At 40.2% G+C, this 114,272-nt stretch overlaps 8 protein-coding genes across 12 annotated transcripts; 4 read left to right on the top strand and 4 right to left on the bottom strand.

The window, feature by feature from the left end:
• The first annotated feature begins 1,273 nt into the window (after window positions 1–1,273).
• Window positions 1,274–11,375, top strand: LOC307250285 (nucleobindin-2-like). The gene is made up of 13 exons (XM_080027319.1): window positions 1,274–1,385; window positions 1,952–2,089; window positions 2,757–2,864; window positions 2,990–3,122; window positions 3,884–3,987; window positions 5,585–5,770; window positions 6,263–6,353; window positions 6,534–6,592; window positions 6,709–6,801; window positions 7,338–7,427; window positions 7,732–7,902; window positions 8,624–8,672; window positions 9,464–11,375. The coding sequence occupies exons 2-13, from the start codon at window positions 1,952–1,954 to the stop codon at window positions 9,574–9,576; spliced, it is 1,335 nt and encodes a 444-aa protein (XP_079883445.1). The 5' UTR covers window positions 1,274–1,385; the 3' UTR covers window positions 9,577–11,375.
• Window positions 11,376–11,691: 316 nt separating this feature from the next.
• On the bottom strand, window positions 11,692–13,917 carry LOC307251191 (uncharacterized protein; the record flags this gene model as incomplete). Its single annotated transcript, XM_080028512.1, has 7 exons — window positions 11,692–11,865; window positions 12,430–12,540; window positions 12,663–12,805; window positions 13,102–13,255; window positions 13,399–13,465; window positions 13,544–13,668; window positions 13,765–13,917. The coding sequence occupies 7 exons, from the start codon at window positions 13,915–13,917 to the stop codon at window positions 11,692–11,694; spliced, it is 927 nt and encodes a 308-aa protein (XP_079884638.1).
• Window positions 13,918–14,937: 1,020 nt separating this feature from the next.
• Window positions 14,938–25,032, top strand: skic8 (SKI8 subunit of superkiller complex). Its single transcript, XM_080027892.1, has 11 exons — window positions 14,938–15,024; window positions 15,364–15,401; window positions 15,495–15,522; window positions 16,421–16,526; window positions 18,711–18,883; window positions 20,924–21,072; window positions 21,540–21,633; window positions 22,160–22,253; window positions 22,374–22,466; window positions 22,920–22,998; window positions 24,813–25,032. The coding sequence occupies exons 2-11, from the start codon at window positions 15,390–15,392 to the stop codon at window positions 24,900–24,902; spliced, it is 918 nt and encodes a 305-aa protein (XP_079884018.1). The 5' UTR covers window positions 14,938–15,024; window positions 15,364–15,389; the 3' UTR covers window positions 24,903–25,032.
• A 138-nt stretch (window positions 25,033–25,170) lies between these two features.
• slc25a44a (solute carrier family 25 member 44a) lies at window positions 25,171–32,615 on the bottom strand. The gene is made up of 4 exons (XM_080027891.1): window positions 32,493–32,615; window positions 29,457–30,180; window positions 28,735–28,862; window positions 25,171–27,424 (listed from the first exon to the last, which is right to left on the bottom strand). The coding sequence occupies exons 2-4, from the start codon at window positions 30,091–30,093 to the stop codon at window positions 27,233–27,235; spliced, it is 957 nt and encodes a 318-aa protein (XP_079884017.1). The 5' UTR covers window positions 30,094–30,180; window positions 32,493–32,615; the 3' UTR covers window positions 25,171–27,232.
• On the top strand, window positions 32,444–47,349 carry ireb2 (iron-responsive element binding protein 2). The gene is made up of 23 exons (XM_080027889.1): window positions 32,444–32,573; window positions 34,150–34,252; window positions 36,450–36,533; window positions 37,508–37,673; window positions 38,019–38,156; window positions 38,411–38,644; window positions 38,934–39,003; window positions 39,607–39,790; window positions 40,037–40,176; window positions 40,383–40,554; window positions 41,069–41,169; window positions 41,299–41,415; window positions 41,503–41,662; window positions 42,440–42,575; window positions 42,850–42,934; window positions 43,026–43,182; window positions 43,672–43,796; window positions 44,216–44,320; window positions 44,421–44,563; window positions 45,319–45,466; window positions 45,766–45,888; window positions 46,003–46,188; window positions 46,436–47,349. Exons 2-23 carry the CDS (start codon window positions 34,228–34,230, stop codon window positions 46,544–46,546), a joined length of 2,910 nt encoding a protein of 969 aa, XP_079884015.1. The 5' UTR covers window positions 32,444–32,573; window positions 34,150–34,227; the 3' UTR covers window positions 46,547–47,349.
• Window positions 47,350–48,618: 1,269 nt separating this feature from the next.
• Window positions 48,619–64,822, bottom strand: snx1a (sorting nexin 1a). The gene is made up of 15 exons (XM_080028217.1): window positions 64,271–64,822; window positions 60,739–61,870; window positions 59,109–59,251; window positions 58,832–58,907; window positions 58,514–58,557; window positions 58,111–58,252; window positions 57,666–57,744; window positions 57,492–57,567; window positions 56,532–56,645; window positions 55,453–55,546; window positions 53,526–53,731; window positions 52,975–53,118; window positions 52,161–52,241; window positions 51,987–52,058; window positions 48,619–50,978 (listed from the first exon to the last, which is right to left on the bottom strand). Exons 1-15 carry the CDS (start codon window positions 64,412–64,414, stop codon window positions 50,928–50,930), a joined length of 2,598 nt encoding a protein of 865 aa, XP_079884343.1. The 5' UTR covers window positions 64,415–64,822; the 3' UTR covers window positions 48,619–50,927.
• An 18-nt stretch (window positions 64,823–64,840) lies between these two features.
• On the top strand, window positions 64,841–73,356 carry sv2 (synaptic vesicle glycoprotein 2). The gene is made up of 13 exons (XM_080028218.1): window positions 64,841–64,968; window positions 65,946–66,044; window positions 66,805–66,966; window positions 67,426–67,588; window positions 67,915–68,036; window positions 68,432–68,595; window positions 68,733–68,813; window positions 69,222–69,326; window positions 69,893–69,981; window positions 70,352–70,479; window positions 70,607–70,702; window positions 71,335–71,494; window positions 72,293–73,356. The coding sequence occupies exons 1-13, from the start codon at window positions 64,887–64,889 to the stop codon at window positions 72,474–72,476; spliced, it is 1,635 nt and encodes a 544-aa protein (XP_079884344.1). The 5' UTR covers window positions 64,841–64,886; the 3' UTR covers window positions 72,477–73,356.
• A 2,210-nt stretch (window positions 73,357–75,566) lies between these two features.
• On the bottom strand, window positions 75,567–107,114 carry ap3b2 (adaptor related protein complex 3 subunit beta 2; the record flags this gene model as incomplete). Of its 5 annotated transcripts, none has more annotated exons than XM_080027564.1 (28): window positions 75,567–75,753; window positions 76,911–77,049; window positions 79,256–79,353; window positions 80,012–80,096; window positions 80,751–80,979; window positions 81,407–81,516; window positions 81,958–82,045; window positions 82,216–82,387; window positions 82,541–82,715; window positions 83,112–83,226; window positions 86,283–86,345; window positions 88,340–88,470; window positions 89,130–89,316; window positions 89,641–89,817; window positions 89,966–90,075; window positions 90,491–90,623; window positions 90,761–90,823; window positions 91,365–91,436; window positions 91,542–91,596; window positions 93,207–93,304; window positions 93,984–94,175; window positions 95,527–95,709; window positions 96,272–96,338; window positions 97,038–97,198; window positions 98,004–98,099; window positions 98,451–98,525; window positions 99,582–99,657; window positions 106,822–107,114. In XM_080027564.1, 28 exons carry the CDS (start codon window positions 107,112–107,114, stop codon window positions 75,567–75,569), a joined length of 3,630 nt encoding a protein of 1,209 aa, XP_079883690.1. The 5 variants fall into 5 exon arrangements, with proteins under 5 accessions (XP_079883690.1, XP_079883692.1, XP_079883694.1 ...); XM_080027566.1 differs by lacking the exon at window positions 86,283–86,345 and adding an exon at window positions 84,345–84,383; XM_080027568.1 differs by lacking the exon at window positions 86,283–86,345 and adding an exon at window positions 84,345–84,383 and having other exon boundaries at window positions 75,567–75,717; window positions 82,216–82,375.
• Window positions 107,115–114,272: the final 7,158 nt, after the last annotated feature.

The following is a 114,272-nucleotide window of genomic DNA, read 5'->3' as shown; positions in this document are numbered from 1 at the left end:
AGATAGATAGATAGATAGATAGATAGATAGATAGATGGATGGATGGATGGATGGATGGATGGATGGATGGATGGATGGATGGATGGATGGATGGATGGATGGATGGATGGATGGATGGATGGATGGATGGATGGATGGATGGATGGATGGATGGATGGATGGATGGATGGATGGATGGATGGATGGATGGATGGATGGATGGATGGATGGATGGATGGATGGATGGATGGATGGATGGATGGATGGATGGATGGATAGATAGATAGATAGATAGATAGATAGATAGATAGATAGATAGATAGATAGATAGATAGATAGATAGATAGATAGATAGATAGATAGATAGATAGATAGATAGATAGATAGATAGATAGATAGATAGATAGATAGATAGATAGATAGATAGATAGATAGATAGATGGATAGATAGTCTCATTTTGAGATGTATAATGATGTGTGATTAAAATAATGCATGGTGGAGTCAATGTGAAAAAGTAGGTGTCACTAGCAAACGTCTTCTTGTTTGGTTTGTTCTGCTTCATAGCCAGATGGTTTGGGTTGTATTTATAGATAGACAGACTCTGCTGCCTATATTTAATACTTCTACTTTTTTTCTAATTTGAAGATGCTTTAACTCAACTTTAAGATTGCCTCATACTCTGGTATTTTTGCTTGGGTAACATTTTTAACCCTTTAATGGAAAGTGGTCTCCATTGTAAACAGCTGTTTAAAGGCAGTTTTCGTGTAGCCCATATGCATGATACCAGAATGATGCAATAACCAAGACTGAATACATAGGCGTACACAACTCGTAGAGTGTTTGCCTACATTTGAAAAAATATATAGTATTTAATTTTATATAGGCACCAAGGCAGTTTTTTCTCTATTTTTTTTGCAGCATTAGTAGCCTAAATTCTTTGCATGGACCAATATTCACAAATAAACCCGATACATTTCCATGACATGACTAATGTTTTGAATCACAGTCTGCTGATGTGTACAAATACATAATCAAGCACTTGCAATGCAGTCTGAAGCTGTGAAATAAAGGTTGGCCCTTTCTTACACCAGAAACTAAACTCCGCCCACGTGAGGTGGACTGAACGCCACGTACAGTTTGTCTCACACCAAGGGGCAGACAGGTTGATAAAATGTGATTGACAGGTCAATCGTCCAATCAGCTCTCAACGCGACTGTTTTACAAAGAAGGGCTGGCCAATCGGGGCGGTCCGGAGGCGGAGCGTTGCCATGGTGAACACAGCCTTATTTTCTAGTGTAGGTTGTGTGTCATTAGGTTGTGTATTATTGGTGGATGACAGCTGTAAACAAGCAGCACTGAAGCTCTGGCACTTTGAGGCGAAAACTAAACGAGAAAGAGCGGCGAAGTAAGTGTCAGGTTGCTCGTGTGCGAGTGTTGTTGTGTATGAATTGTAATGTAGTATTGTTGTTTACCATATATGGGCTACTAAGGCTATGAGCTAAGAGTTGGTTTCTACATCCATGGGAAATTAATTCGCCTGTTACCACCATGTGTGTGTCTGTGTGTGTGTAAGTGTTTGTGTAGCCTATGTGAATGCCATCTTTCTTGTTATAATGCTGTTGTGGAGAAATTGTCTTAAAGTTAGCTAGCTGTTTGTTTTATCCACCAAACACGTGTGTTGCATAGTCTTGCTTTTGAGATTAACTTTCATAATCTCATCCCACATTGTTTCCACGTGAAGCTGTGGCTTTTGCAGTGTTTGAGAAATGAAGGGTGTTGCCTTTTTTAAAACAATATAAAAGATAAAGCTCTTACTATCCATGCTGCACTTGTTAGACTGTTTGACTTAAGAACATTTCAGAGAACAATTTAAAAGTGAGAGAATACTATTATTAATATGACATCACACCATTAAAATTTACCCTATTCATCCTATTTATTTCTCTTTTTTATTATCTCCCTTTCCCTTAGATGGTGAGGGGTAAATCCTTGGTCCATTGTGGGCTGGTCCTGCTGAGTTTGTGGCTGTGTATCCAGTCTGTGCCTATCAAAGTGGACACGACCAAAGAAAAGCCCCCAGTGGAGGAACTGGAGCCCCCAAAGAGCACTGTGAGTTAAACAGGGTGTGTCAAAATACAGGGGATATCACATTTAAATCTGGGTTTTATAGCTAATTCCACAAAAATACATGTCAGTTATCCAAAGGTGGGAACCTTTTTGGGCTTATTGTATCTCAGACAGGGCTGTTCCCATGGAAAAGGTACACTTGCTTTTGGGTCAAATTACATTGCGGGTACTTTAGAGTATTTGCTCAAAACAAACAAGAGCAATACCAGGTAGAATCAGCTGCCACCGTTCATTCATGTTATTGACACATACGTTTTCCAAGTCAAAAGAGATACTAAGAAATAAATCAACAAGTTGGGAGAATATTTAGCACTTCTGTTTCTTGTGAACGTAGGAGATGGAAGAGCAAATCCAAAAAGAAAGTGGACTCACACACACACACACACACACACACACACACACACACACACACACACACACACACACACACACACACACACACACACACACACACACACACACACACACACGCACACACTGTCTAACTTGCAAAAAAAAAAAACGGTTTATTAAGTGAAACGTTTTGATCTGTTAAAAACCGAAATGTTGCAAGTTATACCTTGAGTGTGTGGGCGGGAGTCTCCGTTCTATTTGAAGTTCTCCTCTAACAACAAACATCTATGTGTGCTGTGTGTGGTCCCTGCTACAGGACACTGGGCTGCACTACGACCGCTACCTCAGAGAAGTCATTGAATACCTGGAGAAAGACCCCCACTTCAAAGAGAAGCTCAGAAATGCCAACATGGATGACATCAAGGTACGTCTGCTGCATGCTGACTAAACTTTCTCACTAAACTTTCCACTATTTTGTAACCCTCTTTGTTGACACGGACATGTTGTATTGAACAGTGGCGTGCTGATTTTTTATTTTTCTGCCTTCAGCTCGGCAAACTGTCCAAAGAGCTGGACTTTGTTCACCACAATTTTCGGACTAAACTGGACGAGTTGAAGCGGGAGGAGATGAACCGGCTACGGATGCTCATCAAGGCCAAACATGACATCCAGGGAGGGAATGGTAAAGTGTCTTGCGTACTTTTTTTAAAAAAATGACAAATTCAAATGCTTTTTGAAGTTGCACAATAGGTTTTGTAATACTCAGCAGCGGCCGTTTTGGTCAAATATAGAATGTGGATCTTAGACACAGGAACATGATGTAATACAGCGCCTACTTCCGCATACAGTATTACCCTGGACAGTGTGAGCAACTGAATGAAAAGTTCAATGATACAAGATTTAAAAGTGTATGAATATTAAAGGTGCTACGAGGAACTTTTAAATATTTCTGAAACGGTCTCATTTTTCCCTCTGATGATCATAAATGACATGTAACAGCAAACAAGACTATCCATGCAAAGAAGGCTATTTTTATATAGTTTTTCTTTATGCGTTTGTCATGGGTACGCTCACCCAGGAACTACAGCTGGCGTAGTAAAAACACTACAGCTTTTGTCCAAAGCGGTCGCAAGTATTAACACAAACTGAAAGTTCCTTAGAGCACCTTTTTAATGTAAATGCAGTAAAAGAACAGCGGATTAGCTAGCTATGTGACCTGTAACCGGTATTTCTGGCACTACAAACCAGTATTTTTATGCAGAAATACGGGTTACAGGTCACATAGCCAGCTAATCCGCTTTTTAAAAACACAACGGTCAGAGACATAGTTTGCTAATCGGTCAGAGAGGCATTATGCAAGATGGTGTAATCGAACAGGGTGTGTAGAGAGTAGAGACATTTTAGAAGTTCAAACCAAACTTTTTTGAATGTATTTACTTTCAGCCCGTGGAGTGGAACACCAGGCTCTACTGAAACAGTTTGAGCACCTCAACCACATGAACCCAGAAACCTTCGAGGTGGAGGATCTGGACCGCCTCATCAAATCGGTAAAACAAGTGATAAATAAAAACACTCTTAACTATATAGACATTTCCTTTATGAAACATGTTTACTCAGTAGCTGTGGTTACGGCTCCTCACTCACATACAAGTTGACTGTGAACGGTTGTAGATTCAGTGCATTGTAATGTAAATGTAATGTAACTTTATTGAAACAGGGACAATGTACAAAATAAACATTAACCTTGTTTAGAGCAAGAAGAGATGCATTGTACCAGGTTTTAGCAAACTGATTTTTTCCACCTTTGGTCCCTGGGCAGGTAAGGCATGTTAACTCTTCAATTAGCACAACAAGACAACCTTCCACACGTACACATGGCAGCCACATACACTCAGTAGTCTATGTATTATTACTATATTTCTACATTTTGTTGGAGTTGGCGATCCCCCCCCCCCCCCCAACATTTTTAAATCTTGACCATTGACCGTTGATTGAATAAGACTTTATGGGGGCGCCCTTAGCTCAGTTGGTAGGGTGTCCCCCCCATGGGCCTCGGCCAGCAGCGGACCTGGGTTCGATTCCAGCCCGCGGTCGTTCTCTGCATGTCACTCCCCTCTCTGCCCCATTTCAACTCTGTCTCTACACTATCAATAAAAGCATAGAAAAAAAAATGACAAAAAAAAACAAGACTTTATATCAGACACTCACCATGTTCCTCAACACTGTTATTGTGTTCTGCAGTGCTGCTGTGTACATGTAACTTCATCCAGTTCCCCCTGTAATCAAAATAAAGACGCCTTTGCCTCATATTATTGTTATGGTTCAGAGCGATGAGCCTATAGAGAAAAAACAGGTTTGAAACAGTGAGCTGTGTTTCTCAGGATCGCTTATATACAGTATTGTATTACCTGTTGGATCACATGTGTAGGCTTTATTAACCAGCTCCAGCTCTTCTTAAACTGAACGCTAAATAACTTGGAGGCATTCACAGCTTTTCGTCCTCTGTAGGAGAGTTCTGGTGTGTCAAAAAGGCAATGGGTTTAAAAAAGGCATTAATGGGTTATGAGAGAGCAACATGTTTGAATGAAATTAGTTAATTAGTCACTGGGTTTGCATGTCTGTTACGGTGACATGCATATTAATCCCTGACATTTAGTAGCCAGGGATTTTTTTTATACATATACTTTACACAAGGCAATTACCTACAAGGCTGTAGAATAAAGACTTGCCCGTAAGTTAACACTTTAAAGTGTCGACTGAACTTTTTATAATTCATGACATTCAGACATTTTAGGACAATCAAATGTATACTGTCTAAAAGACATAACTGCACCGATCTAACACAGATTGCAGATTGCACTGCATGAATAAATTGTGATTCAACAAAAGAAAACGGCAACTTATACATCTATGTATTCACTTGATATCAGTAAACCAATCCACCATTGTATGTTGAGACGAATATGAAACACCCTTTGTCATCTTTACTCTCAGTTTTACTAGTCTAGAAAAACTAGGCTAATACTGCTGCTTAGTGACTTTGAATTCTTGTAAAGCGCTATTATATTATAAGGGGCTACTAATGAAAGTGGCTTTGTGGGGCAGAGCAGAGGTGTAATTGTCACACTCTCATTTCATTTGTAGGCAACCACTGACCTGGAGGACTTCGACAAGGGCCGCCATGATGAGTTCAAGAGGTACGAGATGATCAAGGAGCACGAGAGGAGGGAGAGAATGAAAGCCATGACAGAGGAGGAGCGTCAGAGGGAGGAGCAGCACTACCAGGAGCTACAGAAGAAACACAACACCCATCCCAAAGTCAACCACCCTGTAAGACCACTGCAGGAACACACTTTATTTGATATATTTTGATGTAAATTTTTTCGGCATATTCAAGATTCAAGAAGTGTATTTGTCGTATGCAAAACAATTAGAGCAGAAGTCATTGGCAGTGGAATTCTTAGGCCTCAGGCTTCTCTCAATGCAATATGGAGTCTATCATGTTTCGTTTAAAAAAGCCATTGCTCGGGCGCTCTGGTGGCGTAGTGGATAGAGCGTGTACCATATTGGCTCCGGCCTTCGTTCGTTACAGTGGCCGTGGGTTCAAATCCGACCCGTGGACCTTTACCGCATGTTATATCCCCTCTCGCTCTGTCTCCCCATTTCAACTCTGTACTGTCTAATAAAACTACAAAAAAAAAATCTTAAAAAAAGCCATTCCAACTGCTACCCCAGTTTGTTCAAAACAACAGCTGAGGAAACAAATGTTTGTGTTCGTGTGTGTGTGTGTGTGTGTGTGTGTGTGTGTGTGTGTGTGTGTAGGGCAGTGAGGACCAGTTAAAGGAAGTGTGGAAAGAGTCCGATGGTATGGACCCAGAAGACTTTGATCCCAAGACCTTCTTCAACATGCACGGTAACTAGTGTGACCTCATATGTGTCTAAAGAGACAAAAAACTACTAGCAGACTATCATTAATCTAGTAGCCCAGGCCTTCAAAAGGCATTGTTGACATCATTAAAAATTCACCTCAAGACCACTCCATATATAGATGAACTGATGTGTTGACTTTGGGGCATTTTGCTTTGTGTTACAGACTACAACGGAGACGGCTACATCGACGAGAACGAACTTGAAGCGCTTTTCACTAAAGAGGTATTTTATGTCTGCGTATTCTGCGTCTAGCTGCCCTGCACGTTTTTTTGGATGACGTAATATGCAAATGAAGAAGCCTTTGAGGTAAAAACTTGTATCCGTTTTCTGTACTTTAGTTGGAGAAGGTTTACGACCCGGAGAATGAAGAGGACGACATGGTGGAGATGGAGGAAGAGCGACTGCGCATGAGAGAGCATGTCATGAGCGAGGTGAGACAGCACAGCAACTTTTATGACCTAGTGATTTTAAGATATTATTCATGTATTAGGATGCTGCTGCTACATGGAATATAAACTGAACTAAGTTTGGTTGTATCGTTTTATCAGTGCAATGACAAAAAAAAAATCTATTTTATTCTATCTAGAGCAGATATGGAGGCTTTCACATGTGTACTATTAAAACAGTAATTGGTCCTGATTCAAGCCCCATAGTCAATTCAGGCATCTTTGAATGCTGTCAGTAAAAAGACATTCAACTATCAACCACCAACACATTGTTTCAAATACATCCACTCCTCTTCAACACTGGATTAAAGAGCAAAAATACATTGGTACGTACCTTTTAGGGTGTCAGATATTCACAGACAAAGGGACCTTGTGCAGACATTATCACTAGTACAAGATGTGAAACAACAGCTGCAGAGGCAGTGCTTAACCAGGGAGTTGACTGGTCAGACGTAATGAATCTGGCTGACCGTTTATCGACCCTGACGTTGATTAAACCCTCTTCCTCTGCTGATGTTCAGGTGGACAAGGATAAAGACAGGCTGGTGTCACTGAGCGAGTTCATGACCGCCACCAAGAAGGAGGAGTTCTTGGAGAAAGACGAGTGGGAGGTAAGAGCTCTAGTGATAGAAAAGTCTAATGGTGAATGAATGCAGTCAGAAATGTGACGTTCCACTTGAGAAGATGATGTGATTATTATTTACCAAGTTGAATCAAGATTTGGTTGACCTCGCTGTCACGTTAGTTTAGTTTTGTTCAATATTCTATTCAATTCATTGGGATGCTCTAACCACTACATCACGAGCACCCTAGTTTTGCAGATAGTTTTCCACCCTGTGATGAATGTTGGTGTTGACAATTTATCCTGTTATTTCTTAAAATACATTATATCCTATGATCGCCTGCCCTCCACAGACCTTAGATCAGACCCGGCCTTACACTGACGAGGAGCTGAGAGAATACGAACAGCAACTGGCCAACGAGGAGAGCGACATCAACCGTAAGGCTGTGGAGCTTCAGATGCAGACGGCGGAGCTCCAGAGAAAGCAGGAGGAACTTAACGCCCAACGGTCCGGGCTACAGCAGGTGAATACTTTAAAATGAGTCCTCTCTCATCAATCCGCAGTCACATAAAAAGGTGGATCCAGCGATTCTGGAGAACGCTTATTGTCAAAATCGTTGAATATCTCTTCTGGATCTGCCACTTCTCTGTACTGTGTGTGTTGAAAATATATCTGGTGTTAGTACACAGCCTAAGCTCTGTAAACTGGTATGTAAACAAAGGGCCCACCACAGCTAGCAACAAGCCCATTTATATAACCTAGGCTGTGTATTGACATTGGATTGTTATTTTTTAAAGCACTGACATACAGGTAGCGAATCCTGAGATATTCCCTGATTTTGACATAAAGTAATTTTTTTCCACAAGCATTCTCCAGAATCACTGACTCCACCGTTTAATGGGTCCAATATATGGAGTAATGTCCACACAGTAGGCTATAGTTCAAATGGTTTTGAATCATATCTGACTGATGGTTTGTGGGCATGAGCAAAATTGACTTCCTTGTAACAGCAATGTTGAGCTGCACCCAACGTTATTGTTTTCAGTAACCTCTGTACACAGTAGGGCAAACATGACCAAGAGGCAGCTACTTCCATCATGGCTCAGATTATATAAAGGAATGTCAAACTGTACTGTAACATATTGTATTGGTATTGTTATGGTTGTACAAAATGATTGCAGGCAGAGGTTGCCATTTAGTTTGTGATGTTCTAATGTTTTCCATCTTGTTTTTTCCCCGCTCAGGCAGTAGAAGACATGGAAAGGATAAAAGCCTCTAACCCTGAGGTCAAACGTAAGTGTTGCAGTGATTGTTGTTTCAACTTAATTTAACCGAGGAGAGATGACACAGAACACAGACTTTAACAGTGGCACAGCTACAGCAGTGAAAGAGGCACTTTGATCAAGTTGGGTGACTCACAAGAGACATTAGTTTAAGTATTTTATTTTATCATGAGAAAAAAAAACTAAAATAAATACTTGAAAGATTTAAATTTTTTAAGGACATTTATTTTGTGTGTATATATATAATAAATAAATAACTATATGAACCATCAAAATTGATTGAACTGATATAAACTATTGTAACCCAATTGAACATGCCCGAATAGGATAAGTAAGAAGTAAATACGAATTTAACAATACTTTATGAAAAAAGATTTAAAAAAGCCTGGCCAAGCTGTCCGACATTTTAGTCCCTTGGAGTTTATGCTCCAAAGATGCTTGAAACTGCATTTCCCATAATGCAACTCAAACCTCTTTCATTAAATCTTCAGGGTTTAAACCTTCCCCGCCAGAGCGACAGAAGATATATACCAACTTTTGTAACTGGCTGTATGGAAGTAAACTGAATTTGATTTGTGAAATCAGGAAAGTGCCTCCTTTTTAAAAATGTGCAGATAAGATTTATATATTTTTTTTATCGCACAAAGCAGTAGCATCCAGAAGAATAATTAAAAATCTAAATTTGACCAATCCATTTGGAATTTTAACCACACAAAAAACACTATAAACTAAAGGTTCACATTCAGCAAGATCTTGTTAATTCAACTCATGAACTTGTGCCGATATAACTCTCTGTTGCAGAGATGGAAGCTCCTGTACCTGAGGGTCATCCTGCACCAATTGTCCCAGGAAACATCCAGTCACTGCCCCCCGTTCACCAGCAGCAAGACGTTCCAGTGCCAGGACACTCCTAGCAGGCCGCATGACTACTCTGTGTGCTGTATGAATGCTAGTGAGTGTACGTACGTGTTTGTGTGTTTGCCTTGTCATGATTCCAATTTCCAATTTTTTTTTTTTTTTTTTTACAATTTTCAAAACACCACTTGACAAAAATATTCCTCAATATTAAGGGCACATAAGAAATCTGATTCCAAGCTTCAGATTCAGAGCCAGTGCCCAGTCTGCCTGATCTGGCTGCATAAATCCTACTTGAAATGTGGAGCTGCTCCAGTTTTCTTTGTGGACAATAGGCCCTTTTTAGTTTTTGTCATTTTGATCTTTTAGCCCAACAAAGACTGTGTTCTCCATGGGAAGTGCTTTGCGGTGAAATGGGGACGGCCTTTGACCTGATAATTGATTGTTTTGTCTAGTGTACACTGTATCTCATTGTCATTGGTAGTGTCTCTTAGAGAAAATACCTTGAAATGTATTTATTTATTCCATTAAAAAGAGCCGAAAAAAATGAATGTAAGAAACTAAACCTTAGTTCACTGTAGCGCTACTGCCATTATGAAGGAAATGATCATATTTGCTTTAAAAGTAATTTTAGTTTTATATGAATGATATATTCAGCACAGCCCTGCTGCTCTTTCTTCAATAACCTTTTGTATTTCATCATGTTCATTTTCACATTTGTTTAATGGTTTAATTTAATAATGTGTAAAATCTATGTTGGTGTGAAGAGTATGCTAATCAATCTCTTATACCTGTCAACTGTTTTGTAGACTCCAGACTGCACCAGTCAGCAACATTACTCTTCAGCCATCATTTTTTATTATTATTTTTTAGATCTTTTGCAATGAAACTTAGTTTTGTTTTTTACAAGGTTAATACCTTCATATTAATGCATATTCTGTCACTTCTGTTTTCTAGCTGCTTTCTCCTTTGGACCTGATAATTGAAGAACATAATTAACATAAAATGAAATATATCATATATTTAAATAGTTTAATTTAATATAATGGTAGCGGTGTTGAGGTGAGGATGGCGTGGAGTCAAAAGTGTCTGTATGTGTATAGTGTGTTTGTGTGTCAGTGCTGTAATTTAAACTATTATGATAGAATACTTTATTTTTTCAATCTTTTCTCTACACCACTAGATAAAACTGCAGCAGGTGGACATTGTAATGGAAGACCTTAATTAAACTCCAAAGGGTCAAAACTACGTTAAATAACACAGATACAAGCAAGAATTATGGCACAAACGTAGTTAAACTTTTGAGGAATTTAGTTAAAATGCACTGTACTTTTTATGTCCCTTTTTTAAAAAACAGTCAAATCAGTAAACCTCACTATTACTGGTGACTTACAGTTGAACCTGCTTACAGGTCTTGTTTAACTTTTATTTTATATAACTTTCAAAAGCAGTTAAAGGGGCACTGTGTAATATGACATCATCAAGAAAGTTCTACAAAGTTCTAGAATGCAACACTCCCTGGGTAACCCCACCCCCTTTGAATAATAACAGAAGCTACAGTGGCCTTCAAGGACAAGAACAATTCTAAATTCTAAACAATGCACCTGATGACATTCCAAAAACATGGATGCCTCCATAAGACTTACCCTCTCAATGTACAAAATGTAAAATTAATATTTGTAATTCTCCGCTCAGGAGGATAATTCAGATGTTTGGCAGAGGTGATTTTACACCAATGAGGACATATTTATGAATGAGGATATTGATTTTAGCTAATAAATTACTTAAAATGTTATACAGTGCCCCTATAAATCTGTCCAAAACCAACTTCCTGAATTCATGAAACTGTTGTACAAGGTTTGAATGTGAACAATAAAGTGAATGAGCTTGCAGATTTGAAGTTTGTGTCACTTGATTATATCATATACATTGGTTTAGTGGTTATCGGAAAAAACAATTGTAATAAAATTACATTATGGAATCTGAAGTGACATATTCATCATTTTGACAATAAGTAACCGTGATTTCACATGATAAAAGACTTCCCTGGCACAACTTTAAAGCACAGCAGATGACCTCGAGACCTTTCTTGACAAAATGACAACACATTTATAATCAACAGGTGGGTATGAATAAACTGATGGGTATCATATATCAAATATGTAGGTTCAGTTTTAATCATACAGAGTGGCATAGATCTGGTTGAGGTAGGTGCATGTTTTAACCGAAGGGTATTTGCTGGAGCCGTCGATGCAGGTGATCAGAGCCTCAAGATCGGGTTGGACAAAGAAAGCCAGAGACTGACGTGTGCTGGAGTCTCCAGCAGGGGGCAGCAGAACTCTGTGGCGCTGAGGGACAACACAACCACAAGAAATGATATAGATCCTTATTTGGTGTCACTTTAATGAATGGTCCATATATGGTCATTATACTTTGATATGGCCTACTGATTCTAATGATACAGGCATTTATTTAGTTATAAAGACATATATCATCTAATTGTCAACCGCTTATCAGGTCACAGGGGCAGCAGCTCCAGTAGGTGACCCAAAACTTCCCTTTCCCGGGCCACATTAACCAGCTCTGACTGGGTGACCCTGACATGTTCCCAGGCCAGTGTGGAGATATAATCTCTACACTTAGTACTGGGCCTACCCAGAGGCCTCTTCCGAGCTGGACGTGCCTGAAACAGCTCAGGGGGCATCCTTACCAGATGCCCAAACCACCTAAACTGGCTCCTTTCTACACACAGGATATATTCATCCGTTATTTAATTATTATTAACACCTTGTCCCATATGCAAACTTGTGTCACTTTATAATTTAAATCATTATAAACAAACAGTTGAAATAATTTAGATGTGCAAGACAGCTGCGAAATATGCTCTTAACCCATTCAATGGGTTAACTGACCACAGAGACAAAGTGATCACTGGTCCAGCGCTGCATCAGGTTAGCGATGTTGATGAGGACCGCTTCAGGTATGACAGGAGCAGAGATGAATTCACCTGAACGGTTACGCACCTGAGGGTTAACAAGAGTCAAGAGCATTACAAGTACTGAAACAAATCTAAATGTTTGGTATACCTTGACTTTGGAGACAAAGGATATTTCATTCAGAGAAGTGGAGAAGTCAGTGGTGTTACCTGCAGACCTTCAGAGCCCTGAAACAACAGGGTGATGCTGCCGTAGTCTGAATGCTCTCCACAGCGAAGCTGACCCTCCTTCGCTTTCTCACAGTTTATTGGTGGGTAGTACAGAGACCGCAGTGTTGTGCCATTCTCTTCAGCTAGAATAGAAACACACCAGGAACAGACACAATAGGTTTGAGTTAATGATTAAGCTCAGGTCACTCAATGTGTGCTAGAAGATATTATATATATTCTTAAAGTATATTGTGGAAAGTGTAATTCTGTCATCTGTTCTGCCAGCAGCATCAGATGATGCATTTTCCAGAAATAAACTATTTATATTCATGTCAAACAACGTTACATACTAAGCTCAGAGAAACAGCCCTGTTTTCAGCTTTGTGCATCACTCACCATAGTGAGAGCAGCGAGATAGTGTGGTGCTTTGTCTACATACTTCCTATAAAACGGTGTGCACTCAGGAACAGCTCAGGGTCCAGACCCAGGCTGTGGGCCATCACCCTCAGCACCCTCAGACTCAGCTCTTTACAGCGCTGGAAGAAAGACGTCTGGATCTCCTGGAAACCTTTTGCATCACCAGAGGGCCATGGCTGCATCACAAGAGAAAAGAACCAGCGCATGACGGGTGACAATACCAATATCTATATTTCAAATAAATGAGTGTGGTCACTCTGGCCTTTCTAAATTGCTCCTGAAATAATGAAAAAGTTCAAATGTGAAAGTAAATCCTTACTATATCAGGGTGAAGAGAAACAAGGTCAAATGACTCCTTTAGGTCTCCAGGTTGAAGTGGATCCACTCTGAAAAGAAATAATTTTAATGTTAAACATGTAACATTTTGTGGAAGGAGTGTGTTTGGTTCGCTTTCTGATTTCTACCTCTCAGTTTCAATAGCCAACCATCCGTGTTTAGGACTGTTGACAAAGTTTTTCCTGCTGAAAGGACGCTTCAGTTCATCAGGTTGCAGGAAGAACTTCTTGGAGATGTCCATAACACGGTCCACCTATCCAAACCAACCAGGAAATAAAATAAAATAAAATAAAAAGACTCATTCCACTTTAAGCACCTTCAACAAACTACAGTACATGCTACTTCTCACCTCCTCCTGAGTGATCCCAGTGTTCTTCAGAAAAACAAAACCAACTTCCAAAAAAGCTGCTTTAAGCTCTTTGGCCAAACTGAGTATCTGCTCCTCAGTGACGTATTTCCCAGTCAGGCTGCACACGCCAAAGTCCACCACTGGGATGCTCATTTTTAAAATCAAAATGTTTCAGAAATGATCTGAATGCACTGTTGCAGAATATTAAACACAAGGCCCTCTTATATTGTTGGTGCGACATCATTCTGCTGCCATGTGACTTTTCCAGCCAATAGGCAAAGAGCTAAAAATGATGCAGATTAGAGTTAACCCAGGTGAGCTTCCAACACAACATGTTAAGGAACACAGATTTCAATAGAGAGTTAGTTTTTAAACTTTGTTTTCTAATATTTGGTCACGAACAATTAACTTTGTCAAATATTTAATAGCACGGAGCTGTCGACTAAACCTGAAAAAAAGAGCACGGACATCAGTAGAAATAGGTCATTTTTAAACTTGTTCTGCAATATTTTGTCACAGTTTATTTAACAGTTAATAATTAATAGAACTTCAAATCAGAGTCACAGTCAGGCCCCCACGTAAAAAAGTAAGCTACCCTGAAAGCAATGGTATAGTTCGCATATTGACAACAACCCATCATGGCATCTTTTAAAATACTACAAAACCAATCCAAATTAGAATAAGTACACAGACATTTGCTCAGTGGTTATCTAGTAAAAACATAATCACTTTCAAAAAATACAATTTAACACGTGAAAATATATTTGGATCTGAAATAACATATTCATCAATTTGACAAAAAGACTTGTAATAAAACATTATAAAATACTTCCTAGGTACAACTTTAAAGCACAGCATATCACCCAGAGACCTTTGTTGTCAACATTACAACACATTTATAATCAACAGGTGTTTATGAATCTACTGAGTCTGACTGGTATTGGTTTCATGTTGTTCATATGAAGCATTTAGGCGCTTCAGGAGGTAGGCGCCTGATTTGACCGGAGGGTATTTGTTGGAGCCGTCGATGCAGGTGATCAGAGCCTCGTCATCCGGTCCCTCAATCCATCTACATGCCTTTCCTCGTTGGTCCTGCTGGTGGGAATAGTGCGCTTCAGTCGTTCTTCGTCGATCGCAATATAAAAAACGAAGAAGAAAAAGGAGGAAAGCGGAAGTTACGCCAAATGTTGTCATGGCGTCTCGCATGTAAATCAACGAGCTGCTGAATTTAATAAACGATCTTTATTGGGATATTTCAAGGTACGTGGGTGGATATTTTGTTAAAGTTGAATTGTAACTGTATATTGTGTATGCAGTTAGTATGATAAACTGGGTGATAATCTTGTAAACCAGTTTAACTGATATAATAGTCGCTGCTAAGTCAGAGCTAGCTCACATTAGCCGCGGTGTTTTAGAAGCTTTTTTATTTTTTAAACTGCACAAATGTGGTGTTTTTACCCTTTTAGTTGTATATGTTTGATGTCACTTTTAATCCGACATGTCTATAGGTCTAACTGTGTTATAGGTGTGTTTGTTTGCAGTCAAACCAGCCCTGCTTTATGAAAACTAACACACTTGAATATTGTTTCATTTATGTAGAAGTTCGTTGAAGGACCAAAAGAAAAATGAGCACACAAGTAAGAAACTATTTCAAACAGCCTTATAGTTGAACATAACACTTTGTTTTTGTGCTAAAAAAATTAATTGTGAACTTGCTTTTTTCTTTTCAGTACAGCATCCTTTTCAAGCAGGAGCACGGTGAGTGACATCGAGAAAGATGTCTCATTGTATAACTATAAAGTCATTTTTCTTGAGTTAAATTGAGTGACCGTGGTTAACTGTTATTCACAGTTAACCACAACCTCTCCTTCCACTTCTTAAACCTGCCTCGTTTTTGTTTTCACTCTCACCAAAAAATAACTGACACACAATTGCAAGATAATCAATATAATGCCATGAAATTTTTATTTATTTTTTCTACATTTATTATCTGTGAAGCCAAAGCCTGTAGGAAGCTATAAGAACCCTGTGTGAGGTTTTCCAAAACTTACTGAAACGATATAAATAAATAACATACGAAGATTAGGCAAAACGTGTTCTGATAAATGACTTGCTAGGTGTTTTCATTGGGATTTGTTGACAGTAACAACACATAGAATAATGCCAGACAGACTTATCCTTTAAAATGCATTTTATTGTTGTTTTTATTCACACTATAATGAGAGTTTTACCTGTGGTTGCGTTCCGAATCGCATACTTTCTACTATATAGTATGTAGAAAAAAGATTTAGGATGTCCCGATTCTGGTGGCCAGATTTAGGATGGTTAGAACTACCCGGATGTCCTACTTCATGCGGCCAAGATTGTTAGTGTTGAAAACTGCATCCTATTTGGGCGATTCTGACCCACAATCCAGTGCGCACGTGAAGTGACGTCAGCCTCCATGTGAAAACAAACGGGGATGCGACGGATATAAAAGCAAGAGGCAAGATCAAGGCGCAATGTTATGATGAAATAAGAGAGTAAAAGTATGTCCCAATAGTATGCCTACTGCATCCTAACTAGATTATTTTTATCGTCGGATGTAGTATGTAGAATAGAAAAAAGAAACAGTATGCGATTCGGAACGCAACCCTTGTGTATGTTTCCTCTACAGCCCATGACGATGCGATCTGGACGGCAGCGTGGGGTAAGAGTGAGGCGGATGGGACGGAAACCATTGTCACCGGCTCGTTAGATGATATGGTGAAAGTCTGGAAATGGTGAGTGTCTCTTCATGACAATAGCAATTAATACATTATTCTCAAAGCCAGTTGTGCAGTTGATTTAGTTCTCTCTTGCCGAACATTGGATACAATTTACATCTAGCTTTTCTTCCTCTGTTTTCACCGTATTTTTTGTTGTTGTGTCTCCCCATTTCAACTCTGTACTGTCTAATAAAGCTTGAAAATGCCAAAAAATATAAAATAAATAAATAATAATGTATACGAAAGATATCTGTCTGACAAAGCAAAACACAGACCAAACTGGTAACAATGGAGTCTAGCGCTGTTAGCCCATTGTCTCTATCTGCCCTCTTAAGTGCCGCACTTCCACTCTCTTCGGCTATCCCCAACAGTAGTCCCGTGATTAAGCACTCCCTTCGAATCTGGACCCAATTTAGGAAGAATTTTGGAATGCAGAATTTTTCACTTCTCAGCCCAATTGCAGCTAATCACTTGTTTACCCCCTCGACGGTGGATGGTGCATTCAAGATCTGGCATAAAAAAGGCTTAAAATGCATCGGTGATTTATTTATTAATGATCTATTTGCTAGTTTTTCTCAATTGACAAAACACTTTGGTATCGAAAAGACACATTTTTTCCGATTTCTGCAAATCAGGCATTTTACGCAGAAGTTAATTCCCCAATTCCCTTATAAACCGCCAGCCAATCATGTCGATTTGTTTCTTTCTGTAAACCCCACATTAAAAGGCTCAATTTCTGTGTTTTTCAACCTTATTTCGAAGTTGCATAGCCCCTCATTAGCAGCTATAAGAACCCTGTGGGAGCAAGACCTAGGTTCTGCCTTCACAGATCACATGTGGGATTCAGTCCTGGATCGGATACACTCTACCTCCATGTGCGCCCGACATGCTCTTGTGCAATTTAAAGTAGTACATCGTATCCACATATCTAAAACTAAATTAGCCCGTATGTTCCCCGATGTAGACCCGACCTGTGATAGCTGTAAGAGCGCACCGGCATCACTCTTTCACATGTACTGGTTGTGTCCCACCTTGACTGAGTTCTGGACATCAGTTTTTCAAACAATTTCTGAAGTACTTCAGCATCAAATTAAGCCGAACCCTTTCACTGCAATTTTTGGCATTGCACCAAATTCGGGCTTACCTAAAGTGAAGCTGAGAATACTGGCCTTCACCTCACTACTTGCTCGCAGGGCTATCCTACTCAAGTGGAAAGATCCTGCTCCTCCTTCCCACTCACATTGGATTCGAGACATTATGGCATGTATGAATTTAGAGAAAATACGTTACACCACTCAGGGATCCGAGAATAAATTTGACCGAATTTGGCGCCCCTTCCTAAATTATTTTAAAAAAACAATAACTATAGAAGAGTAGCTCCCCCCCCTTTTTATTTGATTTAATTTGATTTCTTTATGCGTGTTTTTTTTTTTTTTTTTTTTTTTTTTTTTTTTTCATATTGATTGTTTATTTCTGTTTCTTGTAGTGTATATTTCGTGTTGTTGGGTGTGAGGGTGGGATGTGGGTGGGGTATGTTGGGGGGAAAAAAGGGGGAAAAATTTGTACTAATTGTGCTACAATTTCTGTGTTACGAACATTTAATAAAAAAACCTTTGAAAGAAAAAAAAAAAAAGAAAACACAGACCAAACAACAATATATGAGTCTTTGTTGAAAGTGCTTAAAAAAATCAAATAAACATGCTTCCTTCCGATAATGTTATTCATCAGCGGACAGAGTTGCTGTATTTGTGGGCTAGCAGCTTTGTTAAGTTTCAGTTGTATTCCAAGGAGCTTATACAGGAGCTGGTTTAAAACCTGAGTTGAGTTTATTAGCCTTGACAGACTAATCCCCTTTCCCCTCTCTTCCCTTTGGGGCGACCGTGGCTCAGTTGGTAGAGCGGGTTCCGGGTTTGCCAATGATCGAAGGGTTGGCGGTTCGATTCCCACCCTGCCACCTGTGTCATGGTTGTTGTGTCCTTGGGCAAGACCCACCTTGCCTTGTGTGAATGTGTATGACTGCTGCATGTTTTGAGGTGGTGGTCGTAGGCGCTGAATGGCAGCCACGCTTCCGTCAGCTATCGTAGCTTACCACCACCGGTATGACTGTGTGTGTGAATGAATGGAACCTGGAACCCTGTAAAGTGCCTAGGCAATAAAGCGCTATATAAATCCTATCCATTATTATTATCATTCCCTCAGGTCAGACGAGAAGCTGGAGCTGCAGTGGACTCTGGAGGGCCACCAGCTGGGCGTGGTCTCCGTGGACATCAGTCCCAACGGAGCCATCGCCGCCTCCAGCTCCCTGGACGCTCACATCCGCCTCTGGGACCTGGAGTCTGGCAAACAGATCAGGTCTATGGACGCGGGGCCAGGTAAGAGACTGGCTGGCTGTTGGGTTGCTCCGGTGGCGTAGTGGATAGAGCGTGTACCATATTGGCTCCGGCCTTTCGTTGCAGTGGTTGCGGGTTCAAATCCGACCCGTGGACCTTTACAGCAGGTCATCCCCCCTCTCTCTCTCTCTCTGTCTCCCCATTTCAACTCTGTACCATCAATTAAAGCTTGAAAATGCCAAAAAAGAATCTTAAAAATAAAAGAGAGATTGGGTGGTTCATATGAAGCAAAAAAAAAAAACTGCGTGGTAGAATAGTATTGTTAGAACTAGTAGATTAAATTAGGCTTCATCTGCTCTATATCTGAGTCTGACCCAAGAGAACAAAAATCACTTAATTTTTTCTGTGATTCAACGCAAAGGAAAGAAGTTGAATCAAACTTTTTTTTTTAGTATTATCCAATAATCTGCTCCATTATTATTTTTATTTTTTGGCATTTTTATGCTTTATTGATAGTGTAGAGACATAGTTGAAATGGGGCAGAGAGGGGAGTGACATGCAGAGAACGACCGCGGGCTGGAATCGAACCCGGGTCCGCTGCTGGCCGAGGCCCATGGGGGGGACGCCCTACCAACTGAGCTAAGGGCGCCCTTGCTCCATTATTCTTGAACAAGATCTGGACTAAGACAGCTTCTGTGTACCGTAATTAATTTCATTGACGTTTTTTTTTCAAAATGAACAATTAGTTGATTAATTGATAAGTTGATCATTTGAAACATGATCAGCAACTATTGTGATTAAAGATTCCTTGTTTATGTCAGCTGTTTCTCTAATGTCGTAGGAAATTGATTATTTTTATGTTGTGGACATGACAGAAAAAAAACTTCTTAGGAATTAGAACTGTCATTTATTTTAAATCTTTTTCTAGCATTTTAAGGAATCCATTTTTTTTGATGGAAAATTCAGGTCAAATTTAGGAAATAATCGTCGGTTGTTACAGATTTTTATTATTTTTCAAACTTTCCAGGAATTGCCTTGGTATAGAGAGATCCTGATACCTGTGAGCAAACCTCATCAACACTTCTGGTTGAAAGATGGCTATTTTGTTCTTGTTCTTGTTAATGTGCACTGTTTTTCGTATTGAGAGTTCATTCGCTGTTTCTGTTGTGTCTAGCGCTTACAGTAGCACTGGAAAAAGGTCACCATTTATAGGCACTACAGAGGAAATTGTCGCTTCGTTTTTGTATTGAAACAAACGTGCGGGAGTTGACAGCTCATCCGTTGTAATGTGTACTGCAGCACAGCAAGCTGGTTTTATTTATTTTTAACTCTAACCTCTCAGAAACCTCACACCCAAACAATCTCAGTGTTGTTGTGTATCTTTGACCGAGCTGTACTTGGTCTAAATGCCATGTCACCTTCTATTAGTGACACTTCATTGCACTCAGTGGTTGGCCTGATTTTTCTTCTCCCTCTTAGGACTATACTGTATTTTACAGAAGGAGTCAAATGGGTCACATGACTTGAGAGAACAAAAAATGAGCAGAGGAACTTTTTTTTCCATTATTTTTCATTTTCAAGAAGCCGAAAATACAATGTCGAGAATAAACTTGACAGATGAAGACTGTGATAAAGTTGGGAAGATGGGCTGACAACACTGCATTTTTAGACGCCCTCAAAGGTTTGAACTGTCGGGTTTATTATCAACATTGGATTTCATCTTTATTCTCAACATGATGAAAAAGAAAACACATATTTATTAAACCTTTTTTTTTTTCTTTTTTGTGGATTTATATTAGGATATTTAGCTTATAACATACAGGCTTGTAAAGAATGACTTAACAGAGCAGTAAGTAGGTCTGGCGTCTTGGTCAGGGGCAGTTGGACAAGACACATTGGTTGACCATAAAAAAAATACACTAGGTATACACATTAAAAAGAAACATTTTACCTGGCGACCCATTGCATTTAATAGGTTATATTTAGCCTACTGTAGACAGAATTGTTAAAACAAACATTTTCTGTAAGGGAATCAGTTTTAAAGTGTTCAATCTTCCCTCTGTCTCTTGCTCTCCTCTCTAGTTGACGCCTGGTCGGTGGCCTTCTCCCCAGACTCCAAACACATCGCCACAGGAAGCCATCACGGCAAGGTCAACATCTTCGGCGTGGAAAGCGGCAAGAAGGAATATTCTCTGGACACTCGAGGAAAATTCATTCTGAGTATAGCTTACGTAAGCAACTATAAATTCTTTAAAGATATTTTTTTGGCATTTTTATGCTTTATTGACAGTGTAGAGACAGAGTTGAAATGGGGCAGAGAGGGGAGTGACATGCAGAGAACGACCGCGGGCTGGAATCGAACCCGGGTCCGCTGCTGGCCGAGGCCCATGGGGGGGACGCCCTACCAACTGAGCTAAGGGAGGAACCATAAATTCTCTTAAAAGTCGTCTGGGCGGTGGCTTCTCCTGCTCAGAGGCAGATAACTCATTTTGATTTGTGTTTAATTCTAAGTCACACCGAGGTTTCTCCTGTATTTTAACCCTCTGTTCAGGTCCAGAGGTTATTTTTTAAAAGGCTTTTAGAAGCTGCTATAACTCATCATCATATTGCACTGTCTCCACATTTGCAAATTGCCCTTTAACTTCAATAACTTTTCATCTTTTTTTTTTTTTCCATTTCATTCTGTTTGGCCCCTCAGAGCCCTGATGGAAAATATTTGGCCAGCGGAGCCATCGATGGAATCATCAACATCTTTGACATCGCCACGGGGAAGCTCCTCCACACACTGGAAGGTTGGTTCAAATATTCAATAGTCGTTATTGATCTACTGCCGCAACAAGTGATCGTTTTCTTTACCAATTATATTTAGATCCTTTATTTGATTTAAGGGATTAACTGTTTTGTCAATGAAGTGTCAGCCAGGTATTGTTAAAAAGCAGTCAAGTGGATGTCTTGTTGTCAAACCATTTGTAAATGTTTTGTTGTTTTAATGGATGAAAGGCACTCGGGTTATTCGATTGGGAAAGCTTATTTAAAAAACATAAAGGATATAGATAGTCAGATAGGTAGAGATCAGCCACACTGAATCTTACCAATCGACTGTTAAGCAATATATTCATTTTGATCCTATTTTATTTCTGTTTTCTCTGTTGGTTATACATTATCCTTGTGATTGTCTTTATTGTGTATGCTCTCATCACTGTAAATGAGGGAAAGCTCAGTGTCTTTCCAGTTAAAATGAAGGTTATTGACTGACTGACTGACTGACTGACTGACTGACTGACTGACTGACTGACTGACTGTCTGCGCTCCCCTCAGGTCACGCCATGCCCATCAGATCCCTCACCTTCTCCCCCGACTCCCAGCTGCTGGCCACCGCCTCAGACGACGGATACATCAAAATATACGACGTGTGAGTTTTACATTGTGTCAGCCAGTCGGACACTCCCGCGTTGGTTTATTTTGATGTAAAAAAAAAACCTAACTTTTTTGAAGCATTTATTATTGGCTCTAATGAACTTTTGTCTCTCAGGCAACATGCCAACCTGGCCGCCACTCTGAGCGGGCACGGATCCTGGGTCCTTAATGTCGCCTTCTCCCCAGATAACTCCCACTTTGTCTCAAGGTAAAATGAAAAAAATAAATCAGATACTCCTCATATCAATATATATTTAAATTTTTAATTGTATTTTAATGTTTCATGCAGCCAATGTGTTTTCTGTGCATTTGCTTAACAGCTGAATCTCAGTTTTTATTAACACTCAAACAAATGTAATGGACCTGAAACAGAAAGTGAGTAAATATATTAGAAAAATGATAGACAATAATTTGTGAGGAGCAAATCTGCCCTTGACAGTACAGTAATCATCTAGCTAGCAGATGTGTTTCCCCTGCCTACTTTCTCACGCTCTCACTCCTGTTGTGATAAACCGCTTGTCAGATGAAGCCTTTCTCCAGACTTAAGTTTCCAGCTCTCAATGCCTAGATAAACAGAGCAGCTCAGCCAGACAACACACACACTTTGATTCTTAGTAAAATACTTTAAAAATGTCCTCCCCTCTCCTCTGCCGCTTCTTAGCTCGTCCGACAAGAGTGTGAAGGTGTGGGACGCCAGCACCAGAGCCTGTATCAACACTTTCTTCGACCATCAGGACCAGGTGACAGAGATATGACCCTGTATATCCACTCTTGAGTGTGTCATAATCAGATTTAAAGTGATAAAATGCGTCCGCAGTGGGTGCTGATGTGTTGGGGAAATCAATACGGCCCAATGTCACGGAGCGGCCGCTCTCGCATAACCCGACTATGACGTTTGATATCAGGCAAAAAGCAATAATCCAGCTGGCATATGATCTATGGTGTCAGGCGCCTGTGGGGAGGTTCCTCCATTCTCTAAGAAAGACTCCCCCTGCGTTCCGAATCGCATACTCTTTCTTTTTTCTATTCTACATACTACATCCGACGATAAAAATAATCTAGTTAGAATGCAGTAGGCATACTATTGGGACATACTTTTACTCTTTTATTTCATCATAACATTGCGCCTTGATCTTGCCTCTTGCTTTTATAACCGTCGCATCCCCGTTTGTTTTCATATGGAGGCTTCGTAGATGTGACGTCACTTCACATGCACACCGGATTGTGGGTCAGAATCGCCCAAATAGGATGCCGTTTTCAACACTAACAATCTTGGCCGGATGAAGTAGGACATCCGGGTACTTCTAACCATCCTAAAACTGGCCACAATAATCGGGACATCCTAAATCTTTTTTCTACATACTATATAGTAGAAAGTATGCGATTCGGAACGCAGGGTCCATTTGTAATAGCAAGGCTTCTCAGACAAGGCTGTTGTGTGTGTGTGTGTTTTTTTTTAATATATCTATCACATGAAATGACAAATGCAAAACCATAACAATCTATTGGAACAATTCGCAGCCGATGAAGATTTCAGATTTGGTTAGATTTTCTGTTTGGAGCTTTTTTTAGTCCTTGTCTGCTTAGTTTCCGTTCAACTTAAATGCGTTGTTTTTATATTTGCAAAAGGGTCAAAGAGTAGCATCTGGGACGTCTCCATTTTGAACTTGTTTTTCTTGTTCGGTCTGTTAAGGCGCGGTAAGGTTTTAACTGCCTAATACTTAAAGGCCTACTTCACCGGTGGGAATATGAAGGTGTATTGAATTCTGAGATCCTATGTAGTATAAATGTGCAAAAAAAAATTTAATTGGTTCATTCTAGCCTGAGAAAAGGCAGAAAGAACCAGGCTAGGATGAACCAATTTTATTTTATTTTTGCACATTTATACTACATAGGATCTCAGAATGCAATACACCTTCATATTCCCACCGGTGAAGTAGGCCTTTAAATGTTTGATGTCCCAGGATAGTAACAGAATGAAATTGTTCAAAGCTATAAATCCATCCATATAAAGACTAATCATTTTCTTACATTCTAAAGTTTCAGGATGAAGGGTTATTTTTCCAAACAAGGGATTTGTTACTCCATAGTTTTTATTTTGTAATTTCCCACCATCATCATTATTGATATTTAAGATATTCCCTGCGTTCCGAATCACATACTCTTTACTACACTACATACTAAAGTACAGAAGAGTTTTAGGGCCACAAGAGAGAGAAAAGAAAAACAGATAAGGAAGATTTGTTTTTCATTATGTCGAGAAATGCCAAGAATAAAGACAAATACTCCAAAATGCTATTGGAGTTAGTGGGGCAACTTTGATTTTTCAGCATACTACAATTGACATGCATGTATTGGGACATCCTAAATATTTTTCTGGCATACTAAATAGTAGAGAAGTATGGGGATTGGAACGCAGGGATTGTGTTGTAGTTTCAACCTTTTTAAATTTTTGAACAGTTCTTGATTAAAAAAAAGTAGGGCGTCAGGCACTGATTTATGAACGTGGAATTACACATTTCATATGGAACTCAAATCCCATTGTTGTCTTCAGGTTTGGAGTGTGAAGTACAACAGCAGCGGCTCAAAGATCATTTCGGCCGGAGACGACCGAGCTATCCACATCTATGACTGTCCCATGTGAAGCTTTTCAGGCCAGAGGAGTTGATCTTTTGAGGGACGGACGGACGGACGGACGGACAAGCAAGCTGTACATCTGATGGACTTTTTTTTGCACTGGCCTGATCCGGTCAAATAAAAGGGTTGTTTTTGTATTTCTGTTTCTGTTGTATTTTGTGAGTGTGCTTGTGTGAATGAATGTCTTCAATTTAACATTGGATGGAAGTACATGGCTATTTGAAACTGTTCACCTCATGGAAGTATTTATTCACCCGTGTGCTCCTACGATGAAATGCAATTTAGAAGGCGTGTCTTCTAGCAGTAGTTTGAAGATGAAACATGATCCATTGCTCCCTCCAGTGGCTCAACATGTGTACTGCAGCCTCATAATAAACTGATGTCACTGTAACACTATCCATTTGGAGATCAAAAACACAAGTAAATAACCACAGCAGTGATTCAGATTGTTTTTAATTACTTTTCATCATGTGTCCATAAGTTCTGCATGTTTTTAAAGACATCAAACTGCACTTGGAACGATTCTTTGATAATATACACACACACACATAGCAGGTAGTTGGTAAATCAAAGGTGTAGCACGTTCTCCGTTTAGGCCAAAGTCCATTAAAATGGCTTTCGGGATAGTCCACCAGTCTTATTCATTGGAACATTTTTATTTATTTATTTTTTGGTACAAACTGAAAGGTGCTGCTTTCAAAACACTTAAAACATTTAACAGTTTATAGAACAAGGAAGAGTCACTGAGATGTGTTCTCGGGCAGTAATTAGTAGTACACTCTAAACATGGCTGCATTCCATTTCTAACATTGCATTAGCCTTGTTGATGTCCCTCCTCATTCTTACTGAGTGAAATCTGAAGGCAACTTTGGAGTTCTGTTTATGTCGGCTAGTTTCTTCTGCTTTCTGCCCTGTAGCCAAATGGTTGCCAATGTGCCTTTTCCCAGTCACCCAACAGCAAAAAATAATCTGAATCCAACAACAGATTCAACGGTGGCCCAAAAGGAAAATACAACCAACCTCTATGAAGTGGTGTAAGGCCTGGAACATTCAGTTTACAGCTGTTACTCTTATATCTATCGAACTCTTGGTTTACTATCGGTCCATTTATACACAGACAAGAACAATAAGAAGCAGAAGAAGCACCTGCTGATTGGCCCTAACAACTTATCTACACATAGAATTCATTGTTACACCTCCATCATGGACTTCACAGACTCAGCTACTTGTGTTTTTTACAGAAGGGGCTTCAGTTGTGAACGACACAAACTCAGGCCAAGTATTTGCAAAGACCTTTTAGTGATGAATTTAATATTTGTTGTCCTGCAGATGATCAGGGAATCTATTTATATTTGAAATATACTTTTAGAAGTCTAGTCTCACTTTGAAGATACTTATTTTTCTGTACAATTTACATATTTTTTTTTTTTTAAGATTTTTTTTGTGGCATTTTTCAAGCTTTATTGGATAGTACATAGTTGAAATGGGGAGACAGAGAGAGAGAGAGGGGGGATGACCTGCAGTAAAGGTCCACGGGTCGGATTCGAACCCGCAACCACTGCAACGAAGGCTGGAGCCAATATGGTGCGTGCTCTATCCACTACACCACCGGAGCGCCCCACAATTTACATTATTGCTATTGTTAAATACATCATAGTCTCTTCATTTAGACCTAAACAAAGGTGGGCTTATTAACAGATGTTTTAAACAATTTATCATCTCACTGGAATTCAGAGTGCGCTTGATTTGATAAATCCTTAGACTGGCCTCATCGCAAATTCTCTTAAAATAATGTAATTAATTCAGCTGTTAAAATTATTGAAATTCAAAAGGTGCATCTATTGTGCTCAAGTTTAGGCTGCCATATCCAGGTATTAAATAATACACTGGTACAGTCATTCCATGTTGTTCAAATATACAGTACAAGAAGCTCTAATCAAAAATGAGCTTAAGGGGTCTTCCATTTATTTATGATGACATTTTTTTCAGTCATCTATCAAATAGGGAAATTTAGTTTTGACAAATCATAGGAATTTTCACTTATATTTTCAGATTCCAGAAGAAAAAGCTAATAGTGATGTGGAATAAAAGGTAGGCCGATCAATAGAAATGGGTCTGAAACACAGAAAAAGGTAATACAAATAAACACCCGTAAGTGCGCCTGAAGACAAACATCACCAGTTACACTTTGCTGCGTCACACCTGCTTTTAAAACAACACCAAAGTAAAAAGGTCCGTAGCAGAAGCAGCTGAGCAGTTTGCCCACTAGACGGGACACACATCTCCTGTGTGAATAGTTCCTGCTTGTCTGTGAGGTTTAGGTGAAGCGTGGTACGTTCACCAGTGTCTGTTCTCAACCAGGTCCGCCCTGAGGCTCAGTCTCTTCAGAGTCTCGTATCCCACCACGATGAGCAGAGACGTGGGCGTGGAGTAGATGATTCGGGCCGACAGACCCTTGGTCAGACCGCGCGCGCCCTCCTCTGCCATCAGCTGCTTGAAGGTCTCGATCACGGACGTTCGGCCCTCCACCTTTCAACAGACAGGAGAGGGTTGAATCATCTTTGTTGCTTGCAAATACATTTTTATGTCAAGATTGAAGGTAAAATTCCACCAGTGTTGTAACGTTAGCTAGTTAGCAAAGTTAAACGTTATCAATGGTGGTATAATAGTCTGGCAGGCTTTTAAGTTCATAATGGATGCATATATTTGTATATATAAAATGTGCAATTGCTCAAAATAAATTATAGCTTCTGTGAAAAATTCAAGAAATACTGTAAATTGTTGACCGTGCTGCGTGCATGCTTTCAGCCAACTCGTAAAATATAGTAAATACCATATTTCCAAAGAGCACGCAAAGACAGCCTCTAACATCTTTTTTAACAACAGCCTGTTGTTGCAGTGCAAACAACAAGTTGAGAAACTATTGAGTAATGCTAGCAACAAGAGGAAGTGTAACTACAGAGAAAAGGAGCCGATGCCAGCAGTATTTGGTGTTGAAAGATGGCTGCATTCAGCGCCTTGGAAATCTGCCAGCTGGTGCCAATTCAATAATCAAACTGTAGAGAGAGGTAATATTTATTAAACTGTTCTCTTCACAAAACAATGGTTTGCTTGTAAATCATTTTAGGAGACGTGAAGCAGCCTGGTTTACAGGGACTACTCCTTCAACCCACAGATGCTATACACACACTGTTGCAGTATTTTATCTATTAACAACCATGTTCAATAATAATGTGCCCTTGGGCAATGTAAAAAACTGCCACGTGCTCTCATCACTCTAAATGTGGATTAGGCCAATAAAGTGAGTCAATAGTTCCCTTGTTATCACATGAGGTCAAGTCATGTTGTCCAGTGCAGACCAGAGCACAGCAAAAATAATCACTCCTGCAATTAAAGCTGTGCATATCTTTTGAGCAGTTAAACTATAGTGCATAAATTCTGAGAAATAAGAACACTGTCGGCCAATCTACATGATCTAAGCCTTTAATGATGAAATATATATTTTTTTTTTCAAAGATATGTTTTTGGCATTTTCATGCTTTATTGATAGTGTAGAGACAGAGTTGAAATGGGGCAGAGAGGGGAGTGACATGCAGAGAACGACCGCGGGCTGGAATCGAGGCCCATGGGGGGGGACGCCTTACCAATGAAATATTGTTTTCACACATAATTGGTTCGATTGTTCAAGATGGGAATAAATAATAAAAGGATTATAAAATCTTAGAAATTGCTCCTGGTAAAGTTACTGTTGGACATTTACTGGCTACTTTTTAAATAATTGACGTTTGACCCATAAACACAAAGTTAAATTTCAGCTTTTACGATAGGTGTTTGTTTACCTGTACTCTTGCTCTCACCACATCCATGGGGTTGGTGATGGTGGAGGCGGTTGCTGCTGCCATTGGTCCAGCCACAGCCTGCAGAAGCAGATGGGGGCACCCACTAGGTGCCAACAGAGACAGCTGCTCTGGGAACGCAAAGCATTTCAAACACTGTCACGTATGCATTGGATTTAACGGCAGTACAAATTTAGCTGACGAAGTTGTCATTACTCCAAAAACCTATGACATGACTGGACCGTAACATTATCAGATCGACTGCCCTTTCCACTGACCTATTTAATTTGTGTTGTACAGTTTTGTATTTGTATACAAGGTGCATGTGGTGCTGTTTTCTTTCAAAGTAAAAGTGCTCTAGCATACTTTGAATTACAACCTGCCAATCCACCTCTTACCACACACGCCACTGCATGCACATGTTCCATTGTTTGTCCCAGTTTTTTTTTTTTTTTTTTTCACTTTTTGATTTGTTTCCTTTTATCATTTTCCTAAAAACTAATATTTCGAGGTGGGTTTAAGTTTTTTTCAAGTGTTATTTTAATTTATTTCAATCTCTATTTGTTAAATTATCTATAAATTATGAACACAGCTGTACAAATAGACAGCATCAGGAAAAACTGTAAATATGAGTTTGCAAACATTGCTAAAACAGACGTAGAAATTATATTAAAAGAATGTAAGTACTGAATAAGTTTTCCGTCACATGACATGTTAAGACTTACCTGCATAACAATGATAAAAAGGCCACCAGAGTGCACTGTTTGGGATGTACGTGAGTAGCGATGCCACGTAGCCTCTGTAAAATCCCCTGAAGCCGTCGGCTGCGAATATCTGCACCGTGATGTCGCGGCTTTGTCCGAAAGTTATTCTGCGTTTGCTCCCGTTGAGCATGGGTCTGGGTCTGGCTTTGAAGCGGGCCATGTGCTCCCCATGTGGTCCTTGCATCATCATGTGCTGGGACACCACGTCTATGGGCACGGTTATAGTCTGGGCCACTAGGGACGCCGAACCTCCAGCCACCACCGACTTCACCGTGTTGCTCTGCGAGTAGCGAGACACGTAGTTACGCACCAGCTCGTAGGTGGTGATGTAAGCCTGACCTGAGATCAGTGTTAAGGTGTTGACCATGAAGCCGCGGTACAGGCCACTCACGCCCTCCGCTCGCATGATCTTGAAGAAAGCATCGAAGGTCCCGGAGTAGAGGGCCTTCCCCTTCTGGACCTGCAGCCGGGTGCGGATGACGCTGGCCGGGTAGACGGTGACCCGCGTGGTCAGGGTCATGAACACACCCAGGGAGTAGAACTTCTTCAAGTCCAGGTCCTGCCATTCAATAATCTGGATGGCTCCTTTCATCTGCATGGTGCCGGCTGGTTAGGGCAGGGCTGCTGCTGCTTCTCCACTAAAGCCGAGTGTCTTCGGTCATCAGCCCTCCGACTGACATCACAACTGTAAACAAGAAAAGTTGCTATTAGTAAAGGTCTGGGGACAGATTTAAGAACCTTCAGGCTCCAACCAATTACTGTTGATCTGTGGATGATGGCAAACGGGCATTAAAATAACAGCTAACCAACTAAATAACAACAACAAAGGTATTCAACATGGTTTACAATTACAAGGCTCTCGCATCAAAAACCTCTGACTAACGTTGCAGCTCATTTTAATTCCATTATTATTAATTAATCTGACAAATAATTTCTGTCTTTTATTGATTGATACTTTTGGAATATGCTGAAAATATGGTGAAAGTTACGGTGGCGCTGAGCATTCACCAAATAAAAAAAAGTTTCACTGCAGGATCTCGTAATTACGAGATAATATCTCGTAATTACGAGATAAGTATCTCGTAATTACGAGATAATATCTCGTAATTACGAGATAAAGATCTCGTAATTACGAGATAAGGATCTCGTAATTACGAGATAAGGATCGCCCTCTCATTCATCAATAACGATGTCTGTGTGTGTGTGTGTATTTGTGTGCAGACGAGGTGAACCTAGCCATAGGAAAACGTAGGCAATAGCCTTGGTTTCCGGACTACAATGGGCCCCATAATCAATAAACTTATTTTAAATATTTGTTTAGGCTACTGTTCATTCATTAATCAGCGATCGCATCGGGTAGGCTACTGAGGGACACACTTTCGGCTTTACGCCCGTGATCAGCTGCTGAGGTCCGACTGGGCTTTTCTCCTGAATAGTCCCAGTGACTGCATATCTGCACAAAGTTGACATGGCTATCATTGTCATGCCCTCCTTGTAGAAAGTTCTTATGTGTTTGTATGAGTCATGGATTACACCGAGTTTAACGACTGCATTTAATCAAAGCATTCAATAAAACTGCGTTCCGATACAGTAACAAACAGGAGGTAAAAGTGAACTAGCCCACCGGGCATTCTGATTGGATGAGGCAACACAGTACGGTGGCTTCGGTGGCTCATAATGAACAAACTGCATATACAAAGTGAAAGTGTGTCCCTCATTTCCCGATGCGATCGCTGATTAATGAATGAACAGTAAACAGATATTTAAAATAATTGTATTGATTATGGGGCCCATTGTATCTAGTCCGGAAACCAAGGCTATTGCCTACGTTTTCCTATGGCTAGGTTCACCTCGTCTGCACACAAACACACACACACACACACACACACACACACACAGACATCGTTATCGATTAATGAGAGGGTGATCCTTATCTCGTAATTACGAGATCCTTATCTCGTAATTACGAGATCTTTATCTCGTAATTACGAGATACTTATCTCGTAATTACGAGATACTTATCTCGTAATTACGAGATCTTTATCTCGTAATTACGAGATATTATCTCGTAATTACGAGATCCTGCTCTGAAACTTTTTTTTATTTGGTGAATGCTCAGCGCCACCGTAAAAGTTGACCCCAAGAACTGCTTTTTTTCGGTGAGTACCAGCACAAAACCGAAAGCTATTGAGTTACCAATGATATGAAACCTCACATTTCAATGAATTTTGGGCATATTTCCTTTAAAAAAAAGAAAAATCAATAGTAAATACTGCTGGAACAATTGTTGCAACAACATTTAAAGATACAAGTCACAACTAGATGGACCTGATGGACCTGTCGCTACTCGCTGTCCCTGTGTTATCATCAAAACACACCAAACACCCACAGACAACTAACTTTAACTCGACACCATTGAAAATGAGGGTCACCCCTCAATTGGTCTCTCGAGGATAAATAAAAGTTAAATGAAATGAAAAATGAGACAAGAATGCAAAGGTCTGAGCCAGTGGCTGCATCAGCCATCAACACGGAAATAACATACTGGCATGCTATGCTACAGTATCGACTAATGTACCGTACGCCCATGAAAAATAAAAGGACGAAATAAAGTTATAACATCTGGCTTGCAGTTGGTAACCTATTAAGAGCAGTGGAGGACAGTGTGTTCGATAACCAGACACATATCGATGTTTTCTTATATAAACGTTGTAAGTAAACATCCGCACGCATTCATAACACGGCCGATGAATAGCTTATCAAAAAATCTCACATTTTGCATTGTTGTCTTGCAGCAAGGAGGGAAGCACGTGCAATGTCACATTATGTTCTCTTCTCGCGCTGTGTGTGTGTGTGTGTGTATGTAGCATTTTATGTGTGTGTATGGGAGTGTGTTAGCGAGCTAACTCGGCTAACAATAGTTTAACAGTGACACATTAGCCGTGTATGCAAACAGCACCAGATATTTAAACGTGAATACGCAGATTAAATGTTTACCTGTTAGGAGGTCATGTAGCTCGTGCTTAACGTCCGCCTCGTGCTCGGTAAAACTGTTCACACGGCCTGCTCTGCTACAAGGTGGGTCATGCCTTCCGTCCATTACTGCTTGGAACAAACATAGTCGAAAGGTGAAAGGTCAAGAGCTGTTTTTTCCACTGCAGTGTGTTGTTTTGGCCACTAGATACTTTCACTAGTTACGATTTAAACAAAAACAATGTGGTCTAAGACACTTTTATCATGCAGGTGACCGCTATAACGGGTTTGTTTGTTTTGCAAAGGTTTATTTAGTTAGTCGGACACGGTCGGACATTGAGGATGACGATGCTTTCAGGGACCCGATGAAAACGTAGGGTTTGCAAATTAATCAGTAACAACTAATGAGCAAAGAATACGGTTTGTTAGATGTTGCAGTGGCGTTAGAAGGGCTCTTACCTCAAAATAGCAGCATCAAAATAATCTAAATGGTTGAATACTGAACAATAAAGAAATTAATATTTCACTTGATACCCACAGTCTATACTTGATTCATACATTATGTTGAAGATCGTCCTCTAAACTTCAAGAAATACATCTAAAGGCACTTGGATGCTGCACAGTGTTGGACGGGATTCGAAGTCGCAGTGTCCCTGAAGGCAGCGCGAGCGTCACATCTGTACTGTCACGTGGTGCCTTTACGACAGCACTAGCCTCGTTTGGAGATATCGCCGTCTTGCTAAAACCTGCGCAATTATGATGCTCGGCTTGCTGAGCGCAAAGCATTTTTGCAGCATTTTTGTTGTGCGCTCAGCAAGACGCGCGTCATAGTTGCGCAGGTCTGAGCAAGACGGCTCTTTGTCGAACGAGGCTAATGTTAAAGTCCCAGTCAGTCATGACCATAAGAAGACATGTTATGTACTGTCATATTCACAAAGTCATTAACAAACTATGGTAGAGGTTTTGAATAAAAACTATGCAAAATAATCCCAATGGACCATTTAGTTTTGATTTATTTTACTGACAATTTTATTTTATTTTTTACAATAAATCCATGTTTAATTTTTAATCTCTTTTGTCGAACACAAGGTAAAAGTGTGAACTAATGTGAGGAATGCTTTGAATTACACATCTTACAAATGAACTTAGATTGATGATGTGTTGTATTTCACTATTGTCTGGATTTTGCTTATTCCTTTTTTAGTATGTATATATTTTAGTAGGTTACTCTCTGCTTTTATAAGTAGGCAGGCTACATTATATGCTGTATATGTCGTATTTGTTGTAGTTTTGGCCATGATTAATTTTCGTTTATTTACTTTATGTTTAGACTTTTAGTTATTTTAGTGTAATTGTTCAATAAGAAATGAATGCACTTTTGATAATTTAAATATAATATAATAAAGATTTTGCTTTGGGGGTGGATACAAATATAGTATATAAAATATGGGTTTCGGTAAAATGGGTAAATACGAAACTTCAATTTCGTATCAATGAACCGTCATTTATTTTCTATTCATAATTTATAATATATTATTTATTTATTCAACCATTCATATAAATTTATGGTATTTAATTTCTATTGTATAATTTCTACGTGTATTTAATATGTTTGTTATTTATTTGTATCATCTTATATTATTTATTCTATGTTATTTTATGTGAGTGGGCGTGTCTTTAGATATCTGTTCTCTGATTGGTCGGCCCGATGTAGGCTGCGCTGTGGTGAGGACGGGTCGTGTTGATTCCAGAAGTCATCATGGCGCTCACTTCCCCAGTCAAAGGTAAAGAGCTGTCTTTTGATAAAACCTTACTAACAAGCCGCCACATGACCAGAATGTTACACTTGAAGACGGGAATAGATTAGAAAAGACATCCGGTCCCCTGAAAATGGCTGTCGATTGCTTGTAGTTAATATTATATAGACTGTAACGGCGGAGACATAGAAGCTAACAGTAGCTAGCTCGGTAATGTTTGCTTACAATAACTAAACAAGAGCTGTTTAATTAGCTAATGCCGCAAGCCAGAGACGCCTTTAGGTGTGTGCCAATTACCTTGTATTTTCTTATCTCCCCAAGACATGCAGCTAATAGCAAGATAAAGTAGTTAGTTAGAGTGTGTGTGCTTCACGATAAGGACCAGTGTTAGCCTCTTGAACATTAGCTAGTCTTCCGTTTCCTTCCACTGTCAAAGGGACACATGCGGATATGATATAATGTATTGGCATGTTCGCATTGACATCACCAGCTTGTCATTAATATGTGTGATGTTAGTGTTATAATACATCCTAGGCAACAGTGTATGCAACAAGACAAGGATGGCTTCGTTATTTCCAACACGTAACGGACATTGAAGTGGCATTATATAGGCCAGTAGCAATGACAATGTCTATTACAGGGTTTCTGTATATATTAAAACAGGTCTTTAAAAGCATGTAATACATTTATGTAAAAAGAAGGCATACGTTGGTATTAAAATGCCTTACATATATATTTAAAAAGTCTTAAGCCATGGGGAGTTGGATTTTATCAACCGTTTCTAATTGTTGTTCTTAGAAAGCTGGCATTGTCAGTGAAAACAGGTTCCCATAAGGATGTATTTCCGTAGTATCTCGCTAGTAGTGAATAGTGTTGTTGTTGTGTTTCAAGAAGTGAACAAAGTTACTGTATGCGTTCTATTCTGACAGCTTTGCATGAGGTTGTGGCTTTTAGTTTTTGCATATGGCTGACAAAAGCATCTCAGTGAGACAGGGACATTTCATATTTGGTTGTTAAAACGTGGGTTGAGTCTGGAAGCTGCGTGTGAATTATCTGACCAAAATAAGTTGCATAACACTTAAAAACGCAAAATGTGTAATAATGACATGAGTGAATGTTTCAATAATTCTGCCATATATCTATTGTAGAATGTTATCCAATTCCTTACACTCATTTGGCTTCTACCTAAATATGTTTGTAGTGGAGTCCAAAGCACACACCTTGTTCCAATATCAGTATTGTTTTAAAAGTGGTTTATGTCTGCTTAGGATAATTTAGCAACATTACATTACTTTTGCTTATCTGCCTTTTTCTTAAGCAACGGTGTTAACGTTTTTGCTGCAGTGCCCCATCATCGCTAGTGAAAATATAGGAAATAATTCTGATGAAGTCATGTTTATGACATGTAATGCCAAAAGTGCTTTTTAGACAATGTATAACAACTTTAAAGACAATAATTTAATCCATATTGTGTGGGAGTGTGTTTAGTGCAAGTCTAGTTAAATAATGATCACGAGTGTTGCTTTCTAAGCTGGTAACCAGAGAGCTGAAGTTACAGCATGAGCATGAAGTCCTGTTGTGAGTAGCGCTGCGCTAAGACTGAGATGATTCTGTCCATATGGGCTCTATACTTTCCTACCTTAGTTTTTACACCAAGTCTCTCACAGCTACAAGGTACATTTAAGAGTATTCATCTTAAACCTGCTTAAAACCTACTATCTTTTTAATATGCACTGTCGTAAAAAAACACCCATTTGACACTATTGTTTTAGTCCCATTTCCACAATTGGGACAGTTTAGAGTTTCATACAAAATACAGTTAATGCAACATCAATTATGTTTCATCATATCATAAACCAATACTCTTTATTTGCAGAACTACAGAGTCAAACTTAATGTCTTGCTTTAACCACTCATACACCATGGTATACAGATGATAAAATATGTTCACAAACTGCACAGACAAATGGAGGCCTCCCACCAGTTTCTTAGAGATGTCTTAAGCCTCGTCCTTGTCTGAACTTTCTTGTTTTGAGGAGATCCCCACTGAGTAAATATTGGTAGGGTCAGCCTGGCATAGTACAGTAAACCCTTTGTTTAATACCGCTGAGCTACCTGCAAGCAAACATGCTGGAACAAAGATGTGAGGTAATGACATCTGGAAAGGTCCTGGCTGGAGTTCTAGTTTGTATTGATAAATGTTTTGTTTTTTTCCCCTCTGCAGAGCACCCGTACAGCCATCTAATCGACACACTGAAAGATGGCCATAAGTTCTTCAACCCACAGAAATTAAATGATCCGAGATATGGTGAGTTCAGGGCCCTCAGGACGTAAAGAAGGCTCACTGACTTTTTAATCACCGATATGTTATGTCACTCTTTCGAGACCTTTTTGCTGGTAGCATTTATTTTTCACAGATCTTCTGCACAATGTAGAAGTAGTAGGACATTCAGTAAATATTGTGCTATTACTAGGCTGCATACTTACTGTTTACCAGTGGTGTTTCCCAGTGCATGTGAAAGGTGTTAAGGAACATTTGTAACCTGTACATCAAGTAGCTGTTAGGGGTGTGCACGGTTACACGTGTACACGTTTGTAAATCATAACCGTTTAGGAAAAATCAATAAACGAAAACCGTTCTTTTTTTTTTTTTTCAAATTTTCTTTTTTTCAAAGTTTTTAATTATGTTCTGGAGACACGCATTTATTGATTTTACCTCACTAATAAAGTCATTGTGTGTGCCATGGACCTATTATAAGAGGTTTGTAAACCATAGAAAGTATATAAAAACGAGCGTGGTTCATGTCAACTGTGTGTTTACAGGCGAACGAACGCGGATGTGTGTGTGTGCACGCGCGCCTACAAGACGGCGGGCGCACGAGGACAATGACGTCACGGTTAACCGTGTACACGAAAAAAAATCCGTCGTGTACACGGTTAGACATTTTTGTAAACGTTCACACCCCTAGTAGCTGTAGCTCAAGAATCTGAATCCTTTGATTTTCATTGCATGCACAGTGTACATAAAATACAAACAGCGTTAACATAAATATTATAACTCGTGAAATATTTTAGCAGCATAGTAAATGACATGTAGTGCTATTGCAAATTAATATATGTACAGAAGTTCCATGTTTGTCACTTCATAGTCTTAACAAGTGCACATACAGTTAGTAAACATTGTTTGATGTAGGAAAATTAACTGCAACCACCTGTGTGTGTGTGTGTGTGTGTGTGTGTGTGTGTGTGTGTGTGTGTGTGTTTTTCTTCCCCCCTGTGTAGACAAGCTGCCTCTGTCCATCCGTGTCTTACTGGAGGCGGCCATTCGTCAGTGTGATGGCTTTCACACTACAGAGGCCGACGTCCAGAACCTGCTGGACTGGCAGCAGCAGCAGGACAAAGCAGAGGTGCCCTTCTCCCCAGCAAGAGTCCTTCTACAGGACTTCACGTGAGTTTTTTATTTTTTTTAAACTTTTATTTGAATGGTTTTATGGTTTTATACATATGGACAAAAAAAAAACAGAATAAGTAAACACATACAATAAATACACAACACCAAAACCTCTCCTCCCCCCTCCCCCCTCCCCCCTCCCCCCCTCCCCCCTCCTCCCTCCCCCCACGTGAGTTTCACAGGGATTCGATAAACAGCCGATCCACCTGTTGTTAGCTCAATAGATCTATTTGGCGTAAATAAGTTATTCACATAATAAGTTAGACTATTAGAATATTTATGTTATTGACTGAAGGAAGGACAGTTTTTCTCACTCTTCTTCTCTGGCGTTCCGTTCCACAGTGGTATTCCTGCCATGGTGGACCTGGCAGCCATGCGGGACGCTGTGGCCAAACATGGCGGCGACCCCAGCCTGGTCAACCCTAAATGCCCCACAGACCTCATCGTAGATCACTCACTACAGATTGATTATAGCAAATGGTGGGTTTATGTATTGACAATCAGATACATTTACAGATTTACACAAACTGGACTTTTTTTTAAAATTTCACAAGGTAAAAAAAGTGACTGACTGTCTATTTATTTAAACAACATAATGTCAATATTTAGTCACTTAACATTCCTTTAATTTTTTTTATGAACAATTGTTTTTTGTATTCCAAATTGACAGAAGAAAGCAAAACACTGCATCCACCACATTCCTATACTTATTTTTTTCCCCCCTCATTCCACAGTGCCACACAGAATGCGCCAAACCCCGGTGGAGGGGACGGCCCAAACCACAGCCAGGCTCCGTCCCGCTCCACTCCCTCCAGGCCTCCGTCCAGAGGTTCACAGTGTGGGGGCCAGAGAGGCTCCTGCAGCAAAGCCTCCTGCAGTGACCCTCCAGCCTCCACGGGGCCACGCTCTGTCCAGCAGATTGAGAACACACCTCTCCTCTGCCCCTTCCACCTCAAGCCTGTGTCTGAGTGAGTCGCTAATATGATTTTGCATAAAGGGAAACATTAGTTCGTAACGTACAATATCACTATCACTAGATCACACTTTTGTTTAGCCAAGTGTTACGCCTTATGTCTTTAATCTCTCTTTACAAGTTGATGAGTCATGTTAAAGTCCTTGACACATGACACTGCGTAGTTTCAGCTCTTATAAAATAGGTCACGTTGGGGCCAAGTGAGTTGGCATATTGTTACTGATTGACACAGAGAGTTCCCCTTTAGCATGTTCACTGTTGTTTGTCCCTTTTTTGTTTTGCAGACATGAAACGACTCTGAAGAATCAAGAAATAGAACTGGGCAGAAACAAAGAAAGACTGCAATTCTTTAAGGTAGAACAAAGAGCAAATTCTTCTTTTTTTATTAAATGACATCAGGAAACAAGAGTGAGAGGAATGTACAGTATATAAGGAGAAGTCTGGAGTTTTGACCTGGAGAAGTTTGACATTTTGGGAAAAAATCGAAACAAATCAGCTTTCTTCACGGTTTTCACTGAAAGCCTAAAAGGATTGTGAATCTGAGGAAAAACAAACCAAGACTGTGAGAGCTTTTGAAAATGAACATTAATAGATAGTGCTCGGATTTATACATTTTGTGCAAGAATATGAATTGAAGAGGGGCGCCCTTAGCTCAGTTGGTAGGGCGTCCCCCCCCCATGGGCCTCGGCCAGCAGCGGACTCGAGTTCGATTCCAGCCCGCGGTCGTTCTCTGCATGTCACTCCCCTCTCTGCCCCATTTCACCTCTGTCTCTACACTATCAATAAAGCATATAAAAAAAATGCCAAAAAAAAAAAAATAATATGAATTGAAGTTAACGTTATCAGTCCTCTTTAGTGAACAGAACAAAACAGTATTCTTCCCACCTGGAGTCAGACACAAAGTTAAATGTTGACCTAACTGTAGCTCTTCTTTCTATATCTGTCTTTACCAAACAGTGGTGCTCCAAAGCGTTTAAGAATGTGAACGTGGTTCCCCCGGACGTAGGCGCGGTGCACCAGGTCAATCTGGAGTATCTGTCCAGAGTCATCCAGGTCAGCCAAGGCTTCATCTACCCCGACAGCGTGGTGGGGACAGACTCACACACCACCATGATCAACGGCCTGGGCATCTTGGGCTGGGGTAAAGCATTTAAAAAACATTCAAGTTCCCACCAGTTGTTGACGTATTTATTGTTACCGGCTAGGCTCAATAGATTTAATATACAACCATGTTTGATTGTTACTACCCTTCTGAAGGCTAGGAAAAAGACATATGATAGTTGATTTGCAAGTTTTCTGTCGATTTCGCTCTCTTTGTTCTTTAAATATGTCTTCTAATATTTTCTATGTTATTTTGTGTTTTGTCCATGGCTATTTCCTGGGCCAGGTGTCGGTGGAATTGAGTCTGAAGCGGTGATGCTGGGCCAGCCAGTGTCTCTGACCCTCCCTCAGGTGGTGGGCTGTAAACTGGTCGGCTCCATCAACCCAATGACCACCTCCATAGACATTGTCCTGGGCATCACGAAGGTAACGCTAAAAAGTGCACCACAGTGATGCATTTAATTTAATATACATCATTTTATTGTGTGTGTGTCTGAGCGAATGTCCAGCCACCAGTCTCCATAAAAATCTTCTGACTATATTCACTGCACTATTACAGGAAACACATGCACTCTTGCCTTTCATTGTGTACTAAAGGCACCATATTCATTGATTTTTTTTTCTTTCTCCAGCACTTAAGGCAAGCTGGGATCGCTGGGAAGTTTGTAGAGTTTTTCGGCCCGGGTGTCTCCCAGCTCTCGGCTCCTGACCGAACCACCATCGCTAACATGTGTCCGGAGTACCAAGCTACCGTTAGCTTCTTCCCCGTCGACCGCGTCACACTCCAGCACTTTAGAAAGACAAGTGAGTCAGCCAAAGTCATGGTGCAGCGCTTTATCCACTGTGATATTTACTCTCTTTATGCACACTATGTTTATTGTTTTCTTTCTATTTTTACAAACCACACAAACAAAACATTTGCACCATCACAACAAGGACACAAACCAAGATATACAACAAAAAAAAGTAATAATAAAATAAAAAGTAATAATAAAATAATAATAATTTATCCCATGTTCTCAGTCATGATCGCCATGTATGGTATGGCTCCCAGAGCTCACCAAAGTCCCGCCGCTTTCCCTTGGCAATATAGGTCAATCTTTCCAGTCCAATACAGCTTGACAGCGCTTTAATCCACATTGCGAGTGTTGGGGCATCTACATTTTTCTAGGAAAGTGCAATCGCTCTCCTTGCTTGGATATTTACTAATTTATTCATTCTTACATTACCAGGTAGACAGTAGACAACACAATTGCCAGAATTTGTGATAGCATTTTAGGGGGGTTTGGTAACTAAGGTGTCATCATTTTCCTTCCAGATTTTACCCAGGAAAAACTTGAATTGTTGGAGGCTTACATGAAGGCTGTAAAACTTTTCCGGAGCTATGAAGACCCTTCAGAAGACCCCCAGTATTCTGAGGTAACGTGTCCAATGTTTACTGGGAATTATCAAAAGGACTAAAGTGAAGTTTATTTCTTCAAGTTTTGATTTTTTTTCCCATTTATTTTTCATACTAATTTAAAGTTAAATTGATTGATGTTTGTGCAGGTGATTGAGATCAACCTGAGTTCCATGGTGCCCTATGTCAGCGGACCAAAGAGGCCTCAGGACAGAGTGGCCGTCAGCAGCATGAAAGAAGACTTCCAGAGTTGTCTAGATGAGAAGGTAACCTAGGGAGGAAAATAAAATCCCATATGAATGTCTTTGCCTTCTCTTCCTCATACTAATAGGTGTGACTTGGTCCGTCTCTAGGTTGGCTTCAAAGGCTTCCACATCTCCAAGGAGAAGCAGGACGTCCTGGTTCCCTTCCTTCACTGTGGTCAGGAGTATCATCTGGCCCACGGCTCACTGGTCATCGCCGCTGTCATCAGCTGCACCAACAACTGCAACCCGTCTGTCATGCTCACTGCAGGTACCGGAGCCGCTCTAGGGATCAAACTATGGTCGCTTTTTTTTTTTTTTTAAGATATATTCTTTTGGCATTTTTATGCTTTATTGACAGTGTAGAGACAGAGTTGAAATGGGGCAGAGAGGGGAGTGACATGCAGAGAACGACCGCAGGCTGGAATCGAACCCGGGTCCGCTGCTGGCCGAGGCCCATGGGGGGGACGCCCTACCAACTGAGCTAAGGGCGCCCCCTATGATCGCATTTTATAGGTTTTTCTTATGTTGTTTGTTTCAGTGAGTCAGTTAACCCATTCTGGTTCCTACCGAATGTGAAAGATTAACTAGCTTGAAACTCGATCAGACAAGGCGCATTAGTAGCAATATGAATAATGTATTTTTGTTTATTGAGCAAACTTTTTGTAGTGGCCCGTTATTCTCTTACATTTTAAACTGCTTTAAAATTCTGCTGTAAATATAGCTGCAGCTTCATGTCCCATATCTTCTCTTTTCTGTAACTTACAAAAATTAATATTCTGCTTTGAGTTACTTCACTTGTACTCACTACATGTATATATATATATATTTTTTTTTTTGGCATTTTTATGCTTTATTGATAGTGTAGAGACAGAGTTGAAATGGGGCAGAGAGGGGAGTGACATGCAGAGAACGACCGCAGGCTGGAATCGAACCCGGGTCCGCTGCTGGCCGAGGCCCATGGGGGGGACGCCCTACCAACTGAGCTAAGGGCGCCCCTCTCACTACATGCAATTTATTAATTTTTTGTTGTTGTTGTGATTGACAGGTCTGCTGGCCAAGAAGGCGGTGGAGGCGGGGCTGGTTGTCAAGCCTTACATGCGGACCAGCCTGGCTCCTGGGAGTGGCATGGTCACTCACTACCTCAGCACCAGTGGAGTCCTGCCTTACTTTAGCCAGCTTGGGTAAACATGTGCACACAGTGACGACACACACAAACACTAGCGTACGTAAGCGCTTAACCCCAAGGTATTAACCCCGGTTAACCCTTTAAATGGAGCTAAAGTGCAACCTGAGCTCGACTAATGTAATGTTGTTTGAGGTGCTGCAGTATTGTTTCATTGTACTGACAGTGAAACAATAAAAACATACTTTACCATGTGTTAATCATCATAAGAACAATCATTCTGAATGACCTAGTTCCTTCCCACTAACATAGTATTTTCCTTCACACCACAGCTTTGAGGTGATTGGCTACGGCTGTGACACCTGTGTGGGGAACACGGCTCCGCTACCAGAAGCTGTCGTGGATGCAATCAAACAGGTTAGACCTCCGTGATGCTTTATTTATCGGTCTCTGTAGATAAAACAAAAAAAAAGCATGCGTCTAATCTTTATGATTTACTTTGTTTTAGGGAAACCTGGTGGCCTGTGGTGTGCTATCCGGCAACAGGCACTTTGAAGGGCGCATGTGTGACTGTGTGCGTGCCAACTACCTGGCCTCCCCTCCCCTGGTAGTGGCCTACGCCCTCGCCGGCACGGTGGGAATCGACTTTGAGAAAGAGCCTCTGGGTGAGGAAGGAGCTCTGTAAAGCTGCTACTGTGAAAGCTGAAGGATTTAAGGAATTTGGCTGATTTACAGCGAGTGAACATTAAGTGATTGGGTCTAGTTCAGACATGCATCAGGTGATACAGGGGCGGTGTGGGCGGTTTGCACTGAAAGGACCTGAAAGTAAAAGAAGTTCTGAATATATTAAGCACTCCCACTTAAACTGCCACATTTCAAAGTTAATGAAATATTCTCATTTGCCTCTGATGATCGTAAATGACCTGTAACATCACACAAGACCATCAGCAAAAATTAAAATATTTTTATATATTCATTATTATTGCCTAGTGTTGCATCATGCCGTTCCAAAACAAATGCAGGCGCTGCCGGCACACGCTAACACAGATCTTTATGACAGCAGGCGCTAGTTTCTTGTCTAAATAGGCAGCTAGAATCAACAAAAAGCTGTTGTTGTTATGGTGCTAACTCTGACCCTGTTGTTGTCTGTGCAGGTGTGACATCGGAGGGGAAGGAGGTTTACCTGGCTGACATCTGGCCGTCGAGGGAGGAGGTCCAACAGACTGAAGAGGACACAGTCATCTCCTCCATCTTTAAAGATCTCCGGGGAAGAATGGAGGTCAGGACACAGTCTCTCTCTGTCCTTCATGTTTGTCTAATGTCTGTTTCAGGATAAAGGTGATAATAAAATAATAATAATGGATTGGATTTATATAGCGCTTTTCTAGGCACTCAGGCACTGCTTTACAGGGTTCCAGGTTCCATTCATTCACACACAGTCATACCGGTTGTGGAAGCGTGGCTGACATTTTGCGCCTATGGGCCCCCCGACCACCACAAACATACAGCAGTCATACACATTCACACAAGGCAAGGTGGGTGAAGTGTCTTGCCCAAGGACACAACAACCATGACACAAGCGGCAGGGTGGGAATCGAACCTCCAACCCTCTGATCATTGGCCGACCCGCTCTACCACCTGAGCCACAGTCGCCCCGTGATATAAATTTAAATGTTGTTTTTTTTCCTCTCTCTCCAGCAAGGGAACTCATTTTGGAACAACATTGAGAGTCCAGATTCTGTGGTTTTCCCCTGGGATCACAAGTCCACATATATCCGTTCACCGTCCTTCTTCAGCAAGTTGGTGAGTCCTCTGAACTTTGTGGTAATTATTATACTGCCGTTTCACACATTGAAGTTAAATACAAGTTTTTAATGGGTGTTTGTGTGTGTGTTATCTCTAGAGTAAAGAAGTGCCCCCTCCTCAGTCGATAGAGAGCGCTCATGTCTTACTGTTCCTCGGACACAAAGTGACCACGGACCACATCTCACCGGCCGGCAGCATCGCCAGGGTCAGCGCCGCAGCCAAGTACCTGCTCAGCAAACGGTAGGGTTAACACAGCAGATTTACTGACTATACTTTGATTGACAAATATCACCACAAGGTCCTTTGGTTGGTTTATTCATAATATGGTGGTTAGTCATGATGAAATATGAGTAGGGCTGGCCCGAATGCCATATTTCAGGCTTCGAATATTCGTTGGTTTTTCCGAGCGAATATTCGAATATTCGTTCCAGAAAAACACACCATCAAAAACAACATTAAAAAAAAATAAAAAAAAATTTAATAATCCCTATATACTCCCTGGAACCGATTTTGACAGTATCTGCATATTTTGTTGAAGATTTACGCGCTTGTAGGTGAAGTAATGGATGCGCTATGACACTTAGTGATGTAATATCCTCCTAAATGAGCAATACTACTACTACAATATTACTAACTTTTATATCCAAATATAAAATTATTTGATGATATTATATTGTAGTACTAGCTTCTTGCAAAAAAAATTTTTTTTTTTAAATAAATTAAAAAAAATATATAAAAAATAAAATAAAAAAACGAAGCTCCGAATACTAATTTAAGCTCCGAATACTAATTTTCCGAACGAGTATTCGAATAATTCGGGCCAGCCCTAAATATGAGAAGTCGTGACTGGAGAATACGAGACTCTGATTGACCCGAGGATGCACATTATTTTCATGTGTCGACATTTCGTCTATTCAGACTACAAAAGTACTTGTGGTGAGCTCAGTGAAATGAAACTAAATTTTACTCTGAATTTTACGTTGAATTTCCCTCAGCCTGACTCCGCGGGAGTTCAACTCGTACGGCGCTCGAAGAGGGAACGACTCGGTGATGACCAGAGGAACCTTCGCCAGCATCAAGCTCCAGAACAGATTCATCGGCAAAGCGGGCCCTAAGACTCTGCACATTCCTTCAGGGCAGACGGTGAGTGGGGACTTAGTAAGGCCAGTAACCCAGAGGGGGAAATTTTATATGTCTAGTTCTTCCGATTCGGCTAATACATCATCCAATCCTGGTCGTGAGCTTTGAGCTATAGCCTGCTACTAATAACACATCCTAACGTGTGTGTGTGTGTGTGTGTGTGTGTGTGTGTGTGTGTGTGTGTGTGTGTGTGTGTGTGTGTGTGTGTGTGTGTGTGTGTGTGTGTGTGTGTGTGTGTGTGTGTGTGTGTGTGTGTGTGTGTGTGTGTGTGTGTGTGTGTGTGTGTGTGTGTGTGTGATCAGCTGGATGTCTACGAGGCGGCCGAACGCTATCAGAGAGACGGCGTTCCCCTCATCATCCTGGCAGGCAAAGACTACGGCTCTGGAAACTCCAGAGACTGGGTCGCCAAAGGACCATATCTACTGGTAAACTGCTGCACACACACTGACTAGACTGTATTTCCATCCATACAGCAATTATTAACACAATAACATATTATGCGAGTTCTCAATAAGTGATTGGCCTGCTTGTTTTTGTAGGGCGTGCGTGCGGTCATCGCTGAGAGCTTTGAGAAGCTTCATAAGAGCCAGCTGGTGGGGATGGGCATCATGCCGCTGCAGTTCCTGCCCGGCGACAGCGCAGACTCTCTGGAGCTGAGCGGGAAGGAGAGGTTCAACATCACCATGCCAGAGAGCCTCAGTCCCAGGCAGCAGATCACTGTCAAGGTAGGAGACACGCAGCTAGTCCTAAAAGAATGTATGGAAACTTAAAATGTTTGAAATCAATCGATATACCAATTCACAAAACAGCATGCAACGTCATTACGCACAGGTTTTTATTTGCTTTTAAGCTTTGTAGGCATTTATTGGGCAGAGTGATACCTTCAATATCTGTAAAATATCCTGAATCCACTGCTGTTGCATGTCAATAAAAGCACTGTATTGAAGTATATTTTTCGGTGTTCTCTTGCAGACCAGCCAAGGAAAGTCGTTCCTCGTCACGGCTCTGTTTGACACAGAGATGGACGTTATCTTCTTCCAACACGGAGGACACCTTCGATACGTAGCTCGGACTTTCCTCTGAAAACCTCTCACCGAGCGTGTGGGTTAGGTTCATGAACAGCAGCCATTTTTGTTTTGGGCATGGATGAAATACAACTACTGGTTGGGCCGATGGATTTGTCTGTTATAGCTGATTGAAAGTCTCCAGACTTTGGAAGTCACAAAATGCCAGTTTTTCAGACCTGAACTGCTTCTCCATCACTAGACATTGGCTGTTTCTGCATAAGCTTTCAGCAGTGTTTCTCCTCAGCAAGACAGTGAGTTCAAACAAGTGCAAGAAGAAGAAGAAGAAGAAGAAGTGGCAACACTCACCCAATAAGACAAACCTTTGGACATTGTTTATTGTGTTTTATTGTTTGAGACAGAATTTGCTGAGCACTGACGGGACATTTCTTTCAACAAGGAGATCAGCCAAGAAGAAATGAAACCGGTCTGCTTCTGGTGTCATTTAACTAAACAAAACCAATATCCTGCCTAGAGAGGCTAACATGGTGCTAGGTACTACAGCACGAGTACATTGTTTGTTTAGGGTGCAGTTAGCAGTGTAGCCTGTTTTTTTTCTCACATACCTAAGTCATGTCAAATTTTGTGAATCTCAAACATTTGCTAAATGTATGTCAACCGCCTGCATTTGATGTAAATTAAAGTTCTGTTATTTCTTTTATCGAATTGCCTTTTTGCAAAAAAGTACGAATGCATCCTCATACACTCAATTTGTATTATGTGGGAAATGTTTTTGCTGTTGTATCACTAAGCTCCAAACATAACGATGTCTCTTACAACTGACAGCCCTCTGCATCACATTAAAGGTAAATTATTAAAGTGTTCCAGTCTAAAGAATCAGTTCATATCAAGTTTTAACAGTGAAATATCAGAAATGTATAACTTTAGTTAGCCAACATTGTGCTGAGGTGAAAATTTGGTGTCCTGTTTAGTTGGTGTTCAAAAGATGGAGTGTAGGGAGGGTCCAACAAAATATTATATTGGGCTGCAAAATGTAGGAATATATATTCATGTTTGAGATAAAATTAGACTTTTGTCCTATTTGTAATTACTCAAAAAAAAAACATCAAGCTAATCAAAAAGTTTGAAGAAGATTAATGAGTTTTGGGGGCTTATTTTAGCAAACAGAAGCAAAAATGTATCTTATTCATCTAAGACTTAAACCAAGTTACTGTAGTAGGTACTGAGCAGAACTTCATAGTTAAAACATAAAACTTGTCAGTGCTCTCTGGTGGACAATCTATGTAATGAAGACACTGTTGATAAATGACCTTGAAAACATCTTTATATATTCACTTCATATTAACCCAGAGAACTTGAGATTTAATTTGGTCTTCATGGGGTATATCTAGAACCTTAAAGATTTCTCAGTGATCAGATGGAGGAGTTAAAGTAGAACAGATGGTGCATTTTACTCTCAAATCTATTTGTCTAAATGTTTGCTTCCCCCATGAGAGCCTTGTTTTTCAGTTTTAGCCCTAAACAAACTCTAGCTGTAGAAGGCCTTAGAACAAGAAAAAAACTGAGTTAGCACAAGAGAAACAGGAGGGGAGAAATAAAAGACACTGGAGTCAGAAGTTCTTAATGAAATTTCCAAGTGTAAACAGTGCAACTTTTATTGATTTGTTTTTTTAAAATACATTTCTATGACACGGTGCACGTTGCGGACATTGCTCTGCACATTGACAAGCGATGGCATTCAGTATGAGACAGCGCTCAAATCAAACCGGTTGTTAGTGCGGCCCTAACAGCTGAAAACATTACAGCGTGCAACTGTCAAAAAAAAAGGTAACAAAACAAATAAAAACGGTGCAAAGAAATGTCTGCAAGTTATGTGATGAAAACACATGATACGGTGTAGCTCGTCGCTACACGGCTTCAATTTAAAGTGTGTGCAAAATGTGAAATTAAAGCTGTAATCAAAAGACGACCGGCCCTGCCACGTAAAGCCGCGACACAAGGCTCGTTACTGTTTGAAGGTCAAACTGCCGACCCAGGCTTCACACTATGACATCAGCACATTTAGTATTCGACATTAATCTCATGTCTATAAGTCCTGGTGCTTTCAGACTGGCTTTTTTAAAAAAAAAATTTAAAGGACAATTCCAGTGTTTTTTTTTTTCTTATTCCTTTTGTTGCCCATTTACTAGAAATTCATACACAACATTATTTAGTGCTGCAACGATTAGCTGATCAACAGAAATAATCGCCAACAATTTCGATATTTAGTCAAAAAGTTTGCTCTCAAATGTGAGGATTTGCTTCTTTTCTGTTCCATCACTGTGAAGTGGAAACGTGTGGATTTATCATGTAAACAAACATTGTTTACATTCACTGTTTCTCACCAAAGTGCGTAACTTGTGTATCTTTAAACATTTGCGGAGCTTTTTTTTGTAGGAATTTCAAATCCACATTATTCACTAGCTAACAATCGTCTTCTTCTTTGCCTTTGTTGGCACATTGCTGCGTCTCTTGGCCTGTCACTGCCACCAGCTGTGGATCAGTAAAATAAATGATTGCCAGATGAACAGATAATGAATATGTTGACTGATTTTACTGTCAACCGCCACCAGTCAGCATTTTTTGCTTACTGGTTTTTCATTCACAACAACAGCGTGAAAATCTACTTGCAGAGACTTGAAACTTGCTCGAGAAGACAGTTTCACACACAGTGGACATGTCAGCATTAACTGTATTTGTTTAAAGTTAGTCACTGTTGCTTGGTAACGCCTTAATAAAAGTGTCACCAGACGCTAACCATACTGCATTATTACCACACGCTGTAAGCATATACCTGTTTCAAGTCTCTGCAGGTTGATTTTCCTACAACCGTGAATCCAAAGACCGTATGGAAAGTTTAAAAGCAAAAGTTTTAAGCAAGGATATAGAGAGGAACAAAAACAGTTCATTTGTAGTGAATGGGCTTTAACGTGAAAGCACCAGTACTGTTCTTTAACCTCGACATTGACACTCAAATCCTTATGGCCATAGAGGGAGTAACTGTTACAGAGCTTCTGCACCACTGTATAGCCTATACGACTTCCTCCCAAAATGGATTATACCAACAAAAAAAAAAAAATCACCGTTCTGACGTAAAAAGGCACAGACATGTGTAGTTACATACAGAGTAAAGTTTGCACAATGATTGAAAAATCATAATCTAAAACATGAAACTCACAAAGCTTTTGACCTACGACGCAGAACCCCTTGACCGCAGCTTGCAGACCGTGCTAAATCTAATGCCTCTCAATGCCCCGCAATCCCATCAGCATCAATAGTTTTTTGTCTATTTTTGAAAGAAGAAAAAAAAAGGAAAAGAAAAAAAATTGGCTGGTACTGAAGTACTTTATCCACCTGGTGGAAGTGCTCATAATTCGTATCTACAGGTGCACCTCAAAACATTTCAATATCAATGAAAAGTTCATTTTTTCTCTGCTGTTTAATTCAAAATGTGAAACTTTCATATATTCTATATTCATTACACACAGTGAAGTGAATCTAGGATAAAACATACTTTTCAGAAGGTTGACATTTCTACATTATAAATCATTATCAATTTTTTTAGATTGGTTTTATGTAATATTTTAATATACTTGATTGTTTATTCCATGAGCTGCATGCCGTAATCATCAAAATCTAAAACAAAAGAAAGGCCTGACATATTTCCCTGTTTACAGAGCCTGGGCTGTGTATTAACCCTGTTTACTGACATATTTCACTGTTTACAGAGCCTGGGCTGTGTATTAACCCTGTTTACTGACATATTTCACTTAATGAACCTAGAATATATGAAAGTTGTCACTTTTTGAATGGACTTTTCGATTATATTAAAAAAAATAATAATTAGATGCACCTGTATTTTAATCCCTTTGAAATCGTTTTTAAAAAAAAAAGGAGAAAGAGAGTGAGACTCTTGGCCACTTTCTTCATCTGGGTCCCCAGAAACATCTGATGAGAGAGAGAAGGCGGCGCGCTGTAAACAATGACCCACTGCTGATGTGAGGGAGAAACTCCTGAGAACAAACGCACTCGCTTCATTTCCCTTCTCACGTCAAATCAACGGAATCGTTCGTCTACACTTTTTTCCTCTTTTTTTTGTGTTTTTTTTTTTGTTTTTTGTTTTTTTAATTATTTTCTTTCGTGTGTTCATATCTTTGTATATGCAAACTCTTTTTCATCTAATAAGAAAATATTTGTGGAAGGTTAAATGAAAATATACAAGTATTAATACAATAGAATACAGAGCTATATGTTAAAGGTGATTAAAAAAACGGGTTGATTGTATCTCCCTTTACAACGCACACATTTTTTTTTTCCTTGGTTTAAAGGCAAGAGGTAAAGTGTATAAGAAAAAGGCAGCCTGTTTTTTTCTGTCGTCCCAAAAGGCTGGTGCTCGTGGATTAGGCGATTGCTTTTGCTTCCGGTAAGAAAGCCTCCCAGTATTTTATCAGCTGGAGAGAAAAGAGAGGAGACAACAGTGTCAGGATCAATCTAGTATCTACCGTAATTTTCGGACTATAAGCCGCGCCTTTTTCCACATTTTTCGACACTGCGGCTTATATAACGGTGCGGCTAATAATATAATAATCACACAGCACAGTATATGTTCTGTAGCTACTATTGCACTAAATGGTAACACTTGAATAAGTTATGCAAATATGCAACTTGTTTGTTGAAATGCTAATAAATGGGAGCTTCCTCAAGCAGCCATCTCTTTCCCGACAATCCCCTCTGTGCACAAACTCTTACATATAGTAATTAAACATTAAAACACCTGCGGCTTATAGTCCGGTGCGGCTTATAGTGCGGAAAATACGGTAGGCATCTTTCCTTGATAGCAATCACTTTTTCAATAGACAGACAATGTTTTGATAGAAATAGATTGCATTAAGAATGACAAGTTATTATAAAAGATAGAGATACATATAAATATGAGCAGAATTATTTAACCTTAAGGCAAGATATTACTAATGTGAGAGTTAAAAGTGTGCATTCATTATTAACAACTTTGTCTGACATCAAGCAAAAATGTCAAAGATCTATTTAATCTCAAAGGTAAGATTTGCTTTTCTGTTTTATATCATTTAAAATTAATATTTTGGGATTTTAGACTGTTTAATGGACAGGGCAAGAAATCAAATTAGGAATTTGATTATTTAGTAATGAAATGAATGTTTACTTGTGGCCCTAATATATATTTTTTCATTTATACATCGCTCTTCAGCTCATGTGTTTCTTTTTGTTGCTTTTCCTAAAATATCCTCCTTAAAGATCCAGGAACATTTTACAACACACCACCTCCGCACTTCTCCAACTCTTTTCCCAATTGTCACTTTTCATTTTGATAGTTTATAACAAACTCATTGCACTGCTTTCACCAGCTAAATGCCTGAATGTTTACCGACTGGTTTGACTGGAAAGATATTTGATTGTGGAGATAGTGAACGAGAGACACTCACCTGATGCTGGGACTGAAGAAGACCCTCCAGGTACTTAACTATCTGTCTTTTGAAATTCTTCGTCTTTTCTTTCTGTGGGATTAAAATCAAAAGAATATACAACAATCAGTAACAACAAACACAATCAACCGTCCACTAAACTGATGTGAATGCATCATGGATAAACATCCGTACCTCGAAGCGGACCACTTCCTTGCGCACAGTTGCAGAAACTCTTTCAAACTCTCTCTCGTACTGCGTCACCTTTGCCTCCCACTGTGATCAAGGAGAGAGGAAACGTTGATGTCACTTAATACAGAAGCCCATTCAGAAAAACAATAGTCATGTTGAGTTTCTACGTCGGTTAAAGTTGTGTCTCTTTGAATAATAAGTAAAAAATGTATTTGAAAATATATAATAATATGAAAATTTAAAATTATGATATTATTTTATTATTTTCACTATTCACTTTCTCAAACCTTTGACCAAATGTCTTGTGGTCTTTACTTTAGGAGACAAAATTTTGAAAAAAACCTTAAAACCTTTTTTTTTTTTTTGCTGCAATTGAGCCTAAATATGATCAATAAAATAGAAAGGGATACACAATTATAATTTTTCTTGCAAGTAAAAAAAAAAACATGTTTGCTTAATGCGATGCACGCCTTAAATCTGTCTGACAAGGCTGCTTTAATCACCAATATTTAATAAACATCCAATATTTAAATACGTTCTTGCCAGGGACAAAGTAAGAGAGCGTATTTTGCATGAGTTTGTCGTGATGGGTCGTCATTAAACAGACAATGGCTAATATCTAATACATTTGCTTCACTGTGTTCTGAAGGAAATCAGGCTGGTGAAATTAGTTTCCTTTTGCTTCCTGTTTTCTAATTAAAATAACAAAAAAATCAAGACTTTTAAAGTGGCTCATCATAACTCAAACATTGTATATTTCCACTGTGATATCCATACTATCTATGGTTATATCCTTATACACAGTCAGTGGTTGTACCTCAGCGATCTCCTCTTTGGCCAGCTGCAGTTTGTCAGGCTTGTTGGCCCAGAGCAGTTTGGCCTCGGTCTCTCTCTTCTTCTGCAGCGCGGCCTGAGCGTCTTGCCAACGCTGCCACGACTTCATCCGGTGGTCAAACGACCCCTACAGGTCACAGACGCACACAGAGAGGGGCATTTCAGGTTTAGGTTTGGATATTTACTTCAGTCATGTAGCCGAGGCTTCGATTCTGAACAACTGTCCTTCTCTTCCTTAAACTTCAAATTATACTTTTACTTTTCCTTACAAGTTTTCACCACAACTTACCTAGACTTCAAATCAAAATGGCTGACTACAATTCACTGCTTAAGAGCTACTCCAAAACTCTACAGACAGTATCTACTTTAAATTCATATTAGGCCTCAAGTTTCCACCTAACCTTGAAAGAAAAAAAGGATTTGTGTTACTTTAACACTGTGGGTGTTTTTTGTTTTATTAAACTATCTTATGAATGTATACTTGACTACACAGTATAAACGTTGACATCCTAAGAATATAGATTGTCCACGTACCCTGACGGCTCCCAGCAGACGGATGTAATCTGCGATGACTTCTGCAAAGCTGAAAGTGTCGTTAGCGGCCTGGTCCTGGTGGAGCTGCTCCATCTTGTCCTCCACCTCTGCCAGCTGAGAGAGAGCTCGGGACAGAGCTGTGTTGTCCTCCGCGCTGCCCAGCATTGCCGTGCTTTTGGCAAAACTGGCCGTGTTTAACGACAACTCTGAATTGGGTAAAAGCAGGTCAAATGTTAACGTTTTGAAAACACCAAAAAAACATGACAAACTAAATATAATATCATCTGTTATTTTCACCATGGTTTGGTTTTGTGTAAAAAATAATAATTAGGATGGAGCATGCTGATAAGACTTAGTTAGCTTAAAGCCACTACGAGTAAGATGGCACGTTGGCGTCCCCTTTGGACAAAAGCGGTAGTATTTTTACGACGCCCGCTGTCGCAAAGCTGTTTTCTAGCGCGTGCCAGGCGCGCGAGTGTGAACTGAGAAGGGCGCAATATAGTGCATGTCCGTGTGTTGAAAGTGTGAGGACTCTTTTCGGCTCCGTGAGAGTGGTTTTGACACTGCATCAACTAATGCCAGTCACTGCCACACACACCTGATTGCAATTTGATGCAGCAGTGTCACCTAACTACTCTCTCTCACGGAGCTGAAAGACGTGTCCTCACCATAGATAGTAAGGTCCTCACAGAAAGCGAATGAACGAGAGACGGCAGTTAGTATGGATCACGATGAGGTAATGTGTTTGTGTTGTTGATGTAAATAATGACTATTTCAGATAATGGTTATCTGATGATGGTGAAGCAAAGCAAACTTTGTGTTAGTACCAACCGCTCATTCATTTAGGAGTAAACACTGCAGTCTAGTTTCACTCTCGTGAAATTGTATACACGTTGCTTGGCAACGCCCTCGTCCCGCCCGTAGCCTATATCACTCTCCCTTTTAGCTTTTCTTAATTTTTTCTTTTTTTCTTTGATGGTTCAGCCCCTTTATCAGTCATTATGACGACAAATAACTGTCTCAAACAAGGCTCCCGCTCCCCTTCCCTCACCTGGAGGGATAGGCTTCTCAAATCACGTTGCTGCGCCACACTGAAATCTGCGACCAATATGGATATGTGACCATAGGGCCTGCACGAGCGAACCGAAAATCGGACTGGGTGTGCGACCAGACCAAAAGCAGTAATAAAAACTATTTAAAAACGTCTTTCTTTGCACTGATGGCCTCGTTTGCTGTTAAAGGTAATTTATGATTATCAGAGGAAACATGAGGCTGTTTAAAAGATATTTAAATGTTACTCGTAGCCGCTTTAAACATATTGTCAATATATAAAAGTAAAAGATTGATTGTATTAGAGCTGCAACGATTAATCGACGAATCGATTATTAAAATAATCGCCAACTATTTTGATAATCGATTAATCGTTTAGAGTAATTTTTATTATAAGAAATGTCCAAATACGCTGATTTCAGCTTCTCAAATGTGAATATTTTCTGGTTTCTTTAATCCTATTATGACAGTCAAGTGAAATATCTGTGTGTTACGGACATAACAATACATTTGAGGACGTCAACATGGGCTTTGGAAAATGTATCAACATTTTTCACCATTTTCTGACATTTTACGGACCAAACCACCAATCGATTAATCGAGAAAATAATCGAAAGATTAATCGATTATCAAAATAATCGTTAGTTGCAGCCCTAGATTGTGTCATCGATCAAAAAGTGTTTATTGGATCCTTCAAGATATTTCGATGCTGGTCAAGTTTCTGCTCATGTCATGGGGAAAGAAGTGATGGAGACGCCTGACCTCTTGAGATCGAATATGTTAAAATCCTACTCATCCTTTGCCTGAATCTGAAATGATCAGCCCGGGACCCTAATTGAAGACATGTTTTTTAGTAGTAGGAAGAGCGGCGACTAACCTTTCCTGTGGATGACCAGAGATTCCACCAGCGCGTGGAGCTTTCTGAACTGCTGGTCTGCAGACTCCACCTCCTGTAGCTTCTCCTCAAACCACTGCAGAAAGGCAGACACACACACACGCACACACACACACACACACACACACACACACACACACACACACACACACACACTTATTACTACTCCAATATAGAGGTCCAATGTGTTCTAAATGTTTCAATCCCAATGTAAAAACATTGTTAAGTTAACATTACATTTGAATTACACCAAGTCAACTACAGTTACATAAAATATCATAAATGATATTTGTGTACATACAAGTCATACAAATCAAATTAAATTTAAATACACATTCAGCCCTTCTACATTTAGAAGAATCCAACATGTATGCAATTAAGTTAAGTTCAAAAACATCCTGGACATTCAGAGCAGTGTATTGCACCTTTTTTCCTTCATTTACTCAGCTGCAGCAAACATTGACTTGCACATTGGAATGACCTCAGTGGAAGCATGGACAGTATGTGTGTTACTTTGAGCTCAGGTCAAGAAGAACTCAATGTCACAGCTCAAGTTTCTTCATACAAGAGACTTTTGACAAACAGAGTCTTAGATCAGCGTGTGCAGCGGTTACCTCACCCTCAGTATTTAGAGAGCTGTGTGTAGCTATCTACAGTGTTTTGTGCTATCTATAGTTGTTAGCTTGCACTATTAGCAACAGGAAATAATCTGGCCACAAAATGTTTAAATTAAAAGCCACCAGATCCATTTACAAAAGAAAGTTACTGTCGCTTTATCATCGTAAAAACAGGCTCATGACAAAGGAACAAATTAAAATGCTGTTGTTTTTTTCTTTGCAGATTTCTTCAGAACAAATTATGATTCATTATAGATAAGCAAACCATCTAACAGACTTATCCACTCTGCAAAAAAAAAGAGAAGCTTTTACTGTGAGTATGAATTGTTCTGCTTTTTCCAGGGAAACAAAGATTTCCTCATAAGAGAGATGATCTGCTTGGTCAGAGCTTTTCAGGATTACAAACCGGGTTGAGAGGAGAAGCAGCAGTTGCAGTGAACTCACCACGTCTGACTCATTCATCTTGATGGTCATTTTACTGATGGAGTCTGTCGCTTTGTTGAGCATTTTCAGGAAGCCGGCGCCGCTCAGAGCCTGGGTGCTCGTCGCTCTGGGCAACTGAAGAACAAAAAAAACACACATATGTTACAATAGAGCTACCACCAGACTGCAGCAAAAATCAATATAATAAAAACTACAGATTAAAGGTGAAAGCGGTTTATTTATGTTAATATAAGTGTAAAATCGCTCTTTATTCATACAGTGATCACTTACATAATGTGCGCATTTCATAAAGCCGATCTCTCAGTCAGCTGCTTTGCATGTAATCGGCAAATAAACTTATTGTAGTATTCCGAAATTTTTATCCAATCAGAAGAGAGAACGCTACAAACCGACACTCGTTTCACTCATATATAGTATATACACTCCATGGTCTCACTGCCGGCGCACGCCAGAGCAACAGATGGGTGAATGTGTATGCGCCTACAATAGCGGAGCAGGTAAAAATCCTTACCCATGTCTGTTTTGATGGTTTTTATCATGTTTTATCACACTTATGGATCTGAGATGATGCTAGATAACTTGCTGCTTGAAGACCGCAGTGCATTAATGTGGTGACGTAGGGACGAGCGAGGGGACTGCTAACTGCAGTAACTGACAGGAAGTTAGCTAAAAGAACCATTCCGCTTACAGCTCCTTTAACAAAAGCAGGTAGACATAAAGGGCGGAGATACAAAACATCCCACTGACAGTGTTCCCTTATTTGAATGCAAGACAATTTAATAAAAAAATGATATGCCAAGGTTGTGTGTTAGACGGTTTTATAGATTAAAAAAGTATAGTATTAAGCCCAGTTCAGACCAAAGATTGGCCTCTATACACAGCGGCTCAGGCTAAACACAAAATAAAATGTTTGTTCTATAAAATGGCACCAAGTCTCTCCAAACTCAAATAAAGACTTACTTCTTCTCTCTCCAGAAATTCTCTGACGTCGGGGTCTTGGAGAAGTGATGGGTGATCGACCACCCTCTGTAGATACCTGTAGAATGGTACAAACATAACATAACAGAACATGAGTTTCCTCTTAACACTTACGCCTTTTTGAGTCTAAATTGTCATAATACAGCTGTTATTTACCTCTCCAAAGCGCCTCGTCTTCTCTCAACAAAGTCATTAGATGAGGAATCTTCCTTTCCCACCTTCACCTTTGTCATACCTGTGCAAAAAAGTTAGTATTTTTAAGATATTTTTTTTGGCATTTTTATGCTTTTATTGATAGTGTAGAGACAGAGTTGAAATGGGGCAGAGAGGGGAGTGACATGCAGAGAACGACCGCGGGCTGGAATCGAACCCGGGTCTGCTGCTGGCCGAGGCCCATGGGGGGGACGCCCTACCAACTATAGCACATTTAAAAAAAACATCAGTTGACCAAAGTGCTGTACAAGATAAAGATACATTACGAAACAACATATAAGATACATGAGGAAAAAAGAAAAAAAAAATCGCAAGTGTCACAAAAAAGCTGATGGAGATTAGTTTAAAGTGGCAGTATGAGAGAAGCCCTTGAAGCCAGTCAGCCTACCCAGAATGCTCTTCTCTGGCGGTGGAGGCACGATGTAGCCGTTTGGTCCATGTTTTTCAGAGAGCTTCTCGTAGAGTCCGAGGAAGTCGCTGAAGCGTCGCCTCACTGTGAACTTCTGGTTGCGGAACATGAGCAGTGACGTCTGAAACACAGGTCACAGGGTTTCAATGTCACTTTCTTATTTTTTATTGGAACTTGATTTGATGTACCTAGCAGGCCTACATAGTTTTTTTTTTATTACTACTATGCATTCCTTATGTAACCGATGCTTGCATGACCAGTGCATGGGTGTTTTCCTACACTGAGCAGTATTTCCTGTCTTAGCACATATCTGATGAGTAACTGGACTAACTTCCTCTGGATTCAAGATGCTGAGCTTCAAGATTGGAGATCAAGTTTTTACCTGTGTGGACACTTTGTAGGCCATGTAGGCGTTCATCCCGTCCCCTGAAGAAAATAAAAAGACATCTAATGAGTAAAAAATTATAAATTGATATTTATTCTTACATAATATTACTCGAGGCAAACGGCATGTGGCTTTCCATTAGGTTTCAGTTCCTTTGTCTTTTTTTTTATTTTTTTAAATTTCAATTGATTAAATTCAGAACTTCTCAGATTAAACTTTGCTCGCATAATGTTCACAGTTGCACAAAGCAATCTAAAGGCTCATCGCAATCAACCCATGATAACTGCAAAAAGTTAAAAATAAAATCAGCCTCACCTATTTTTTCAGGGTCTTTCACAGAGACAACAATGTCAAACTTGTCTTGCTGCTCTTCTTCCTCCTCTTCATCCAACTGAAACAAACATTGAACAGAAAAATGACAAGTCACAATGATCTCCTTTCTCTAGGCACCTTGAACATTTTTTACAGCAGGATTAGGAAAAACAACCTTTTTCGTTTCAGTTTTTGGTAAGAAGAAACTAATGACAGTGTTCACTCATTATTTGTTGTAGTCACACAAGGATTTACACTGTGGGATTACATTAGTGTTTACCTCCTCCAGGGCAGCAGACTGAGGCATGGACAGGCTAGCAGCTGCTGACAGGGCAGAGGGGGTGGACACAGACGGTTTGGCCGTCACATCCTTCTTCCTCTCGTCCTGCTGCGGACTGTCCAGGGAAAGCTCCACTGTGGCTTCTGATGCAGAGGAAAAGACACAAAGAAAAGACAATAGACAAGAGGTCGTTAGATGTGGATAGAAATGTGTAGAGGGGCATCCATTATGTAACTTTAAATCCTTATTATGAGTCTACTTTCTTTGCAATTTTTGGGGGAATGTTCATGTTTTTTGGATAGTTTGACAGCTAAGAGGATGACAGGAAGCCTGGGGTGGGGAGAGACAGTGTGACATGCAACAAAGGTCACCAGCTGGAATCAAAGTGGCGACGTTGCATTAATGTGGCAGGAGCAGTTAAGCGCACCAAAGCGAAGCGCTCCATGAGCCTGCTTCAACTCCTTACATTACCTGTAGCAGAATATGTCTCTTAGTTAAAGCTGGGGTGGAGGATTTGGGGAGAAAATGGCAGTTGGGATAGAGATTCGAATCCAAATAACTCAACCGCTCCACTTGTTCTCTTTGGTCCCTCCCCTATGGTCCCTCCCTGACATGCTCTACTACACCAACAAAGTCGTGCCAAAGTGAATGGACAGTCCCAACAGCCAGTAAGAACAGAGAATCGGAGCCTCGCTCTGATTGGTCAAAGTGTACAGCTCATGTTAACTTTGACCAATCAGAAATCACATACCCCAGCTTTAAATATACAGATAGGTGTTCTAGTAGTGTGCTATTTAGTTTTTTACTTTTTTAAATTGAATGACAAAGGGCAACTGGTTTCTATATGGGTGTGATAATAAAGCTTTTGACCTCGACATGATTCTACACGTTGTATTTTCTGCTTTCAGATTAATACAGCTCAATTACATGTAGACCAGTGCTCATAAACTCAGAACAATAGCAGGTTAAGTGCCTCCTTTATTGGACCTGTCAGCCAGAAAATATTACACATTTTAACTAAATAAATACACTTTCAGTCCAGCATCAATACTGCGGCTGTGTTTTTGTGGTTAATGATCTCCTCGCTGTTTTACATCAGTTAAACATCCACGGTTGTCACATTAAAGTCTGTTTACTGGGCTTGAAGGGAGTTTTACTGCTTAGTGCATTATGTATAAAAAGAAAAGAAGAAGAAAAAAAGAACAGAAAAAACACTGACAGTGAAATGAATCCCTGGTTACGTGTGTTCGAGATTCATCCACCATCTGTCTCGCTTCATTTCCTGCAAATTTCTAATATCCTCCATCTCCATCTAATAAAGGCAAATTTAACTCGATAAAATAAACACTGGGGAAAAAACTAAATCACATCTATGTCTCCTAATATGACCATATGGTGTTTCCAAATATTTTACAATAAAAATGCTAACTTTGAAAATATTTGTCTCACACATGAGTTTAAATGAAACTGTTCTCAAGTGTCAAAATGAACTATAAATAGAGAATCAACACTCGAGAGGGCTTTATGTGGACACTCCCTTTGTCACGAAGGCTCCGCTTAGACTAGAGCATGAAATCCTATAACCCTGACAATGTTGCATAATGAGAAAAAAAAAAAACAGTGCACCTACCAGCAAACAAATCGTTCTCCTCTTCCGAGTGGACTCCATTGGTCTTGGAGTTGACTGTGCTGGTGTTTGTGAGGCTGGGCGCTGCTGTGGTGAGGGCCTCCTCTGTGAAGATGTCAGCAGCAGGGGGTGCTGCCTGGTAACTGTCCTGCAGGGGCCCCACTATATCAATCCCATCCCCGGGGGCTCGGATGGTGACGTGTTTCTCCTTGTGCTCTTTGACCACGCTTTTCTTTGCGGTGGCGCCCAGCGGCTCACCGAACAGATCCTCGTCCGCTTCGCCAAAGAGGTTTTTCTGCGGCTGTTTGGCAGATTTAGCCTTTAGCGGTTCTGTGAACAAATCGTTTCCGTCGTCTTCGAACAAATCGATGCTTGCCCGGCTGGGTTTTCTAGGGGCAGGAGCAGGTGCAGCAGCAGGAGTAGGAGCAGCAATAATGGCTGGAGCTTCGTCACTGAGGAAGTCAACCAAAGGGTCAACAATTGTGTCAGTGACAGCTGGCGGTTGTTCGTCACTGGCTGTTTTGTCAGCTACAGGTGGCTCTTGTGTGTTACTGGTTGATTTATCATCTACAAGTGGCTCTTGTGTGTTACTGGCTGGCAAATCCTCAATGAGGTCGATGACTGGAGCTGCAGTGGAAGTTTCTCCTGCTGCTGCTTCCTCTTCTGCATCACTTCCCCTTCCCTCCTGTTCCCCAGGTGGATCTGTTACATCATCACTGGTCACTTCACTTTTAACTGTCGCTGCTTCCACCGTAACATCTGCCACTACGACTTCCTCTTGGAGCACTTCGGTTTCACTTCCCATTATGTCGACGAATTCCTCCGTGGGTTCATCCAAAGGGATTTCAGAGGTTTCTTCTTCTTCTTCTTCTTCTACCGCGTCTGTAAAAGCGGCCGCCTCCTCGGGAGAGTCGATTAAGTTGTTCGTAAGGTCGACAAAATCGTCCGAGGGTTCGCTGACGACTTCGATCGCCGCTGCAATGGTTTCTGTTGGGCTGGTGACATAGGGCTCAAATAGGGGACAATCCATGATGTCATCAGGAGGCGTCATTAGGTCAACAATGGGTTGACTGACAGGTGGCAGTGGTGTGGGGTCCATGTCGCTGTCAGCGGTATCCAGAATCGCTGACTCCACCTTTAAAAATCAGCAGAACAAGAAAAATTTCAGGACAACTCAACTTTCTCAAAATGAGACAAAACAGCTTATTTTGTCTAAAAATATATATATCCAAACTACAAAACATGTAATATACCATCATATTAAACAGAGAAAAGACTAATATTAATATCTAAGCAACTGCACACACCAATTATTAGTAAACGACTGACTCGTTATCAGAATACCTGGGGAGGGATACATTTTATGTCAATCGAATCGAAGTTTTTTTAGCTAATCCTTTTTGTGTGTGACTGTCAGCACAATAGTTTATCATCTTTTTTTTTTTTTACAATCAAAAACAAAGCCTAATAAAAATGGTGTACTCCCATTCTAGCACAGGGGATGGAGACATTCTCTCATACCATAAACCTTAACACAATAAAAATGTCTATAAAATGTGTTCCTGCAGCATAATCCAAGACTCTGGCATTCATTTGTATGACTTCACATACCAACAGATGTATTCTTACCATTATAAAACACAAACTCATCTATAGTAATGTCAACCACATTAGGATTTGATAGGGGGTTTAATGATTATTGGCATGATATTTCCTGATTTTACTGCTATGGGAATCAAACTAGTTGTAACAAACAAGCTGGTTACAGTGTGAGCTACTTTAGACTGTAATTTTATGCTTCCCTCTCGATGCATAAGTGACATCTGTTTGCCTCTATACTCATTTGCATGTTATTGTTCAACTTGATTTCTGAGCCGAGACACCAGATGACAATTTTGCAAGCTGTTTTGCTGTGGAGAACCCAAGAACAGAAAATGTTCATGTCCTTCAAGCAAGGCTACTGGGTGTTTCCGATAACAAAATTTTGTTTCATAATGCTTGAGCAGACAAGTGCTCAGAGAAGAAGACAGCTGCAAGGTTAAACTACGGCAGTTTTATAAACCAGGCCTGCAATAAATCAAGACTCCCTACACGTTGTATAGTCCAGATTTTGTTGAAACCTTTTATATGACAGGTTTACTCAACTCTATAGGTATTTTATATGAGGTAATTTTATAAAGGCTGTAGTTTGGGGTGTTGTTGCCTTGAATTGCAATACACAATGAAAAAAGTGTATACTTCTCCCTACTCCTTTTTTGGACATGTTATCCAAATGATCAAGTGTGACAATATATAGGACTGCATTACGTTTTCTATTTTTGTAATAGGCCATTGTTGTTTTTCTGTTTGACCTTTTTGCTTGTTTTTTTTTTAAATGTTCTAAATAAATTGAATCATATCAAATCAAACTGTACACTAGACCAGGCCGGAGTGAACCATAATGACCAGATTAGCATGTGAATCCAATAAAGACCACTGCCTGATCCATCTCCAAACACCAGCTAGCCTACTTCAGCCCATGACTTCAGCTTACAGCCTCTGTTAAATGTAACAAACATCCACAACTGCTGACTGGCTGACTTTAATATACAGTATATGGTGCTGACTAATGTTTTTCCATTCAGCAGCGAGTCCAGCGAGAAAAAAAACGAGGAAAAAAAAATCAAAGACAGCAACTTTCCAATCTTCTCTCCTCTGAACTTTGACTGTGGGAAAACATCCGGGTTCTGACCATGTGACCACAGCCTCACTCACATGACAGGAGGCTGCTCGAGCCAGATTTTAATCCTCATTCAAAAAAAAAGGGAAAAGCTAAGAAAGAGAGAGTGGATTTAAAAACCACACGTTAACATAAGCGACAGAATCACGCCAAGGATAATGTCAACCCCTTACACTCAACCCACACACACCTCACTCTCTGCAGATTGCTAACATTTAACACTGCTGCTGCTTGCCCTACGTGTGCATGGCCTAAAAAGTCTGCACAACCCAAATTGCTAATCAGATGTTATTGCATGTAAACTTGGAAGAGTGCAATTTTAAGGAATATCAAAACGATTCCGCTAAATATCACTCAAACAGGAGCTATGTTAGATGAGTTTTGTTTTGTGTTATCTGGGCTCCTGCTCGACCTGACAGTTGTATCCACATTGCAAGTTTTCAGGAAGAAACAAATTCCACCGTGGGCGTTTGCAAACTGTGTCACCACGAATAGTTTAAAGCCAAAAAAAATAGCAGTAGGTGGTAGCTTTGTCAATAGACCTAATTTTTACATGAAAACCCGGATGCTGCTTTGCTTTGATAATTAAACTTGGGAGTAAATGCTACAAGTCGTCAGACGCTTATTTCCTCTACGCAAAGAATAAACAAAACAACAAGCTAGAGGTTGCTCAGTAAACTTCATCTTTAAAATGGGTAAACTAAAATTAGCTTTTTCGTGGACGTTTAGTTAGCTCGCTGGCAACCTTTTTGGCCGTTAATGTCAGTTAGCTGAATCAGCTCGCGTGAGATTATCGTTAACTTCAGTCTGACATACTGCGCTGGTGAAGAGGTCTCCGCCGTCTCCACTATCGTCGTCTTCTTCATCACTGTCTCGGCCTCTCACTTCCTCGGAGTCCAGCACATCTTGGTCCTCGGAGTCGGGGAACGGAGGAGGACTGCGCTCCGAGCTGGTCGCCATCTTCAATCTTTTGTTTTTTGTTTTTTTTGTTTTAAAAACACACGCACACAAGGGGAGGCAACGTCAACTGCTCCCCTTTTTTCAGGCTCGCGACAAGCAACCCTTTTCGACTGCTATACTGTTACTCTAAACGGCTCATGTGAGGCTTGAAGCTACTGCTACACGCTGTGGTAGTCGTAGTAGTACTAAACTAAACCCAATCCAATCCAGACAGACTGACTTTACGTGCAAACCCCGCCGCTGTCTTTTTTCACTTCCTGGTCCTCCTTCTTGGCAGGTTAGCATACACAGAGTTAGCATGTTAGCTTGGCGTCAGCAGTCATGAGATGCAGCAGTCGCAGGTTGAAACCATAGATAGTATATACAGTTGAAACAGTAACATGGAGCTGGACCAGGGGGGCAGCTGAGTAGCGTGGTTGCTCGGTTGGTGCCCCAAATTATTAAAGAGAGACGTCCCACTACTTTTGGGGTGATGTCTCGTCACGTGAATACCGGAGAATCAGAGGCGCTAGAGCCGCTTCTCACCGGTGAGGACGAGCTGGACTCGGATGAAGGTAAAGTAAAGTTGTGCCACTCCATCATTAAACTGAGGTTTAATTGAGTAACCAACCAGAAACAGCGAGCTTCTTACTACCGCTGTCTTATTCAGCAATCAAACACACAGGACATGTTATTTAGTTTCAAGGGACACAATGCAGGTTTATTTTTGTAACAGGTGTGCAACATCACACCAGAATCTCAAACTCTTAATTTGCATTAAATAGATTCAGCTATTGGCAGTCGTGCAAAGTAACCAATTGCATTTTCTTAAATACCGTTTTGAGGTACTGTACATCACTTCAAGTATTTTCATTTTATTACATTTACTACATTTCATAGGGAAATATTGTACTTTTTACAACTCTACATTTACTGACATCTTTGGGTACTTTTTTCAGATTCACATCAACAAAACATAAATAGCTTTTAAAATACACAATTACATTACCAAACTTGTAGTATTGTCATGCTGTTGTATTGTTCCTTTTATCCAAATAGAGACACTTAATACTTCCTCCTTCACTTCCACCACAGGGCCATTGGGCAAACATTTACTATTAGCTCATTGTTCTCTCAAGTGTAAACGGTAAAACGGTGTACACTGCTGTGCTGATGCTAAGAACTATTTTATCAACAAATTACAGAGAAACAACAGCAACTACTGATTCATGAAAATGTACTCAGTTGCCATTTCCTTAGACTCAAGGAATGTCAGTGAAAATTGTTGTGAAAATGGCCTTCACAACAATTCCCCCAAGCTCCACAGTCCAAAGCACAAAGATAATTGTTATCTACAGTGACATTTTCTTCTACATGTACATGAGGTGTCGAGTTTGACAGACGGCTTAACTATCATTATTCTTTCACATTATAATTTCCAATTTTGTGGCTTGATAAATGTTTTAACAACATGAAGATCTAAATCTTTTATATCTTAAATATTTGTATCTGGATCCTATTTTTCATTTGACCTCTTTTTGCTGCTTTTCAGGTGAAATAATTTTCGAGAGGAGCTTATCCAACATCACATGTAATTCTGGTGGGACTGAAGACAGAAGATTAACATTCGAGGAAGCAGTAGAGAAAGCAGGTATTATAAAGCCCTCACCAACTGTTTTGTTGTTACTTTTTGCTTAAAGGTGCAGTGTGTAATATGACATCATCAAGAAAGTTCTACAAAGTTCTAGAATGCAACACTCCCTGGGTAACCCCAACCCTTTCCTATAATAACAGAAGCTACAGTGGCTTTCAAGGACAAGAACAATTCAAAATTTTAAACAATGCACCTGATGACATTCCAACTATGACACTTTCAAGATGGCGGCACTAGGCCTTGGTCCAAAATATGCAGAAATATGGACATATATGAGACCCTTTCTAAGTGGAAAAAAAAAATTAAAAAAATTGTTTTCAGCCATTATGCACTAAATTGAATGTACTTATGGATATTATAATTACTTTCTACAAAATCTGCTAGGAAATAAAACCCAAAATTCTACACACTGCAGGTTTAAATGTTTGTGTTGCTCATGAACATCATAAGCAGTGGTGGAATGTAAGAACACATTATAATAACTCTTATCAACTTTAGTTACTTAATCACAGTACAGTTTTATTCTATTTTTATTTATTTTTTCACATCCATCCTGACCTTTTTATATACAGTCTATGATCCTGACATATTTATTGAGTATTTTGAAAAAAGTGTAATGTTATTTGCTACATTGCAGTATCTTCTGATCAAAATAGATGCACGCACTGGACTAAATTATGGTTAAATATTCCCAAAATAGCTCAACAAAAACCACAGTTGATTCTTTCACTTCTGTCTTTGTATTATGCTCTCTCAGGTTTTGGTCTTTTCCACTGGCTGCTGTTGGTGGTGTGTGGTTGGGCCAACGCCAGCGATGCCGTGGAGATTCTGTGTGTGTCTTTTCTCCTGCCGACGGCGCGCTGCGATCTACAGCTCAGCTCCTCAGACATGGGCATGCTCACTGCCAGCATCTTCCTCGGTGAATAGCTATCATCAATAAATCAGTTTTCATATCGTGAGCTGTGGTCGAGCGACTGAAAGTTAATATGCAATTAGTTTGTTAGTTGATGCTACAACTTCTACTACTTTTCTTTGTCACATATGACAGTAAATTCAATATATATATTTGTTCTGGACTGTTAATCAGACACAACAAGCACATTGAAAACATCACTGTTAGTTCTGAGAAATGGAGAATGGCCTCTTATAACAATAACACAAGAAATCTAAACACCCACCATCACCAGGGGTGGATGGCACCTTTCTCGTTCCTCTGTAAAATGTTGATTCAGTCAAAATATTGAATGTATGAAAAACCTGGACACAAGCACACATGTTGGTGCAGCAAATATTGCCAGAAATTGTGTTTTTTAATATGCAAATGCAAGTGTCCAACTATAGTCTTGTTTCACTCTTGTTTGTATTTACTGTGTGCTAGGAATGATGGTGGGTGGCTACATGTGGGGATACTTGGCCGACCAGAGGGGCCGTCGTAAGGTCTTGATCGTGTCCCTGACGGTTAACGGGTTCTTTGGAGCGTTGGCCAGCGTGGCTCCGTGGTTCTGGCTCTTTCTGCTGCTGCGGTTCGTCAGCGGCATCGGGTGAGCTCAGGATTTGCATGTTTTAAAAAAAAAAAAAATTATGTAGTTATTTAGCTGACAGCAGCACACACAATACAGTAAACTATGTGTCAGCCAGGGCTTAGATGGATCGTCACCTGCAACCAACAGGTCAGAGTTTTTATCCTTACAACACCTGCATGTTCCTTCATTAAGGATATTCTGGAAAAGGACTAAACAGAAATGGCTTGAATCCCTTTTTAGGTGTGCGCAAAATGACTCACAAACACTCTTTGAGCAAAACTGACTTTAGAGTTATTCACAATCGAGAGCTCAGGAATAAAATTAAATGTTCTTTGGCTGTGCAGGGTTGGCGGCTCCATCCCTGTCATCTTCTCCTACTTCTCAGAGTTTATTCCTCGACTGAGGAGAGGAGCCATGATCAGCGGGCTGGCCACTTTCTGGATGGCTGGGAACATACTGGCTGCAGGTGGGAAGATGCATGACTACCATAGATAACCCAATAGCATAGTCATTATATTGGCTGTTGCTTGACAATGTAAAGACAAAATTACAGGGTAAAAGTGACTGTGGTTTGATTGCAGCAAGTTACCTTTTTTACTCACTACAAAGATATCTGGAAATATTAATTCAAGATGGTGACTGTTCCCTTGGTTCATTGTTTTAGCTAAAAAAAAATCAGAAATTCCAGAGTTAGATCATTGCAAAGTTTAATCAGTTTATTCTTGTCTTAAATATCTCAAAACATTCTCTACATATTTCAAACCCAAAGATTAAGACGTACAAACCTTGGGGTAAAAGCATGAACCTCCTCTGCAGGCTTTATCAAAACAAGACGATGTGTTAATGTCTTTCTATCTGCAGGTTTGGCCTGGTTGGTGATTCCCAGAACCTGGGCCCATTTTTCCCTGGGGTGGCTGGACTTCCAGAGCTGGAGACTGTTTGTGGTTCTGTGCTCTATTCCTAGCCTCACCTCGGCCCTCCTCTTCAAGCTGCTCATGCCCGAAAGCCCCAAGTTTCTCATGGAGGTATTTACATGGGGACCTATCATGCTTTTCCATCTTTTCTGACCTATACAGGTTTTAATGTTGGATATTAATATCATCTTAAAAAAACTGTTTTTCCTCATTAGCTACTTGTAAGATATTTGTCCCGTCTTTTCCAGGCTGCCCGGGAGAAAGAGGCAATCAATGTTTTCCGAGTGATGTTTGAGCTGAACATGCGTGGTAAAGGAATGGAATTCCCGGTATGAACTAAATTGTTCTCATAGTCCTCTTATGATTTTTTTTTTTTTTTTTATCACTGTTTGGTGTGTGATGGTGATGTGTTTAGCTTAATCAAAAAGTGATCAAATGCAGGAGTAAATTGGGGAAAGATTTAGTAACGGATGTAGCAAACCAAAGTGATGTAAATGACGTCTAAGAAATTGTATGAACTGAAAAAAACAAAACACAAATGGCAGTACATGAAAGTGAATACACAGAAAAGGTGCCAAAAATATACACAAAAGTGCATATACACAGAAGTGATATTTGTAATGAATGTGTTAATTATTTGTATCTGGTTTGTTCCAAGTTCTCTAAAAGCTTACTTCCTTTGTTCTACAGTATAATAATCCAACTGTGTAAATTCTAATTCAGAACTCTTTTTGAAGGTCTTTCGTTTGTGTACCGGCTCCAAGCAAAGAGGGGAACTAGAACTAGAGGAGACCAAAACTCATGGTTCACGTAGAGAAAGACTGGCCTGTGTTTTGAAAAAGGTAATGGCACAAACCTTAGTCCAGTCAAATCCACTTGACTGGACTTGCACAGGGATGAATGACAGACTTTCCTGCTCGACCGTTGTTACCCACCCCCCCACACCCCATTCCCCTTCCATATTAGTGATCAAGTGTGATTACTAGCTTCAACTAAATACTATTTGCATCGGCTAATTGTTTTTTTCTGTAAAATGTCAGTAAATCGTCAAAATAATTTCAAATGTCTTTTGTTTTGTCTGCAAACCAAACAAACCAAACATATTCTGTTGCTATTATATATCCAGCTTTACTCTTTGGGTATTTTATTTAATAGGTTCATTAGAGCAGTACCCTCCTTAGATCCCTTATAGGGTCAGTAGATGTTTATATTCTCAAGCATATTGGTCATACAGAAAAAGCACAAACCAGTAAGACTGGACTTCAAGGGCCGCTGAGGCCACTTATCCATTTTGCCCAGTTAGTAATCACTTGTGCAACAACAGTTAATATTTTCAAACTAAAAATTATCTCTTAATCCGTTTACGATAACAATATTTATAGTTATATATTATTAATGTTATTTTCAGGGTTTGAGGCCCATTAAACAGATGTTTAGAGTTCCACTCAGATCCAGGAGCATCGTTCTGCTCATCATCTTCTACTGCATCTCGTTTGGGTGAGAAACCACATCTGCACGACTACACTCATTCGCTCAGTCTCTCTCTCTCCCTCTCTCTCTCCCTCTCCCTCTGTCCTGAAAGTAGAGTTATCCTTTGTGTTTATCTTATGTTAAGCAGCCAGTGGGGAAAGTGTCCGACTTGAGAAATGCGACTGTTTATCGTGTGTGTGTGACTCCATTTAGCTGATGTAATAAATCTACAGCAGGCAGCTCTGCGGCTATGAATGGCAGCAACATAAATCATGTTTCAATCTTAGCTGCAAAAACTGCCCAAAAGGTGTTCATTTTAACAGTCAGATTCAAAAAGTTAGTTTCACCTTCTGGCTGGACAGAGTTGTTGACTTATTTTTTTTTTATATGTGTGTAGTTACTACGGGCTGTGGATGTGGTTCCTGGAGCTGTTTTCCAAAATGGAAGATGGTGGCTCGCCCTGCGCCAATGTGACACGCCCGTCTGTACGCGACAACCACAGCTGCTATCCGGTCAAGACGGCAGGTGTGTTTTATGTGATTACAAAAAATATTCATGTTGCAGTATTACCCTGCTATAGAAAATGAATAAACACATGTTTCCTCTTCTTGTCCTCATTTAACCTGCCTGTATGTGGTCCCTGGTCTGACAGTGTACATGGAGGGCTTCCTTGTCGCTGCATCAAACCTACCCGGAAACATCTTCACCATTCTGATGATGGACAGCACCGGAGGGAAAACTCTACTGTGTGAGTCCGAGTCTCTACAATGGTGTCAAGATTTAAATGAGGAGATGTGATTGTGATTGTGTGCATTGATTCACGTTCCAGTCTTTTACAATTTACTTTTTTTTCATCCCCCATTTTTATTTTAAGAGGTTTTTTTTTAATGCTGGTTTTATCCTATATTGTTGTGTAATTAATCTCTGTTTATAAATAAAGGAGTGAAAACTAGTTAATTAAAGGTGCAGTGTGTAATATGACATCATCAATAAAGTTCTACAAAGTTCTAGAATGCAACACTCCCTGGGTAACCCCACCCCTTTTGAATAATAACAGAAGCTACAGTGGCCTTCAAGGACAAGAACAATTCTAAATTTTAAACAATGCACCTGATGACATTCCAACTATGACACTTTCAAGATGGCGGCACTAGGCCTTGGTCCAAAATATGCAGAAATATGGATATATATGAGACCCTTTCTAAGGGAAAAAAAATAATTACATTTTTTTTTTTCAGCTATTATGCACTAAATTAAATGTACTTATGGATATTATAATTACTTTCTACAAATTCTGCTAGGAAATAAAACCCAAAATTCAAGAGGAAGAGGTTACTTTTTATGATGTTTAACCCCAAATTCTCATTGTTGTATCTCCAGCCTGCAGTCTGATGGTGTCCAGTCTGAGCGTCTTCCTGATCTATGAGGTCAAAACCAAAGTGCAGAGTCTGATCCTGTCCTGTGTCTTCAGCGGAGTGTCTGTGATCGGCTGGAACGCCCTGGACGTGGTGGGAACAGAACTCTACCCCACACACCTCCGGTAACTGCTCTGGAAATTAACTAAATAAAAAACTATGAATAAATATAATACTATAAAAAAATAATAATACTATTTTGCAGTGTATTTCTAAAGCATTTAAACCAGGACATGGCATTTTAGATAGTCCACATCGTAAACATTAAACCTGCAGTGTGTAGAATTTTGGGTTTTATTTCCCAGCAGATTTTGTAGAAAGTAATTATAATATCCATAAGTACATTTAATTTGGTGCATAATAGCTGAAACATTTTTTTTTAATTATTTATTTTTCCCTTAGTAAGGGTCTCATATATGTCCATATTTCTGCATATCTTGGACCAAGGCCTAGTGCAGCCATCTTGAAAGTGTCATAGTTGGAATGTCATCAGGTGCATTGTTTAAAATTTAGAATTGTTCTTGTCCTTGAAGGCCACTGTAGCTTCTGTTATTATTCGAAAAGGTTGGGGTTACCCAGGGAGCGTTGCATTCTAGAACTTTGTAGAACTTTCTTGATGATGTCATATTACACACTGCACCTTTAAGTAGACAGGTACAAGTAGAAGGTATATGTGGTAGTGATTGTTCAGCAGATAATCATTAATTTGCATTTTTTGAAATACATCAGCTGACCTCTTTACAGTTTTGTGTAAAGTGTGCATTTATGCTCTGTTTTATTGTGTTTCTGGCCTCTACAGCAGTTTGGTCAACTGAGGTGGTTTTAAATGTGCTATAAATTGGTAAAAAAAAACTGACTTGAATGTACTTGTTTTTAAGGATAAATAGCTCACATGCTGTTGTTCCTGTCTTCTCTCCTTTCAGGTCTTCTGCTCTGGGCTTCTTCACAGGAGTGGGGCGGGTGGCAGCAATCATGGGAAACGTAGTCTTTGGAAAGCTGGTGGACTCCAACTGTGCCGTGCCCGTCCTCATGGTGTCTGCTCTGCTGCTGACCGGAGGACTGGTGGCTCTGCTGCTTCCACAAACCAAACAGACTGAGCTCACCTGATCACACACACACACACACACACACACACTAAATCACATTACTGTAGATAAGTAAGTTATTCGCAAATAGCAAACATTCTGCTTGTTAATGTCCTCGTGGTAGCAGACCTATAGGAATGCTGCCATAAAGGTCTCCAGTTAGCTCTTTGAGTCCTGTGCCTTCTGTCAGCTCTCTGGGCCTTGTTGCTTTAAAGGTGCCTTATTTAAAATGCCAAAAATAAGAGAAATCGTGCAAAGAGTGCGGGCTCTCTCCACCTTCCAAGAACTAGCATTTCACAGGAAAGTGAGTAAGAAATAAAAACCGCAGCTGAACAACACTACTGCTACTATATTGTGTGTGAACCGTCAAGGATACTTCTGAAAGGCTCGTCTCTCAACACTTATCTTCAAACTCAGAAAATAAGTGTTGAACATGATTTTGAGTTTTGGGTTAGAGTCTTCTATTACGGAAACCTAAACGCAAAAACATTCCACACCTTTCCTACAGCATCTGTTTTACGTCGTAATTTATTGTGTAAATGGCCATTCCTGATTGTTTTTGACCTCCATTGTGAGAGTGCGTTAATATGTCATACATTAGCAAATGTCTGTTCTCAACAACAACAAAAAATACAGATCATGAGTTTACCTAATTTAAACACTTAATCATGTTTACATATGTGCAACTTTGCTGCAAACTTCTATCATTCTGTACGCGATCGGTCATTTTCGTGCACTAAACAAACTGGACCCAAAACCAAAGATTGATCACTGTGAAAAGGACCAGAACGAAAAGAGATGAACTTTTGTATCATTTTCCCATCAGTCATTCTGTTTTCATGTGACGACTGAAGCTGTTTTTGTTTATTTTGAATAAACACTACTTTTGTTCACCTTTTTAACTCTCACTCATCTCACACTTGATTTCACTCAATTTACTTGCTATAGTGTGTAACTTTTGTTGTCCCCCCATGAGGAATTCTGAGTAATTACAACAACACTGCTGGCGCATCTACGCGAGGTGTTTGAGTATGGATTTTATACTTTCTGCTGTACGTCCAAGTTTTTTTTCTTGGCAGTAGAATCAACAACTGAAACAATTTCTTGGGCGCTTCTTGGAATTTCCTGAGCAGTATGGGGGGGTGACACTAGTTTGTAAACGCTGCCATACTGAGAAGTACAGAGAGAGTTTTATGGAGCTGATAGGCTTAATCAAGTTTCCAAAGATAACACAGTCCTGCAGTCCAGTAGGTTTTTTTTTATTGTTTGTCAGTTCAAAAGACAAGACACACTTGATAATGTTTCTGTATTTTTTTATTTGTATAATAAATAAAGTTGTAATACTTCAGGACCACATTTCACAACCACACAGAGAGTATGTTGAACCCATACTTTGGATATTTGAAAGCCAATGCAGATACAACAAAAATTGCCAGACATGAGTTACGATTTGGAGAATTATTGTATCTGTGAAAGAATCTGTATCTGTCTTTCTATAGAGGATTATTTTTACATTAAAAGTAGAATTTTCTTACTTTTTACATTCTTCATGACGTGCTGCAGTGAATGGATCATTTCAGGTGTTACGGTTAAATGTTGAAACAAAATAAAACCAGTTTTCTATGACAGGGGATCAAGTTTTTCTGTAATATATTCTCCTTTGGTAAAAAGACAGCTGTTACATTTTCCAACAGTAAACAAACAAAAAGACAGAAAATGCGTCAAAGAAAAAAAATGTGCAGCCCCTCGACACAGTTGTCTGTAACAGAAGAAAGTCACATGACTTGAAGTCAAAATATCATAAATAATAATAAATAAAAAAAAAGGCATGAACACTTTAACATCTTTGACATTATCATAATCACTAATTCAATTTTAATCTATATTCTCATTAACTAAATGCTACCTTTACATGGAGTCAGAAAGTTTGCATTGATCTTCTCATGTGGCAGCAAAAAATAAAATAATTTATTTTACCGAATTACAATAATACTTTAAAATCCATTAAAGGTTTTTATGGCAAAGATTAAATGATGATAAATTGGTTTGTCAGCCAAAAATGTATAATTACTATAATTACATTTAAGGAGGGCAAATTATTGTTGAATCAAGGCTAATTATTTGATACATATTGTCAAGTGGATTTATGATTATAATAAGATTCAAGATGAGTTCAAGTAATGTTGAAAACAGTTCATGTTTGCCAGGTTGATATGCAGTGTCATCACACACACACACACACTCACACAAGCACACCTTACTTATAGTGTTACTGTATTACATGTTGCAATACATACAATAACATTTATACATCTTCGCCTGCTTATCGTAATGAACATGTGACGAATCAAATCCTTCTGTCCTCCCAGGATCGTAATGAGTTTGAATTGGAGCCAAAATGGAATGATTCAGTTATAGGTAGTCGCTGTATCAGTGGAGCCTTCATGCTACATTCAAGTAATGACTTAAAATAACTGGATGGGAGTTGATTTTACTGAAATGAAGTCTGTGTTTTTGATGGGAAATCTATCACTTATATCGGGTACATGTTCAAATAGTCTGGAAGATAATAACTAAGGTGTTAGAAATTGATGGAACAGATTTATATTATAAAGAAAGAGATTGACTCATTTTTATTTTATTTGAACATGGATCATTTTTAAATGTATGTTCTCAGAATATGGATAGAGAAATATCTCCTTTTGTTTTGATGAAGAAATTCTCAACGTAATGTAAGGTTCACTGACTTGGTGTTTTTATACATTTTGAAAGTTTTATAAACCAAAAAGATGCACAAATCACTTTTGTTTTAGTTGACTCCGTCCAATATATCCAATTGGCTTCTAAAGGAAGTAAAATAGGCTGCTAAATAAATATTTTTGGATAATAATGACATGTAAGAAATATTAAGAGAGGGATTTCACATCAGTCATGTCCGATTGTCAAAAATATCACCAACAGCTGAGGCATTCAGTGAATACAGGAGTCACTTTGTAAGTAAGCAGAGGGCTGTTGAACAAAAAAATAAAACACCAAACTGGAATTGAGACGTTGCGTTCAGGAGACGTAGGAAATGCTACACTTGTGATGAGTTCTGTACGATTCGGAGGCGTCACTGTGTGAGAGCCAGCAACACGTCCTTCACCAGCATGGTGCCGATCAACATCTTCTCACAGTTGACCGTCAGCTGGGCCGCGCCCTCCTCTTTGGTCGCCACGGTGACCAACACCAAACTGCCGCTGGTTACCGTCCGACCGGCGAACCTGTGGACAGGACGTTTAGGACGAGGGACAGGAGGACTGAGGTTTAAAGCAGCAAAGATCAGAAAGTTAAGATGAAGTACAAGAAATAAAGGAGGGAGACGGACCAGTGTTAGTTTAAATACAAAACAACATGGGGGGGCAAGTTTATGGATAATGATGCAAAAAAAAAATATATACATATGTTTTGTGACATTTGAAACCATTGCACAGATTGGCCAGATGGGGGCACAATAATTGCTGGTGAAAAATGATCATCACTGACTCTGGCCCTGCGTTCCAATACCCGTTCAACATGCCCTCGTTCACTTTCCCTAGGCACTTGCCCTCGGGGGAATCCCCGCCGCCATCTTAAGTGTCGTTCCAATTGTCTGGAAACTGAAGTGAACTTGGTGATATAGACCCTCGGAGGGCTGAGTGATCAAGTGGACATCCATGGTCACTCCAAGGTGGATATCACCCACAGTGCATTGCAGTTCATCTTCTTCTTCTTCTCCTTTTATTTTCCGGTAGACTGTATGCTTTTAGGGACATCGCAGCCACCCGCAGGACAAATATATATATAAATATATTCCAAAACGCCTCAATTAGCCTATCCTATTTCCATAGGAACAATCCAGTGAATGTATTGCAGTTTACACAATGCTGCTATAACACCGATGGCTGCCAATTAGAGGACTATTTAAAACAAATGTTTTTGGTTGAAACTAACATAAATAAGAAAATATGTTGGAGTAAACAATTTACATGTGTAAGTAACAATATCTTGATAATCTGAGTTACCATGTCGAAATTCAATGTTTGTTATGCTATGGAAATGGCTTTCTGCAATATAGGCTACCTTAGCAGAATGTTATAATTCTGTATTATTTGCATTCAGAACTACCTATGTAACTGACGGTCCATTGCGAGGGCAAGTGGGCAAGTGGGTTCCATTTAAATCCCCCTCTCCTCCCCCGCCCACTCTCCCTCCGCGCTCCAAGTTCCCTCCATGCAACGTATGCTGTTACGTCATACCAAGGGCTGAGGGTAAATGAACGAGGGGAAGTGCAACTACTATTGGAATGCAGCTCAGAAGTTATTTAAAAGCATTTTTTTAAGAATTTTGGTCAAGTAACCCACACACTTAAACTATATTGATCATCATTTTACAGTTTTTTTGGGGACAGTGTGTATTTTTTTAAAGGTCTTCGTACCTGCACTCTTTATCCGACCCACAGGGCACTCTGCTGAGGTTGGCGGCGGTGGTCACCCTCTGTACGATGGTGTGTTCGTTCCGGCAATCTGCGTCCAGCGTGAGCTTCTCCGTGATCTCATTCATACCCATCAGCTGACCTGTGGAGGAGCAAGCATAGCAAAGGTCAGACTAGAGGCAAGGCAAGGCAAGGCAAGTTTATTTATATAGCACAATTCAGACACAAGGCCACTCAAAGTGCTTTACAAGGGCAAGATTAAAATACATAAAACACATTAGAAGACATTTAAAAGCGAATGAAAAGAAGTAAAACATTAAATTAAATTAAAAGTACAGGATAAAGCGATACTGCTAATTTAATTTATCTAAAGATGCAAAGCAATTAATGACACAATAATACACAGCAGGGGGCTGCTGCTTGTACTAGTATCAGTGTGGGGGATTGATATAGCTTAAAATACCAAGTCAAATTAAATCTATCATTTATGGGGTTATCTACCAGCTACAGACATATACAGTATTATATAAAGATACGGTATATGGTGATTTACACACAGGCATCTCCTTACGTCCCTATAGGAGATTGAAAGGTAATTAAACTGGAATGCACACGGACGCTTCCCACTGAACACAGTACAGGAGTGACTCAGTTCTCGGTCAAAGAGGCAGATTTTTTTTCAAAGAAAGCCTGGTGAGTTTTTGAAAAGTGAGATATTTTTCAGGCATTCGAAAATAATCAGAACGTCTGCTCAAGTTCCCGCAGTCGTCTGTACAGTTATCAAATCAGCGGATGTGTCACGGTACGAAAAGTAACACTAGTCTGTTCAAAAGAATATTTAAGATAATTCGAATAAAGCCTGGTTTTAATTTACTGTAGACGTCGAGATGTTTTTTTTTGACCTGCGAATACCCAGGCTATATATAAAAAAGCATTCAGAACAACAGAGAGATGCATTGTGACAGAGCAGCACACTCAGGTGACAGACATATGAGCGAAAGGTGCACGTGATCTAGTGCTGCTTGGAGCTGCTTGATGTTGTTTTATTTTTTCGTTGACACGGTGTGTGATGAGTGGATCAGTGGATCAGTGGATGAGCATTTCCAGTCATTCCTGGCGTATAGCAGAGTGTGAGCGGCCTTTATACAGATGCAGGTTAGTGAGTCTGTCTGCAGCTACAGACCTGGAGATGCAGTTACTACCAAGGCAGGACAAGGGAGGGGGAGGGGAGGGGGAGGGTTAGCCCGGCCAGACCAGCCTTATTTCGCGCCAGCTTCACATTCGTTTTTCACCCATAGATCAGTCTGGCCTTTCCTCCAAACTCCGTGGGGAGGATCCCATCCCCATCCGTGGTTAGTGGAAGGCAGCCCTGATTGGTTCTTGTAGTCATTATGACATCAACATGGATCCACGAATAAGGTCCTGAGATATGGCTGGTCTCACAAAGCTAAAATTGACGACTACATGAACCAATCAGAAGCAGTCTTCCAATATAACGCAGGTCCTGACTCCTGATTGGCCCTGTCATTATTTGACCGGGCTCCTCCCCACGGAGATCGGAGAGTAATGTCAGACTGATCTGTAGGAGAGAACACATGTGTGAAGCTCGCGCAAGATGGAGCTGGTCTCACCAGGCCAGGTAGGGAGAGGGAGGTTGAGGTTGGCTTAAAGGCAGGTGGGCACACATAGGGCTTGGGGGGAAACAAGTCTGTCAAAGCCGACTTACCTAGATCGTGTAAAAGCTTCTCTATTGGGGGACAGTACGGAGAGGGAGGAACCGTGGATATGACACATGTTTAAAGAGTCACTATGGGCTCGGTGTTAGCCACGATGGAGAACTGATGAACACCAAACAACATACACATGCTGGAAACTGTTGTCTGTCTGTAGCTGCTCTGCAAAAAAAAATTATATTTGGAAAATACCTAGTTGGTTTATGGTGGTGAGTAAACAATATCTGTCATAATACACACACTTACTGTATAGCTCTGACCAATGGAGTCCCATGTCAGAAACATATAGTTCACTTAAGCGCACATGATTCGATAATAGAAAAAACATTATAAGACATAACCCATTACAAAGGCTATGTCACTGGAAAACCCCTTTTCCTGAACAATAATTATGTTGCTCATGATGTGAACTGAGTGACTATCTCTGTCTGAAAATATTATTATAAATAAAGAAGGTAATGTGACTTGTGTATCTACCTCCACACAGTACAGACATTCAGCCACTCAACTCTCCTTTTCCATTTGTATACACTAGTTTTAATGTAATGGCAGAATATTGTTTTTATATTGCTTTACTCCTTAACGAAAATATTTAACTTATTTTGAATTACCCACCTTGCTCCTTTTTAAACTCATTCTCTGTCAAGAAGACAGGCCTCATCAGCTCCCCGACGGGCGGCTGAATCGACACGAAGAATTTCCGGGTGTGAGTGCTGAAAATGGAGTGAGACATCGACAACAATAAGTATTATTTTTGCTAAAGTTAAAGAGCTATTTCTGAACTTATTTAAAGGTGGAGTAAGTACTCCTGGAGGAATGCTTGTTGTCAAAATCACTTTTTTTTTCCAAAATCAGTGAATATCTCCTCACGTTCCAGTACTTGTCCATACTGTGTGTGCACTGAAAAACAATCTGGTATTAATACACAGACTGGCATGGTGTTAGTTAAATTAGGCCCCTTTTGTTTACATAACCGTTTACAGAGCCTAAGCGGTGTATTAACAGAAAATTTTTTTTAGCACACACACACACACACACACACACACACACACACACACACACACACACACACACACAGTACAGACAGGTAGCTGATCGAGAGGAGATATTCACTGATATTGACAAAGAGTGATTTTGACAACAAGCATTCTCCAGAATCACTGACAACTTTAATAATGTTTCATTTATTTCCTCAGCGACAGTCATGATAAGTAGTTTATTAGAACAGCGGAGTCTGCATGATAAAACACAATCTGGGGCGCCCTTAGCTCAGTTGGTAGGGCATGTCACTCCCCTCTCTGCCCCATTTCAACTCTGTCTCTACACTATCAATAAAGCATAAAAATGCCAAAAAAATATCTTCTGTCTCACCAGAGCTGGAAGTTTGCGGCTTGTGTTGAGTCACAGAAATCGATGCCCATCACCGCTGTGGCCGTCTCCCCCGCTGGCAGCAGCTCTGTCAACACAAAAACAACAAAAGGACTCACACACTTTGATTTGACATGAAACATGGGCTTCCACATTGCAGACTGTATGCAGTGTTACCTGGGATTCAATCCTTTGCTACATATTAACTGTGAGCAGAACATGTGATCAAAAATGTATGGAAACAAGAGAGCGGTTGATATTTTGAGATGGTGGTTGGATTTGACACTCCTGCTCCAGAATAAAACGCACAAAGGAAACCAAGGCAGCCGCCCTGACAATGCACACCTCCCACTTTGACGACCATTGTATATATAAAAAAAAAAATACAAAAAAAACTTGCTTGTCTCCCATTAGCAACCCCCAGCCCCTGCTCCTACAGTTCCCCCATCATTTCTCCTCTTTGTGAGATAGCATGTGGTTCAGTATAATCCCGATTGAGGCCACCTCTTTAGGTCGGAACCAAGGTCTGACCGAGGGAGGACAATAAAATGATCATGACAACAAACAGGCTGACAGCTATACGTGGCATTTGCTGTAAATTGTAAATAATAACACATTTGAAATCTTCATATGTGTGGTTTCGGATCAAACGGAAAAGTCCGAAAGTCCGGACCAAATAAGGTAGGTGTGAAAGCCCCCTTATATTAGTCCCCCTCCCAGCCCTGACCATCCCATTACTCACCGATCTCAGGAAAGTCTTTGACCCTCATCCCAGACTGCAGCTTCACGTCCTCCATGTGCAGGTTCTTGGTTTCGGAGGTGGCGTTGTTGGTGAACTGCATCTGCACGGCCACCATGTTGGCATCAGGGCTGAACGGCTGGCGGCTGAAGCAGAACTCCACTGACAGACCCTCGCCTGAGATCCTGTGCAGCAGCTCGTAGCTCTTCAGGGCACTGGACGGGGTGATGGCCTGAAGCAAGAGGAGGAGAAGAGAGAAGAGGGGCTTCAATAAATGTCGGTTACGGGGCGCCCTTAGCTCAGTTGGTAGGGCGTATCCCCCGTGGGCCTCGGCCAGCAGCGGACCCGGGTTCGATTCCAGCCCGCGGTCCTTCTCTGCACGTCACTAACCTCTCTGCCCCATTTCAACTCTGTCTCTACACTATCAATAAAGCATAAAAATGCAAAAAAATATCTTAAAAAAAATAAAATGTTGGTTACATTCAAGCGATTGCCAAATTAGTTGACACAAAGTTGATTAAATCTGTTTTATGAATTGGCCAAAAAGAGTGAAGATACATATACTATACATAACTGCTGCATCTCAACGGTGGGGCTATCCTTCAATAAATTCATATTCCATACCAACCAGGGTGGCGAGAGACATGTGAAGTACTTACTGCCGGAGAGAGGACAGAGTCAGACAAAGACAGTCCCTCCAGGTCTGTCACAAGGCTGTTGGACATGTAGGCGTTGACCGGTGTGACTTGAGGAGACGGAGACGGTTCAACTGGGAAAAGAGAACAGGGTGAGAAGAATATTTAATCTATTTTTACTCTTTTTTTTTCATAATATTTTTTTTGGCATTGTTATGCTTTATTAGATAGTTTGGAGAGACAGAGGTGAAATGGGAGGGGAATGACATGCAGAGAAAGACCACAGGCCGGAGTCGAACTTGTGGTCTGCTGCTTCTGAGGACTGAGTCTCTATTGGGGGGGGGGGGCGCTCTAACCACTACACCACAAGTGCCCCCCACCTATTTTTAATCTTAATGGGAAGCAAATTCCTAGTTGTTTTTTGTATATAAAGCTTCCTGATCACCAGAAGACTTGGCATTGTCACCCACCGTCTGTTGATTTGAATGATACTCAAATGGTTTGCAAAAAAAAAACGTCCTTGTCCATTGACCTTCCCTTAGTAAGGCGAGCGTCACAGAGAAATAAAAACTCACAATCATCAAAGTCGAGCAGCGACATCTCTTTCTTCTCTTTCTTGCTCTCTTTCTTCACAGGTTTAGATGGAGGTTTAGATTCAGCCGCCTGGAAGCAGATGAAAGAAAAAGCCATGACATGAAAAGGCGATTTTTTTTAGTATACAACTGAGCCCAGGTAGAGCAGCCTAAACACAGAAAGATTGAATGATAAAAAAAACTGTTTAAGATTTCGTTTCAATGTTTTTTTTAGGCTATGATTCCACCTATATTTATCACCTTTCTTTTCTTTTTGACTTCAGCCTCTGAATCTGAGCCGTCTGACTCTGATTGGCTGCTTTCAGAGTCACTCTCTTCATCATCTGACTCAGACTCGGAGACGCTCTTCCTCTGGTGTTGTTTACTGAGTTTCCTCTCACGCTTCCTCACTTCTTCTTCACTGCTCTGCTCGCTGGAAAAAGAAATACAAAGTTCGGATCTAAGGGGGGTTATTGTAAAGAGTAATGGATTCTACTCTTCAATGTAACTACTGGATCTTTGAAATAGGCGTCATTCAAAATGTTTAGAGTCACGTGTCGATACTAACTCGGAGATATGTTTCTACCTTTCGCTCTCGGGCACTGGCTTCTTGATCTCTTTCTTTTTCTTCTTCTTGTCCTTTTCTTCCTCCTCCTCCTCTTCCTCTGACTCAGATCCATCCTCACTCTCTTCGCTCTCCGATCCCGAGCCGCTCTCCTCGCTGCCGCTCCCGCTCTCCGACGCGCTGGCAGAGTCCGACGCTGAAGGGCAAGAAAATCACTATCAGTTTATTGTCACTATCGTAATACATATGAGTGTGTATCACGCATACATGGGAGCGAGATATCGTTCTCCATAGATCATGGAATATAATGTGTAGGATGGCCTAGAAGAAAGAGTGGGTGATCATTGACCACAAGGGAGACCAAGCACTGACAGGAGGGGTGATAGTTGTTAGCCTAGCTAGCAGGAACCTTGAAACCTAGCCTTAATCCTCAAACAGCTCTTTAAAGGCCTGTCTCGAAGTGAGAACTGGCCAAAATGTCCTCACTCTTAAGGTCTAACACTCAAATTGGTTCTCTCAAAAACAGTAGTACAAGTACACACACATATCCGTGGTGGGTATTATTATTTAACCAGCAGCCCTGTAACGTTACCACTATCAGCGGACTCCGTGGGCCCGGATTCGCCCTCTGAGTCGGAGTAGAAGGGCTTGTCGGGCTTCTTCTCCTTCCTCTTCTCTCGGCTGCTGCACTTGGTCCATTCAGGCACCTGTAGGAGGAGACAGAGTGCACACAGTGAGCCGGCAGCGTTACCCACAGCGACAGACCCCTCAGACAGGAAGCAGAGTAGACAGTGGGCAGATTACAAGTAGCCTAGCGCATTGGCCATGAACGCCTTTAGCCTGGGCGGGAAGCAGCCAAACCAAGCCACACGTCAGATCTGCTTTATGATCCGACAGCCAGAAGAACCAATTCAGTACAGACACTAATAGGCCTGTCACGATAACAAAAATAATTGTTGGACGATATATTTTACCGGGAAAATATCACGATAAATAATATTATTGCCGACGTCGCTCTAAGATCATTCTAGGCCACTGATATATATTAAATTATACAGTATGATAATTCAAAGATCATTTTGAATTCTCAAGAATATTCCAACATTGGAATTGAAATGTAAAAAAAATTAAATAATCAATATCCTAATTAATAAACAGAACGGAAGGAAAGGAAAAATGTTCACTGGCTAAAATGTCCAGTCCTGATGTACACAAACACACATGTAAAGTGCAAAATTGAGCGCAGAAAAACAAGTTAATTTTCATATATCGATATAGTAATTATCGTGACAGGCCTAGACACTTATGCTTGTATGTCTATTTCTTTTTTTTTTGCTTTTTCTTGCACAGATAAATGTCAGCACCAGGTGATGCCTTCATGACCAGTTGCATACATTTTAGAAAGTTTCTTTTATAAAACAAGGGAGCAGTTCCATTAAGAGAAGTGATGTCTCTGAGGAGGTGTGTGACTGTCCTCCCACAGAAAAGGGCTATCTATCTGTCGCGCACATTCTATGGCCAAACTAATTAACTAAAGCCATCAGCTAACAAGGGCGGACAGCTCAAAATCTCATTTAACAGAGGCTGCTAATGCTAATGCTTCTGGACGTGTCAGAGGACAGCACGCCCTGCTAAAAGAATCACTTCTTTAATGGTAGAGACCGAGGAAGAGGGTGCTGTGTTTTCAGGTGTAGCTTTTAGCTTGAGCTAAGCACAGAAGGACAGCAAACTACATTTAGGCGGGGTGTCAAAAAGCACGCGGGTTTTGCCTGCTACGTGGGTTGAAGCTAAAGGAGTAGGGCTATTTCGCCACTAACTGACTCACACTTGTTAATGTTGTGACTCTTTCAAGCAGCGCAAAAACCTGGCAGATGTAGAACAAAAAAAGAAAAAGAGTATTGGGTATGGAGGTGAGATAAGGAAAAAAAGATGAGAGGTATAGAAAAAAGTCAGGATAGCAAGAGAAAAACAGGCACAGGAAGGTCTGGTCTAAAAATTAAAATAAACGTGTGAAAACAGTTTCTGGTATTACAGAGACAAAAATAAACTGCAAATTGTATCAACGTTTACTATATCCAATATCTATGGAAGAGTACAGGGGCCACGACAGAGAGAAAAGTCGATTTTGTGTTTGAAGTCGAAATGTTGAAAAGTATAGGCCTACTTGACAGTTCAAGACTGGTGTAAAGTTGGAACGATATTGACAGATTTTGAACCTCTGGGAACAATCACTTAAAGGTGCAGTGTGTAATATGACATCATCAAGAAAGTTCTAAAAAGTTCTAGAATGCAACGCTCCCTGGGTAACCCCACACCTTTTGAATAATAACAGAAGCTACAGTGGCCTTCAAGGACAAGAACAATTCTAAATTTTAAACAATGCACCTGATGACATTCCAACTATGACACTTTCAAGATGGCGGCACTAGGCCTTGGTCCAAAATATGCAGAAATATGGACATATATGAGACCCTTTCTAAGGGAAAAAATAATAATAAAAAAAAAAAAATTCAGCTATTATGCACTAAATTAAATGTACTTATGGATATTATAATTACTTTCTACAAAATCTGCTAGGAAATAAAACCCAAAATTCTACACACTGCAGGTTTAAAACACAAAGACAAGCATTTTTGCTATAGTCATGAGGCAGACATGGTGCTACACCCTCATGTTTACGTCCTCTAAGCTCAAGACTATTCTCCACATTTTGACTTTCTTCACAAAGTGCATAATGGAAGAAAAATCAATTTTTTTTCTCTCCTGTGGCCATAATACTCTTCCCTAAATATCCTGCAATTAGGTAGCAAGTTTAATTAACAATGGTATTTTCTTTTCTGGTAAAAATCAATACACTCCAATATAACTTAATTATAGTTTGTATACTTATCTAGATGATTAAATAAAGAAATAAAAAAAAAGTCAACATTAACATTCACTACTTACTATTACGGCAAGCAGATACACAACAATGCATTTAGTATAAAATGTCTTCATCAGTGACAAAGCATGGTGCGGTGGTACTGGCATGGATTTATATGAACTAGATGAGGAGTGGAACAGGAGAGGGAGAGCTGTCAATCACATCACTCAGTATCACAATAACAACATGTGTGACACATTCACAGCATACTACAAGAAGTGTCACACATTTCAAGTAAGACCAAAGAGGTGCAGAAGAGAGAACACTGGTTATAGTGACCAGCAGGCCAAAACAAACTCCACTCAAGGTCCTTGCTCTCCATCTATCTATTTATCCATCCATCCATCTAGTTTACAGGTGTTCTTGGTTCTGTTGACTTAATTGTAAATAAAAGGGCAAGTGGATCTTTGAGCGGAGATTTCTTTTTTGGTGAAGAATCAATGAATTGTTAATCACAGCGTTTTGATACTTTCAACTGGTTTCATTTGCTGCTTTGTCTGGCTCATGTTTAAGACAGTAGCTAATGGGGATCATAATAAACTAATCTTAAACTTCTTATACTTCAACTTCCGTCTCTTTGCAGACGATAACCATTCCTCCCTTCCCACTAAGTGACAAAAGACAACTGCCACATTTATCCTCAGTTAATCTTTTGTGTTTCAGGGAGTCAAATCTCATTAATCTTTTCTTGTCAGCTTGATTATCATTAGTCGCTTCATTATGACAACCAGAGAGAGAGAGAGAGAGAGAGAGAGAGAGACTGTTAAGAGGAAAGAGAGAGAGAGAGAGAGAGCAGTCTTCAAAACAACACAGCACTGCACTCCCAAACTGAACCCAAACCTCTCTCGGTTCTCCTAGCAAGCCGATCCGCCCCTCACTGGTGGTGGGTATGTATTCCTCTATCTGTGGAGACGCATCATGTGCAAAGGGAGAATCTGTGAGAGAGTCAGGGGCTTCACTGGCCTTCGAAGCCTCGACATGAGTGGATTTTTGAGTGTGATAATGATCCGGCAACTGAACAGCTACTTTAACCAGTGGCTTTTTGCTTAATTTTGATGTTTTAGTGCAAATTATGCATATTGTACATCACTGCTGACCATTTTTCAAAGCATATGGTAGGGTTTCCAAATCCATCGTTTGTCATTTATTTTCATACACTTTGAATGACACCTAACAAAGATTTGATACCTGTTTGAGATCAATTTCCGCTGGAAAATTGATTGATCCTGACCAGATAAATGCAGGACCTAAAAATAGTATATATAAACTATCATAATTAAATGTGACATCATTTTGAAATTGCAAGGCCTACATTTTTTTTAATATATGGTTTGTTTTTCATAGGATTTTAATTGAATAGTCTTTTTTTGTAAGCGAAGACACAGTGAATTTGTCTGGTCGGGTATAGAAAGGGATCGTGTTGATGTGTGAGATGACATCACAACAAGCTAATGTAATTTGATCCCTGCCAGACCACAATAAGGGAAGCCAGACTTGGCTTTTGGCATCGCAAACCTCGTTGGACTTTATGAAGTATGTTGACAGAAAATCAATCAAGCTTCTTTAAATGCAGCTACAGGGGAGGGTTGATCACATTATCACATGATCTAAAGTCACTCTCACAACAAAATAAAAAAAGCAAGAAATATGTTTCAACTCCGCAAATCAAACCAATATTTGCCTCAGAAGTGAATTAAGTACTTTGGAAAAACGGTCAGCAGTAATGGAACTTATTAATAACAAATTGAATTCCTGGTACGGCCTTTTGTGAGCCTGTCTCCTTTGCACCAATAGTCAGATCAAAGTAAAACTCAATGCACCATGTGGCCTCATCTTGAAATCTGCTTCACAAGTTAATGATAGATTAACACTGGGTGTGGAACATTGAGCTGTTAGTAAAAAAAAATACATAACAACTACACTATAACTTACAAATATGACGATAAAATCAAGCCTTGAGGTCACGTCTGAACTCTCAAAATCAAGTGGTTGTATGTGTTATGTGTCTTGATTTTGCCGACAAAGTGAAACACTCAAGTTTTGATTTCATGTTTTCGTCTAAAATCACATTGTTGGTTATGAACCGATGGCACATGGAGTGAATGGTGTGGAGAAGAAGAGGAGGGAATTAGTTGTGTTAGGACGATGGTGTCCTGAAGAATGTACTTTTAAAAACACTCTGATCAAAATGAAAGTTTGTTTTTGTCACTTTTTGTCTAATTGAATATGACTTGTTTTTTTGTATTTGCAAATTAAATACATTGATTACAGATTCCTGGTATCAATTCTTGTCTGACTGCATCTATACTAAAATGTTGGTACGATTGCATTATGTGACTTGTGACCTTTAGCAGAGATCTCAAGAGATTATTAAAATTGTAGGTCCCAAAAATGCTCTCTTCCGTGTGGCATGTGCGATTGGCTCAAACATTTTGGTGAAAGGTCACCAGGACGGGGCGAGAGAGCTGCTGCCGAAACAGTAGCCAGTGCAGCAGAGAGGGCAAGGAGTCCAAATTCTACGAGTGACTGTTTGAATATAGTAAATCATTTTTAAATGGAGGTCATAATATAATCCCCTTTTCTCCATTGTGACTCATTCTCCACCATGATAAAGGATCGGAGATGTTATCGGGCAGCATCCGTTTGGAACCAGATGGAACAGATGAGCTGTTAATGAGCTGTAAGTGAATGAGAGATGGCTGGTGACAGCGGGGAATCAATGTTATATTGGAGTTAATGTAATATTGGACGTGAGGCTCTGGTGGTGACTGTGTGAGGCCCCTCTGAGGCACTGCTCTGGGGCAGGAGCAACCCTCGCTCCCCTCCACCGCTTGGGGCCCCGGGAGTCCCCCGAGGGCCCCTGTGTCTCTGTATGTTACTGTTCCCACTGCACGCACAGACTCCTTCACCTCCACGTTGCGCACGGAGGGGTCTGGGGCGGCTTCGGGCCAGTCGGGCAGCTCCTGGTAGCCGCCGGCCTTGGCATTCAGCAGGTGGGACAGTGAACCCAACTGGAAGTGGTCTCGATCTGCAGAAAACACAAAGAAAAAATAAATGAGTTCAAAATGCAAATCTGTAAATATGAAATCACTTTGTTACTGCTGGTATTAAGTCTTGCATTAGGGAGATAATGATGCACTAATGTTTTGAACTTCAGTTATAATAATTTAGGGGATTTGGTTGATGTAAACAGGAAGATTGTTGTTATGGAGTCAGCAACTTAGCTTCTGGCAACATTTTGGCCCCATTAAAATGCTGAAGTAGCTATTACGTCCATGGCATGTCCTAAAACTATCACTAGATTACTTTGATACTGAGGAAAAAGGAGAAACTTGATGATTCTGAGGTGGTTTTGGAGTTATTAGTAACTTTGCCTCATGATTTTCCCTCTGCATCGCCCCTTCAACTGAGAGGGTGCGCTAAAACAATGCGCTAAAACAACGCTAAAATAATTTTATTGTGGCAACAGCTAAATGTAATAATTATAACCGAAAATTAAATTTCTCAAATAATTTGGATAATTAATATTTTCCTTATTCTAAAATATTATGTTTTCTTAACATCGCACACTGAAAAAATAAAATCATAAACTAGACAAGCCGATCAAAGCCCATATGTGTTACAGTGTGCATGTTAAACGACTGCGTTTGCTGTAATGCTGTGAGAACTTTTAATTGTCTTCCGTACCTTTAAATGGAGACTCCAGGACGGGTGCAGGCTTGAGGGCGAGGAACAGCTTCTTAGCGTACTTGCTGAGCGCTCCACTCTTCTCTGTGGGCACGATGAGCTGGCGAATGAAGCGCGCCCGGTCACGGATGTCGTAGTTCTGGTCGTACTTGGCCAAGTTGAGAACGTACTGCGTCAACAGTTTGGTCTGGGAGAAGAAAGGTAAAAGTTGCTTGATAATTACTAGGCCGACTTAAAGGGTTGCTATGTATCCAGTCAAAGTAAGTAAGTGGAAATTATAAAAAGAAAATGTTAAGGTCCAATTTTGAGGCATTTTACTTGAATTTATTTTATATTTATTTTCTGTTACATTATACGTATTCTTTACTGCAATTCAGAGCCCAATAATGTCACTTAAATGAATAGTTAGCAGATTAATAATACACAATGCAATCAACAGATGAATTAAGATGTACTGTTAAAAGGTTAAGTTAAGATAAGAATGTAATGCTCCCAGTGCAGAAATTCCCACCTGTTTGGAGTTGGTGAGATAGAGCTTGGCGGCCAAATTGATGATTTGTAGCTTGACGATGTCCTCTTCATTAGTGAATGACTTGGCCATCTTCCTCAGGACATCCGGAGCGATCTTAGGAACATGCTCACAGTATTCTCCAATCAGCCACAGGATGCTGGCCCGCGCCATGGGTACCTGAGGGCAGTTAAGATAAAACCAAATGAAATAGCTGAGTGCATCTAGGTCTTCTACTGAAACTAGATAGGGATTCAACTCCATATTTTAAAAAACAGAAAGTACAGCTCTTGTTGACATTGACAGCAGTTTGTGATGAGCCCCTCACCTGGATGTTGTCTGTCAGTTTGGCCATGTGCTTGATGATATCGCTGTGCTTCTCCGGTTGCATCTGCAGCAGCTTCTTGATAACCACCACTGACTCGGCTACGACCAACTCTGTACAACAGGAGGAAGAGGCAAATATTGAAATCATTTTAAAGACATTCGCTTTCCTTCATTTTCCTCCTAGATTAAATTACTTAAACTGTATTCGCTACAAAAACAGTCCTTAACTTATTTACTGAATACATGCCCGCTCTCATTAAAATGGATGTGTGAGTTTTTCTTCTGTTTTGTGTGGGTGTGAAATCTGTGTCTTTGAGATTCGTATCTGATCTTCTCAAGCTTGTTATCTTCTGCTTATATTTTTTTCTTACTTTGTTGAATTATTTTATAATTTACCAACGCAAATGACTTCATCAAATTGTCCTTTTGACCCAATATCCACAACACATCCTTCCTTCTATAATAATACACAGCAATATGTGTAACACTTATAGAGCCTTTTAGAGAATCACATAGAAGGACTTACCGTCTCGGTTTGACAGCAGCTGCACCAGGCCATTCAGACACGTGTCCCTCACCTCGCCGATGTTGGTGGCACAGCGGCCGATGGCTTGGATGGTGGCAGCCACAAAGTCTTTATCATTGCTTTTAATGTACGTCTGCAAGGAAAATAAATATTCCCTTAGTACAGTGACAAAAATATGGCTACTGCTGGCGAAATCCCACAATATTGAAATACACAATCTGCACAATTTGTTGTTTTGTTGGTCTGTTTGAAAGCTAAAAATGACTGTACCTGAAACTCTCTGAGAATGGTGGAAATGTTGGTCTCATTGGCCAGATTGGTCAGAACCTCCAACTGCAAGACAACAACAAGATAAAAAAAACACTGCAAACTAATTTAAAAACTTGAAAAAAAGAAATGTTTTACCATAATTGCTTGATACCTTTTTTTTCCCTTTAGCGTTGTTTACTTACTAGGCACTCTGCCAAAGACTGTGCTTCCACTTTTTAAATTGCACTTTTCTACCATTGATGCCTACATCTCCTCACCCACTGTTTCATTGGAATTGTTTCGGCATAGCATGAAAACAACATCTTTTGTTCAAGGTTTTTTTTGTTGTTTTACCTTTGACAGTTTGATGTATTTGCTTGTTGGTTTGTTTTTTCATTAAAACATCTTACAATGATTGTTCCACTTGTTCCAAGAAAATAACTCAAGTTTGAATGATTGAGGATGGGCAAAAGAAGCTGCCAATACACCGTGGGTTATACTACCATGACTCAGAGATGGGTGTCCGTGCATTGATTCAGTGTAGGGATTAAAGAGAAAAAGGAAAGCAGCACAATAAAATAGAATAGAATAGAGTACGATACAATACAAGAGAAGAGAAACTAACCTTGAGGACTTTTATCTGGGTGGGGTCTGTAGATCGGATGTAGAAACTCTTCAGATACGGCTCAAACATTCCCTGCGAAATATCAAAATACAAAAAGTATCAATAAAAACCTCAGCGAATGTGCAGCTCCGTCAGCATTTGATTTTCAAGTTCAACAGACAAAAGGTTGCAGCTCACCCTTCTCTTGATGGACATGGTCGCCACGTTTTGAAGAACAACATACTGGACTTCACTGGAGGAAGAGACACAAACAAGAGATTAAGGAACAAACAGATGTATTCAATAAAGTAAGATATTCCTTCACCCTGTGGTCTAATACTTTTTCCATTTGATTATTCTTAGTAGCCTATTTTATTTTTGTATTTGTCCTTCTTTTATTTATTTTTTTACTTATATTATCTAAGAATGAAAAGGACCCTTAAAACGATTGCCTTGTTGTTTATAGTCCATTCATAGTTTAATAAAGCAAAAAATATATATAACTAAATAAAGTAATGTGTGAGTACAAGTTGGTTAATGAGGTTTCACCATTTTTCCCATTCTGCTGAAAGTCCATAAATGAATAAAAAAAAAAACATGGCTACAGATTTACCCGAGCTAACAGAAGCAAAAATCTGATCTTCATGCTCACCACATATACTAAGGGCTTTTTCTGGAACTTAATTAACTGACTGTCAATTTGTGGAACTTAACGTCTGCGCATGGATATCTGTTTTGTAGATGTTCTAGTAAACAAACAAGACCCATAACAAAATGTTTTTCATGTCAAAAGTCCAGACACTATCCTTCATAGACACGAATAATAAGGTCTAGTAAAATATATTGTAAACACACACACGCACGCACGCACACACACACACACACACACACACACACACACACACACACACACACACACACACACACACACACACACACACACACACACACACACACACACACACACACACACACACACACACACACACACACACACACACACACACACACACACACACACCGAGAAAGATGCTTCTATTTGGTCACTGTTGAATGATGATCCTATTACATCACACACCCAGAGCAACAGCAGCCAGCACTCGTTCAATAAGGAGCTGACAGTTGGCCAAGAGGACCCTCCTATGAGCCGCCATTACTCCTTATGTTTTATGCTTCCATGTTTACCTCCGTCTCACTGAGCTCCCTCCCCGGTTGAGTCCACTCTCTCCGCTCCAGGGCGTCAGAGATTTATTTTACGACCGGCGCTTGTCGTTTTCCTTTCTGTCATCGTACCGTTTTCCACTTTGCTGAGTTTCACGGTCGTTATAGCTTTCTCTCATCACACTGAGCTGTTCTTTCACTAGCTCTTTTGTTCATGTTAAAGTGACTCACACACACACACACACACACACACACGCAGCTCTGAATATTTTCAACCTTACCTCTTTTTTAAAGCTTTTGTGCGTAACTTCTGTCGCCCCCGTGAGGAATTCTGAGTAATTACAAAAACACTCTGCAGTACATGAGGTTAAGCCTTTGGTGGTTTGCATGTGGATTTTAGAACTTCTGCTGTGTACGTCCAGGTTTTTTCAAAGCATTAGAATCAACAACTGAAACATTTCTTGGGCGCTTCTTGGGATTTTTCTGAGCCCCTGCACCAATGTAAGGGTGTAACAACAGTTTGTAAATGCTGCCATACTGAGAAAATCAGACAGAGCTTTGTGGAGATAAAAAAAGTTACGCACTATAGCTTTAACACTGTGAGATGGCTCATACTGACGCCCTCACTATATTGCCGACTACATCTATAGTATAGTCATTTGAATAGAGAATGGATTTTAAACTACAGACAGTAAAGCTCACCTATGGCTCCTCAGAAGACGCACCAGGGCCTTGGCGATCACACCGATCTCGGCTTTAGGCGCCAGATGGAAATACAGCTGAGCCACTGCCATCACCACCTGCAAGGAGGAAATCCCACATTATAAAATACAGTAACGATCGGAAGACTTTATTGCACTTCAAGGTATTGTCTACACTTGGTAAGTTGAAAATGCTGCCGTATGTTTCAGTGTAACACTTCAAAATGTGTTTGATGTGTAGAATTGTAGAACTTGACCGCAGCGGTACAAAGGCAGAATAATGGGGGCGCCTTTAGCTCAGTTGGTAAGGCGTCCCCCTCCCGGGCCGGGCCCAGCAGCAGACCCGGGTTCGATTCCGGCCCGCGGTCGTTCTCTGCATGTCACTCACCTCTCTGCCCCATTTCACCTCTGTCTCTCTGCACTATCAAATAAAGCATACAAATTCCCAAAAAAACAATAAAAAACAAAGGCAGAATAATGCGCGACGGGGGCATTTCATAACATCTCAAATGGGGCATAACATAACAGGCCTGGCTACAGCAAAACTAATGAAGTATGATGTTTTATTAATATCCTTCATGGAAATTGTCACTTGACCCCATTTCAGGGGGAGAATAGGTCCACTCAGAAACACTCCTCTCTGCCCAATATAGAACAATGCTGACGAGGAAAACAATTATGATCTCCACCATGGCAACTGACTCGAGAGAGGTGAGTTACGTGTGTGTGTGTGTGTGTGTGTGTGTGTGTGTGTGTGTGTGTGTGTGTGTGTTCTTACGGCTGCATTACGACTCTGCAGCAGTGGTTTGGTGTTCCTGAGCAGCAGTCTGTGGTCTGGGTCCATCACATAAGGTTTCCTCTTGGGAGGAAGTTCTTTCTTTTCTTTCTCCTCTTCTTCATCGCTGTCCTCTTCTTCATCTGAGCCATAGAACGTCTTGTTGTCCCCGCCGCCCTCCTCCAGAATGCTCTCCTACAGAAAGAAAAAAAAAATGAATACATTTTCCAGGAATTCCATGACAGTGGGAACCCAGGGGATTAAACAGTGCACTGGGGACTGGACTAACAAATCAAGATAGAAATCCTTTTTGCATGGAAAGCTCTTGGATTTGCTGCTTGGAAAAAGCGTATGACAAGAATTATCATTATCATTAGGCAAAACATGTTGAAAATGAATAACAATGTTCAAATGGCTCAATTTGTTGCTGGTGCATTAGAAGAAAATAAGTCGACAGGTGGGTCTGAAACACAGACAAAACAGAGGCGAAAAAATCCCACCATTTGGCATCGCTGAAAGAGGAAAAATAATGATAGACTGGGTTCAATTTGAACCTCTGCACAGTCCTAACGGCAGAACCGGAAGGATATAATTAACCCAACACAACAAAGGATGTATTACCGACCGTATTGCAACAAATGCACCTATAAGCTTTTGTTTCACAGTCATGTCGCAAAAACGCATTTTCCTATGCAAATTGCTTTTGTTTTTTTGGAAGGTTGGTCTGACAAAAACAAGCTTTTTAGACATCTCTTGCAGTGAGGAGTATTATTGTTTAGACTAAATAAGTTATAAAATAATTAGAACTAGTATAAATATTAATATTCATGAAGCCTGACACGTGTTTTACCACTTTGGAATAAATAAATACAGCATGTAATTATAGCCTGTGAGCAGATGTTACAACCTAACACTGATTCTGTGTGTGTGTGCATGAGTGCGTGAGTGCGTGGTTACTTGTGTGTGTGTGTGTGTGTGTGTGTGTGTGTGTGTGTGTTTGTGTGTGTGTGCATGAGTGCGTACGTGCGTGGTTACGTGTGTGTGTGTGTGTGTGCTTGTGTGCGAGCGTGCGTGGTTACATGTTTGTGTGTGTGTGCATGAGTGCGTGGTTACTTGTGTGTGTGTGTGTGTGCATGAGTGCGTGGTTACTTGTGTGTGTGTGTGTGCATGAGTGCGTGGTTACTTGTGTGTGTGTGTGTGTGTGTGTGTGTGTGCATGAGTGCGTGGTTACTTGTGTGTGTGTGTGTGTGTGTGTGTATGTGTGCTTATGTGCGTGTGTACGTGCGTGGTTACGTGTGTGTGTGTGCTTGTGTGCGTGCGTGGTTACGTGTTTGTGTGTGCATGAGTGCGTGGTTACTTGTGTGTGTGTGTGTGCTTGCGTGCTTATGTGCGTGCGTGGTTACATGTGTGTGCGTGTGTGCATGTGTGTGCGTGCGTGGTTACGTGTGTGTGTGTGTGTGTGCTTGAGTGCGTACGTGCGTGGTTACGTGTGTGTGTACGTGCGTGGTTACATGTGTGTGTGTGTGTGTGTGTGTTTGCTGCTCACATTGATGTTGGGGTTGAGGAACTGGGTCCTAGCGTAGCGCGTTAGCATGTTGATGATGACGACCTGTCCCCACTCCTCCACGTCGATCAGCAGGTTGCACAGCTTCCTGTAGTTCTTATGGATCAGGTCGATGCGCTCCGGACACACCTCCTCGAACGCCATGACAACGCTGCCTGCCACCAACTGCAATCACAGCAACAGGTGGTGAATGATGCGAGGACAATGTTCTTAATAGCTTACAGCAGGAGAGAACATGTTATCTAGGAGGATTACTGATGCAAAAAAAACACAATGTCAATGCATTTTTTTTTTGCATTTTTTTATTCTTTATTGATAGTGTAGAGACAGAGGTGAAATGGGACAGAGAGGGGAGTGACATGCAGAGAACGACCACGGGCGGGAATCGAACCCGGGTCCGCTGCTAGCCGAGGCCCATGGGGGGGGACGCCCTACCAACTGAGCTAAGGGCGCCACCAATGTCAATATATTTTAAAATTACATCTTTAGTTTAACAAGAAATCTGGAAATGGTGATTGAGCTCTATACAGCCTGTTGGATATTTCAATAGTTTATATAAAAATAGGAGGTGAACAAGGGTCGGTGGTTAGACTAATGATAAGCCCAGAAACAACAATACAGTGTGCGCATAAGCTGGTTGTAATATTATGTGTGATCCATGCTTTTCAAACTCATATTTTGATTTGTTCTGGTGAGGGAAAAAAATACTGCATTCAAAAAAACCCACCGTGGTTTTGTCGGCGAGGAGTTTCTCTATGACTTCAATCAGCTGGTCCTTCTGTTCTGGATCCAAACTGAGAGAGAGAGAAGGTTGAAGGATTAAAATGAATGAAGCAAGAAATGTTTTCAAAAAGAAAAAGATATACTCTTGAATATAAAACAAATGGAGCAGAACATTTATTTCTGTATAAAAGAGATACAGAGATTGTTTTTTTTGTCAAGGGACCACATCACTTCACTCTGCAGGGTTGGTTAGACTTACTCACACTGCAGACACCATTGATTGCTGTGCGGTGTGGTATAACACTTATGATCATTTTATTTGAAGCAGTCTGCAAGTCTGCGTCATTGTAATAAAATTGCCTCCTCTCTCCTTGATTAAACTGTGTCATTGTTTTACTCTAAAAACATCACATAAAGAATCCACACTTTGAAGAGGCTTTTCTGTGAATCGGGCCTATTGAGAAAAAAACAACATCATTTATCACTTTTTAATCTCAGAGAATATTGCATTTTTTCCCCATACATTTTCAGACAAACTGTTTGATTAAAAGCCCTTATGTGCCCTTGTAGATGTGTAACTTACAGTTGTATTTTGTATATTTTTTCAACAAGTTATAATAACCTCTTCAAGCGTCAAAACCTGCAAATGAATTGGTATTTTCCAATCACCTACCAATACATATAAAAGGGGAAAATATGTGATCAAACAGGGAATCATGAAGTTAATGTTTTGTATTGAAGGCCTTAGCACTGAAAAGGTTAGTATTCACCTGTAGAGTTTAGGGATAGCGTGAGCAGCTGTTTTCCTGACGTATGGAGACATGTCTGACGCGGCCTCTTTGATGGCCAGCATCATGATGGGGACGATAATGGTGACCCGGATGCTGGAGAGAACTCTCAGAGCACTGGCTCGGATCAGCTGGTTTGGATCCTAATAAGGAACAGAGAATTAAGTTAGCAATATCTCTGCCTTTGGTTGATACAGTACATGAGCATGCTAATGTTAATGTTAAGGTTAAGGTTAAGGTTAAGGTTAAGGTTAAGGTTAAGGTTAAGGTTAAGGTTATGGTTAAGGTTAAGGTTAAGGTTATGGTTAAGGTTAAGGTTAAGGTTAAGGTTAAGGTTAAGGTTAAGGTTAAGGTTATGGTTAAGGTTAAGGTTACGGTTAAGGTTAAGGTTAAGTCAACTTTATATATTATATTAGTTTATTTTATGTCTACAGAAATGTGAGGCTACGTGCTAACATCAGCATGCAAACAAGCTCACGGGGACAATGCTAAGAAACTGATGTTTGGCAGATACACTGTTTACCCTGTTTATAATCTTACTTAGCAGCATGATAACATTTGCTAATTAGCACTAAACACAATTAACACCTGAGGCTAGTTCTGCAAAATGTGTTTCTTTCTGTTGTCAAAAACACAAAATAATTTTTTTTTAACTTTATTGTAGGAACGTATAATATTCTGGTGAGTTATTTTTACATTTACATCATCCTACAACATTTTTATTTTATTTTATTGTTTTATAAATGTAAACAATATAAATAAATGAATAAGTAAATAAATAAACAAAACAACAAAACAAAACACAATAATGATAAATAATATATATATATGTACATCCACATACATATGCATAGGCCTACATACAAAATATATTCATCAGTACACATATACTCAAAAAAAGAAACACAAAATGTGATTGAATGGTCTAATGTGTCCAAGCTGCCGTACCTTCAGGCCTCTCTGGAAGGTGGAGATGGAGAGCAGAGCTAGATCCTGCTGCTCCTCAGCATAACGCACCAGGTAAACATAGACCAACTTCTTCACCTGCCGACCGGAGCAGAAATAGAATAGAATGATTAAAAAAAGGTCATTTTCATTTCATTCAATTTATGTAGATGAGTTCAATTAGTTTCACATCATGAATCTAAATTGAAGAGATAAAGGGAAGTGATAAAAATCTTTAAAAAGGAGGAGCGGAAAATTGCAATTTTGTTTCAGGTGAGATAAAACCAACCCCCACAGGGCTTTTTAAAAGTTTGCTAAGATAATAAATTACAGGCGAGTACAATTTCAAAAACTGAAGAAAGCTACTTTTTTTAACACATAGAACCACAAAAGTTGAAGAAAAGTAGTAAATAATACATGAATGAACATTAAACTGGCTTCATTACAAACCTCAATGTTTTTACAGGCCACATTCTTCACCACGGCGGGGAAGAGATCCGATGCATTTTTACCTCGGGCGATCATCTGCACAGAAAACACATTAACATTACGTTCATTTAGCTGACGCTTTTATCCAAAGTGACTTCCATTAACTTCATTCAAACATCAAGGTACAAACTCAGGACCACAAATATCACGTAAGTAGCCTACAGTAGCTTCAAATAAGCTAAATAACAATGTGCCACATGTAGCCTAAGTGCTACATGTGGATGTAACATGTAAGTGCAAATATTATAACTGATTTGTAACACAAAGCAAAGAAAATGAAAGACTACCTTACATGAGGGGACATTTTGGAAGAGATTCAACAATTTGTAAGAAAAAGGTGCAACTTTTTTAATATATTTTATATTTATACTTCTCCGCAAGTTATTCCTTGCCTTTCATCTTGTCTGTCCTGCAGCGAACATGAATGCAGATTGGGTTGTGGAGCTTCAGAGACTCTGACACAAGTTATGAATATTTAACAGCTGACTGCGCAGTTTGCATCTCTAGATATATATCATCTAAAACTGCCTTTGTCTTACAGCTAAAGGCTATTAGGTTCTTATAGTTTTAGGATATTAAAGGAAGAGTCAGCAATTCTGAAGAATGCTTGTTGCCAAAATCACCTGTTGTCAAAATCAGTGACTATCTGATAACAGTCCATTAAGTGTCCATACTATGTGTGTGCGCTGAATATAAATCTGGTTTTAAAACACATTTTAGGCCTAACCCTAACCTTAACCCTAAATGAGTAGGCTATGTAAACAAAGGGTATGTAAACAAAGGGGACCCACCTTAGCTATAGCAACATGCCCCTTAACAGAATTTAGGCTGTGTATAACACTCGATTTCTTCCCAGCACACAAGGGTACAGACAGGTAGCAGAGCATGAGGAGATATTCACTTCATTTTGACAAGAAGTGATTTTGACCACAAGCATTATCCAGAATCACTGACTCCACCTTTAACGGTACGGCAAATCTTTACAATTGTATTTTGCTTAAAAACGTTTCGTCCATTTTTCCTTTTGCGTGCCGTGCAGCCACTGTCACTGAAAATCCCAAAGTAAACAGAGTGAACATTAGTCCTACTCACAGCTACGATGCGCTTCATTGCCTCCAGCTTCAGGGAGTCTTTGTTGCTGTCCAGCATCTCTTTCAGGTCGTCATGTCTGAGGGAGGAATACACTCAGAATTAGCTCACAGCTAGACTCAGTGTATTTGGGGGTTTTTTATGTTACTTATTAATTTTGTGGCGTCTTTCTCTGCAAAAAAAATTAAAATCAAGAATATACAGAACTGTTTAACAATTTCAATTCAACACTTAAAAACGTTATCAAAATCTGCAAGAAGTGTGACCCAGAAATGATTCTCTTTGAAGTGGAGGAAAACGCAGCTCGCAAAAAAATGATGGATCCCTTTGAAACTGTAGCTCATAAAAGAGGGGTAATTGGCAACGTGACATATAATCCCTGAAATATGTTGACATCTCAGAGGAATTCATATATATATAGATATATTTAAGCATCAACATTTCTCAGTCAGACATGTTTTGAAGATGTGACCCAATACAAGTTTGATCAGACTGCAGGTCTATTAGTATCATACCAACTCACTACTTTATCATTTAGGTCACTAGATATACAAAAGAACAAAGTATCTATTACAAAATGAAGTGTATCACAACAATCAATTCATTATTTTAATCATTTATCAAGCAAGAACGTCAAACTGTGTCTGGTCCCAGCAGCTTGTATCTGTTCCTTTGTATCACTGTGTGTTGAATATCTTTTTTGGGGAAAATAAGCTGTTTGAAGTCGTCACCTTGAGCTTCACACAATTATGATTTGGCATTTTTCAATATTTTCTGACATTTAAATGGATTATTTATCCAGATGAATGTGCAGGAAAAGAGGACTAATTTTCATGTCCCTTTACTGATTACCTGCTTGTGGTAGTGAGTGTCATATGTTAATAAGCATATGATTATATGAGTTACAATTTACTTTAAATGCTGTAATGAAAGTCAATTGCTTTGGTGTTATCGTTACCACAAAGCATTTCATTAGAGCTGAAACATAAGCCGATTTAATTAATCAAAAATTATTTTTTAAACATATCAGCTGTGTTTTTGTTTCGTTTTTCAAGCAAAAATAGTAGCTCATAAATACTGTCATTTCCATGTTAGTTGTCTGTGTTACATTCAAAACTTCTAAACAAGGAAAAATCCCCTGATGGAAAGAGATTGATTTGTTGAACAGGAGATGTGGGAGTTAAGGGTGGGGTTTGGGTTGGTTGGTTGTCAGTGGGCGGGGAGATTTAATGGCTGCAGAGCTGCACATTTCACCCTCTATGACTAGTTTCCAAGGCAACAAAAGGATGCAATAAAATGCAGCGAAGTGAGGTTTGTGCCTTTGTTTATTAATCTGACAGTTATTTCCACGAGGGAGCCAAGCCGAGCCGTGCAAACCCAGTGATCTCCTCCTGGGAACGAGATCTCTGGAATCTCATAACAGGTGTTACATGGAGGATTGTGTATTTAATAGATGTTATATCACCTACATGTAGATACTCTTATTAACTTTGCCAAAGAGGTCTGTGGGTTTATTGATAAGCAGAATATCTCAAAAATACTACTGAAGGATGAACAGATTGTTTGTTGTATGAATAGAGCATAAAGCACACTTACATTTTGGATAATGAATACTAAACCAAAATCGTAATGACAAAATTTTCACCCATCCAATCCAAATGGCCATATTTCAAAAGATCATATGTTTTTAAGCAGAGGTCTGTAATTCCATGCAGTATTCATCTTTGTATCCTGTCCTAATATTCCAGAACAGATTTTTGGTATTCTTAAAAAAAAACATAATAACGCTATCAGCCATTTATACAATCTTATCAAATGTAGTTTTTGAAGCCGATCCATAATCCAGATTCAGACTTTATGTAAAATATCAAACCGGAAATTATTTTTTGAATTTTTTTGTGGTCTCATAATCCTTCACCGTAATGCAGTGAATCCCACATCTACTTTAGAGCTGCAACGATTAATCGACGAATTGATTATTAATCGATTATTAAAATAATCGCCAACTATTTTGATAATCGATTAATCGTTTCAAGTCATTTTTTAATAAAACATTTCCAAATTCTCTGATTTCAGCTTCTCAAATGTGAATATTTTCTGGTTTCTTTAATCCTATTATGACAGTAACCTGAAATATCTTTGTGTTTTGGACATAAAAATACATTTGAGGACGTCAACATGGGCTTTGGAAAATTGATAAAAATGTTCACCATTTTCTGACATTTTACGGACCAAAACACTAATCGATTAATAATCGATTAATCGAGAAAATAATCGACAGATTAATCGATTATCAAAATAATCGTTAGTTGCGGCCCTAATCGACTTCAAACAGACTTTAACTTACTTCACAAACTATTGTATCCAACTGTGGTCAGAATGTTTTACATCATCCCTCTGAGTGAGTGGGAGGCTGTTGGGGGTGCACCATAAATTAAATCTGTTTTGGTCGTGTGACAGCAGCGAATTGAGGCCTTGCAGTCAGTGAGGAGGTGGCCGCCCCTGCAGCACACCACTGATTTATCACGACTTCAGCTTGTGTGTGTGCTTGTGCGTGTGCGTGTGTGTGTGTGTGTGTGTGTGTGTGTGTGCGTGTGTGTCTGTGTCTTGTCTGCTAAGAAATATGTTAGCTTTCATCTCCATCAAAGTGTTAATAATTCCATTGGGTGAGAAACACAGTTCACGCTGTCACACACGTCAGAACCTAAATTCTTCAAAGAGCATCAAATGAAACCCTGACCGTATCTGTAAAGCGCTGTTTGTGACAGATTATTTTTGGACACAACAAGCAGAGAAGCAATTTTTCCAAGTGTTGTCTTGGATACAAATATTCGACTGTGTCCCAAAACAAATTAAAAAAACAAACTCAGAGAAAATGCAAAGATAACTTGTCCCAAAGCACCTAAAGCCAAGACACGAGTTACAATCATTTTCATGGCGTAAAAATCAAGTTCCCACTGGTTCATTTCTCGCTGAGAATTGAGAAATCGTGAGGATGGGTTGCGGCCTCCGGACATGACTCCAGAAAATGTGAATATTTCTCTAAACTTATTTCTTTATTGGAGCCTGAAACACGCGATGTTCACTGCCTTTGATGTCATCCTTCTTCTTATAAAGTGACGAAACATGAAGACAAAATGTTGGAATAAAAGAAAAAAGGAGCAGCTGATGACATATCTTACAAATGCCTGATTTGTGTTTTGGTTACGTTTTTCTGTAATTCCTGAGAATAAACAGACAAATTGTTTTAAACTAATATATATTCAATAGAGTTATAGTTGATATCTGAACAAGCACATTGGTGCTTTGAGCTAAAAAGGTAACGCAGTATGCAAACATGCACACAATAAAAATGCTAAAATACTGACGTCATGGTATTTGTAATATCTAACATGAAAACAGTCTTAGTTTAAATGTTAGCATGCCAACATTTACTGAACACAAGTAGAGTTTAGACTGGGGATGTCACTGCATTTGCAAATAATTTGGTCGTAAACCAAAGTATTAAACAAATTCAAATATAGAGCTAATGGGGGCGCCCTTAGCTCAGTTGGTAGGGCGTCCCCCCCATGGGCCTCGGCCAGCAGCGGACCCGGGTTCGATTCCAGCCCGCGGTCGTTCTCTGCATGTCACTCCCCTCTCTGCACCATTTCAACTCTGTCTCTACACTATAAATAAAGCATAAAAATTCAAAAAAAAAAGAAAATATAGAGCTAATGATGAATTAAAACTCAAAGGCTTAATGAAGTTGTTTCAGTTTCTCCTGTGGATGACAAAAACAATGTTACCCAATCTGATTACAATAAAAAAAATAGTTGTTGAAATATTTTACTTAAAACCCAAAAAGTCAACAACGTCAACACTTGAGGATAAGTCATGGGATCCCCAAAGTCTGTGGATTCATTCTCTGGTTACCATGGATATCTGTACCAAATTTCACAAAATTCCAACCAATGTTGTTGAGAAATTCAACTTTAATCGAACCATCCTTTTGCCATCTTTCAGGACTGTTATCTTTGCAATATTCAGAAATCATACAGTCATGAATCTAAAGTGATAGAGACAGATTTTTTCCTCTGACGACAAACTCGTTGAACGACACAGCTGCTTCTAGCGACTGCTCTCACCTTGGTCTTCTAAGACTTCCTCTCACTCTCTTTGTCCATATGTCAATGCTACATCATCATCATCAACCTTTATTTAAAGCCACTACGAGTAAAATTGCACGTTGGCGTCCCCTTTGGACAAAAGCGGTAGTATTTTTATGACGCCCGCTGTCGCAAAGCTGTTTTCTAGCTCGTGCCAGGCGTGCGAGTGTGAACTGAGAAGGGCGCAATATAGTGCATGTCCGTGTGTTGAAAGTGTGAGGACTTTTTTTGGCTCCGTGAGAGTGGTTTTGACACTGCATCAACTAATGCCAGTCAGTGCCACACACACCTGATTGCAATGAGTTAATGCAGCAGCGTCACCTAACTACTCTCTCTCACGGAGCTGAAAGACGTGTCCTCACAGAAAGCGAATGAACGAGAGACGGCAGTTAGTATGGATCACGATGAGGTAATGTGTTTGTGTTGTTGATGTAAATAATGACTATTTCAGATAATGGTTATCTGATGGTGAAGCAAAGCAAACTTTGTGTTAGTACCAACCGCTCATTCATTTAGGAGTAAACACTGCAGTCTAGTTTCGCTCTCGTGAAATTGTATACACGTTGCTTGGCAACGCCCTCGTCCCGCCCGTAGCCTATATCACTCTCCCTTTTAGCTTTCGATCATTGCATTCTCTTATTTTTCTTTGATGGTTCAGCCCCATTATCAGTCATTATGACGACAAATAACTGTCTCAAACAAAGCTCCCGCTCCCCTTCCCTCACCTGGAGGGATAGGCTTCTGAAATCGCGTTGCTGCTCCACACTGAAATCTGAGACCAATAGGGATATGTGACCATAGAGCCTGCACGAGCGAACCGAAAATCGGACTGGGTGTGCGACCAGACCAAAAGGAGTAATAAAAACTATTTAAAAACTTTCTTTGCACTGATGGTCTCGTTTGCTGTTAAAGGTCATTTATGATTATCAGAGGAAACATGAGGCTGTTTAAAAGATATTTAAATGTTACTCGTAGCCGCTTTAAACAAGCAAAAATGGCTAAGAAACAATGTCTTATTTAAGCAATGGCCTGGTACAGCTGAAAGCAAAGAGCTCACACCATTTCTCTGGATGTTACCAACCTTCGATAACATCAACTGAATCATAATTTACAGGCCAAAGTGAATGAGACACTTCCAAAGTTTTGACCTGCCAAATTGTAACGTTGGAGCAGAGAAATGACCCATCCAGAGACTTAATTGGTTTATGACTTGTTTGCATTCAACCACCTAAATCAGCCTCACTCGTTGACGGTGAGTCATGTGGCTTGTTTGATGAAATTTTGAAGATCTAATTAAGAGTGGCTCCTACAAACGTTAATTACATTTGCTGTAGCGGTGGCCAAACTTTAAGTCGGTCAAAGTGGAAGTTATCACAAAGTTGCAGACAGGTTACACATTCATTATTAGTAATAGTGATAGTGGTAGAGGTGAGATATACTGTATCTACCATTACAATTGATTCTTTGAATGAAAAGTTGGAGAAAATAATATGATTTTACAACGATTTAACAGCCTATAATGGAAGAAAAACACCTCCTTCATCAAAATATTCCACAGCAGGAGGTATAAAAAGCTCAATGCCCTGAGTATTTTTTCTCAGTCCGTCCACTCTTTTCGACCATGATGTATTCTAACAAACTATAAATGCCACCTCAGTGAATTATATCAGAAATAAAGCCACGTCTTGAGCACCTAAAGAAAAAAAATGCCGCTGTGACTGGGTTCATAGCCTACGTCTCCGCTCATGCCCAAAGGCCCCAAAGTAATTCAACACCAACACCGGTTCTCCCGTTTCTTTGGATTTTATCCCATCGCGCGGAACAACAGCTGAATTTACAAACAGCCCTGAATTATTTAACCTCCGTCGTGGTGGCAACACGGTCGGGTTACCTGGCCACCAAAGCCAAGAGATCAGTCTCCATGGAAGTAGGCCAGCGATCACAAGGCTACAACTTCAGATGCAACTTGAAATTTTGTTCACCAAAAAAAAAAAAAAGAGATCTACGTACGCTTGACTGAAATAACATTAAAAGGAGTAGACGAGGGTGTATTTGCATGAATCAAAAGGAGCAAAGCGAGAGACTTAAGAGTTGCTGTTTGCATTTCTAAGCGAGCAGTCGAGGCTGTTTTACATAAGCCCACTCTTTCAAGCGGAGACTTTGAAAGTTTTTTTTTCTTGATGAAAGGTGCAGAATATGTCAAATTAAACCAACCAAAACTGTACTTCAATGTCTTATAATGTAAAAAAAATTCAAAAAAGTCCAGTTTATATGTACGATTCAATACAATCTGGATGTGTAATTACATCTCTCTTGATTTGAAGCAAATTAGATTCTGAAGAGAAATCCTAAAGGTTTAGCAGTCTCATCATTAAAGAGTACTGCAGGCAGCTCCCATGGCATTTGCATGACATCTTCTGAATAATTCATAAAGTAGTATGCAAATAGTTGTCTTAAAGTAACGGCAACAATGTAGAAAAACTATGGAATATTATGTACTAAAGTTATGCTGCTACATATACAGTTTTTGTCTCACTAGGTAAACTGGTTAGCCTGACCCTACTCTATACTTCCATCGCTTCACTTTATCGAGCTTCTTCAGGGAGCTACGGTTGAACAGGTGTACGTGGGTGATGCTCCATGATTATCCTACATCCATCCAGTTGCGCTACAATGTAATCTACCTTACATGTGTTGTACCTAAATGCCATTAAAAACACCAGTAGAGTGAAAGGGTTGAACTGCCGAAACCCTCCAATAAAAAGCCTTCAGACCTGTATTCTAGCAGGGCAACCACCAAAACATTTGAACAGGTGTAGTACGTGGATGATGCTCCATGATTATCCTACCGCAGAGGTTTGGTCTGGCAGCTGCCCCCCTCCAACCCCAATCTTACAACACAATTTATTAACACAATCCCAGTGTTGTTGTCTCTGGGCTTATGGCTTATCAATGATTTCATTTCAGAGCAACACTTTCACAACAGAGCAAGCACCGAAAGCCAGCCAATGAAAAGCCTTCAGATCCCACATAATCACCATGTTATCATCACATATGAACAGGTGTACGTGGGTGATGCTCCATGATTATCCTACCGCAGAGGTTGGGTCTGGAAGCTTCCCCCTCCTCCACCCCCTTCCTCCAGATGTGCTTTCTCCTGGTCCCCATTTCCTCCACCCCCTCCCCCTCCTCCCCCAGTCCCCCCAGCTCTGAGGTGCCTGAGCTCGTCTGGCTGCAGGGCGCTGTACCAGGAGTGCTGTTCCCTGCCGTCGGGGGTCAACACGGGGCTCTTGTCCTCCTCGTTGCCCCCCTGCACCTGGCTCTGGAAGGTCTTGGCCATGTTGACGGCGTTCACCGGCAGCTGCATCAGCCTCTGCATGGTGGTCATGTTTGAATGAAGAAAAAAAAAACTTAAGCTTTTCGAGAGCAACCTGTGGAATCCCAGAGAGACAAAGTAGGAAAGAGACAGGCGTTTATTTTCCTCCTTAAGGCACTACTCCAGTGTTAATCTGTCGTGATAGAGTCCCACAGTCCTATAGTAAATCCTTTCAAAATCGTCCTCAGGTATTTTTTTTTTTTTTTTTACACAGCAGAAGAGACGCTTGTAGTTATAAATACTCCTCTCCCTCTCACGTCCAATGCTGGAACGAAATGATGCAACAAGCCCTCTTCAGAAATGCTCCAGTGCCTGCATGCCTTCAAGAGCTCTCCACGGTGGCAAGGTTGATTTACTTAGCAGCCCGAGCGGTGTAATCCAAATCGGAGCACATCATCGGGGTTTTTTTTTTCTTCCCCACCTTGTCTTCTGTTACAGCCGAGTGTGTACGCATCCAGTGAAGCAGACATCAGCTGCTCTGTAAATGGATGCTTGCTCGGCAGAGAGAGAGAGAGAGAGAGAGAGAGAGAGAGAGAGAGAGAGAGGGGCGTGGAGTTTTTTTATTTGCCGTGGAGCCGTTTGCTGTTGGTGACTCCTCCTGCTAGCTCATGTGTGCTTCCTGATGCACCAGCCTGCCTTCCTTCTGTATGCGTGTGTGTGTGTGTGTACAATACGTCCATGTAAACGTGTGCGAGCTCTACGACGGTGACACAGTAGCCTCTCCCAACGTTTGACACGTTATCACTACCCCCACCCCACACACACACACACACACACACATACACACACCTCTTCATGCTTGTCGTCGTGGCTCCTCCTCGTCACACTGCATTCACACACACACACACACACACACACACACACACACACGCACACGCACACACACACACACACACACACACACACACACACACACACACACACACACACACACACACACACACACACACACACACACACACACGCACACACACAGACTTTCACAGCTTTCTTTATCTGCCTTGCTCACTGCCAATGGACAGACCTCATCCGCTCTCCAGCAGACGCTTTTCAATATTGCTGTCCACTCCTCTCGATCATTATGTCCAAATATTCCTCACAATCTTATTAATTTTTTATACTCTGCGAGCTCCTTTTTTCCATGTTCTTTCGTGACTCAGCTTTCTTGACAGTGTCGTGATGAGGACAACTCTCTCTCTCTCTCTCTCTCTCTCTCTCTCCCACTCTTTTCTTTTTGGCTAGAACCAAAATAACTGCCTTGTGCTACATATGCTCGCCTCTTCTTGTGATCTATAACAGCAGCACAGTCAGGGTTGCTTGAATTTAGCTAGAAGAATTACACCGTTTTTTTGACCTGCAATGTCACCAAGTGAAATACACCTCCGGGCTGCAGCATGTTACAGTGAATTACATTGACAGGTCCAATATTTCTAACGCTGGGTAGGTAAAAAATATTTCTACGTGCAGAATTGCTTCAGAAACAATTTCTGACAGTTTATACAATCTGGAGTCTAAAAGCACAAATATGAAGAACTATATCACAGTCATTTCTTTAAAACATCCAAAGGAGATCCAGTTCTGTAAAGCTTTGTATCATTCTGCAAAAGGCTGCTGCTGCTGCTGCTGCTGCCAACTTTAACTTGACAGTGTTATTATTTAGATGTTCTCTTCCTCTTGTCAAAGCATGGTATCGTATTTCTCTAAATGAAAGGAGGCTTACAGTAACAGTAACAGAGTATCTCAAAAGGAATATATGAATTCTACCATGAATTAATAAAGGCAAGTGTGTAGCCTATGTTAGGCCCTGAAGCTGGATAATTCATATTCATCCTCCACTAGGAACTCCCTTAAAAGAAGCCTTTTAGCTGTATTGTGGTATCCTTAAGGGCTTTCTGTATTCTAATGCATGTGTGTTTTTTTCTGTTTTTAATGAATAGTAGAATAGTACACTAGGAATAGTTTGTCATGCATCACTACTTTTGTCTCTAGGCTAAATGAAAGGCCACATCCAGTAGCTGGTAACATTAGCTTAGCATAAAGACTGTAAACAAGGGGAAACACCTAGCCTGGCTCGGTTGAAATTAAGCAAAATCTGCCAGCCAACAGCTGCAAAGATCACCTTTTAACAAGTTGTTGCTTAATAGTGCACTAGAAAAGCTGGGTGTAGTGACTTTCCGGCGAATCCTATACATCTGCCAAATAGCCTTACACTAACAACAACCACTTTTTTCAGTTGTATTAAATTATCAATACCACTTTCATATCTGTATGGTAAGGCTACGGCCAGCAGCTGGTTAGCTTAGCTTAGCATAAAGACTCAAAACAGGTAGAAGAGGCTAGCAGCCGGGCTCTGCTGTTTGTCAAATTTAACCTTCAGTGTTTGAACAAACAAGATGTTACAAGATGTTAGTGACCTTCCAAGGGGTTGACAAAACATTCTTAACCTTTGGACAGATGGTGAGCTGTCTTTGTGCAGAGATACACTTTTCAACTCACTCTTTCCAGGAAAGCGGAAAAAAACACACACATTTCTATTCATGTTTTTATCAGCTTTTTTCAGGAGCTAACGAACCCCCAACATGGTTGTCTCTGGGAAAATGGTATGAAACAATTTACTTCGTCACATTTTCACAAAAGTACTAGCACGGAAACCAGCCAATAAAAATTCACCAGATCCAAATGAATCGTCCTCCAATGCAGGGCAACCGAAACAGATCAAATATAAAACGATACTCCTTTGACATTTGATTTTATGGCTAGGGAACAAAAGGGCAGAGCACAGAAAACATTTTACAACCCTGTTCCAGCCTGAAGGACAGCACCTTTAACGAGAAGAATAAAACGGCTATTTTCCTCAGTTACAGACACTTGACTTGATCTGGGGACTGATGCACCGTTGCACATGTGCCGTGTTTCCAAGGAGACGCCAGTGAAGGTTGACTCAACTCTTTCACTGTCATGTTTACAGAGACACCGGTTTATCTGCCTCCACTGAGGACACAGTGACAACGCCCAGCATTCATTTGAATCAATAAATACATACAGAAATGAGTTTGCAAATAGTTACCAGTGTTTGCAAATCAGCCTCAAGATAATAATCTCCTCCTTCAGATCCAAAAAGTCACAGCTCACAGCCACTAATGCCATCCACAATGTCTGAACAGAGAGCGCCCTCTACTGGTGAATTATGGGGAAGCTTCTTAAACGAGCTGGGCTGCGTTCCAATACCCATTTAAAGGTGAAGTAAGCGGTTTATTTATGTTAATATAAGTGTTAAATCGCTCTTTATTCATACAGTGATCACTTTCATAATGTGCGCGTTTCATAAAGCCGATCTCTCAGTCAGCTGCTCTGCATGTAATCGGCAAATAAACTTTTCGGGGGATCCCAAAATTAATATCCAATCACAAGGGAGAACACTACAAACCGAAACCCGTCTCTCTCATGGTCTCACTGCCGGTGCACGCCAGAGCGACACATGGGTGAATGATTATGCGCCAACAATGGCGGAGCAGGTAAAAATCCTTCCCAATGTCTGTTTTGATGGTTTTTATCATGTTTTATCACACTTATGGATCTGAGAATATGATGCTAGATAACTCGCTGCTTGAAGACCGCAGTGCATTAATGTGGTGATGTAGGGACGAGCGAGGGGACTGCTAACTGCAGTAACTGACAGGAAGTTAGCTAAAAGAACCATTCCGCTTACAGCACCTTTAAGCTTTAGGATGTCCCAATTCAGATCAGCATGCTTTTTGGGAAATTCTGACTCACAATCTGCTGTGCACCGGAAGTAATGTCACATCGATGGTGCCTGGCTTTGAGTGAGAAAGAAAAAAACAGCAATGTGACGGATATATAAGCAAGAAGCAAGTTCAAGGCACCATGTTATGATGAAATAAATAGGTAAACATGAGACCCAACTGTATGCCTACCGCTTCACATCGGGCCGAACAACGCCCTTTAACTGTGGTTTAATGAGCACATTCCACAGCCTGTCGTTAGCTATTGCTTAAGTGTAAGTAACTTTAGATGGATGGATGGTCCCACCGAGAACAGGCCTCTTGTGTCCAAGAATAAAAAACAGTGTTCCTGGAAGAACAAATTGTTCCCAGTACAGGATGCAGGACTGACAAAAATGTAGCACTGCAGTTTGTCAATGTTCGACAGCATTATATTAATATACAGTGTTCCTGTTGCCCTAATGAATAATTAATTATATTTTGACCACTGCACCATCCGTTAGGATAACACTGGTTGTCTGTTAGCTTTTCTGTGCTGATTTAAAGCTCACACCCATATAGTCATCATGTGAGTATTATCTTAACAAAAGCTTGGAAAATGACTTCATTCTTAACCTATCCTTTAAGCCTTTTATTGCTGTTAGAGCAATAAAAGACTTATAATATATATATACTGTATATATAACGACACATTTTACAAGATTTAAAAGATTGAGGGGGTCTTCAGGGCAACAGTGATTACATTATTCCAGTTCGATATTTGCTTTGCTATTCATTTGCTGCTTGGTTACAAATCATTCAGTGTGACACTAAGTGCTCACCTTTGATGACCGTATTTAGGTTTATAAGAAATGTATGATACAACATCTGCAAAAATGTAGTTAAATATTGTTTTAAATTGAAAAACAAAACAAAACATTTGCTCCTGAGTGTAGAAATTTAAAAAAAAATTATTTTTATTTTTGTTAATTAAACTCTTGGGTAATTATAAAAAAAGACAGATATATCCACCTCTATCAAGTTTATTTCAGACACTGCATATCGTATCAGTGTGAGAAGTGACTTGGCAGTACAGAAGAACTAAACTAGGTTTGAGGTCATTTAGAAACGTCTCCTCTACATTGAGTACTGACAAGTTGATCAATTACCTGGAAAATGTTCTGATCAAAACACATTTATTTATAATCCAGTCTCAAAAATCCAGTTTTGGTTGAAATAAAAAAAAATAAAAAAAATGTTTGGACTAATCATTGGTTGTAGCCATTATTATCATTATATAATTTTATTTTTTAATTTATTGTGACGAGTCGTTGTGCTATAAATATTCTGCATATTATCATTGTTATTGTGTGTAGCATACTGGAAAATACCCAACTGGGAAGAACCAACAAAACAATAGAAGCATCACTGAATAAGTTCTCAGATATATGTATTCCTTAGGTGGTAATAAACCCTATAGATAGAAGTGTATCTGTCGTGTAGCCTTTTATATATACAGTCTATGCAGAGCTACTTCCGCTCTGCGCGCGCTGTCCAGTAGGGGTGGTGCTGAAACGGTGGAGCTGCGGCCTGACATCCCCCCCTCCCTCTGACGGGCCTTATGAGAACCTACCTCACAAAACATGAGATAACCGCTGCCAATACACACACCAGAAGCCCCGCTAGATAACACACACAACGTTAAATGCATATATAAATATACCAAGCCAGGCACTGATCCATTAGCCTATATGACATACAACCAAATCACGGAGAGAGAGAGAGAGAGAGAAAAGCAGACACCGCTTTCAATCACGGGCAAATAATAACACAAGTTTCAGTCGGTGCACTGATATTGACAAAAGCAGTTTTGATGCATATTCACGGGCAGGAAACCCCGTCCACACAGCGCCCTCCCCCGCTATCAGCAGCAGCCCCCTTTGACGCCCTCCTCAATATGACAAATTGAATCGGCGTAGAGCAGAAGCAACGACCGAGGCAGGTGGCTCCGTTACCTTTTGTAGTCGGTGGAGAAAATCCCTCCGCTCGCCGGGTCGTGACCATATTCAGGCTCGCCGACGCTGGACGAGCCTCCCTTCTCGTCGTTGAATGCGGTGCTGGCGGACATTGCCGAGGCTTTCTCTGTTATTCTGTGATTTTTCTATCGTTCTCTCAGAGCAGCGATGGAGATTTAGTGCAGAGGGCGACAGGATATACGGTTCTTAAAGGCGCACACACACGTACACGCACACGGCCCGTTATCCCCGGGATGCTCGGTGCAGGGCAGAGAGGGGGATGATGGGTGGAGGAGGATGATACTCCCGTGACGTCTTTTTGTAGTCCTAAAACCCGGAAGTATTACACACACCAGCCTTTTATAATAGGTCCATGACACCAGTAGGCTAGACAAGATAATGACCTCAGCAAAACATAATAAAGCAATTAAGACTCTAAGACTGTGCTCCCATTGATATGGTTTCACTCAAGGTATTTTGTATTTACTGATTTATTTAGGCTATGATGTCTAAATATAATACCATTTAAAAAAATTAACATACTTTTTGCTTAAAAGTTTGACACGATTGTTTATGGTGAAGATTGGCTACTTGAGTATACTTTTCGGGAAACTGGATTTTACTCAAGCTGTTGTCGCAAACATAAACAAAGTTAAAATAACAATAAGATGGAACAATACTCTTCTGTTCCAAGCAGCCTATGGTTTCAAACAGGACCAAGAGGTTGCTAATGCTGCCCTCTGGTGGCTGTGGTGGGTCTAACATAAGCAAAAAAAAAAGACGCAAAAAAGAGAGGCTTAATATAAGCTCTCCAGCCATACTACTTGCTGTAGTTTGGTCTGGCTTTGCGAGACTAGCTCTCCAGTGATGGACTATAACTGACTGTTTCGTCATATAGAATTTCATTCTGTGTCTCGTGCTCTGTACATCAATGTGATGGTTGGGAAATAAAGGCACACATATCGAAGCAGTTTTTGTTCAGTGAGATGTGGCTGCAGTATTTTTTTTAATGCAAAACTTCAAGGCTTTGTATTGTGCAGTGTTGATGTACAGCTGTAAGGTAGTCTGTAGATGTTCTGTATAATAGTGTGTATTGAATCAAAACAATCAATGAAACAAATACTAGCTTAAAAATAAAGTGTGAAGATATTTTTTTTTTACACACTACAAACTTAAACATAAAACATGTGTCATGAATAAGTCATTGTGTGTTTGTGTGTGTGTGTGTGTGTGTGTGTGTGTGTGTGTGTGTGTGTGTGTGTGTGTGTGTGTGTGTGTGTGTATGCGTGTCCCAGATTTGAGATATTAATCTCTGAGATTTCTGCTTCCTCCCCAAAGTGCCCGGGTGAAAGAAATGTTCTATATGTAGCGTAGAAAACCCATACATTTCAGCAGCAACGTCTTTTTACAGCATGAGTGTCTGTCACTGACAA

The sequence above is a fragment of the Ammodytes marinus genome (assembly GCF_949987685.1).
Source record: "Ammodytes marinus genome assembly, chromosome: 5".
Lineage (NCBI taxonomy): Eukaryota > Metazoa > Chordata > Actinopteri > Uranoscopiformes > Ammodytidae > Ammodytes > Ammodytes marinus.
This window is presented reverse-complemented; position numbering and strand designations above follow the sequence as displayed.

What these genes read in the sequence shown, in the direction of transcription:
- slc25a44a (XM_080027891.1), bottom strand. Translation starts at nt 30,093, where the DNA reads ATGCAGATGAAAGGAGCCATCCAGATTATTGAATGGCAGGACCTGGAC. An exon ending in TTTTTATCATTGTTATGCAG is followed by an intron (nt 28,863 to 29,456) that starts GTAAGTCTTAAC and finishes TTGCGTTCCCAG; the next exon opens with AGCAGCTGTCTCTGTTGGCA. An exon ending in TGGTGAGAGCAAGAGTACAG is followed by an intron (nt 27,425 to 28,734) that starts GTAAACAAACAC and finishes GTCTGTTGAAAG; the next exon opens with GTGGAGGGCCGAACGTCCGT.
- snx1a (XM_080028217.1), bottom strand. Translation starts at nt 64,414, where the DNA reads ATGGCGACCAGCTCGGAGCGCAGTCCTCCTCCGTTCCCCGACTCCGAG. An exon ending in AGTCTGCTGCCCTGGAGGAG is followed by an intron (nt 58,908 to 59,108) that starts GTAAACACTAAT and finishes TGTTTGTTTCAG; the next exon opens with TTGGATGAAGAGGAGGAAGA. An exon ending in AGACGAGGCGCTTTGGAGAG is followed by an intron (nt 57,568 to 57,665) that starts GTAAATAACAGC and finishes ACCATTCTACAG; the next exon opens with GTATCTACAGAGGGTGGTCG.
- ireb2 (XM_080027889.1), top strand. Translation starts at nt 34,228, where the DNA reads ATGGCGCTCACTTCCCCAGTCAAAG. An exon ending in TTGTCCTGGGCATCACGAAG is followed by an intron (nt 40,177 to 40,382) that starts GTAACGCTAAAA and finishes TTCTTTCTCCAG; the next exon opens with CACTTAAGGCAAGCTGGGAT. An exon ending in ATCTCCGGGGAAGAATGGAG is followed by an intron (nt 43,797 to 44,215) that starts GTCAGGACACAG and finishes CTCTCTCTCCAG; the next exon opens with CAAGGGAACTCATTTTGGAA.
- LOC307250285 (XM_080027319.1), top strand. Translation starts at nt 1,952, where the DNA reads ATGGTGAGGGGTAAATCCTTGGTCCATTGTGGGCTGGTCCTGCTGAGT. An exon ending in TGGACCGCCTCATCAAATCG is followed by an intron (nt 3,988 to 5,584) that starts GTAAAACAAGTG and finishes TTTCATTTGTAG; the next exon opens with GCAACCACTGACCTGGAGGA. An exon ending in AACGGTCCGGGCTACAGCAG is followed by an intron (nt 7,903 to 8,623) that starts GTGAATACTTTA and finishes TTCCCCGCTCAG; the next exon opens with GCAGTAGAAGACATGGAAAG.
- skic8 (XM_080027892.1), top strand. An exon ending in AACTCCCACTTTGTCTCAAG is followed by an intron (nt 22,467 to 22,919) that starts GTAAAATGAAAA and finishes GCCGCTTCTTAG; the next exon opens with CTCGTCCGACAAGAGTGTGA. An exon ending in TCTTCGACCATCAGGACCAG is followed by an intron (nt 22,999 to 24,812) that starts GTGACAGAGATA and finishes TGTTGTCTTCAG; the next exon opens with GTTTGGAGTGTGAAGTACAA.
- sv2 (XM_080028218.1), top strand. Translation starts at nt 64,887, where the DNA reads ATGTCTCGTCACGTGAATACCGGAGAATCAGAGGCGCTAGAGCCGCTT. An exon ending in TGGGAACATACTGGCTGCAG is followed by an intron (nt 68,037 to 68,431) that starts GTGGGAAGATGC and finishes TTCTATCTGCAG; the next exon opens with GTTTGGCCTGGTTGGTGATT. An exon ending in GTAAAGGAATGGAATTCCCG is followed by an intron (nt 68,814 to 69,221) that starts GTATGAACTAAA and finishes CTCTTTTTGAAG; the next exon opens with GTCTTTCGTTTGTGTACCGG.